The sequence below is a fragment of the Oncorhynchus tshawytscha genome, linkage group LG08 (genome assembly GCF_018296145.1).
Source record: "Oncorhynchus tshawytscha isolate Ot180627B linkage group LG08, Otsh_v2.0, whole genome shotgun sequence".
Taxonomy (NCBI): domain Eukaryota; kingdom Metazoa; phylum Chordata; class Actinopteri; order Salmoniformes; family Salmonidae; genus Oncorhynchus; species Oncorhynchus tshawytscha.
In genome coordinates, this window is record NC_056436.1 from 11,546,835 (window position 1) to 11,691,013 (window position 144,179).

At 43.6% G+C, this 144,179-nt stretch overlaps 4 protein-coding genes, 1 long non-coding RNA gene and 1 other non-coding gene across 7 annotated transcripts in view; 4 read left to right on the forward strand and 2 right to left on the reverse strand.

Moving 5' to 3' along the window:
- Positions 1 to 24,082: 24,082 nt before the first annotated feature.
- On the forward strand, positions 24,083 to 73,141 carry LOC112256937 (FERM domain-containing protein 6-like). The gene is made up of 14 exons (XM_042325198.1): positions 24,083 to 24,535; positions 51,470 to 51,783; positions 52,164 to 52,254; positions 54,031 to 54,110; positions 55,940 to 56,016; positions 56,466 to 56,652; positions 58,302 to 58,457; positions 58,548 to 58,613; positions 58,718 to 58,786; positions 64,626 to 64,800; positions 65,238 to 65,549; positions 66,617 to 66,754; positions 67,403 to 67,494; positions 69,568 to 73,141. Exons 2-14 carry the CDS (start codon positions 51,682 to 51,684, stop codon positions 69,862 to 69,864), a joined length of 1,842 nt encoding a protein of 613 aa, XP_042181132.1. The 5' UTR covers positions 24,083 to 24,535; positions 51,470 to 51,681; the 3' UTR covers positions 69,865 to 73,141.
- Positions 73,142 to 96,701: 23,560 nt separating this feature from the next.
- Positions 96,702 to 125,420, forward strand: LOC112256936 (guanine nucleotide-binding protein G(I)/G(S)/G(O) subunit gamma-2). Of its 2 annotated transcripts, none has more exons than XM_024430531.2 (3): positions 96,702 to 96,929; positions 117,741 to 117,862; positions 124,326 to 125,420. In XM_024430531.2, the coding sequence occupies exons 2-3, from the start codon at positions 117,776 to 117,778 to the stop codon at positions 124,452 to 124,454; spliced, it is 216 nt and encodes a 71-aa protein (XP_024286299.1). In that variant the 5' UTR covers positions 96,702 to 96,929; positions 117,741 to 117,775; the 3' UTR covers positions 124,455 to 125,420. The 2 variants fall into 2 exon arrangements, with proteins under 2 accessions (XP_024286299.1, XP_042181133.1); XM_042325199.1 differs by lacking the exon at positions 96,702 to 96,929 and adding an exon at positions 103,375 to 103,397.
- A 1,754-nt stretch (positions 125,421 to 127,174) lies between these two features.
- trnal-cag lies at positions 127,175 to 127,257 on the reverse strand. Its single transcript has one exon. It is a non-coding gene; the product is annotated as a tRNA-Leu (tRNA).
- Positions 127,258 to 127,309: 52 nt separating this feature from the next.
- Positions 127,310 to 132,315, forward strand: LOC112257187. Its single transcript, XR_006083977.1, has 4 exons — positions 127,310 to 127,552; positions 130,859 to 130,893; positions 131,897 to 131,984; positions 132,179 to 132,315. It is a non-coding gene; the product is annotated as an uncharacterized LOC112257187 (long non-coding RNA).
- A 1,701-nt stretch (positions 132,316 to 134,016) lies between these two features.
- On the forward strand, positions 134,017 to 135,955 carry dusp23b (dual specificity phosphatase 23b). Its single transcript, XM_024430530.2, has 3 exons — positions 134,017 to 134,204; positions 134,767 to 135,048; positions 135,278 to 135,955. Exons 2-3 carry the CDS (start codon positions 134,779 to 134,781, stop codon positions 135,461 to 135,463), a joined length of 456 nt encoding a protein of 151 aa, XP_024286298.1. The 5' UTR covers positions 134,017 to 134,204; positions 134,767 to 134,778; the 3' UTR covers positions 135,464 to 135,955.
- Positions 135,956 to 137,437: 1,482 nt separating this feature from the next.
- oct2 (organic cation transporter 2) overlaps positions 137,438 to 144,179 on the reverse strand; it is a 31,452-nt gene continuing 24,710 nt past the window's right edge. Inside the window, 4 exon segments of the mRNA XM_042326241.1 lie at positions 137,438 to 137,733; positions 141,205 to 141,402; positions 141,992 to 142,063; positions 142,995 to 143,022. Of these exon segments, the coding sequence (XP_042182175.1) occupies positions 137,438 to 137,733; positions 141,205 to 141,402; positions 141,992 to 142,063; positions 142,995 to 143,022 (594 nt within the window).

The following is a 144,179-nucleotide window of genomic DNA, read 5'->3' on the forward strand; positions in this document are numbered from 1 at the left end:
CAACATACAGTACATTTCATTTTTCCACATTAAGTACACATTTTAAATCAACAAGTGCTTTCTGCGAGGCAACAGAAACAAAAGCTCTGCCTGGTCAGCAGTAGGGGCTGTATAGAAATACAGATAAATGTTACAGCTTGTTGTAGTTACACCGATATTATTCATATAAATAGTAAAGAGGACAGGTCCCAAAATCAACCCCTGCGGGACACCTTTAGTAAAGTTGAGGTAACTTGACTTGACACCATCATAAAGCACACATTGTGTCCTGTCTGACAGTTCCCAAACCACTTGGAAGATGCCTGGCCGAGGCCCATTTCAGACAACCTTTGAATGAGTAGGGGATGGTCAACATTATCAAAGGCCTTGGATAGGTCTATAAATGTGAACAGCACAGTGATTCCTATTTTGTAAGTTTAGAAATTGGATGGTAGTTATCTAGGTCAGAAGGATCCCCAGCTTTTTAAAGGGGGAGGACAATTGTTGAATACAAAAAAATGGGTCAAAGCTGCAGAAAAGAGGGATCAATCGAATCAGTTCCTGTGGATTTTCCTACATGAACTTTTTACTTACTTTTTTGCACTTAGTACTTCACTAAGTAGGTTTACATCAAACATGTGTTTTACATGCATTTAATGACCAGCCTGATGAAAAGATAAAATGTTTTGATAAACTTTCCAAATGTTGATTAAAAACTAGATACGCTAGACAAGGTGGGATCTTTTTGTGTCGGTAAAATTAATTATGCTAGAAATGTCGGTGGAGGCACTTTTATGCACAAATATTGATACAACAACCATCATATCGAAATAAATCACGCGATGACATGTTGTGTAGTCCTCCCTCTATGACACGTCGGGAAAGCGTGCATATTATTGGGCTACATATGAAATGCATTATGATGCATTTAACAGGGTGGTGAAAATGCAAGGTGATGAGTTTGATGCTCCTTTCCAATATATTTCGAGGGTCTTATTCTGGTGACATGATCATCGATACTTACTGTAGCTGCTGTTTGACAAATGAAAATAATCTCAGTCTTTTGTCCATAATAATAATCTCATCATGTAGGCTATACATCTGCAAAAAGTCAATTTGACAGAAACACATCTCTGGAGGGAAAATGTGCATCTTTGTTTTATGTGGATGTTTGAATATTCACATGAAAATCTGTTGCCAATTGGATGGAAACCTAGTTGTTGACCTAAAAGGGTTCAAATGAGGAGAAAACACATTTTCATACTGACTTAGAGGTGAATAAAGGACTCCCAGGTCTAGTAGAACTTGAGATATTTTCAGGAACTATTCTTTCTACTAGGTGGCCAGCTGTTATGGGACCAGAGGCTGGCATAACCTGCTGGGGCAATGTGGAGCTGGAGTTTTGTTTCAAACATTTTACCACTTTCCAGAATTTAGCTGGATTTCCACCACTCTCAGATACAGAATTCAAGAAGTCTGTTGACTTTACTTTTCTAACCAGAGTAAGACATCTATTTCTCAAATGTCTGAAGGATGTCTGCCAGTCAGATGTAGAATCAGTCAATCGAGCCTTAGCCCAAGCTAAGTTTCTTTCATGAAATCTTTCAGACAATTCATGCGTGAACCATGGGTTAGATCTGTCCTTTACCCTTAATATTTTATATGGGGCATGCTGATCAGCAACAGAGTTAAGCAGAAAGGTTAAAACATTTAAGGGCCTGATCCGAATCAGAGATAGAGGACACTCCTTCCCAATTATACAACGCCAGGTCATACAGGAAATGTTGCTCATTGAAAGTTCTAAAATGTATCTTTGTAATAATGTATAGACACAATTAAGGTAGCTGTAACGGTTTTCTTGTGTCGAAGGAGAGGCGGACCAAAACGCAGCGTGGTTATTATTCATGGTTCTTTAATAAAGAAACTATACATGAATAGACTAACAAAACCAAGAACTGTGAAAAACCAAAACAGCCCTATCTGGTGCAAACACAGAGACCGGAACAATCACCCACAAACCCCAACACCAAACAGGCTACCTAAATATGGTGCCCAATCAGAGACAATGACTAACACCTGCCTCTGATTGAGAACCATATTAGGCCAAACACAGAAACAGACAAACTAGACACACAACATAGAATGCCCACTCAGATCACACCCTGACCAAACAAAACATAGAAACATACAAAGCAAACTATGGTCAGGGTGTGACAGTAGCTTAGTATCTCTAATGCAGGTCACTGAGGTCGTTAGCAAATATTATATTGTCTGTATACTTATTAGGGGCATTTGTCAGAATTATATCCAAAATAGTAGATTTGTCAGGGTGTTTTAAGTTGGGACTGGTTGGTTTAGTTATCACTTGAGTTCAATTTAGCTCAATACAAACACATTTCAGTCTATCTGATATTGGCATCAAACAATCTGGGTTATGACCACCCAAAATTAATAATTCCATTTAGCATTGTTAGACAGCAAGTCAGACAATTTACTAAGAGCAATTGGGAGGGCGATAAATTCCCAGTAACGTTAGTTGGGCCCACATTTAGGACAAAATGTTCAAATGGCTTAAAACGGGGGTGGTAATACACACAGCAACATTCAAGTTGTTCTTTATAAATATGGCGACAACTCCACCTCTGTCAGCTCTGTCAGATCTCAACAGTATGTCCATTCAGAGACACATCAGAGTCTAAACATTATGTCCATTCAGAGACACACAGAGTCTAAACATTATGTCCATTCAGAGACACATCAGAGTCTAAACATTATGTCCATTCAGAGACACATCAGAGTCTAAACATTAAATCCATTCAGAGGCACATCAGAGTCTGACACAGACTTCTGTCACGCCCTGGTCAAAGTATTTTGTGTTTATCTTTATGTATTTGGTCAGGCCAGGGTGTGGCATGGGGTTTTTGTAATTGTGGTGTGTTTGTCTTGGGGTTTTGGTGGTGGTATTGGGATTGTAGCTTAGTGGGTTATCTAGCAAAGTCTATGGCTGTCTGGAGTGGTTCTCAATCAGAGGCAGGTGCTTATCGTCGTCTCTGATTGGGAACCATATTTAGGCAGCCATATTCTTTGAGTTTGTCGTGGGTGATTGTCCTTAGTGTCCTATGTGTACTCTCGGTTAGTTTGCACTAGATAGGCTGTTTCGGTTTCGATTACGTTTATTGTTTTGTGTAGTGTTCGTGTTTCTTTGTTTGATTAAACATGAATCTCAATCGACACGCTGCAGTTTGGTCCGACTCTCCTTCATCACCACTAGAAAACCGTAACAGAATCACCCACCACCAACGGACCAAGCGGCGTGTCAACAGGCAGGAGAAGCCGAAAAAGGAGATGCTAAATAAGGATTTCTGGACATGGGAGGAAATCCTCGACGGGAGAGGACCCTGGGCTAAACCAGGGGAGTGTAGCTGCCCAAAGGAGCAGCAGGAACAGAGGCAATAGAGGCAACAGAGGCAGCAGCAGCAGGAGCAGCAGCTGCAGTGGGAGAGGCTGCACTACCTGGAGAAATGGACATGGGAGGACGAACTGGACGGTAAAGGACCCTGGGATCAGCCTGGAGATTATTGTCGCCCCAAAGCCGAGCTGGAGGCAGCAAAAGCAGAGAGGCGGCATTATGAGGAGCTAGCACGGCAGAGCGGATGGAAGCCCGAGAGTCAGCCCCAAAAATGTCTTGGGGGGCTTACAGGGAGTATGGCTATGCCAGGTAGGAGACCTGCGCAAACTCCCTGTGCTTACCGGGGGCTGGAGAGACCGGGCAGGCACCGTGTTATGCTGTGGAGCGCACGGTGTCTCCAGTGCGGGTGCACAGCCCGGTTCGGTATATTCCAGCTCCGCGTATCGGCCGGGCTAGATTGAGCGTCGAGCCAAATGCCATGAAGCCAGCTCTACGCATCTGGTCCCCAGTGCGTCTCCTTGGGCCGGCTTACATGGCACCAGCATTGCACTCGGTGTCTCCGGTTCGCCTGCATAGCCCAGTGCGGGCTATTCCACCTCGCCGCACTGGCAGGGCGACCGAGAGCATTCAACCAGGTAAGGTTGGGCAGGCTCGGTGCTCAAGAGCTCCAGTGTGCCTGCACGGCCCGGTCTATCCGTCACCACCTCCACGCACCAGTCCTCCGGTGGCAGCCCCCCGCACTAGGCTGTCTCTCCGGCCCATCCTTACGGGGGCTCCCTCTTCTCCAGCGCTGCCAGAGCCTTTCTCCTCTCCTGCGCTGCCGGAGTCTCCCGCCTGTCCAGCGCTGCCAGAGTCTTTCTCCTCTACAGCGCTGCTGGATTCTCCCGCCTGTTTAGCGCAGTCAGAGCCTCTCCTGCGCTGCCGGAGTCTCCCTCCTCTCCAGCGCTGTCAGAGCCTTTCTCCTCTACAGCACTGCTGGAGTCTCCCGCCTGTTCAGCGCAGCCAGAGCTGTCAGTCTGCATGGAGCAGCCAGAGCTGTCAGTCTACATGAAGCAGCCCGAGCTGCCAGTCTGCATGAAGCAGCCAGTCTACATGGAGCAGCCAGAGCTGTCAGTCTGCATGGAGCAGCCAGAGCTGTCAGTCTACATGAAGCAGCCCGAGCTGCCAGTCTGCATGAAGCAGCCAGTCTACATGGAGCAGCCAGAGCTGTCAGTCTGCATGAAGCAGCCAGAGCTGTCAGTCTGCATAGAGCAGCCAGTCTGCATGGAGCTGCCAGTCTGCAAGGAGCTGTCAGTCTGCAAGGAGCTGTCAGTCTGCACGGAGCTGTCAGTCTGCACGGAGCTGTCAGTCTGCAAGGAGCTGCCAGTCTGCAAGGAGCCGCCAGAGCTGTCAGTCTGTAAGAAGCCGCCAGAGCTGTCAGCCTAGTCTATGGAGCAGCTAGTGCCGCCAGTCTGCCCAGTCTGCCCAGCCGCCAGTCTGCCCAGCGCCGCCAGTCTGCCCGGCGCCGCCAGTCTGCCCGGCGCCGCCAGTCTGCCCAGCGCCGCCAGTCTGCCCAGCGTCGCCAGTCTGCCCAGCGTCGCCAGTCTGCCCAGCGTCGCCAGTCTGCCCAGCACCGCCAGGCTGCCCAGCGCCGAAGATCTGCCAGTCAGCCAGACTCTTCCAGATCTGCCAGTCAACCAGACTCTTCCAGATCTGCCAGTCAACCAGACTCTTCCAGATCTGCCAGTCAACCAGACTCTTCCAGATCTGCCAGTCAACCAGACTCTTCCAGATCTGCCAGTCAACCAGACTCTTCCAGATCTGCCAGTCAGCCAGGATCTGCCAGTCAGCCAGGATCTGCTGAAACCACCAGCCAGCCAGGATCTGGTAGATCTATCTACCTGCCTGAGCTTCCTCTCACTCCTGAGCTTCCTCTCACTCCTGAGCTTCCTCTCACTCCCGAGCTTCCTCTCACTCCCGAGCTTCCTCTCACTCCCGAGCTTCCTCTCACTCCCGAGCTTCCTCTCACTCCCGAGCTTCCTCTCGAGCTTACTCCCGAGCTTCCCCTCAGTCCCGAGCTGCCTCAGTCCCGAGCTGTCCTTCAGTCCCGATCTGCTCCTCAGTCCAGTGGGGTTCTGGGTGAGGACTACTAGGCCATGGTCGGCGGCAAGGGTTGACTATCCAGGGACGAAAGGAGAAGGGACTAAGACATTAACTGAGTGGGGTCCACGTCCCGCGCCGGAGCCGCCACCATGGACAGACGCCCACCCGGACCCTCCCTATTGTTTTGAGGTGCGTTCGGGAGTCCGCACCTTAGGGGGGGGGTTCTGTCACGCCCTGGTCAAAGTATTTTGTGTTTATCTTTATGTATTTGGTCAGGCCAGGGTGTGGCATGGGGTTTTTGTAATTGTGGTGTGTTTGTCTTGGGGTTTTGGTGGTGGTATTGGGATTGTAGCTTAGTGGGTTATCTAGCAAAGTCTATGGCTGTCTGGAGTGGTTCTCAATCAGAGGCAGGTGCTTATCGTTGTCTCTGATTGGGAACCATATTTAGGCAGCCATATTCTTTGAGTTTGTCGTGGTTGATTGTCCTTAGTGTCCTATGTGTACTCTCGGTTAGTTTGCACTAGATAGGCTGTTTCGATTACGTTTATTGTTTTGTGTAGTGTTCGTGTTTCTTTGTTTGATTAAACATGAATCTCAATCGACACGCTGCAGTTTGGTCCGACTCTCCTTCATCACCACTAGAAAACCGTAACAACTTCTTTGACAAAATGTCTGCGTTACTTTGAAAATCTACAATTACAATAAGATCCATTTTCAAAATCAAACTTTTGACATTTACATGGATCAGTCCAACGCCACATATTTCAGATTAGACGGAATCTCTAACGGTCTGTCTCTCAGGTATTAAAAGTCCCGTATCAACTCAACCCATTGACACAGCTTGATGTCATTTGTACCAGCATGCACAACTACCGTGTGCAGCTCGGGGTTTTGGTCTAGAATGACTGTACGCTCCGGAGTGATGTCATTTGTACCAGCATGCACAACTACCGTGTGCAGCTCCGGGTTTTGGTCTAGAATGACTGTACGCTCCGGAGTGATGGTAGTTGTGCATGCTGGTACAAATAACGTGTGCAGCCCCGGGTTTTGGACTAGAATGACTGTACGCTCCGGAGTGATGTCATTTGTACCAGCATGCACAACTACCGTGTGCAGCCCCGGGTTTTGGTCTAGAATGACTGTACGCTCCGGAGTGATGTAATTTGTACCAGCATGCACAACTACCGTGTGCAGCTCCGGGTTTTGGTCTAGAATGACTGTACGCTCCGGAGTGATGTCACGCAATCTGGCACCAGGGAAGCAGAATGTCTTTGCGCCATCAACTACCACATCTCATACGGTGGAACTCCCAGCGATGGCTATCTTGGAAGATGGCAGGCTGTGGATTTACATGTAGCACGGAGACAGTGGCCTGGAAGGGCATGGAGGGCACGTGGAGCTTCCCCCAACAATCATTGAAGGGGGTGCACGGTGCAGCGAGGAGTGCCATGGCCTAGAAGGCAGTGCCACTTCCAACGGTGCAAACTGTTTGCCAGACAGAGGGGATCCTCCAAGGCAGGAAAGAACGATCAAGCCGCCGGTTCTGAGAAGTGGGACAGGTCGACTTCGCCCAACTCTTCACCACTCTGAATGAGAGAGAGGTTCAGCGCAGAGATGTGTTTAGCCTGGGCTGTAGCTACATTGGTGAACTCATCAAAAAGGCTCTCCTGCTTCAGCTCATCGGATAGCAGGCGAACGTTGCTCTGCAGCCGCCCGGTATCATCCATCATCTGGTCACACCGAAGGCACTTTTTACAGACATACCCCTTTTTCCGAATGCACTTGGTCTTCCATTCTGTCCCTCTGGCTATGTTGGCCATTGATATCCATTGGATTGCCGTCAGTAGATATCATGCTAACAACAAAACAAGCTAGACACAGCTAGCCATGCTAGCTTAGAGTTTAATAAGTTCAGTAAGGCGGTGTGTTCCGTGAAGAGTTACAATAGGTCAAAACTACAAAACAAAAATATGAGTGCATCGGTCCGGACCTGTACAAGCCATCTGTCGATACTCTCAAGTAAGTAAAGTATGAAATAGCCTGTAAATTAGGATCCAACAGCTCACAGACAAGTTTAAATACTCGCTCCAAACACAACTTGTCAATGTCAACAAATGTGCAAAACGTCTAATCTGAAAAGCGCATCCACTGGCGGGTGTGTGTGTGTGTGTGTGTGTGTGTGTGTGTGTGTGTGTGTGTGTGTGTGTGTGTGTGTGTGTGTGTGTGTGTGTGTGTGTGTGTGTATTTGTGTCTGTGTGTGTTTGATGTGTGTGTGTGTGTGTGTGTGTGTCAGTGGTTAGGTCTGTCAAAGGAAACCGTCTCTATGTAAGCTGATTGTGAACACACATAATCCATCCCAGTCGACCAGGTCAGTCAGCCACAGGGCATGCAGGTGCAGGGAAAGCCTACAGGCTGTAAGCCTTAAAACAACAATCACAAACACCCCCATACATTTCCTCAAGTCCCCCCCCCACACACACACAAACACACACATTTCCTTCAGACCCCACCCCCAACCATGGAATGTGCACATTTGCTTCCTCTAGCCTCCATTGTCAACTCTCAACATGTGTCAGTGGTTGCTTATCCCTGCCACAAATACCACAAGACCAACATGCTTCTGTAAGCCTTCAAACTCTCTTCAACTCTATCAAACACTCTCTCTCTCTCTCTCTCTAGCTCTATCAAACTCTCTTCAACTCTATCAAACTCTCTCTAATGCTCTCCTAAGACACTACATGAATTCTTTATATACTCTGCATAATATGTCAGTATATAGTATTAATCTTTATTTACTCTGAATAGTATTTCAGTATACAGTATACATTGAACACTGAGAGGTGAGTACTGGGTCATTTGGTAGAGAAGAGGTAGAGTACAGGAGGAGGGGAAGAGAAGAGGTAGAGTACAGGAGGAAAGTAGAGAAGAGGTAGAGTATAGGAGGAAAGTAGAGAAGAGGTTGAGTACAGGAGGAGAGTAGAGAAGAGGTAGAGTACAGGAGGAGAGTAGAGAAGAGGTAGAGTACAGGAGGAAGGGAAGAGAAGAGGTAGAGTACAGGAGGAGAGTAGAGAAGAGGTAGAGTACAGGAGGAAAGTAGAGAAGAGGTAGAGTACAGGAGGAGAGTAGAGAAGAGGTAGAGTACAGGAGGAAAGAAGAGAAGAGGTAGAGTACAGGAGGAAGGGAAGAGAAGAGGTAGAGTACAGGAGGAAAGTAGAGAAGAGGTAGAGTACAGGAGGAGAGTAGAGAAGAGGTAGAGTACAGGAGGAAAGTAGAGAAGAGGTAGAGTACAGGAGGAAAGTAGAGAAGAGGTAGAGTACAGGAGGAAAGTAGAGAAGAGGTAGAGTACAGGAGGAAAGTAGAGAAGAGGTAGAGTACAGGAGGAAAGTAGAGAAGAGGTAGAGTACAGGAGGAAAGTAGAGAAGAGGTAGAGTACAGGAGGAAAGTAGAGAAGAGGTAGAGTACAGGAGGAAGGGAAGAGAAGAGGTAGAGTACAGGAGGAAAGTAGAGAAGAGGTTGAGTACAGGAGGAAAGTAGAGAAGAGGTAGAGTACAGGAGGAAAGTAGAGAAGAGGTAGAGTACAGGAGGAAGGGAAGAGAAGAGGTAGAGTACAGGAGGAAAGTAGAGAAGAGGTAGAGTACAGGAGGAAAGTAGAGAAGAGGTAGAGTACAGGAGGAAAGTAGAGAAGAGGTAGAGTACAGGAGGAAAGTAGAGAAGAGGTAGAGTACAGGAGGAAAGTAGAGAAGAGGTAGAGTACAGGAGGAAAGTAGAGAAGAGGTCATTGCTCCCTCCCCCATGCATCCTGCAGTAATAAAACAGGGGTCAAGTAGGGAGGAAAGAAGGAGAGATTTTTAAAGAAGGGAAATCCTGTTGGACAGAAGCAGGTTTCAGAGTAAATTACAGCTTTACTTTGACCGTAAATGACTCAGTGTATTTTCTCTCTGCAGTGAAATGGTGAGGTAGTTTAACATAATACACACACACACACACACACACACACACACACACACACACACACACACACACACAGACACAGACAAACACACACACACACACACACACACACACACACACACACACACACACACACACACACGACAAACACACACACGCACACGCACACACACACACACACACACACACACACACACACACACACACACACACACACACACACACACACACACACACACACACACACACACACACACACACACACACACACAGACAAACACACACACATGCCAAGTGTTTTTAACACAGTATGTTGAATGTACTGCAGCAAAGAACAAGGTTATGGCAGGGTTACAACAGTCCCGCAGGCCAAGTATACTGTATGTGTGCAAAGCGGCAATATCTCCATAACCCTTGACCTTAACAGGAGAGGAGAGAGGATACAGGATACAAGAGAAAGGGAAGGTTATATCTGATATAGATTCAGGTGGTAGGCTATAGAAGTGATTGTTCAATTTTAGTGAAAGGACATGGAGGAGAAGACTGAAGTCAATATCTGCCTTTTTGCTGCGCTAGGCTTTGGGTTTCCTCTGTATCTATGGTCTGATGAAGCCCAAACGTGACTTTTGAAAATGAAAAGAACACGTTTGAAACTTTTGCATGGGTTTGTTGTGACCTGGATTCCTGTGTGTGTGATGTCATCGTTACGGATGGGATGAGGTGACGACAGATACAACGCTCTCTCAATATATGTGCGAAAAGGGGTGCGTCATGTTTCGACCGGATAATATGTGGCTTTAGAAACAGAGAGAAAGAGAGTGTGTTTTGTAGCATAAACAGGAAATGGATGTACAGTAGGTGTGGAGGGCAAAAACAGTTCCCACTTAACACTTCAGCCAATTCAAAAGAATGAGATGAGTGCCCTGCCCATTCTCCTCACTGCTTAACCTGTCACCCCTGCTCTCTCTCTCTCTCTCTCTCTCTCTCTCTCTCTCTTTCTCTCTGTTTTACATCATACAACAGATAGGCCTACAGATTAAATCGTTATCAATGATTCAAGGAGAAAGGAAGTTTTGGTTCCTACATTGTCATTAGTGTATTCTTGCTAGAATGCGTCTGATTTGTGACCATTTCTCTCCTGAAGGCCACCTTCCTGGCCCTGTCTCTCTGTCTCACACACAAATAAACTAAATGTTTGTTTAGCTAGTCAACCCAATGATGAAATGTATGACGTGTCGGGGCACAGATCTGGGGAAGGGTACCAAAAAATGACCGGCCGTGATTGGGCGGCGCACAATTTGCCCAGCGTCGTCCGGGTTTGGCTGGTGTAGGCCGTCATTGTACCTTGTTGAAGCACCTTTGGCAGCGATTTGGCAGCGATTAAAGCCATGAGTCTTAGGTATGACGCTACAATCTTGGAATACCTGTATTTGGGGAGTATCTCCCATTCTTCTTCTCTCAAGTTCACTCAGGTTGGATGGGTAGTGTCGCTGCATAGCTATCTCCAGAGATGTTCAATCCGGGCTCTGGCCACTCAAGGACATTCAGAGACTTGTCCCGAAGCCATTCCTGCGTTGTCTTGGCTAAATGCTTAGGGTCGTTGTCCTGTTGGAAGGTGAACCTTCACCCCAGTCTGAGGTCCTGAGCGCTTTGGAGCAGGTTTTCATCAAGGATCTCTCTGTACTTTGCTCTGTTCATCTTTCCCTCGATCCTGACTAGTCTCCCAGTCCCTGCCACTGAAAACATCTCCACAGCATGATGCTGCCACCACCATGCTTCACCGTAGGGATGGTGCCAGGTTTCCTCCAGATGTGACCCTTGGCATTCAGGCCAAAGAGTTCCATCTTGGTTTCATCAGACCAGAGAATCTTTTTTCTCATGGTCAGCGTCCTTTAGGTGCCTTTTGACAAAGTCCAAGCGGGCTGATGTGCCTTTTACTGAGGAGTGGCTTCTGTCGGCCACTCTACCATAAAGGCCTGATTGGTGGAGTGCTGCAGAGATGGTTGTCTTTCTGGAAGGTTCCTCTGTCTCCACAGAGGAATTCTGGAGATCTGTCAGAGTGACCATAAGGTTCTTGGTCACCTCCCTGGCCAATGCCCTTCTCCCCCAGATTGCTCAGTTTGGCCGGGCGGCCAGCTCTAGGAAGAATTCTTGGTGGTTGCAAATGTCTTCGATTTAGAATGATGGAGACCACTGTGTTCTTGGGGACCTTCAATGCTGCAGACATGTTTTGGTATCCTTCCCCAGATCTGTGCCTCGACACAATCCTGTCTTGGAGCTCTACAATTCCTTCGACCTCATGACTCAAATCGATCTTCAGGTTGAACATGGTGAGATTGTAGACTCCTAATGATTGATGAGGCGGAAAAACTATTTTTTATCAATTTTAGAATACGGCTGTAACGTAACAAAATGTGGAAAAAGTCAAAGGGTTCTGAATACTTTCCGAATGCAATGTGTCGCAAATGGCACCCTATTCCCTATGTGTGTGTGTGTGTGTGTGTGTGTGTGTGTGTGTGTGTGTGTGTGTGTGTGTGTGTTTTTACCTCACAATAACAATAGCAGCATCAAGGTAGTTCTTGTTTTCTTCTGAATTAGTAGGGTGGCAGGTCGCTGGTTTGAATTCCCAAGCTGACTAGGTGAAAAATCTACCGATGTGTCCTTGAGTGAGGAACTTAAAGGAAAGGGTCACCCAATTTGAAAGTTATATTGTTTGTGTGCATCTCTGAGTGATGTTCTGTTGATTCCCTGGGTCATGTCATGATTTCATGTGTATCTGAGTTATTGGCGTTCAAGCAGGCAGAAATAGAGCTAGTATGACATAGCACCGTGATAAAGTCTCTCTCACTACACTGGAACTTAATGGGAACAGAACTTCTGGATGGTGAAAACGTCTATCCTATTTCAATACTGGCCGATGTCATAACTCAGGTCTTTTCTTGAATGAGCCATTGATCATATATATATATATATATATTTTTTTTTACACATTCCTACCTTTAGAAATTTGTAATTTAATGGAGGTACAAGCACATTTTTCAAATTTTTCTGCATCTTTAGTCCAGGGTGCATTGCATGGTGACATTGCCAGAGATACAGTACTATAGAAAGGAGATAGGAATCCAATTAAAGGAAGGAATATATTTATTTTATTTATTTCACCTTTATTATACCAGGTAGGTCAGTTGAGATCAAGTTCTCATTTACAACTGCGACCTGGCCAAGATAAAGCAAAGCAGTGCGACAAAAACAACAACACAGAGTTACACATGGAATAAACAAGCATACAGTCAATAACACAATGGAAAAAGTCTATAAACATTGTGTGCAAATGAGGTAAGGAGGTAAGGTAATAAATAGGCCATAGTAGCGAAGTAATTTCAATTTAGCAAATTAACGCTAGAGTGATAGATATGCAGATGATGATGTGCAAGTAGAAAAACTGGAAATACTGGTGTGCAAAAGAGCAAAAAAGTAAACAAAACAATATGGGGATGAGGTAGGTAGTTGGATGGGCTATATACAGACGGGCTGTGTACAGCTGCAGCGATCGGTAAGCTGCACAGATAGCTGATGCTTAAAGTTAGTGAGGGAAATATAAGTCTCCAACTTCAATGAAGTTCCAGTCACTGGCAGCAGAGAACTGGAAGGAAAGGCGGTCAAATGAGGTGTTGGCTTTGGGGATGACCAGTGAGATATACTGTACCTGCTGGAGTGCGTGCTATGGGTGGGTGTTGTTATGGTGACCAGTGAGCTGAGATAAGGCGGAGCTTTACCTAGCAGACGCTTATAGATGACCTGGAGCCAGTGGGTCTGGCGACGAATACGTAGCAAGGTCCAGCCGATGAGAGCATACAGGTTGCAGTGGTGGGTGGTATATGGGGCTTTGGTGATACAACGGATGGCGCTGTGATAGACTGCATCCCGTATGCTGAGTAGAGTATTGGAAGCTATTTTGTAAATGACATTGCCGAAGTCGAGGATCAGTAGGATAGTCAGTTTTATGAGGGTATCTTTGGCAGCATGAGTGAAGGAGGCTTTGTTGTGAAATAGGAAGCCGATTCTAGTTTTAATTATGGATTGGAGATGTTTAATGTGAGTCTGGAAGGAGAGTTTACAGTCTAGCCAGACACCTAGGTATTTGTAGTTATCCACATATTCTAAGTCAGAACCGTCCAGGGTAGTGATGCTAGATGGGCGGGCAGGTGTTAGTGAAGAGTCTGGGAGGCATCAGCTGTGTAGCCGAGGGATCATAGGGTCCGCTGAGCAGTCCGGGAGATGGGTCTGCCTCAAAGCTAGCTTCGGGGCTGGGTCACTCGATAGCAGCTAGCTAGCTGCGATGAACAGGAGTAATGGTCCAGGGCTTACGGCAGGAATCCGGTGTTGTTGTGGAGAAAAACCAGGCTAAAAGTGGCTGGTGTCTGTACTACAGGTAAAGGCCGCTATCAGTGGCTAACAATGACTAAATAGCTTGTAGCTGGTTAGCTTCTGATGGCTAGCTTTTGATGGAGGTTCTGGCTATAAGGTCTAAAAATAGCAGATCTATATCACATTGGGTGAGGTGGGTTGCCGGAAGGTATATTTAATTTAAAAATGGAAAAAGAGATTGAAATATATTGAAATATATACAAAGAAAGACAAAAAAACTAAAATGTACACTGGAGAACGACAAACAACGTCTGCACTGCTACGCCATCTTGGATATGGTTCCCCACTAAGGAGTCTGTCGCATTCGAGTTGTCATGCTGCGTCATGCGGTTGCTGAGCTAAACATCACGCAATCCCTTCTCAAAGTCAGTGTATGTATATGTGGAGAAATGTGCCTATTTTCCTCGAAAATACATAATGTCACGATTCCAAAGCTACACGATACTACAAAAAATCAGGTTAGTTATCTCACATCGGAAAAGATTTGAAGTGTTGTACTTTTTGTTGATGAAAAACTTGTGCTAATGTTGGATTTTTGAGCTAGAGCCCAATAGACTCCCATTCACTCCTTGAAGGAGAATGTTCCTTGTCCCAGAATTGCCCGGAATGTACTGCTCGGCCCATTGCGTAGCACGTTTCCAATCTCCTCAAAAGTATTTATTTTATTATTTATTTAAATATTTTTTTTTTACTTAATTTTTTTTATTAAACACTTTACAGATTATTATTATTATTTTATTATTATTATTTTTTTACTGTCAATTAACAATACCATCATATCCAATTACGGTTTACTTAAGAAAATAAAGCTTTCTGTAATTGTGGATGTCTAAATCAGGTCCAATAATAATGGAAATACAAAGAGCCTGTTCCACATTTGGATCAACTTTACTTTATACAAAAACAATAACCAATTAGGCTTCACAATAACCAATTAGGCTTCACAATAACCAATTAGGCTTCACAATAACCAATTAGGCTTCACAATAACCAATTAGGCTTCATAATAACCAATTAGGCTTCACAATAACCGATTAGGCTTCACAATATCTGCCGTTGCGAATGTTAGGCTCCACTATGTGAGGCAAATCAATCTTCAGATTGAACATAGTTAGATTCTAGACTCCTAAATTGATAGTGAAGTTTGTTCAGGTGATTTTACAGCTAACTAGCTACTTTACATGCTGATGTTGACTTTGTTATTATTATGTGTAGCTATGTTTGCTATCTAGCTACCTAGCTAGCTAGCTAGTCAGCCAGCCCATAGAGAGAGCGTTGCATTGTGGATTTTGTAGTCGACTTGAGCTGCGACAGATTTCCACAACAATTTTCCACAACAACCAAAAGGTTGCAAGATTGAATCCCCGAGCTGACAAGGTAAAAAATCTGTCATTCTGCCCCTGAACAAGGCAGTTAACCCATTGTTCCTAGGCCATCGTTGAAAATAAACATTTGTTCTAAACTGACTTGCCTAGTTAAATAAAGGTAAAATAATTGTAATACTGTAAATTAGTGGAATGAGTGGTGTTGGGTGTATTTGTTTTTGTTTAACCCTAATTGCTTCTGTATGTTTCTCTGGATAAGAGTGTCTGCTAATTTACTAAAACGTACAAATGTTATATTTTATTGATGATGAAAAACAATAATTTCTCAGTTCAAATGTTAAACTTCTCTCCACTTAAATACAGTGAAGCCGTTTCTAAACCAGGGTCCCTGGAAATGGCTTTTTCAAATACTAATAATACTAATAACACATACAGTACATTTATAAATAATAATATAAACACTGGCATATACAGTACATTTAATATAACTGCAATAAAAACAGGCTGTATTATTGAAGCTAGATATCATATTTTGTGACTTGCAGCATTATAATAACATTAGTGCTGTGGATGAAGACTAATGACAGCCATATGGATTCTGCAGACCGCAAAGGAAGGAAAAAGTCTTTGGCAAAATTACTCAAATCAATGCCCCTCCCTCCCTCCCTCCCTCCCTCCCTCCCTCCCTCCCTCCCTCCCTCCCTCCCTCCCTCCCTCCCTCCCTCCCTCCCTCCCTCCCTCCCTCCCTCCCTCCCTCCCTCCCTCCCTCCCTCCCTCCCTCTTTCTTTCTACAGGGATCCTCAGACATCTGTGTGCCTCTGAAGGACATACTGTACAATTCACCGGGGGCTCTACATTATATTATCACCATCCTCAGTTCACATCACCATCAGATGATAAGGACTTTATCTACAACTAATGCAAACTACCAAGAGACTATTACGAAATCTCTTCTTCACATCAATAAATGTTTTCTCCCTCCTCGTAGATTGAGCTTATACTGTCATCATGATACCTACTCATATAACATATAACCTCTTTGTCCACGTCCCAAACAGCCCTTTATTTCCAAAGGGCTCTGGTCAAAAGTAGTGCCCTATAAAGTGCTCTATAAAGTGCACTATCGAGCCTCGTTAGTGACACTGTTGACCTGCTCTTAGTTTCATGACTCTGAGTGAACCTGAGTGGATTCAATTCTCCTTGAGTCCATATCTCTCTAGGTACTTTGTGACCGCCAGTCAGTTGGATCATTTTTTACCGTTTTAGTTGTATAGGACATTCATTATTGTGTCATAATCATGTAGCTAGGTAACCTAATAACAACAGAGTAGTTAGCGGAGAGCTGGCCAATCAGATCAATGACCCTTCCTGACCCCTGGACACTGTTTATCCTCCCCCTCTAACCTCACCTCCTTAGCTTGCTGTCTCCCCCTCCTCCCCCATTAATTTACTCCTCCTTCATCCTAAACTTACTCCCCACCTTCACAATAACTGAATTGTTCTGTTTAACATCACAATATTGTATAGTGAAACAATTCAGTTTGGGACACAGGCTTGAGTATATTTACATTTGAGTCATTTAGCAAGCACTCTTTTCCAGAGAAACTTACAGTAGTGAGTACATACAGTACATTTTCTCCATACTGGTCTCCCGTGGGAATCAAATCCACCCAGTAAAAAGGGACATCATGAGAAAGATGTTACGAGAGATTGCAGAACACACAGAGATTAAAATGTTATTTTAAAATCTATTAGCAAACCCAAACCAAAAGAAGGAAAAGCATTACTGGGCTTGTTCTGGAGCTCAGAGACTTCTAAAAGATCTAGATAAACAAGTCTGTTAAAGTTCTGGAGCACAGAGACTTTTAACAGATCTAGATAAACAAGGCTGTTAAAATTCTGGAGCACAGAGACTTTTAACAGATCTAGATTAACAAGGCTGTTAAAGTTCTGGAGCTCAGAGTTCTGGTGGTAATGGTTGCATCACAAATGGCACCCTATTACCTGAACACAGTAGTAGGTGCCAGGGAATAGTGTGCCATTTAGGATGCCCACGATGTTTGACCTGGCAGCCAGAATTGTGTGGTTTCCTTTTCTTTTCCCTTTTCCAGACCCTGGATTGGTCCAGAGAAGTTCGGCATCATTCTTACATAAGACCCAGCACTAAAGAGCAGCAATTAGAGAACATCTGCTCAGCTTTCATTTTTATACTGCTTGCCTTCTCCGATTTCAAAGCCAGCTCCCGGGGTTTGGAAAAACAGATGCCTGTTGTTGTCAGAGTAGGATAGAAGCCATCTCTAAAGCATCCCACTCAAAGCAAGGATACAGTGTTACATGAAGAGGAATTGACTTCAAGCAGGTAGCTTGGTGACTGTTGTTATTCTAAAGGAACGACTGATTAAGTGAAGATGGAGAGAAAGTATATCTGGTGCTGTGGATTTAGAATGTGTTGTGAGTGATGTACAACAATCATCAAAGACAGATAACATGTCACAACAAGTGTAATGACCATTAAAAAATATATACAAATCATATCACCAAACCAGCTCTCTTTCCCTTTCCCTTTCCCTTTCCCTTTCTCACTCTCTCTTTCTCTCTCTCTCTCTCTCTCTCTCTCTCTCTCTCTCTCTCTCTCTCTCTCTCTCTCTCTCTCTCTCTCTCAGACTCTCTCTCTCTCTCTCTCTCTCTCTCTCTCTCTCACACACACACACACACACACACACACACACACACACACACACACACACACACACACACACACACACACACACACACACACACACACACACACACACACACACACACACACACACACACACACACACACACACCTATACCCCAACATTTCCAAAATACTAAATTATACATGTGTATTGATGTCTCAGTATAGGTGACAGCCACATTTCAATGAGAAGCGGATGTACTGTTGCTCTGAGGTGTGAAAACGCAGCACGTCGCTCATTAAAGCTAAAGGCCTAGCTCTGTGCAAGCGCTTTCCATAATGACAGAACCTCCCCCGAGGCAGGGAAAGAGAGGGGGAGTTACCGGGGAAGGAAAGGTGAGAGAGGATGCAAGGGGAGGAATGGGGGAGGGGAGGGACAAAAGAGAGAATGTGAAAGGAGGAGGCAGAAGGAGGGGGCCAGGAGTGAGACACAGGGGGGAGAAATTTTAATTAGTGGGATTCTGCCACAACAAAATGTCCACCACATCTCCCTCCACAGACTCAGCCTGGCTCTGAACAACTAATCAAAAAGCCTACCACCTCTCCCTCCACAGACTCAGCCTGGCTCTGAACAACTAATCAAAAAGCCTACCACCTCTCCCTCCACAGACTCAGCCTGGCTCTGAACAACTAATCAAAAAGTCCACCACCTCTCCCTCCACAGACTCAGCCTGGCTTGGAACAACTAATCAAAAAGTCCACCACCTCTCCCTCCACAGACTCAGCCTGGCTTGGAACAACTAATCAAAAAGTCCACCACCTCTCCCTCCACAGAATCAGCCTGGCTTGGAACAACTAATCAAAAAGTCCACCACCTCTCCCTCCACAGACTCAGCCTGGCTTGGAACAACTAATCAAATCAAGATTTGTTTTTCAGACACGGAAGGAGGCTAGGAGAGGCGGACATGAGGGGTGGGGTGGAGTAGGGAGGGGAGATGTGTGGTGTCTGTAGCACATTAGTGTGGGGCTCTGGGATGTAATGTGTTTAGCTGGAGAGTCTAATCACTCAGGAGATGTAAGAAGATAAGTGATGTACAGGTAGATGAAGGCGTGAGGAGGAGGATGGTAGTGAACTATATTTCCACTCCTATTTGCCATCTATTCCATCTAAGCCTAGAGGAAAGTGTGTTTCCTCAGGCCTGGAGGGAAGCAAACATCATTCCACTACCCACGAATAGCAAAACACCCTTTAATGTCTCAAACAGCCGATCAATCAGCCTGCTACCAACCCTTAGTAAATTCATTCGAGAAAAGATTTGTTTGGCCAGATACAATGCTATTTCACAGTAAACAAATGAACAACTGACTTTCAGCATGCTTATAGGGAAGGGCACTCAACATGTATGGCACTTACACACAATTACTGATGATTGGCTGTTTTATTAAACTTCAGTGCAGCTTTTGACATTATCGATCATAATCTGCTGCTGGAAAAACATATGTGTTATGGCTTTACACCCCCTGCTATATCGTGAATCGAGAGTTACCTGTTGAACAGAACACATAAAGTGTTCTTTAATGGAAGCCTCTCCTGCATGATCTAGGTATTCAGGCATTCCCCAGGGCAGCTGTCTAGGCCCCTTACTGTTTTCAATGACCTGCCACTGGCTCTGAGTACAGCCTGTGCGTCTATGTATGCTGATGATTCAACATTGTACACGTCAGCTAGCACAGCAAGTGAAATCACTGCAACACTTAACAAAGAGCTGCTGTCAGTTTTAGAATGAATGGCAAGTAATAAGATAGTACTAAATATTTAAAAAACTGAAAACATTGAATTTGGGACAGACCATTCACTAAACCCTAAACCTCAACTTAATCTTATAATGAAAAATGTGTAAATTGAAAGCTGCTTGGTGTAAACATAGATTGTAAACTGTCATGGTCGATATTGATGCAGCAGTATCTAAGATGGGGGAGAGGTCTGTCCATAATAAAGAGCTGCTCTGCTTTCATGACATTGCTATCAACAAAACAAGTCCTACAGACCCTAGTTTTGTAGCAACTGGAATACTGTCTAGCTACAGTTGAAGTCGGAAATTTACATACTCTTAGGTTGGAGTCATTAAAACTCGTTTTCAACCACTCCACAAATTTCTTGTTAACAAACTATAGTTTTGGCAAGTTGGTTAGGACATCTACTTTGTGCATGACACAAGTAATTTTTCCAACAATTATTTACAGAGATTATTTCACTTATAATTCACTGTATCACAATTCCAGTGGGTCAGAAGGTTACATACACTAAGTTGACTGTGCCTTCAAACAGCTTGGAAGATTCCAGAAGATTATGTCATGGCTTTAGAAGCTTCTGATAGACTAATTGACATAATTTGAGTCAATTGGAGGTGTACCTGTGGAAGTATTTCAAGGCCTAACTTCAAACTCACTGCCTCTTTGCTTGACATCATGGGAAATTCAAAAGAAATTGGCCAAGACCTCAGACAAATAATTGTTGACCTCCACAAGTCTGGTTCATCATTGGGAGAAATGTCCAAATGCCTGAAGGTACCATGTTCACCTGTACAAACAATAGTATGCAAGTATAAACACCATGGGACCACGCCGCCATGAACGTACTTTGGTGCAAAAAGTACAAATGAATCCCAGAACAACCGCAAAGGACCTTGTGAAGATGCTGGAGGAAACAGGTACAAAAGTATCCATATCCACAGTAAAACGAGTCCTATGTCGACATAACCTGAAAGGCCACTCAGCAAGGAAGAAGCCACTGCTCCAAAACCGCCATAAAAAAAGCCAGACTACGGTTAGCAACTGCACATCGGGACAAAGATCGTACCTTTTGGAGAAATGTCCTCTGGTCTGATGAAACAAACATAGAACTGTTTGGCCATAATGACCATCATTATGTTTGAAGGAAAAAGAGGGAGGCTTGCAAGCCGAACAACACAATCCCAACCGTGAAGCACGGGGTGGCAGCATCATGTTGTGGGGGTGCCTTGCTGCAGGAGGCACTGGTGTACTTCACAAAATAGATGGCATCATGACGACAGAAAATTATGTGGATATATTGAAGCAACATCTCAAGACATCAGTCAGTAAGTTAAACCTTGGTCGCAAATGGGTCTTCCAAATGGACAATGACCCCAAGCATACTTCCAAAGCTGTGGCAAAATGGCTTAAGGACAACAAAGTCAAGGTATTGGAGTGGCCATCACAAAGCCCTGACCACAAGCCTATAGAAAATTTGCAGGCAGAACTGAAAAAGCATGTGCGAGCAAGGAGGCCTACAAACCTGACTCAGTTACACCAGCTCTGTCAGGAGGATTGGGCCAAAATTCACCAAACTTATTGTGGGAAACTTGTGGAAGGCTACCTGAAACGTTTGAGCCAAGTTAAACAATTTAAAGGCAATGTTACCAAATACTAATTTAGTGTATGTAAACTTCTGACCCACTGGGAATGTGATGAAAGAAATAACATCTGAAATAAATCATTATCTGTACTATTATTCTGACATTTCACATTCTTAAAATAAAGTGGTGACCCTAACTGACCTAAAACAGGGATTTTTTTTTTTGTTGATAAAATTGTGAAAAACTGAGTTTAAATGTACTTGGCTAAGGTGGATGTAAACTTCCGACTTCAATTGGGTATGGTCAAGTGCCACAATGAGGGACATAGATAAATTACAGTTGGCCCAGAACAGAGCAGCACGGCTGGCCCTTAAATATACACAGAGAACTAACATCAATAACGTGCATGTCAATCTCTCCTGGCTCAAAGTGGAGGAGCGATTGACTTCATCACTACTTGTCTTTGTGAGAGGTATTGACGTGTTGAAAGTGCTGAGCTGTCTGTTCAAATGACTAGCCCACAGCTCAGACACCCATGCATACCCCACAAGACATACCACCAGGGGTCTGTTCAAACTACTAGCACACAGCTCAGACACCCATGCATACCCCACAAGACATGCCACCAGGGGTCTCTTCACAATTCCCAAGTCCAGAACACATTCCAGGAAACACACATTACTACATAGAGCCATGACTACATCAAACTCTATTCCACACTACATTGCGATTTTGTTGTATTTTGTTGGTGGTATACATTTTGTCTTCTAAATATTTAGTGGTGTAATAGTGTTATATGATGTATTTTTTGTTGTTTGTGTGATGTAACTGTCTTAATGCATTTGGATGTCAGGAAGAGTAGCTGCTGCCTTGGCAATTAATGAAGATCCATAATACATACAAATACAAATATAATACCACCATACAACAATATTACAATGTACTGTGTGTAGAGTGCATGTGCTGTGTGTGTGTGTGTCTATGTGTGACAGTAAGCCTGTTGTAAAAGTCTGTTGAATATGGTAGAAAACAACTGTATTGACAGGGAAAATACAAGTTCTCTCTCTCATCTTGTCACTGGATCCTGTTCTAATGAATTAGCTTGTGTTCCTGACCTGTTACCATCCCTCCCTCCCTCGACATAACAGAGTGAGTAACCTGAGGATTTCCGTGGTGGAGACAGACAGGACAGAGATTGGAGATTTGTGATCTATGGGTCCTGGGGGTAGATCGTCTCGGTGGCTTTTGTAGTTCTAAGGTCTCAGCTTTTCTACAGTCACATCAAAGCATTGTGACCCGAGCAGAGCCAAAGGGGCTTAGGGAGGCCTTAGAAGACGTACTTCAGTCCATGCCCCTTTAATGTTGGCCACTCTATTTCTCTAAACTGACAGGCAGGCTGTCTGCATTTGATTGGGTCCATAGAAATTGAATTACTAGTACGAGCACTCCCAATAATGTATAAATTAATGGTGGTCTGAGGGGCTTTGCCTGTTCTGGTAATTATATTTCTATGGTTGGTCTGGACCTCAACTCCTTACCCTAATTACAGGTCAACAGAGCAACAGCGGTATCACAGTGCGTCCCAATCAGAGATCGCAGTTCTTTCCAAATGACACCCTATTCCCTATATAGTGCACTACATACTACCCTATGGGCCCTGGTCGAAATGACTGCACTATATAGGGAATAAGGAGGCATTTGTGATGCAACCCACTCCTTGTTGACAACGTTGCAAATGCTTAATCCCATTACTACTGACAGAATGGTATCATACTGGAAAGGGCAAGAAAGGGGATGTCTGTATCCCACATGGCACCTTATTCCCTATATAGTGCACTCGTTTTGACCAGGGCCCACAGGTGCACTATGTAGGGAATAGGGTGCCATTTGGTATTGCAGACATTTTCTCTCTTAGGTAGGTGTTGCAGCTAGGGCTGTGAGATGATTCATAGAATGACTAACTCTATGTCGTGGAAGTATTACACATGTATTGACATACTCCTCGAGGGTTCCTTTTCATCAAACTCAGTCTAAACTCATCCCCAGGCTTTGCACAGAGCTTGGGGAGAATATCTGGTGCATGAGCCTTAACCCAGTCTTGGACACATACAAATACTGTCACATGTATAGCATACTGTGTAGGTTATGTGCACTAGCAGGATGTTGTTGCATTATTTTCAAACTACGTCTTTGTTTCACCTTAAGAGTTTAAGAGTCCCCACCATACGGTTCCTTAACTCTGTTTGTGTCCCAAATGTCATCCAATATTCCCTATTTAGTGCACTACTTTAAACCAGGGCCCTATCGAGCTCTGGTCAAAAGTAGTGGACTATATAGGGAACAGGGTACCATGTAGGAGGCATGCTGTCTCTGTTCCATATTATTTCTTGACCTGCTGTAAGGGAAGAAGCTCTGGCCTAGCAGGAGAAAGTCTTATGGCCCTCCAGAGCCCTATGTAACAAGAGTAGTAGGGCCACACCATGTCACTTCTCCACAATGGGAAAATACAGACAGACACCTTCTCTCTAAAATTGATCCACTTCTACAATGCTCAGACTTGTGTAGTCTGTAGCCTCCTACTCTCCCAAGTGGGTAAGCTTACTGTAGTAGAACGTCTACATTCTGAGAACATTCTGTTATTCTTTGTTGGAAAAGGTAGTCTGTTATTTTATTCTCCCTATCCAAAGTCTATGATTTATGCATATAAAACCATGAAACTCTAAACCTATAGGGCGTTAATGTCCCTAGGCTGAACCCGCTTCCTACGAATGGGTATTCTAAGCGCCGGTAGTATTTCCCTCTTCACTGCCACCAGGCTTCCAAAATACTGCTGCACTGCTACAGTCGGGAATGGGACGGGAGGAATGGAATGACAGGCAGCCGTTAGCGATACCAACTATTGGTCGTTGAGGGGTATCAGTACGTTCTATATAGTATTTTTTTTTACATATCAAAAGAGCAACGGAATATCTGTATGATAATGTTTGGATTATTATAATTAACATGAATTTAAGGATATTTTCACTGAAGAACATTTGCTATTAAAACAAAAACGAAATGATGTCAAATCTAAACGAACCCCCGCCATCCGTGATTTGAAACCGTCTTTCCAGCAATTGCACATGTAATCCTAGGCTACTTGTTACTGATCCAAAGGCATATAAATGTGGCGCTCTACGAAGCAGCTCTGCCCCCGTCTATATTTCAAACTTTAGCCTGCATTTGCTGACGATAAATTGGATATACTAGAGCGTTTGGATACAACTTCATCGTATAATACTTTTTGTTTTAAAGGAGTTAGGATTAGTTTTTCTCATGAAAGGTAAGTTTATTTCAAAAGCTGCATTTTACATCTCTGCTTTCGTTCTTTGTCATTTCTCTTGCCACTAATTTAACTGATCCACCTCCTCTGCGCGCATGGACGAAGTTATTCTGTCCTGCTCTTCCAACATTTCTAAACTATATTAGGCTACACGAATGTTATAAAATGTATTCACTCGTTCTATGTTTGCAATATATGTTTTCAAACAGTATTTCAAAACGGATTAAAGTGTGGTCAACGGTTGGTTGTTCAAAACAACCCGGACCCGATCAATTCCTGTGCCTACAATTTAGCTCGCGATGCTGTCAGAATGTTGCCGCTATCCGTTATAGGCAACATTACGAACTTGAGACAGAGATGCATTTTGTTGCAACAATGTAACGATCTTTCTCACTATAATGGCTGATGTTTATTCTACATTTTGTGAGCACTGATTTGACCCTCTCATCGTTATTTAATGCATCTGGCTCATCGACGTATTGCTTTTTATATGACCCTCCCCTCACTGTTTCGTTCCAATGCATTTACATACACCAGCTAGTGCAGTACTTGTTATCATTACAGTTGGCTATAGTCGTTCTTTCCGTAAAAAAAAAAGACTGGCACCAAGTTTACTGTAGGATGCGGTCTCTCGTGTCAAATGCCACCTGGAAGTGGTATGTTTTTCAAACCTAATAACAGCAGCCAGCATGCTCAATTTGTGATTAAGTTGCGCATTACTTAAATGTCTTCCCTAGAACATCATCACTGTTCCATTCTGGAAGGGGTCACACTTTTTTTGACTTCTTATTTTAGGCTTCCTGTCCTCTGGAATGGAATCTGGCATTCGATTATAACCATGCTATAATACTGTTCTGGAATGAAATGACTCTGTACGGAGAGACATGTAGGCTATTGAAGGGGAGACTGTATAGAAATCGAATAGAATATTAGAAATTGATATAGAAGGATACAACTAGCATAGAACTAGGAAAAACTTGGAAATGTGGTAGAAGAGAGGTGTGTGTGTGTGTCCAGCCTGGTCTCATAACCTAGAAGTAACATAGTAAATATACATTTGGGAAACTGAAATTAGAAGCCGGATGTGGAGGTCCAGGGCTGGTGTGGATACATGTGGTCTGCGGTTGTGAGGCTAGTTGGACGTACTGCCAAATGATCTAAAACGACAGAGGCAGTTTGTGGTAGAGAAATGGACATTCAGTTATCTGGCAACAGCTCTGGTGGACATTCCTGCAGTCAGCATGTCAATTGCACGCTCCCTCAAAACCTGAGACATCTGTGGCATTGTTTGTTGTGTGACAAAACAGCACATTTTAGTGGCCTTTTATTGTCCCCAGCATAAGGTGCGCCTGTGTAATGACCATGCTGTTTAATCAGCTTCTTGATATGTCACACCCGTCAGGTGGATAGATTATCTTGGAAAAGGAGAAATGCTCACTAACAGGGATGTAAACAAATTAGTTCACAACATTTGAGAGAAATAAGCTTTTTGTGCGTATGGAACATTTCTGGGATCTTTTATTTCAGCTCATGAAACATGGGATCAACACTTTACATGTTGTGTTTTATATTCTGGTTCAGTATATAATACAAATTGTAATTCGTAACATATCATAAGATACATGTGATGGACATCCACAAATTAATACATACCATACAAAACAACATATCATACTAAATGGATTGTCTCGGATTTACATACAGAATAATAGGATATGCTCTGAGACCAGGTTGCAGCAGGCCTGTATGTTTGCTTGTTGGGGACCTTTCTTCCTGTTTGCTTCAGTATTCAGGAATGCCAACAATTCCCTCCCTGTGGCTTTCCTTCCATTTCATTTCTATCATGGACAAGAGGCAGGGGAAATCTCTGCACGTTTTATTCTGAACTAAAGACATACAATTACTTTGTGCAGATGATATCGTCATATTTTCTTATATAACTCAATTTAACATACTGTATAACTCCTTTCCATATTTCGACCTGAATACCTGTGTGATTGAATTACCTGGAAAATATGTTTACCCATGTAGACCAATCCAATAGCCCAGTGGTAGTTTCTTCCACACAATTATGCCTAATAGTTTCAGGAGTACTAGTGAAGCTGTAGTTTATGCCTTCGTTGCTCTACCTGGTTTGGGATCAGCTGTAACACTAGGCCTTATGGCTGACAGGATCTGGTAGCTTGGTGGATAGGCATGCAGCCCCCTAAAGGCCGTTGCAGACTGTACGGATTCAGTCTTTTACGATCATCACGTCACACTGTGCGATGTTACTAAATTCAAATCTTGATATCAACCTGACCAGATTGTACGATTCGCCTCAGTTCTGTCGTCACATTCTGCGATTAGCTTGAGAGGCTACGTCAGCCAACGTAGGCTACGTCCTCTGCAGCGGTGTATTTGATCTGCCAATGTGCCAGCACCAGCAGCGCTTGTAGTAGAACATTCTATTTTGATTGGTCATTTTGTGCATTTCTTAAAATCCTATCAGGAAGCCTGATTTCAGATGTATCATATAAACAACATTATTTGGGAAATCCCTCTTCTTGCACAGCATGACAACGTTTAAATCAAACTAAAGTATTATATTATTCTGACTATTCACAATAATTGTTTTATGGTGTGCACACTCCGTGCCGGCCATGTTCCTATTGGTCAGTCACCGGGATCAGCTTGTAACACCAGCCGATGAACGGGCCAAGACGTAGACCCTGTCACGCTGAACGGGCCAAGACGTAGACCCTGTCACGCTGAACGGGCCAAGACGTAGACCCTGTCACGCTGAACGGGCCAAGACGTAGACCCTGTCACGCTGAATGGGCCAAGACGTAGACCCTGTCACGCTGAACGGGCCAAGACGTCTGACAATCGTCTATGGCCTACGAATTTGCCCACAACGTGGACATTTTGTCAAGGACAGCGAAATCGTCACATAAGACGGCTAAAATGGTACAGTCCGGCTTAACACATGGCAGTCCAATCAGCTACCTCTGGCTACTACATACATTCTATGTTTCCTTCTCCAGCTGTTGAAAGAAAACAGAAGAAAAACAATTGCCTGTTTTTGTGCTTATTTGTCTAGTTGATTGAGGATACAGAGCAGCCCCACCTGCTCCAAACTGATGTTCTCTGGTAAGACTAGAGACAGTAGAACCAGAGTAGAGAGACAGAGCCATATTAAAGACCGTAGAGATTGAGACACATAGATCGTAAAGAGACACAGAGACAGTAAAGTGAATGGTGCTGTGTCTGTCGGGACAGGAATGAAGTCTCCACTGCCTGAGCAGGAAACAAAATGACATGTTTTAAGTAGGCCTCCCGAGTGGCGCTGCATCGCAGTGCTAGAGGCGTCACTACAGATCCGGGTTCGATCCCGGGCTGTGCCGCGACCGTGAGACCCATGAGGTGGAGCACAATTGGCCCAGCGTCGTCCGTGTTAGGGGAAGGTTTGGCCGGCTGGGATGTCCTTGTCCCATCGCGCTCTAGTGACTCCTTGTGGCGGCCGGGCGCAATGCACGCTGACACGGTCGCCAGCTGTATGGTGTTTCCTCCGACACATTGGTGCGGCTGGTTTCCGAGTTAAGCAAGCAGTGTGTCAAGAAACAGTGCGGCTTGGCAGGGTCACGTTTCGAAGAATGCATGGCTCGACCTGCGCCTCTCCTGAGTCCGTAAAGGAGTTGCAGCGAGGGGACAAGACTGGATATCACGAAATTGGGGAGAAAAGGGGTAAAAGTATCAACAAAAATATTTAAACAAATATATATTTTTTATTATTTATGTAAGTAGGTCTTCCCAGGGCCTTCCAGCTCTACACGGGACAGACCTTTTTTCCTCTGAGCAGCTGTTTGTGCTGTTTCAATTGAACCTATTTGTTTCTGCCCATGCCCAAGTCATCCTACCAAAAGCATCCTGCCTTTGTTTTTAATTATTGAGCCTGGGTCACTCTATCCTCCTGAGGATCTTCAGTTTGGAGTTACACTTGCTGTTTGGTTTTATGTGTAAAACCTGACTGATTCACTGACTCCTCCTCCTCCACACCAAAGACCATAACCTCAGGGCTCTCTCTCTTTCACTGCTACTGTCGCAATCTATTCTGCCGTGATAACCAGAACACATAGTTCTGGGTGCTGGAAATGGAGCTCGGAAAGCTGACATAGACTCTTACATTCAATTCAAAGGGCTTTATTGGCATGGGAAACATATGTTTACATTACCAAAGCAAGTGAAATAGACAAAAAAGAAAAGGGAAAATAAACCATGAACAGTAAATATTACACACACAAGTAAAAACAATATGTATAGACATGTCAAAGGTTGTTGGCAGTGTTGTAACAATGTACAAATAGTTGAAATATGAAAGGAAAATACATACCGTTAAATAAAGGTTGTATTTACTATGGTGTTGTCGCTCCACTGGTTTCCCTTTTCTTGTGGCAACAGGTCACACATCTTGCTGCTGTGACGTCACACTGTGGTATTCCACCCAATAGATAGGGGAGTTTATCAAGATTGGATTCGTTTTGAAATTCCTTGTGTGTCTGTGCAATCTGAGGGAAATATGTATCTCTAATATGGTCATACATTGGGCAGGAGGTTTGGAAGTGCAGCTCAGTTACCACCTCATTTTGTGGGCTGTGAGCACATAGCCTGTCTTCTCTTGAGAGCCATGTCTGCCTACGGCGGCCTCTCTCAATAGCAAGGCTATGCTTACTGAGTCAAAGCTTTCCTTAAGTTTGGGTCAGTCACAGTGGTCAGGTATTCTGCCACTGTGTACTCTGTGTTTAGAGCCAAATAGCATTCTAGTTTGCTCTGTTTTTTTGTTAATTCTTTCCAATGTGTCAAGTAATTATCTTTTTGTTTTTCTCATGATTTGGTTGGGTCTGATTGTGTTCTGTCCTGTTTATCTCTCTGTAGGTGTGGGCTTTGTTATGGAACTTATTTTTAGGTGGTTGTAGAATTGAATGGCTATTTTCTGGATTTTGATCATTAGCGTGAATCGTCCTAATTATGCTCTGCGTGCATTATTTGTTGTTTTATGTTGTACACAAATGTTTTTGCATAATTCTGCATGCAGAGTCTCAATTTGGTTGTTGAGTGGACGCCAGATCTCACAACCATAAAGGGTAATGGGTTATATAACTGATTCAAGTATTTTAAGCCAGATCCTAATTGGGATGTCAAATTTTATGTTAGTTTTGATGTCGTAGAAGGCCCTTCTTGCCTTGTCTCTCAGATCGTTCACAGCTTCGTGGAAGTTACCTGTGGTGCTGATGTTCAGGCTGAGGTAGGTATAGTTTTTTGTGTACTCGAGGGCAGAAGTGTCTAGGTGGAATTTGTATTTATGGTCCTGGCAACTGGACTTTTTTTTAGAACATCATTTCTGTCTTCCTGACATTAACGGTCAGGGCCCAGGTCTGTCAGGGCCCAGGTCTGTCAGGGCCCAGGTCTGTCAGGGCCCAGGTCTGTCAGGGCCCAGGTCTGTCAGGGCCCAGGTCTGACAGAATCTCTGCAGAAGATCTAGGTGCTGCTGTAGGCCCTCCTTGGTTGGGGTACAGAAGCACCAGATCATCTGCAAACAGTAGACAATTCACTTCAGATTCTAGTAGGGTGAGGCCGGGCACTGCAGACTGTTCTAGTGCATCACACACCTTTTTTTTAATGTGGTAATGTCCATTTTTCAACCATTTAGGAATAAGTAAAGGCTTTGATTTCTGGGTCAAACAGATGGAAAATGGGTCTTAGAAAACCTCTCTCAGAAAAAGTCTTAATAGTTTATGGATATACATATAAACACAATGTTGAAGTGAAGACCCTTGCCAACTAATATCAACACTAACATTTCGTTTGGATACATTTTTCTGCATTCTGTAAGTTTAAGAAACATTGCCTTGTGCCTTGAAATTCTGTTACCAAAAACCCACATCTTGAAGATATTGTCTAATTTCTCTCCCTCATGAGGAGAGGGATAATGAAAGTTCACAAAGTAACAAGTAAAGGTCGGCCTATCAATTAGTTAGTGTTTTTACTGATATCAATTTTGTTTATGAATTATTAAGTGTTTGAAACTCGAAATTCCATTAGAAAATCGGTAAGGCAATTACTGAAAAATCAGAATTTCTGCAGTTGAATTGGCTACAATGAGAGGTCATAGTAGTCACAAACCAAAGTTGAGTTCTGTAGAGTAAAGAAAAGTATAGTACTGTACAGTACAGCACACGAGTTGAAATCAAATTAAATGTATTGGTCTCAACCGTAAGGCTCTCCAGAGGGTAGTGAGGTCTGCACAACGCATCACCGGGGGCAAACTACCTGCCCTCCAGGACACCTACACCACCCGATGCTACAGGAAGGCCATAAAGATCATCAAGGACATCAACCACCCGAGCCACTGCCTGTTCACCCCGCTGCCATCCAGAAGGCGAGGTCAGTACAGGTGCATCAAAGCTGGGACCGAGAGACTGAAAAACAGCTTCTATCTCAAGGCCATCAGACTGTTAAACAGCCACCACTAACATTGAGTGGCTACTGCCAACACACTGTCAATGACACTGACTCTACTCCAGCCACTTTAATCATGGGAATTGATGGGAAATGATGTAAATATATCACTAGCCACTTTAAACAATGCTACCTTATATAATGTTACTTACCCTACATTGTTCATCTCATATGCATACGTTGATACTGTACTCTATATCATCGACTGCATCCTTATGTAATACATGTATCACTAGCCACTTTAACTATGCCACTTGGTTTACATACTTATCTCATATGTATATACTGTACTCGATATCATCTACTGTATCTTGCCTATGCTGCTCTGTACCATCACTCATTCATATATCCTTATGTACATATTCTTTATCCCCTTACACTGTGTATGACAGTAGTTTTTTTTTGGAATTGTTAGTTAGATTACTTGCTCGTTATTACTGCATTGTCGGAACTAGAAGCACAAGCATTTCGCTACACTCGCATTAACATCTGCTAACCATGTGTATGTGACAAATAAAATTTGATTTGATTTTGATTTGACATACACATGGTTAGCAGATGTTATTGGTCACATACACATGGTTAGCAGATGTTATTGGTCACATACACATGGTTAGCAGATGTTATTGGTCACATACACATGGTTAGCAGATGTTATTGGTCACATACACATGGTTAGCAGATGTTATTGCGAGTGTAGCGAAATGCTTGTACTTCTAGTGCAGCAATATCTAACAAGTAATATCTAACAATTCCACAACAAATACCTAATACACACAAATCTAAGTAAAGGAAATTAATAATAATATATAAATATATGGAAGAGCAATGACAGAGTGGCATAGGCTAAGATACAATAGATGGTATAAAATACAGTATATGCATATGAAATGAGTAATGCAAGATATGTAAACATTAAAGTAACTAGTGTTCCATTTATTAAAGTGACCAATGATTTCAAGTTGAATATATTATAATGGACTACACTCTACTGTGCTGAACTCTACTGTGTTGTACTATACTGAACTCTACTGTGCTGTACTATACTGAACTCTACTGTGCTGAACTCTACTGTGCTGTACTGTACTGAACTCTACTGTGCTGAACTGTACTGAACTGTACTGTGCTGAACTCTACTGTACTGAACTCTACTGTGCTGTACTTTGATGTCCAAACTTGTGAAACGGTAGACTTTGTTAGCAGATGATGTTACTCTTCAATAACACAGACCCCCAAAGCAAATTAGGGAAAGGAAAATGGATGTATTCTTATTCAAATAGTACGAATCATGCAGGGAGGTAGATGTTCATGTGTTCAGTGATTCTCTCCTGAACAAAGAGACAGGCTGTAGTTTATAACCCCACTCTAGCCTGTGGTTGACCAATTAGAATTATTTGCAATAAAACTGGGCCAATGGCCAAATACCAACTATCCTGTTTCAGACTCAATATATAGACAAATTCCTCCCATGTCTCTGCATTAATCCCCTGTTACAGAAAATCCACAATTTCCCTTGATCCTTAGTACTTTATTGACCTCTCGTCCTCTCTCGTCCTCTCTCTGCGTTATCTTCGAAATATTCTTAACTTCTAGGATTGCTTCAGATTTGGTCTGGGCCATCCAAATTTGGTCTTGTTTGGGGTCAGAGCTCATTAAAATAATAGCCAGGTGTGTAGAATAATACCCATATATACAAAGAGGATTTTGCATATTTATATTTGTGTATCTATTTAGGATACTTCACCGTGAAGAGAATGACATTCATATCCATCATTATGCATTTATTTGTTGTACAGATCCGGAACCCATGATGAAATTCCTTTTTCGCAATTCCGTTACAGGATGTAAATCCACTTAAATTATCAAAATAGATGTTTTTCAATGTGTCACGTCATAGCTGACACCCCCTTCTTTCCGCAGACATCGTTGAATCTTAATTCGGAGCGGATATTTACATTTTTGGAAAACGTGGGAATAAAAAAACTGAGGGTGATTTTACAGAAATTCTGTTACCAAACTTGGCATCTGAACTGTTCTTCCAGAAAATGTGTTTTTGTAAAGTTGTCATTTTGTTGTATAGTTTGTTCACCTTTGAAATCAATGATTTTTGTTTGGCATACAGTGCATTTGGAAAGTATTCAGACCCCTTTTTCACATTTTGTTATGTTACAGCCTTATTCTAAAATGGATTAAATGTTTTTTCCCTCATCAATCTACATACAATACCCCAATGACAAAGCAAAAACGGTATTTAGAGACTCGAAATTGAGCTCGGGTGCATCCTGTTTCCTTTGATCATCCTTGATGTTTCTACAACGTGATTGGAGTCCACCTGCGGTAAATTCAATTTATTGGACATGATTTTAAAAGCTACACACCTGTCTATATAAGGTCCCACAGTTGACAGTGCATGACAGAGCAAAAACCAAGCCATGAGGTCAAAGGAATTGTCCATAGAGCTCCGAGACAGGATTGTGTCGAGGCACAGATTTGGGGAAGGGTACCAAAACATGTCTGTAGCATAGAAAGTCCCCAAGAACACAGTGGCCTCCATTCTTAAATGGAAGAAGTTTGTAACCACCAAGACTCTTCCTAGAGCTGGCCGCTGTGAGCAATCGGGCGAGAAGTGCCTTGGTCAGGGAGGTGACCAAGAACCCGATGGTCACTTGGGTCACGCTCCAGAGTTCCTCTGTGGAGTTGGGAGAACCTTCCAGAAAGACAACCATTTCTGCAGCACTTCACCATTTATTGTAGAGGCCAGATGGAAGCCACTCCTCAGTAAAAGGCACATGACAGCCCACTTGGTGTTTACCAAAATGGACTCTGACCATGAGAAACAAGATTCTCTGGATGAAACCCAGATTGAACTCTTTGGCCTGAATGCCAAGCATTACATCTGCAGGAAACCTGGCACCATCCCTATGGTGAAGCATAGTGGTGGCAGCATCATGCTGTGGGAATGTTTTTCCACGGCAGGGACTGGGAGACTAGTCAAGATCGAGGGAAAGATGAACGGAGCAAAGTACCGAGAGCCTTGATGAAAACCTGCTCCAGAGCGCTCAGGACCTCAGACTGAGGCGAAGGTTGACCTTCCAACAGGACAATGATCCTAAGCACACAGCCAAGACAACGCAGGAGTGTCTTCGTGAGAAGTCTCTAAATGTCCTTGAGCGGCTAAGCCAGAGCCCGGACTTTAACCTGGGGAGACCTGAAAATAGCTGTGCAGCGATGCTCCCCATCCAACTAGACAGAGCTTGAGAAGATCTGCAGAGAAGAATGGGAGAAACTCCCCAATTACAGGTGTGCCAAGCTTGTAGCGTCACACTCAAGAAGACTCGAGGCTGTAATTGCTGACAAAGGTGCTTCAACAAAGTACTGAGTAAAGGGTCCACATACTTATGTACATTTTCAAAAATGTCTAAACCTGTTTTTGCTTTGTCATTATGGTGTATAGATTGATGAAAAAAAAAAACATTTAATCAATTTAGAATAAGGCTGTAATGTAGCAAAATATGGAAAAAGTCATGGGGTCTGAATACTTTTCCGAATGCACTGGCCATTTTTAAGTCTGTTACTTGTCCTACACTATATAAGTAATGTGGCGCTATTTGGGGGACAGTCCATGAGTATACTTTACCCTTTAGTCATATCTTATCTGTGAACTGTGTTCCTGGAGTTGTAAGTGTCTGAGGACAATATGGCACAGTAACGTAAGACTGATGGCACCATGAGAAAGGATGGGGCGACAGATATCATCATTGAAACGGAGAGATACTCTCCCTTCCATTCTGCCTGTCTTTTATCTCCAACTCCTCGAAGGTTGGTACACACACACATTTTAACTCTTATTTTCTTAAAACTGCATATGTGGTTAAGGGCTTGTAAGTAAGCATTTCACGGTAAGGTCAGCACCTTGTATTCAGTGCATGTGACAAATCAAATTAGATTTTACTCACTCGAACCTCCCTCTCATTGTAAAGTTGTCAAGCAGAAAGATGCCGTTGGCTAGCTCCCATTTAACCAACAGTAACTCTATTCTTTATCCAACACTGTGGTCAGATTCCTCCTCCTAGTGTCCATTAGAGAAATCTACCATCAGGACTAAAGGGAAATAGGTCATCCTTCCTGCAGGTGTCTGTTTCCCTTATTGGATTGCTTTCCCCTACCAGTCATACTTGGTCTCCTCCTGGAGTTGGCGCTTACAGCGGTGCTGGACTGCCAGCGGGCTGAACTAACAGCGGTGCTGGACAACTAGCGGTGCTGGACTACCAGCGGTGCTAGACAACCAGCGGTGCTAGACAACCAGCGGTGCTGGACTACCAGCGGTGCTGGACTACCAGCGGTGCTGGACAACCAGCGGTGCTAGACTACCAGACTACCAGCGGTGCTAGACTACCAGACTACAAGCGGTGCTAGACTACCAGACTACCAGCGGTGCTAGACGCAGCCATAGTGTCTCACATCATGTTCAACTCACTGGGAGTTGACTGTGGCTGTGGTTGTAAACATGATCTTCAGAACCAGGGGAGTATCCCAGGCTTCTATTGACTGTGGTTGTAAACATGATCTTCAGAACCAGGGCAGTATCCCAGGCTTCTATTGACTGTGGTTGTAAACATGATCTTCAGAACCAGGGGAGTATCCCAGACTTCTATTGACTGTGGTTGTAAACATGATCTTCAGAACCAGGGCAGTATCCCAGGCTTCTATTGACTGTGGTTGTAAACATGATCTTCAGAACCAGGGGAGTATCCCAGACTTCTATTGACTGTGGTTGTAAACATGATCTTCAGAACCAGGGGAGTATCCCAGGCTTCTATTGACTGTGGCTGTAAACATGATTTTCAGAACCAGGGGAGTATCCCAGATTTTGTATTGATATGCCTGTGCATATCCTGTTGTGTCGTACAATACCTTTCATCAGCTAAGTTGTTTTTAACAGAAGGATTTGCCTCATTTAAAATAAAACGCCAGGCTGTGAGTGTATTGTATATGAATAATACCCGTTTGTTTTTCCCAACCCTTTTATTTATGGCCACATACTCTGTTCTGAGCGGATATAACGGTTGAGGTGATTTCTCTTCTCAGAGCATGGGTCTTCTTGTGCTAGTTTAGCATGTCAGGGAATACAGAGCTCCATGGAGCCTCGAGGGAGGGGAGGGGAGGGGAGGGGGGAGGGAGGGAGGGAGGGAGGGAGGAGAGAGAGAGGGAGGGAGGGAGGGGGAGGGAGGGAGGGGAGGGAGGGGGGAGGGAGGGAGGGAGGGAGGGAGGGAGGGAGGGAGGGGGAGGGAGGGAGGGGGGGAGGGAGGGAGGGAGGGAGGGGGAGGGAGGGAGGGGAGGGAGGGGAGAGAGCGAGGGGGAGGGAGGGAGGGAGAGAGGGGAGGGAGGGGGGAGGGAGGGAGGGGAGGGAGGGGAGAGAGCGAGGGGGGGGGGGAGTGAGTGAGTGAGGTGAGTGAGTGAGTGAGTGAGGTGAGTGAGTGAGGTGAGTGAGTGAGGTGAGGTGAGTGACGTGAGGTGAGTGAGTGAGGTGAGTGAGTGAGTGAGTGAGTGAGTGAGTGAGTGAGTGAGTGAGTGAGGAGAGGAGCGAGAGAGGAGCAGGTGAAAGAGCGAGGTGAGAAAGAGAGACTGCTGCTGACTGTTTAAACATGCCTGGAAGCTCGGGCGGTTTGAGGTTGTGTGTGTATACTACGGGTGTGTGTTTGGGGTGTGTGTGAGTGTAGTATGTAGGGCTGGCTGATATGGCCTATAAATCATATCTATATTGTTTTCAAACTTATGGCCGATTCACTATATGTAGAGTATCTCGCTGAAAACAAATCTCGAAATAAGCTTTGTTGTACAATATTTAAAGGTCAAATTTAGTGCATTTCAAACAGTCAGCAATAATCTACGTAATTCAGGGCTTGTGAATTTATACCTAGGCTAAATATAAGCCTTCCGCAACGTGATTATTATTTTTTAGCAAAAATCACTGCTCTGGCTCACAGGTTTGTCTATGAAAAATGCCATTTTGAAGATAAATTTAACCAGAACCATGCATACATACATAATGTACATTCACTAATAATGACTAGCAGGCATTAGAGAACCTCAAATGCAATAGCAAGTTAAAACTACTTGTCAGAGAGGAAGAACTGTTGGAAGAACATCTGCAAAATATGTGTAGGGGCTTGTGGAGGGGCATGTGGAGGGGCTTGTGGAGGGGCATGTGGAGGGGCTTGTGGAGGGGCATGTGGGGGCATGTGGAGGGGCATGTGGAGGGGCATGTGGAGGGGCATGTGGAGGGGCTTGTGGAGGGGCTTGTGGAGGGGCATGTGGAGGGGCATGTGGAGGGGCTTGTGGAGGGGCTTGTGGAGGGCTTGTGGGGCTTGTGGAGGGGCTTGGTGTGTGTTAATGGGAAGGTGGCGACGACGACACCAAAGACAACATGAGAACAAGCGGACATAAACACTCATAAAAACGAAAAATACAACTAGATTCTTGTGATGCAGGCATTTGGAATAACGTGCCGAAAACCATAAAATCGAATGAATCTGGGAACAAAATGTGAAATGATTTGAAACCTTTAAAAAAAAAACATATTATTCCTAACCTTTTTAAAATTAATATTAACACTCTAAAACTGTTGGTCTGTTCCAGCTCAGCAAGAATCGTAATGGTGACATTTTCTCTTGATTTAACTTTAAGGTTCTACTCTGAAGTACTTTTTTATCTAAAGGTAGTGAAAGGTAACAAAATGGTTTAAAAATGATTACACCTTCCCTGTCCAGAAGCACAGTTGAAAAATATTTTTGTTAATTCACTATGACGATTAAATTATCACAACTAAATAAGTGTGATTGCAGTCTGTACATTCACTATGAATGTGTAGACAAGTTGAGTCAAACTATGACAGGAAATTACTATTCATTTAGTCAATCATAATAACTGTTAGTCACCTTTCATGACTTCAAACACACCTTGATGATGTTGTCTGGCTGTCGGCTATGTTACAACATTTACTCTTACATGGCACCAGTGGTGGAAAAAGTACCCAGTAAAATCCTACTTGAGGGAAAGTATTTGGTTTAAATATACTTAAGAATCAAGTATAAATCATTTCAAATTCCTTATTAAGGAAAAAAATAAATAAATGTTGTTTTATGGATAGCCAGGGGCACACTCCAACACTGACATACAGTGCCTTGCAAAAGTATTCATCCCCCTTGGCGTTTTTCCTATTTTGTTGCATTACAACCTGTAATTTAAATGGATTTTTATTTGGATTTCATGTAATGGACATACACAAAATAGTCCAAATTGGTGAAGTGAAATTAAAAAATAACTTGTTTTCAAAAAATTCTAAAAAATGGAAGTGGGGTTTATATGTAAAGTAGGGCACTATATAGGGGATCTGGTTTAAAAGTAGGGCACCATATAGGGGATCTGGTTAAAAGTAGGGCACTATATAGGGGATCTGGTTAAAAGTAGGGCACTGTATAGGGTGCCATTTGGGACGTAGACCAGGCGTTCAGACTGCTACAGACTGTTGAGTCTCTTGATTCCTTGGCTTAACCTGTTAAACTGGCTCTGTATTTTAATAAAACACCGTAACACATCGTGACACCTCCGTGAATACCCAAATTAACTTAGAAGATTTGCTGGATTCTGATGATGACACTTGAAACTATATAAGGCTAAGGCTATGCAGGATTAGTGCCCCCCCCGCCCCCCCAATTTGGCATAATATCAACCAATGTGTTAACTATTTATACACTAATACATTAGTTTATAAACCACTTATCAGTTCTATACCTTAACGAAGGTGTCAGTTTCCCACCATCTGCTTATCATAGATCATCATACTGCTGCTATCATCATAGGGGCTCCCGAGTGGCACAGGGACTCTGATTTCTGATTTCTTTTGATTTTCCCATGATGTCAAGCAAAGAGGCAGTGAGTTTGAAGGTAGGCCTTGAAATACATCCACATGTACACCTCCAATTGACTCAAATTATGTCAATTAGCCTATCAGAAGCTTCTAAAGCAATGACATCATTTTATGGAATTTTCCAAGCTGTTTAAAGGAACAGTCAACTTAGTGTATGTAAACTTATGACCCACTGGAATTGTCATACAGTGAATTATAAGTGAATAAATCTGTCTGTAAACAATTGTTGGAAAAATGACTTGTGTCATGCACAAAGTAGATGTCCTAACCAACTTGCCAAAACAATAATTTGTTAACAAGAAATTTGTGGAGTGGTTGAAAAACCACTGAATCTTTAGTCATGTATATGATCTCTGCGGGAACTGAACCCACAACCTTGGGTGTTAGTGCTCTTATCAACTGGGTGACACATGATGCCCTGTAGTATATAGTACCATTCACATGTCATGAACACAGCACCATGATGCCCTGTAGTATATAGTACCATTCACATGTCATGAACACAGCACCATGATGCCCTGTAGTATATAGTACCATTCACGTGTCATGAACACAGCACCATGATGCCCTGTAGTATATAGTACCATTCACATGTCATGAACACAGCACCATGATGCCCTGTAGTATATAGTACCATTCACATGTCATGAACACAGCACCATGATGCCCTGTAGTATATAGTTAATACCATTCACAACTTTCTACTTCAGTTAGGCCGTGCTGATGGAAATCTAGTTGGGGCCAGTCAGTCTGCGTCCTACATAGCACCCTAAAATAGGCTATTATAGGCTGTTATTTCCCCGTCTGACAAACAAACATGTCTGGAGGCTGATCTTATGGAGTGGGATGTGGGATGGAATTTGACGCTGATATCGACCTGAATGTCTTTTTTTACGCCAGCACTTACAGCACGGAATAAAGTGGTAACTGGTAACCATGGTAATAACACAGTTGGTTACAATGTGTGAAACACAACGATGACATGCTTGGCAAAGGCAGACACCTCTGACCTCTACTCGGATGCCTGCCCTTGGCAGTGTGAGTGGATTGTTAGGTGCTGGAGACGATGAGTGATATTTGATTGCCAAGGAAACACTTTGTCATAACCTCTCAACAGTTATTTGTCTGAGGCTTATCCTGGTGCTCTGAGGTGTAGAAGACCACGTGAAGTTTGATCTCACGGCTATTCCTGCAGGCTGGCATAGATACAGAGTGGATGTAGTAAAATGGGCCATTCCCCTTATTACAAAGCGTTGCATCACATTGGTTCATATGATATGATACAATCTGCCCAGTGCCCCGCCCACATTTCTGATCCATCTTCAGCTGAGTAACTTACATCTTCCCTCTCTCCCTGTTCCAGTGGAGCTCTGCCAGCCAGGCCTACTGCAGATTGTAAGCTACTCAGCTGATATTTTATTTATATACGTCTTTATTTTATTTAACTAGGCAAGTCAGTTAGGAACAAATTCGGCCTATGAACAACGACGGCCTAGAAACGGGGTTAACGGCCTTGTTCAGGAGGCAGAACGACAGCTTTTTACGTTGTCAGCTCGGTGGGATTTGATCTTGCAACCTTGCAACCTTTTGGTCCAACACTCGCTACAACGCTACCTGCCGCCCCTGATAAACCAGAGTTGGCCAGAGGACCACACTAAATAGTCATATCCTCTTCGGGCCGCTGTGTTTGATCTGGGACAGATGCTAGGAAGAAGTAGGAAGTGGTTTTGGGGGTCCACAGAGGTGATTTCTAGCCGGAGTCAGTCTGTGTGCCAAAACAAACATGTTTTGTCTGACAATGACAATGGATTTGTCAAGAGCACGAACACATCTGGGACTATACATTTGAGATGCAGCTGATATACAGTGTATGATTGAGGGCAACATTTCCCTACCAAATGCAAAAACCAAGTGAGACCAGGGGAGGGCCACACTGACCTGTACCAGGGTCCAGCTGTATGACTGTTTAGAACAGCACTTCCAACTGGAGAGGGAAAACAAGGTCACCTCAGTCTGACGACACTACTGTATCCTGTCTGTATTGACCTAGAATCTTCATGACTCTTCTTCTCTGCACTTCTTTTCTTCATATTCCTCTTCTTCGTCCTCTCTATCGTGTAATGTTTACGATTACAGCATGCCTTGGGGATATCGTAGTGCTGTCTGTCAGTCCTTCCTGTCTCTATTTCCATAACTTCCTGGAGCTCCGTGGTACACTGACTGTTTTTCTTGCTCAACATACAGTCCATGTCTTCTAACCACAGTGGAGGAGTAAAGAGGGATCGTAGAGGGGTTCCCAACCTTTAATACTCTGGCCCCCTGAGTAACCATCTCACTAAGGTATGCAATAACTAATATGACAAGAGGAACTGATGATGCGCTACCCAATTTTGGAAATTGCTTCTTGTGCATTCTACTATTACAACATTCAAGAGTAAGTTTAAAGCCGGACTGGGTTCCCCCTGCCGACGCCACAGTTTGGGAACCACTGGGATAGTAGAAACATCATGTTCATCCATCGTCCCCCACATTCTGGTCTTTCCTTTCCCACTAGCAACACTCTTAGAAAGAAGGTTCTTCAATTGTCCTCATAGGAAGACCTTATGAAAATTTAAAAAAATTGGTTCCAAGTGGAACCTTTTCGATAATACAAGGTTCCATGTAATTACTAAAAGGTTCTGAATAGAATAAAAAGGGTTGTTGGTGATGAACAAGGTTCTAAATGTGTAGCTCGCTCCCCCACCGTTCTGTACATGTCTCTACATCCCTAACATTCCTGTTGAATCAAAACATTCCCTATCCCGTGGAGCTGTCAGGAATTTTTGCATGTAGCCTGTGTATGCAGGAGTCGGGGTACATGTAGACTGTGTATGCAGGAGTCGGGGTACATGGAGACTGTGTATGCAGGAGTCGGGGTACATGTAGACTGTGTATGCAGGAGTCGGGGTACATGGAGCCTGTGTAAGCAGGAGTCGGGGTACATGTAGCCTGTGTATGCAGGAGTCGGGGTACATGTAGACTGTGTATGCAGGAGTCGGGGTACATGTAGCCTGTGTATGCAGGAGTCGGGGTACATGTAGCCTGTGTATGCAGGAGTCGGGGTACATGGAGCCTGTGTAAGCAGGAGTCGGGGTACATGGAGCCTGTGTAAGCAGGAGTCGGGGTACATGGAGCCTGTGTAAGCAGGAGTCGGGGTACATGGAGCCTGTGTAAGTCAGGAGTCATGGAGCCTGTGTACATCGGGGAGCCTGTGTATGCAGGGTACATGGAGCCTGTGTATGCAGGAGTCGGGGTACATGGAGCCTGTGTATGCAGGAGTCATGGAGACTGGGTACATGTACATGGAGCCTGTGTATGCAGGAGTCAGGGGTACATGTAGACTGTGTATGCAGGAGTCGGGGTACATGTAGACTGTGTATGCAGGAGTCGGGGTCGGGGTATGCATGGAGCCTGTGTAAGCAGGAGTCGGGGTACATGTAGACTGTGTATGCAGGAGTCGGGGTACATGTAGACTGTGTATGCAGGAGTCGGGGTACATGGAGCCTGTGTAAGCAGGAGTCGGGGTACATGGAGCCTGTGTATGCAGGAGTCGGGGTACATGGAGCCTGTGTATGCAGGAGTCGGGGTACATGGAGACTGTGTATGCAGGAGTCGGGGTACATGGAGCCTGTGTATGCAGGAGTCGGGGTACATGGAGACTGTGTACATGGAGCCTGTGTATGCAGGAGTCGGGGTACATGTAGACTGTGTATGCAGGAGTCGGGGTACATGGAGACTGTGTATGCAGGAGTCGGGGTACATGGAGACTGTGTATGCAGGAGTCGGGGTACTGTGTATGCAGGAGTCATACATGGAGACTGTGTATGCAGGAGTCGGGGTACATGGAGACTGTGTATGCAGGAGTCGGGGTACATGGAGCCTGTGTATGCAGGAGTCGGGGTACAGGAGCCTGTGTATGCAGGAGTCGGGTACATGGAGCCTGTGTATGCAGGAGTCGGGGTACATGGAGACTGTGTATGCAGGAGTCGGGGTACATGGAGACTGTGTATGCAGGAGACTGTGTATGCAGGAGTCGGGGTACATGGAGACTGTGTATGCAGGAGTCGGGGTACATGTAGACTGTGTATGCAGGAGTCGGGGTACATGTAGACTGTGTATGCAGGAGTCGGGGTACATGGAGACTGTGTATGCAGGAGTCGGGGTACATGGAGCCTGTGTATGCAGGAGTCGGGGTACATGGAGACTGTGTATGCAGGAGTCGGGGTACATGGAGACTGTGTATGCAGGAGTCGGGGTACAGACTGTGTATGCAGGAGTCGGGGTACATGTAGACTGTGTATGCAGGAGTCGGGGTACATGGAGCCTGTGTAGCAGGAGTCGGGGTACATGGAGACTGTGTATGCAGGAGTCGGGGTACATGGAGACTGTGTATGCAGGACATGGAGCCTGTGTGCAGGAGGGGTACATGGAGACTGTGTATGCAGGAGTCGGGGTACATGGAGACTGTGTATGCAGGAGTCGGGGTACATGGAGGGTACATGTACATGGACTGTGTATGCAGGAGTCGGGGTACATGGACTGTGTATGCAGGATGTAGACTGTGTATGCAGGAGTCGGGGTACATGGAGACTGTGTATGCAGGGTCATGGAGACTGTGTATGCAGGAGTGGAGACTGTGTATGCAGGAGTCGGGGTACATGGAGCCTGTGTGCAGGAGTCGGGGTACATGGAGCCTGTGTATGCAGGAGTCGGGGTACATGGAGACTGTGTATGCAGGAGTCGGGGTACATGTAGACTGTGTATGCAGGAGTCGGGGTACATGGAGACTGTGTATGCAGGAGTCGGGGTACATGGAGCCTGTGTATGCAGGAGTCGGGGTATGGAGACTGTGTATGCAGGATGGTACTGAGCCTGTGTATGCAGGAGTCGGGGTACATGGAGACTGTGTATGCAGGAGTCATGGAGACTGTGTATGCATGGAGACTGTGTATGCAGGAGTCGGGGTACATGGAGACTGTGTATGCAGGAGTGGAGACTGTGTATGCAGGAGTCGGGGTACATGGAGACTGTGTATGCAGGAGTCGAGGGTACATGGAGACTGTGTATGCAGGAGTCGGGGTACATGGAGCCTGTGTATGCAGGAGTCGGGGTACATGGAGACTGTGTATGCAGGAGTGCAGGAGTCGGGGTACATGGAGCTGTGTATGCTGTGTATGCAGGAGTCGGGGTACATGGAGACTGTGTATGCAGGAGTCGGGGTACATGGAGCCTGTGTATGCAGGAGTCGGGGTACATGGAGACTGTGTATGCAGGAGTCGGGGTACATGGAGACGTGGGTGGGTGTCAAAGGCCTCCCTTTTTGGAATGAGAAACAGATGTTAGAATGGAATTCTCCTGACTGCAGCAGTTTCTCACGGCTGTGCTTTGAGCTTCCCTCTTTCCCTTTTTCCTCTCTCTATCCTCTCTCTCCCTCTCCTTTCCTCTCTCTCTGGCTCTCTCTCTATCCTCTCTCTCCCTCTCCTTTTCTCTATCTCTCTCTCCCTCTCCTTTCCTCTCTCTCTGGCTCTCTCTCTATCCTCTCTCTCCCTCTCCTTTTCTCTATCTCTCTCTCCCTCTCCTTCTCTCTCTCTCTCCTTTCCTCTCTCTGGCTCTCTCTCTATCCTCTCTCTCCCTCTCCTTTTCTCTATCTCTCTCTCCCTCTCCTTTTCTCTATCTCTCTCTCCCTCTCCTATCCTCTCTCTCCCTCTCCTTTTCTCTATCTCTCTCTCTCTCCTTTTCTCTCTCTCTGGCTCTCTCTCTATCCTCTCTCTCCCTCTCCTTTTCTCTATCTCTCTCTCCCTCTCCTTTTCTCTATCCTCTCTCTCCCTCTCCTTTTCTCTCTCTCTGGCTCTCTCTCCATGTCTCTCTCTCTCTCTATCCTGTCTTAATCTCTACATGTATTTTCTATCTAAAACTGTTATTTTTTCCCCCAGTCAGTTTCTCTCTTCCTCCTCTCTCTCTGTAAGATTCAAATGTATTTCTCAGCCTCCCTCTGGTTTTAGTCTCTCTGTTTGTGTTCCAGGGGATTTCTGGCCCAACCTCAGTCTGTAGTTCTGGAAGGGTTCATAGAGGAGCATCCCACCACTGTGATGTCAAACAAGGCATTGGGAGAGGCCGAGACATTCAGATATTTAAAAAATGCTCTGTCTCAATGGTGTTAAATACTTAAGTAGTAGTTTCAAGTATTTTTTTGTTAAGTTTTTGGGAGTATCTGTACTTTACTATTTTTGACAACTTTTACATTCCTAAAGAAAATAATGTACTTTTTACTTTACATACATTTTCCCTGACACACAAACGTATTCGTTATGCTTCGAATGCTCTGGCAGGACAGCAATATGTTCCAATCCACACACCTATCAATATAGCACGTTGTCATCCCTACAGCCTCTGATCTGGCGGACTCACTAAACACAACTGGAGTGTTTGTAAAGGATGTCTGAGTGTTGGCGTGTGCCCCTGTCTGTCCGTGAAAAAAACAAAACAGGAATCGTGCCATTCGGTTTACATAATATCAGGAGTTTGATGTATAGCTTTTACTTTTTACCCAATTATGACAATTTAGTACTTTTTCTACAGCTGTACTGAAGTACATTTAAACCAGATACTTTTGGACTTTTACTCAAATAGTATTTTACTGGGTGACTTTTACTTGAGTCATTTTCTATTAAGGTGTCTTTTACTTTCATTCAAGTAGGACATTTGAAGTACTTTTTCCACCACTGCTCTGTTGTATTTCGGGGCTCTTCTGTGTCGCTGGTCTGCCTGGCTCTGACGCTAGCTTGCCACGTTGACAGAAATACTCCATCCTGGCCGCTATCCCGGGCTGAAGGCAGGAAGTGGGTCTCTCTTTCTGTCTGACTGCTGGGCTGCTGCTGTGGACACTGCTCTGGTGTTGAATCACTGTTTAATGATGGGAAGTTCAGCTCTTTTTTACTGACTTTACTGACATTACTGCCCAGAGCATGCAGGAACACTTAGGGGCGAACGACGAACTGAAAACTTGAGTCATGATTCTACGAGCCTCTCGTTCACATGTCGTTCACCATAGGGGGCTTATTGGAGCAGTCATTTGTTTGAATGAGACTTGTAAATGTGTGTTTGAAACCATCTAAATGTGTTGATTGAATTGGCAAACAAATACGATTCTTTCTTGATACATTTGAATCAAGGTCTAGTTGTGGTCGCTCCCGGACTAGATTGTGAACTGTTGCATTGCTTGACTGCTGCCAGGGTGATAAGCACAGTTGTTCGTGCACTGCAGCCCCCCCCCCCTGAACAATTAGTTTGAGTTTGTTGACCAGAGGCTGTGTGTGTTTTGGTTCTACAAAGCTGTGTCCATCGTAATATTCAATAATCAATTCATTGCATTCATTCTTTCCAGCAAGTTAAACGTGCAACTACAATGAACGAATGATGACTCTTGGGTCAGTAAAGAGTCATGCAAAAAGAATGACTTGTTCGCCAACTGCACATCGCTAATTACTGCTGTGGACACTGTTCTGGTATTTCATCACTGGGCTGCTGTGGACACTGTTCTAGTATTTCATCACTGGGCTGCTGTGGACACTGCTCTGGTATTTCATCACTAGTCTACTGGGCTGCTGTGGACACTGTTCTGGTATTTCATCACTAGTCTACTGGGCTGCTGTGGCTGAATAGGGGATGGAAGGCCGTATTAATGTTATTATCCAGCCTTCATGCCAGAGATGGAAAATCCCCAGCCTGGAATCCAAGTTGAAACCATGGTGAAAATGAGCATATCAGTGTGGACTCCTGGCTGGATGAAAGAGCCGGGGGAATCTGTGTAGAGCTCCATCTCTAACAGTCTATGGAACACTGGTCTAATGTGTTGATTAGACATGACACAATCGGGTTCTAAACCATTAGTGATCTGATGACTCACCCCTCTCACACAGTGTCTTATTGACTGGCGGTTTACCCCTCCTCACCCGGCCCGCCCAACACAGGCATCCTCATCATTTAGCTCAACTGTAGTTTCAAGTTGCCCTTTTCTTCTATTGTCACGTGCACAAGTAGAGTGAAATGCCTTTGTCGCTGAATGGTGTTGTTACTACGTTGGGAGTGAGGATTATATTCCTACCTGAAAGTGTAAAAGGATGTGATTTTAATAGAGGACACAGCTGAAACCGCAGCATTCGACTGACTTCTTTACTTAACAAGATAATACAACTTACAGGATGCTATTAATAACTAATGGAATTCTTACCTCACCAGTTCTACCTGCACATGACCATCTGATCATTTATCACTCCACTGTTAATCTGATAAATTGTCATTATTCTCTCCTATGGTCTATTTATTGCCTACCTCCTCATGCCTTTTGCACACAATGTATATAGACTCTTTTTTTCCTACTTGTGTTATTGACTTGTTAATTGTTTACTCCATGTGTAACTCTGTGTTGTTGTCTGTTCACACTGCTTTGCTTTATCTTGGCCAGGTCGCAGTTGTAAATGAGAACTTGTTCTCAACTAGTCTACCTGGTTAAATAAAGGTGAAATATATATATATATTTTTTTAAATACATCTCATGACCATAAGGAATAACAGAATAATATGATTATTTATATTGTATATAAATGTATATACACAGTTGGGGTCTCGCACATAAAGACAAATATTTTATTACATAAGTCATTGATTTTATTTATGTTTGGTACTAGAGACAGTAGGTAAAGAAAAGGTCAGACATTATGGATAATGGTGGTTGTTAGCACGCCCTCTCTCTCTCTCTCTCTCTCTCTCTCTCTCTCTCTCTCTCTCTCTCTCTCTCTCTCTCTCTTTCTCTCTGTGTGTGTGCTGTGTTTTGTTGTAGAGAGAGAGTGTGATCCAATTATGTCAATATTTCTCCTAATTAACCTTCATGCCATCACACACACACACACACACACACACACCTGCTGTTCTGTAGTGTGGGCATGGCTGTTCTGCTCTGTAGTGCGGGGGATGGCTGTTCTGCTCTCTGTCTGCTCTGTGCGGGGCATGGCTGTTCTGCTCTGTAGTGTGGGGGATGGCTGTTCTGTTCTGGGGATGGCTGTTCTGTAGTCTGGGGATGGCTGTTCTGCTCTGTAGTGCGGGGGATGGCTGTTCTGCTCTGTAGTGCGGGGCATGGCTGTTCTGCTCTGTGGGGGAGTGTTCTGTAGTGTGGGGGATGGCTGTTCTGCTCTGTAGTGCGGGGCATGGCTGTTCTGCTCTGTAGTGTGGGGGATGGCTGTTCTGCTCTGTAGTGTGGGCATGGCTGTTCTGCTCTGTAGTGCGGGGGATGGCTGTTCTGCTCTGTAGTGTGTGTGGGGGATGGCTGTTCTGTTCTGTAGTGCGGGGGGGATGGCTGTTCTGTAGTGTGGGGATGGCTGTTCTGTAGTCTGGGGATGGCTGTTCTGCTCTGTATGGCTGTTCTGCTCTGTAGTGGGGGATGGCTGTTCTGCTCTGTAGTGTGGGGGGATGGCTGTTCTGCTGTTCTGTAGTGTGGGGGGATGGCTGTGTTCTGCTCTGTAGTGCGGGGGATCTGTTCTGCTCTGTAGTGCTGGGGATGGCTGTTCTGCTCTGTAGTGCGGGGGATGGCTGTTCTGCTCTGTAGTGCTCTGTAGTGGGGATGGCTGTTCTGCTCTGTAGTGTGGGGATGGCTGTTCTGCTCTGTAGTGCGGGGGATGGCTGTTCTGTTCTGTAGTGTGGGGATGGCTGTTCTGCTCTGTAGTGTGGGGATGGCTGTTCTGCTCTGTAGTGCGGGGGATGGCTGTTCTGTTCTGTATGGCTGTGCTCGGGGGATGGCTGTTCTGCTCTGTAGTGCGGGGGATGGCTGTTCTGCTCTGTAGTGCGGGGCATGGCTGTTCTGCTCTGTAGTGTGGGGATGGCTGTTCTGCTCTGTAGTGTGGGGATGGCTGTTCTGCTCTGTAGTGCGGGGCATGGCTGTTCTGCTCTGTAGTGTGGGGATGGCTGCTCTGCTCTGTAGTGTGGGGATGGCTGTTCTGCTCTGTGTGGGGATGGCTGTTCTGGGGGATGGCTGTTCTGCTCTGTAGTGCGGGGGATGGCTGTTCTGCTCTGTAGTGCGGGGGATGGCTGTTCTGTTCTGTAGTGCGGGGGATGGCTGTTCTGCTCTGTAGTGGGGGATGGCTGTTCTGTTCTGTAGTGCGGGGGATGGCTGTTCTGCTCTGTAGTGCGGGGGATGGCTGTTCTGCTCTGTAGTGTGCGGGGGATGGCTGTTCTGCTCTGTAGTGTGGGGATGGCTGTTCTGCTCTGTAGTGTGGGGATGGCTGTTCTGCTCTGTAGTGTGGGGATGGCTGTTCTGCTCTGTAGTGCGGGGGATGGCTGTTCTGTTCTGTAGTGCGGGGGATGGCTGTTCTGCTCTGTAGTGTGGGGATGGCTGTTCTGCTCTGTGGGGAGTGCGGGGGATGGCTGTTCTGCTCTGTAGTGTGGGGATGGCTGTTCTGCTCTGTGGGGAGTGCGGGGGATGGCTGTTCTGTTCTGTAGTGCGGGGGATGGCTGTTCTGCTCTGTAGTGCGGGGGATGGCTGTTCTGCTCTGTAGTGTGGGGATGGCTGTTCTGCTCTGTAGTGCGGGGATGGCTGTTCTGCTCTGTGGGGATGGTTGTGCTGTAGTGGGGGATGGCTGTTCTGCTCTGTAGTGTGGGGATGGCTGCTCTGCTCTGTAGTGTGGGGATGGCTGTTCTGCTCTGTAGTGCGGGGGATGGCTGTTCTGCTCTGTAGTGTGGGGATGGCTGTTCTGCTCTGTAGTGCGGGGGATGGCTGTTCTGCTCTGTAGTGTGGGGATGGCTGTTCTGCTCTGTAGTGCGGGGGATGGCTGTTCTCCTCTGTAGTGCGGGGGATGGCTGTTCTGCTCTGTAGTGTGGGGATGGCTGTTCTGCTCTGTAGTGTGGGGATGGCTGTTCTGCTCTGTAGTGCGGGGGATGGCTGTTCTGGGGATGGCTGTTCTGCTCTGTAGTGTGGGGATGGCTGTTCTGCTCTGTAGTGTGGGGGATGGCTGTTCTGCTCTGTAGTGCGGGGATGGCTGTTCTGTTTTAGACAGGAAGGAAGTGATGGTTCTTCACCAGTCACACACACCTCCTGGACATGGCCCATCAAAAGCTCTTTGTTGAGTGTGCTCAGCCAGCCTGACCTGATACACTGCTACCAGCTGTCAGGGTGTGTTTGTGTACATCAGAACACGTTTTGAATAGGGATGAAATAGATCTCCAAGAACAGTTGCGTTATCGTTGCACTAAGCAAGGGAATCAGTTACACAAAATGATTTGACAGTTTCAAAGCCTCATAATGGTCATTGCATAGCATCAGCAATCCAGGGTTTATATACATCATTGGTTGCACGGCACGCCCACCCTCATCTTCCTCCCTCCCAGCCACACCATCGCCATCATCAACTTTCATCCAGTTCCTCTCCAGACAGAGATCGACAGATGTTCCCCTGGACTCAGTCAGGGTTATGTTTCAAATGGCACACTATTCCCTATATTGTGCACTACTTTTTTACCTGCGCTCTCTACTAATTCTCAAAAGTAGTGCACTATATAGGGAATAGGGTGCCATAGGGACTATGGCAACATGATATTCTTCTGTGAGATCACACATGACGAAGTCTGTTTTCAGTTGCCTACTGAACTGTACACTCTTCTCAAATATACTCGTCACAGTTTCGCTGTGAAAAAGCTCTGTCCATTTTGCAGTTTGGTGCTTTTATTATAAACTTTAAGGTAATTTGTTACATTGTTTTCCCACACTTGTTGGAGGGAGACATATACCATTTTATAGTCCCTGATATGTGTATAATATGTTATTTTATCGGTTTATTATGTTGTGTATTAACTAGAGGTTGACTGATTATGATTTGTCAACGCCGATACCAATACCGATTATTGGAGGCCCAAAAAAAGCCAATACCAATTAATCGGCCGATTTAAAAAAAAAAATTTTTTTATTTGTGTGTAATAATGACAATTACAACAATCCCCCGAGCCGACAATGTGAAAATCTGTCATTCTGCCCCTGAACAAGGCAGTTAACCCACCGTTAACCCAAATAAGAATATGTTCTTAACTGACTTGCCTAGTTAAATAAAGATTAAATAAAGGTGTTCAAAAAAATTATAATAATTTTTAAAATGGTGTCCAAAAATACCGATTTCCGATTGTTATGAAAACTTGAAATCGGCCCCAATTAATCGGCCATTCCGATTAATCGGTCGACCTCTAGTATTAACTCATTGTTTTTCAAACCTCTCCTTGGGAACCCCCAGATGTTTCACAATTGTGTTGTAGCCCAGAACTAGCTCACCTAATTCACCTAGTTAAGGGCTTGGTAGTTGGTTGACAAGTGGAATCAGGTGTGCTAGCTCTGGAATAGTTCAAATACATAGAACAACTGGGGGTTCCCCGAACTCTACATTCCCATGCAGCAGTGCTAACGTGATGTCCCCTCTGTCTGTCTTCTACAGTGTGTGGGACTGCCCTGTGTCCTGGTGCCTCCCATGTCCTGGCCTGCTGAGGCTGTGGCTGCTGCTGGGTCTGGTGTCTGCTCGCTGGGCTTGGGCTAGAGCTGAACCAGGGCTTCTACTGGTGCTGGTGAGTGTCCCATCCCAGGGGCCTGGAGGAGCCTAGTCCGTCTGGGCCAAGGGGCCTCTCTGGACCACCTCCCAGACACACGAAGATGAACAAACTGACCAGCTTCCACAACAACAAAGCTATGCAGGACCGCCGCTGTGTCTGCGTCTTCCTCCCCAACGACGACACTCTCAACGTAATTGTCAATGTGAGTTCTGTGGGGGTCTCACCTAGCTGTTTAAGATGAATGGCCTTACTGTAAGTGGCTCTGGATAAGACCGTCTGCTAAATGACTCAAATGGAAATGTGTGTCTATAGTACCTCAATACTTTTCAGGTACATATGAGATAAGACCACTGGTATGAAGACTGCAGCAGGGAAACAGTTATATGTATGATTGGATTATATTTGTGAGTAACACACATATTATAGTGTATTGTCCAAAAGCCAGGGTCAGGAATGGCAGTAATTGTTTTCAAACTGGCAATACCATTCATGGTTGTTTCACAGTGTGTCTAAATGACTCTCTGATCTCCTCCTGTATGTCCTGACCTCTAACCCCATGCTGTGTGTTCTCTCTTTGCTCAGGTGAAGACATTGTGTCAGGAGCTGCTGGTCCAGGTGTGTGACCTGCTCCGACTGAAGGACTGTCACCTGTTTGGACTCAGCGTCATTCAGAGTAAGAATGGTTTACCATTTTGTGTGTGTCTCTGTTGCTGTGTCTGACATCTCTCACCTCACTATAATGTCTTTTCCCATCTCAGCCTTACTGAATGGGGCCCATTGTCTCTGTGGTTAAAGTCACAGCATAGTTTACTGTGTGTTATATCAGTGCTATGAGCAGTTAGCCTTCCCTCTGTACAGTCCCAATGAGTTACACCTCAATTCTCCAGAAGTGTGCACTTCTCCCCACACATTGAAAAGCATTGTAGTGGTGTGTATACATGGGAGGAGCCATCTGTGTCAGACAGCCTTAACCAGTCCTTCTGGTGCTGTCTGTCTCTCTGTCTGTCGGTTTCTCTGTCTGTCGGTCTCTCTGTCTGTCGGTTTCTCTGTCTGTCTGTCTCTCTCTCTGTCTCTCTGTCTGTCTCTCTGTCTGTCGGTTTCTCTGTCTGTCGGTTTCTCTGTCTGTCGGTTTCTCTGTATCTGTTAGTGATGCATCGATGTGACATTTTTGGACGATATCGATATCCAATATTTTCCTTGCCAAAAAAAAAACAATACCGATATTTAACATTTTAGCAGCCTTTTAAGCATTCTAGTCCAGTTAAATAGTTAACACACACACATGGACGCAGTGGTCTAAGGCACTGCATCTCAGTGAAAGAGGTGTCACTACAATCCCTGGTTCGAATCCAGGCTATATCACATCCGGCCGTGATTGGGAGTCCCATAGGGCGGTGCACAATTGGCAAGCATCGTTCGGGGTAGGCCGTCATTGTAAATAAGAATTTGTTCTTAACTGACTTGCCTAGTTAAATAAAGGTTACACACACACACACCACACTGACCGAAAAGTTATTTTGTTGGCATTTACATATGTCCCCATTACCAGTCAAATATAATCAAAACGTATTTATTTCACTTACTTGCTGTGCTGTTTCATTTGTTCAGTCGTTTCATTCTCAACCAGGATTTCTATGGAACGCAGTTTGGGTCTTTGTGTGTCAAAGAAAGATACACGTCAAATAACACTCTTTGACCAATCAGGACCTGAATATGACCGCACGTCACATCATTTAACACGTTCATTCATTATTTACGTAGTTGTTTCACATTGATTACACTATCACTCGTATTTCATATGTGACAACGATTCATCGACATGTAGGCTATGATGCTGGTAAAGTTGTCTCGTGCACCTACAGTGCTGGTCATTTTTAAAAAAGAAGCTAGCTAGCTCATGGATACAAACAATGTCCTTCCCCAAAAACAGCTGACTAGTCTGCTACCTAGCTGCGCTAGATCGAGGGTTGGGTGGGGTGACAGTGGAGTGATTGGTCAGTGCGAGGGGTTTGGAGCTGGGGGGTGGAGCTGAGGGTAGAGCAAGGGGTTGGGCATGGGTGGTAGGTATAGAACTGGGTTTGGGATAGGGGTTAGTGTGAGTGGTTAGTCACTGTTTGCCTTGTGATTTTGCACTGTTCTGACAAGCAGCTCAGGAATGTCCCTAAATCAGCCCCACTGGTTCCTGGGCAATAGACCTGTTCTGCAGGGCATATGATTGCCATCAGATGAGATTAACCAATTTTCAGAACAGCACTGGCTGACTGGCCCTGCTGTGATTTGTTTTCCTTTGCAGCTGCTTGCAATTGTCATTGCCTTTGTCTGTCAACTACCTATGTCTGTCTGCTATACAGGAGTCAATGGGTGACTCATTCCATGCATATCACCGACGCAGAGACAACTCTGTCATCATAAAGCGACGTAAGTTAACCCTTTGTGTGTGTCCTTTCAGACAATGAGCACATCTACATGGAGTTGGGTCAGAAGCTGTCTAAGTACTGTCCCAAGGAGTGGAAGAGAGAGGCCAGCAAGGTGAGTCAGTCTGCACAACCAAATAGTACCCAGCAAGCACATAACGTTCTGAGAACCATATGTTTCTTAGGCCTTGGTGTGAGCGTGGTTGTCCTATGGTTATTTTGCATAAAACCTCCCTCAACTTTCTGGGAAAGGTGCAGGATAGTTGCTTGGCTTTGCTCAGCAAATGTAATTTTTTTAGTCAAATTCCTTAACTTGAATTAGTTTGGTATTTCATTACTTCCAACAGAATGTTTCCCAAAAGTTCAAATGGTGACAAATGGTAATATTCTATGAACGTTCTACAGCTGGTATGACAATGGGAATGTTCTCAAATAGTTTATTAACAACCTTATTTCGAAATGTCAGTACTTCAGCATAACGGTTCCTTATTGTTCAGTCAAATGGAGGTGTACCTGTGGACGTATTTCAAGGCCTACCTTTAAACTCAGTGGCTCTTTGGCTTGACGTCATGGGAAAATCTAAAGAAATCAGCCAAGACTTCAGAAAAAAATGGTCGACCTCCACAAGTCTGGTTCATCCTAGGGAGCAATTTCCAAATGCAATAGTAACAATAGTACGCAAGTATTAACACCATGGGACCACGCAGCCGTCATACCGCTCAGGAAGGAGACGTGTTCTGTCTTCTAGAGATGAATGTACTTTGGTGCGAAAAGTGTAAATCAATCCCAGATCAACAGCAAAGGACCTTATGAAGATGCTGGAGGGAACGGGTACAAAAGTATCTATTTCCACAGTAAAAACGAGTCCTATATCGACAACCTGAAAGGCTGCTCAGCAAGGAAGAAGCCACTGCTCCAAAACCACCATTAAAAAAAGCCAGACTACGGTTTGCAACTGCACATTGGGGCAAAGATCGTACTTTTTGGAGAAATGTCCTCTGGTCTGATGAAATAGAACTGTTTGTCCATAATGACCATCGTTATGTTTGGAGGAAAAAGGGGGAGGCTTGCAAGCCGAAGAACACCATCCCAACCATGAAGCACGGGGGTGGCAGCATGTTTTGGGGGTGCTTTGCTGCAGGAGGGACTGGTAACCTCCACAAAATAGATGGCAAATGCTTCTTCCGAATGAACAATGGCCCCAAGCATACTTCCAAAGTTGTTGCAAAATGGCTTAAGGACAACAAAGTCAAGGTATTGGAGTGGCCATCACAAAGCACTGACCTCAATCCCATAGAAAATTTGTGGGGAGAACTGAAAAAGCTACAGGACTACAAACCTGACTCAGATACACCAGCTCTGTCAGGAGGAATGGGCCAAAATTCACCCAACTTATTGTGGGAAGCTTGTGGAAGGCTACCCGAAATGTTTGACCCAAATTAAGGAATTTAAAGGCAATGCTACCAAATACTAATTGAGTGTATGTAAACTTCTGACCCACTGGGAATGTGATGAAAGAAATAACATCTAAAATAAATAATTCTCTCAGAATAATAATTCTGACATTTCACATTCTTAAAATAAAGTGGAGATCCTAACTGACCGAAAACAGGGAATTTTTTACTAGGATAAAATGTCAGGAATTGTGAAACTGAGTTTAAATGTATTTGGCTGAGGTGTATGTGAACTTCCGACTTTAACTGTATGACTCTATGGCACCGACTGAATCGTTTATTAAACTATCGTTTCAACAGTTATCAGGGTTTCAAGATTTGCAAGATTACCCCCCCAACAGACAGTCAAAATTCAATTCAAATTTGTGAGCAACTGCTGTTGTTTTCGCTGTCATGATGGAAGTTTTTTGATTTTATATTTGTAGAATGAATATACTGTCTTGATGGTTTGATTTGCTAGTGTTTTTCATTTGTATCTTGTTGTTTGCAGGGCATCGATCAATTTGGGCCTCCTATGATCATCCACTTCAGGGCTCAATATTACGTTGAGAATGGGAGATTAATAAGGCAAGTAGTCCCACAGAGATCCTATAAATTACTATTTGATTCTGTATGCAATTCTGTGAGTAATCTCCTCTTACACATACTTAAGTTTAACAATCAGAGATAAGTGTGAAATCATTCTGAATAAGTGGTTTGGATTGATTGATACTTAAGCTGCTTGATTAGATCTAATATGATGACGTGTTTCTGAGGACGAGGATAGAAAAGTGAGGGAGCTCATTGTGGCATAAGGTCCCAATGGGGGTTAAAAGGATTAAGTAAGTACGTTACGAAGGTAACGTCTCCTCCCCCAGGGTAACATCTCCTCCCCCAGGGTAACGTCTCCTCCCCCAGGGTAACGTCTCCTATCCCCAGGGTAATGTCTTCTCCTACTGTACTACAGGAACCTGAGAATGGTGATCTAGCCTAGTGGGATGTGTTTGTATCATGTCTTCTTCTCTCTTCACTTCCAGTGACCGCTCAGCCCGGTACTACTACTACTGGCACCTGAGGAAACAGGTGTTGCTATCGCAGTGTATGCAGAGAGAAGAGGCCTACTTCCTGTTGGCAGCCTTCGCCCTCCAGGCCGACTTGGGCAACTTCAAACGCAACAAGCACTTTGGAAAGTACTTTGAACCTGAGGCCTACTTCCCTCCATGGGTAAGTAGATCTATCCTTCTGACCTAACCAATACCAAATTGAGTTTTTCACTGTGCATCTGCATTGCTTGCTCTTTTTTTTGTTTTAGGTTGGGTATCTGTAAAGCACTTTATGACAACTGCTCATTTAAAAAGGGTTTTATAAATGTGATTGATTGGTAGTATCCAGGCAGTATCATGGCCTTCCTCTCCATCCCCCTTAGCCCCCATAACCCTTCATTGTTTGCAGACCTGAAAATGGGTATAGTCAGTGTAGTGTTGAAATTTCCACCATATTGCTACAGATATGAAAACATGGAAGGGTTAGGACCGAGGGAAAAGGGATAAGGAGTAAATTGGGACCAGCTAAGTGTAGTCTAGCACACAGCCTGAATGTAGGTCTGTGGCCAGTTTCATTAATCACTGAGCTTCAACAATTTGAGGATGCTACCTCATTGGAACATGCTGGATCTAGGACGCTAGTTTTATTTTCGTCCCTGGTAGTGGCACACAGCACGGTTGACTCTTTAGAGAAATGATCTGCATGCGAGCTGGCTAAACTTGCTGCCTCTCCTCTCCTATTCGACATGCCCCCCTCCCCTCCCGGACACGACGGTGCCCCACCCCTCTAATTACCAACCACTTCCTGTGATTAGTCTGTTGCCGTCCCATTGGTCCCATATCCACTTTGAAGCCATAGGGTCAGGAAATGGTTGTACATTCAGGAATGGTACATAAATACATCCTCCCAGGGTGTTCTCTAACTGGTTCTGAGTGAGTGGCTGGGTTCTGGAGAAACGCCCCAAATCCAGACCTGAAACTGAGTCCAGTGGGATTGTGGGTCCCTCCCAAATAGCACCCTATCGCCTATATAGTGCACTACTCTGACCATGGTCCATAGGGCTCTGGACAAAAGTAGTGCACTACACACTGAGTATCCCAAACTTTAAGAACACCTTCCTAATATTGAGTTGCACCCTCCCCCCTCCCCCTCCCTTGCCCTCAGAACAGCCTCAGTTCGTCAGGACATGGACTCTACAAGGTGTCGAAAGCGTTCCACAGAGATGCTGGCCCATGTTGACTCCAATGCTTCCCACAGTTGTGTCAAGTTGGCTGAATGTCCTTTGGGTGGTGGACCATTCTTGACACAAACCGGTGCACCTGGCACCTACTACCATACTCTGTTCAAAGGGCACTTAAATCTTTTGTCTTGCCCATTCACCGTCTGAATGGCACACATACACAATCCATGACTCAATTGTCTCGAGGCTTAAAAATCCTTCTTTAACCGGTCTCCTCCCCTTCGTCTACACTGAATGCAGTGGATTTAACAGGTGACATCAATAAGGGATCATAGGCTGACTAGGTGAATCCAGGTGAAATCTATGTTATGGCTAGTGCAGGGGTACTTAATGTTTTGTATACTCAATGTACAGGAAATAAGGTGGACGACGCCTTTTGGAATGTAATATCAGTATATGAAGCATCTGTCTTCCCCTGGGCGGGGGTTTCATCAACCTCCATTAACCCAACTGGCAAGCCTTCCTTCCTTCCTTCTACCAGTGAGCTGACATCAGAACCAGCAGATGGAGTTCACTCTACTGAGATGCTTGTATAAGAGAATTCCTTTGTCACCTCACTGAAACCAGCCTATTTGTCTCTCTCTTGCAGGTGAGGGCCAAGCGAGGCCGGGATTACATCCTGAGACACATCCCCAACATGCACAAAGACCTGTTTTCCCTCACCGCCTCAGAAGCTCATCTCAAATACATCAAGGAGTGTGCCCAGCTGGATGATGTTACAGTCCACTACTACAGACTCTATAAGGTCAGAGGTCAACCTGGACACACACACACACACACACACACACACAAACACAAACATATCATTACTAATAAACATCTATCTCTTCCCCAGGACAAAAAGGATGTGGAGGGTTCCATGACTTTAGGACTGACCTTGCGTGGGATCCAAATATTTCAGGTACAGTAGGAAGGGTGGCTGTGAGGGATAAATGTGTCTAGGTCATGTGTTATTAATATGTATGGTTTCTATGACGATTTATATCATGTTTCTGTTTCTCTCAGAACGTGGGGACAGTGAAAGAGCTCCTGTATGATTTCCCCTGGACCAATGTGGGCAAACTGGTATTTGTGGTGAGTAGAGCCATGGAGATGGTATATACTAAGAGGTAAGGCTGAGACGATGCCAGTATCGCGATACTTGTTAGGATTGTGGCAAGGAAATGTCAGAAGTCGGACGTCATTAGGCACTTTGAGGGCCTAGGGGAGTCTCTCTCTCTTTCTGGAAGTTCTGGTTCTTTCTCTCATGATCCCAGCGGTGACGTCTTTGAAACTTGAAGCCAGTCTTGACTTATGGCAGTGGTTAGTGAAAGTTCAGCTCCTACACAGACTATAGTTGTGGAAATAGTGACACAGAGCTCGTCTTCTCTGTTGGGTCTTACCCCTAGCTGCTACAGTCAATTCACTACCAAAAGGCAGGGGCCCGCAGGTGATTTTATTCGGGACCACAAGTTGAATTTTTTAATTTTTTATTGTTGGACAGAAAATGTTTAAACTACAGAAAATCATCTCAAATTGATTTCAATTTTGGAAATCTGTTCCAAAGTATTCCCATGCACAATAGATAGGGGCGTGGATCAGAAAACCAGTCCAGTATCTGGCTTGACCACCCTTTGCCTTATGCAGCACGACATATCTCCTTCGCATAGAGTTGATCAGGATGTTGATTGTGGAATGTTGTCCCAATCCTCTTCAATGGCTGTGCGAAGTTGATGGTTATCGGCAGGAACTGGAACACGCTGTCGTACACCGATCCAGGGCATCCCAAACTTGCTCAATTGGTGACATGTATGGTGAGTATGCAGACCATGGAAGAACTGGAACATTTTCAGATTCCAGGAATTGTGTACAGATCCTTGCAACAAGGGTCCGTGCATTATTATGAGGTGATGGCAGCGGGTGAATGGGATGACAAGGATCTCATCATGGTATCTCTGTGCATTCAAATGGCCATCGCTAAAATTCAATTGTGTTCGTTGCCTGCCCATACCATAACCCCACCGCCACCATGGGGCACTCTGTTCACAACATTGACATCCGCAAACCGCTCGCCCACACAATGCCATACACGCTGTCTGCCATCTGCACGGTACAGTTGAAACCTAAATTAATCTGTGAAGAGCACATTTCTCCAGCGTGCCATTGCCCATCGAAGGGGAGCATTTGCCGGTGTTCATTTCTCTACCATAAGCTGCCTCCAATGTTGTTTTAGAGAATTTGGCACTACATCCAACCAGCCTCACAACCACAGACCACGTGTAACCTTGCCAGCCCAGGACCTCCTCATCTAGCATATTCATCTGAGACCAGCCACCCGGACAGCTGATGAAACTGAGTATTTCTGTCTGTAATAAAGCCCTTTTGTGCAAACTTCTCTTTGTGCACGGGTGCATTGTTATGCTGAAACAGGAAATGACCTTCCCCAAACTGTTGCCACAAGAATCACAGAATTGTCTAGAATGTAATTGTATGCTGTAGTGTAAAGATTTCCCTTCACTGGAACTAAGGGGCCTAGCCCAAACCATGAAAAACACCCCCAGACCATTATTCCTCATCCACCAAACTTTACAGTTGGCACTATGTATTCGAGCAGGTAGTGTTCTCCTGGCATTTGCCAAACCCATATTAGTCCGTCGGACTGCCAGATGGTGAAGCGTGATTAATCACTACAGAGAACGCATTTCAACTGCTCCAGAATCCAATGGCGGCGAGCTTTACCCCACTCCAGCCGACGGTTGACATTGCATATGGTGATCTTAGGCTTGTGTGCAGCTGTTCGGCCATGGAAACCCATTTCATGAAGCTCCTGATGAACAGTTCCTGTTCTGACGTTGCTTCCAGAGGCAGTTTGGAACTCGGTAGTGAGTGTTGCAACTGAGGACAGACGATTTTTACACATTCTGCGCTTCAGCACTCGACAGTTCTGTTGAGCTTGTGTGGCCTACCACTTTGCGGCTGAACCGTTGTTGCTCCTAGACGTTTCCACTTTACAATAACAATACTTACATTTGACCCGGGGCAGCTCTAGCAGGGCATAAATTGGATGAACTAACTAGTTGGAAAGGTGGCACGTGTTTCATAACAGGTGTATGCTTGTCAATCATTAGCATGAATCATTTTACAAATACTTCCAGTGCTGCATCTGGATTTACTTCCTCATTCACATCTGGATTCACTTCCTCATTCACATCTGGATTCACTTCCTCATTCACATCTGGATTCACTTCCTCATTCACATCTGGATTCACTTCCTCATACACTTCAGACCCACATACATTTTTTTACATCTTCAACAAAAGAGTCCTGAGAACATTTTGTATGATCTCTTTAATAATTATCCAAACTTTGGCACTTTGGCTTTCCTTGTTATGGTCACTACAGCCAATGCGAACTGATATTGCTTTGTAGAAAAGCTCTGCAGCATTAGTGACGATATGATCGATACAACTGGATGTTACAGAACCAACACTATTGGTATACACTCTAGTTGGTTTAGTAATAACCTGAGTCATATTACTGGCGTTAGTCATGGATAGAAACTACCCCTTGGGAGGATAGCAAGTTGCCAACTAGTCAATGTTCAGGTCAACCAGAAAACAAACATCTGTTAACACCAAACACACTATCAAGCAGGTGAATAGTACAACAACAAAACAAAAAAATACAAAAATCAACATGTCAGTTTAAGCTAGAGATCTGTTTTATGTCGTGCATCTGCTATGACAGAGCTAGAGCTGTGTTTGTTAGACCATGAGACATCCCGCAAATCTGTGTTTTCACAAAATCATCTGTGTTGTCGAACAGTTTGGCCAACAAACTATTATGACCCCTCTATAGAAAGATGACTCTCACGAACAAGATGGTGTTCTCCGCTTTGACCTTCTGCATGGAACTCGTCTGAATTTGGTTCAGTTGATCTGCCAACTTCTGTCTGTAGCGTCCAAACAGTTTGGCCTACACACTAGTATGACCCCTCCGTGTAAAGGTGAGACTCTCACGAACACAAACTTGCCGGTTGTTGTTCTCTAGGACACCCACAGACCTCACGACTCGTCTGCAGGTCCCCTGATATCAGTTGAAAAGTGCTAAAAATAAGAGGTTCAAATCAAATTTTATTTGTCACATACACATGGTTAGCAGATGTTAATGCGAGTGTAGCGAAATGCTTGTGCTTCTAGTTCTGACAATGCAGTAATAACCAACAAGTAATCTAACTAACAATTCCAAAACTACTGTCTTATACACAGTGTAAGGGGATAAAGAATATGTACATAAGGATATATGAATGAGTGATGGTACAGAGCAGCATAGGCAAGATACAGTAGCTGATATCGAGTACAGTATATACATATGAGATGAGTATGTAAACAAAGTGGCATAGTTAAAGTGGCTAGTGATACATGTATTACATAAGGATGCAGTCGATGATATAAAGTACAGTATATACGTATGCATATGAGATGAATAATGTAGGGTATGTAAACATTATATAAGGTAGCATTGTTTAAAGTGGCTAGTGATATATTTACATCATTTCCCATCAATTCCCATTATTAAAGTGGCTGGAGTTGAGTCAGTGTCAGTGTGTTTGCAGCAGCCACCCAATGTTAGTGGTGGCTGTTTAACAGTCTGATGGCCTTGAGATAGAAGCTGTTTTTCAGTCTCTCGGTCCCAGCTTTGATGCACCTGTACTGACCTCGCCTTCTGGATGATAGCGGGGTGAACAGGCAGTGGCTCGGGTGGTTGATGTCCTTGATGATCTTTATGGCCTTCCTGTAATATCGGGTGGTGTAGGTGTCCTGGAGGGCAGGTAGTTTGCCCCCGGTGATGCGTTGTGCAGACCTCACTACCCTCTGGAGAGCCTTACGGTTGAGGGCGGAGCAGTTGCCGTACCAGGCGGTGATACAGCCCGCCAGGATGCTCTCGATTGTGCATCTGTAGAAGTTTGTGAGTGCTTTTGGTGACAAGCCGAATTTCTTCAGCCTCCTGAGGTTGAAGAGGCGCTGCTGCGCCTTCTTCACGATGCTGTCTGTGTGAGTGGACTAATTCAGTTTGTCTGTGATGTGTATGCCGAGGAACTTAAAACTTGCTACCCTCTCCACTGCTGTTCCATCGATGTGGATAGGGGGGTGTTCCCTCTGCTGTTTCCTGAAGTCCACAATCATCTCCTTAGTTTTTTTGACGTTGAGTGTGAGGTTGTTTTCCTGACACCACACTCCGAGGGCCCTCACCTCCTCCCTGTCGGCCGTCTCGTCGTTGTTGGTAATCAAGCCTACCACTGTTGTGTCGTCCGCAAACTTGATGATTGAGTTGGAGGCGTGCGTGGCCACGCAGTCGTGGGTGAACAGGGAGTACAGGAGAGGGCTCAGAACGCACCTTTGTGGGGCCCCAGTGTTGAGGATCAGCGGGGAGGAGATGTTGTTGCCTACCCTCACCACCTGGGGCGGCCCATCAGGAAGTCCAGTACCCAGTTGCACAGGGCGGGGTCGAGACCCAGGGTCTCGAGCTTGATGACGAGCTTGGAGGGTACTATGGTGTTGAATGCCGAGCTGTAGTCGATGAACAGCATTCTCACATAGGTATTCCTCTTGTCCAGATGGGTTAGGGCAGTGTGCAGTGTGGTTGAGATTGCATCGTCTGTGGACCTATTTGGGCGGTAAAGCAAATTGGAGTGGGTCTAGGGTGTCAGGTAGGGTGGAGGTGATATGGTCCTTGACTAGTCTCTCAAAGCACTTCATGATGACGGATGTGAGTGCTACGGGGCGGAAGTCGTTTAGCTCAGTTACCTTAGCTTTCTTGGGAAAAACAAAAGAGGTTAAATACATGTCTTCTGATCTGAATTCTGTTTTTGACACAAATCAACGGTACTAGTTGTTTAGACTGTGGTCAAATGCAGCAAAGAAAGACCTAACAAAGCCGCAGCTGACTCAAAACAGAGCAGCACGCCTCGCCCTTAACTGCATATACAGAACTAACAACAACAACAGCATGCATGCCATTCTTTCCTGGTTGAGTGTTGAAAAGAGATGAACTGCTTCTCTTATTTTTAACGATAAATATTACTGTGATGAAAATTCCAGATTTTTGTCTGCGTAATCAACTAACATTCTGATCAGAATGTTAAAATTGAATTCACAGCAGTGCACCGTAATATACAGAGCCATGATCACATGCAATTCCCTTCTATCTCCAATTACTCAAACAGCAAAATGACCTTTTAAAAATCGGATTAAACAACATCTCATGGAACGGCGAGGACTGTGTAGAGACACACAGACACTCTAACACACACACTTTTTTTAGTTTTATTGTTCATATATATTTTTATTAATGCTCATGTATTTTTTAGTATTATTGCTTATCGTATTTTGAGTTTGCGTGACTGTCCTCGTCTATCACTGTATCAGTGTTTTGTTACTTGTCATGCTTTGTGTTGTTTGTGGACCCCAGGAAGAGTAGCTGCTGCTAAAAAAGCTCATGTAAGCTCTAATAAACAAATAAGAAAACTTTGAAACTTGTCTGCAGTTTGGTTTGTGTCCCTGAATCTTGAGATTCAGCTCTTGTTGTGGTTGTAAGAAGTGCCGCAGAATAGTTTTCAAAGAAGAGACGGTTCTGCGCCCTCCTCCCCCCATTGTGTGTTTTTGCCTGTGGGGATATCTGGCTCTCTGGCAAAGTGTCTGAATCCTCTCATGTATATCCCTCTGCAAACAAACTGATCATTCAAAAAGATGCAACACTCACACTGGTGTCTGTTGAATCACACAGGATCGTCGCTCCATTAGTATCTCAGACACCAAGATCTTCCATGATCATAGTGTTACATCAGCTGGATGACGTGTAGATAGCATAGATAGCATAAAGATATCCTACAAGGATTCTAACTCCTATTCCTCTCTCTCTTGTCTGTTTTCAGGGTAAGAAGTTTGAGATCCTGCCGGATGGTCTCCCGTCGGCCCGTAAACTGATCTACTACACCGGTTGTCCCCTGCGGTCCCGCCACCTCCTACAGTTACTCAGCAACAGCCATCGCCTCTACATGAACCTGCAGCCTGTTCTCAAACAAGTCCGAAGGCTGGAGGAGAACGAAGGTACATTACATACCTGGACACACCTACCTGGCCATGCTGCCATCTTGCCATACTGGAGAAATTTGACTCCCAGGATTCTCCTGGTGTCTCTGTGTAATTCAGCATTCCTTCCCTTAGCCAGTTGTAATGTTGATATTTACATTTTAGCCATTTAGCACACACTCTTTTCCAGAGTGACTTATAGAAGCAATTAGGGTTAAGTGCCTTGCTCAGGGCACAGACAGATTTTTAACCTAGTCTGCTCTGGGATTTGACCCGGCTACCTTTTCGGTTACCTGACCAACTTTCTTAAACCACTAGGCTACCTGCCGCCACATATACCTGTAGGGCATATCCATGATTCCTTAGGAGTGAATTCTCTATTCTGACCAGCTCCTGTGAGGCTCTTTATCTGTGGTACTGCTGTGTCTAACTCTCTGTCTATCCGTCCTCTCCAGACAAGAAGCAGTACCGTGAGTCGTACATCAGCGATGCGTTGGAGCTGGATATGGACGGGCTAGACAAGCGTTCCCGGGCCAGCGGCAGCAGCGCCGGCAGCACCGTGTCTCACCTCAAACGCCTTTCTCGCCACTCCACCGCCAGCCACAGCAGCTCACGAACCTCTGGGGTGGAGACAGACAGTTTCCTGGCCCCTGGAGGGGCCCTACACAGGGCCCTGAGAACCTGCAGCTCTTCAACTACTAGCCATGGGAGCTCACACACCTCGGGGGTCGAGAGCGGAGGCAAGGAGCGGATGCTGGACGATGATGGTAAGGCAATCAATTGCACACACGGCAAGGGACGCGCGCACACGGCAAGGGACGCGCGCATACTGCAAGGGTTGCGCGCACACGGCAAGGGACGCGCGCACACGGCAAGGGACGCGCGCACACGGCAAGGGATGCGCGCATACTGCAAGGGTTGCGCGCACACGGCAAGGGACGCGCGCACACGGCAAGGGACGCGCGCACACGGCAAGGGACGCGCGCACACGGCAAGGGACGCGCATGCAAACTTTTTTTTGTCATGCCTTCTCCCCTGCTCCACTAGTGATCATCACGGGCCCTCTGTCTGTCTGACTGTCCCCCCCAGAGATTAATATTAGTGTCTTTCTGTCTGACTGTCCCCCCAGAGATTAATATTAGTGTCTGTCTGACTGTCCTCCCAGAGATTAATATTAGTGTCTGTCTGACTGTCCCCCCCAGAGGTTAATATTAGTGTCTTTCTGACTGTCACCCCAGAGGTTAATATTAGTGTCTCTCTGACTGTCCTCCCAGAGATTAATATTAGTGTCTGTCTGACTGTCCCCCAGAGATTAATATTACTGTCTGTCTGACTGTCCCCCAGAGATTAATATTAGTGTCTGTCTGACTGACTGTCCCTCCAGAGATTAATATTAGTGTCTGTCTGACTGTCCCCCCAGAGATTAATATTAGTGTCTGTCTGACTGACTGTCCCCCCAGAGATTAATATTACTGTCTGTCTGACTGACTGTCCCCCCAGAGATTAATATTAGTGTCTTTCTGTCTGACTGTCCTCCCAGAGATTAATATTAGTGCCTGTCTGACTGACTGTCCCCCTAGAGGTTAATATTAGTGTCTGTCTGACTGTCCCCCAGAGATTAATATTAGTGTCTGTCTGACTGTCCCCTAGAGGTTAATATTAGTGTCTGTCTGACTGTCCCCCTAGAGGTTAATATTAGTGTCTGTCTGACTGTCCCCCCAGAGGTTAATATGAGTGTCTGTCTGACTGTCCGTCCCCCCAGAGGTTAATATTAGTGTCTGTCTGACTATCCGTCCCCCCAGAGGTTAATATTAGTGTCTGTCTTTCCCTCCAGAGATTGAGATGTTAGTGGACGACCCAAAAGACTATGAGGAGCTCCATGAGCTGACCCTGGACCTGAACCGGGACCTGTGCATCCACATCACCGAGGACATGCTGACCATGTCCCCTGACCAGACCAACGGATACTCTGGTACATACAACCACTGTCTTATCTACCCACACCAGACCAACGGATACTCTGGTACATACAACCACTGTCTTATCTTATCTACCCACACCAGACCAACGGATACTCTGGTACATACAACCACTGTCTTATCTACCCACACCAGACCAACGGATACTCTGGTACATACAACCACTGTCTTATCTTATCTACCCACACCAGACCAACGGATACACTGGTACATACAACCACTGTCTTATCTTATCTACCCACACCAGACCAACGGATACTCTGGTACATACAACCACTGTCTTATCTTCTCTACCCAGACCAGATCAATGGATACTCTGGTACATACAACCACTGTCTTAGCTTTTCTACCCAGACCAACGGATACTCTGGTACATACAACCACTGTCTTATCTTATCTACCCAGACCAGATCAACGGATACTCTGGTACATACAACCACTGTCTTAGCTTTTCTACCCAGTCCAGACCAATGGATACTCTGGTACATACAACCTCTTACTGTCTTGCTGTCTTCATTCACTCATTTAGGACAACCTCCTATCTCAGTGAGACTGGTTGAATTGTATTTGGTTGGGTGGTCAACAGATGGTGTTGTATTAGTTGTTGTTTTTATGAATGTCATCCTCTGTCTGCACTGTAGGACTCATAGTGAAGGACGTCAGCTCATCCACCTCCAGTTCCTCTGAGACCGTTGTGAAGATGAGAGGCCAGAGCATTGAGTCTCTTCCTCAGGTCAGTGACAGTTTATCCTGTTTGGCACTGACTAGGGATGTTAACCTGTCTCGCGGAACCCCGTTCAAAAAAATCGAATTTTACATTGCCGCGTTACGTTCAGTAGTTCTAAAACATGTTGTGATTGTGCAGAGAACCACATGAATTCACAGAAATACTCATTATAAATGTTGATGAAAACCAGCCAGAGAAATATCCGCCATGTTGGGTAGTCAACATTATTCAGAAATAGCATTATAAATATTCACTTACCTTTGATGATCTTCATCAGAATGCACTCCCAGGAATCGGAGTTCCACAATAAATGCTTGTTTTGTTCGATAATGTCCATTTATGTCCATTTATGTCAAATAGCTTCTTTTGTTAGGGCGTTAAAAAAACCAAAAGCGTGATCTGGTCCAGTCGGACGAAACGTTCAAAAAGTTATATTACAGGTCGAAGAAACTTGTCAAACTAAGTATAGAATCAATCTTTAGGATGTTTTTATCATAAAAGTTCAATAATGTTCCAACCGGAGAATTCCATTGTCTGTAGAAAAGCCATGGAACGAGAGCTAACTCTCTCGTGATCGCGCGTCATGAGGCTGTGACACTCTGCCAGAACACTGACTCAAAGAGCTCTCATCCGGTCCCACTTCACAGTAGAAGCCTCATTCAAGTTTCTAAAGACTGTTGACATCTAGTTGAAGCCTTAGGAAGTGCATCTTGGCCCATATCCCACTGTGTATTCGATAGGGCTGAGTTAAAAAACTACACACCTCAGATTTCCCACTTCCTGTTTGGATTTTTTCTCAGGTTTTTCCCTGCCATATGAGTTCTGTTATACTCACAGACATCATTCAAACAGTTTTAGAAATTTCAAAGTCTTTTCTATCCAATACTAATAATAATATGCATATATTAGCATCTGGGACTGAGTAGGAGGCAGTTAAATCTGGGCACGCTATTCATCCAAAAGTGAAAATGCTGCCCCCTATCCCAAAAAAGATTTAACAGTTAACCGTTTACCGGTCATGCTTATCGGCCTATAGGTGAATTTGCGTAATGGAATTAAATGGATGCCTGTGAATTGTCGTTAGTTCGTCATGCATCTTCTTTATAACACGCACACAGCATATGCTACATGAGCACAACAAAATCACCGGTTGGTCAGTGAGACCTGTGCTATTGGTATTCATATGAATTCTATTTTGTTGTCCAGAAGCCAAAGACACAATCCTAGTCATATTAGCAACACAATCCTAGTCATATTAGCAACACAATCTTAGTCATATTAGCAACACAATCCTAGTCATATTAGCAACACAATCCTAGTCATATTAGCAACACAATCCTAGTCATATTAGCAACACAATCCTAGTCATATTAGCAACACAATCCTAGTCATATTAGCAACACAATCCTAGTCATATTAGCAACACAATCCTAGTCATATTAGCAACCCCCATCCTAGTTGTTGCATCTTTAGAGTCTCCCTCATTCTATGTTTCTAACAGATGTTTTCATCTCTCACATATGGAGCTGCTGGCATCTGGTTCGCTGTGTAGAACAGTGTTTTCCTGGGAATTGCATTTTGGCAAATGTTGGAAATGTTTTACATTGGCTGCTTCGTTACAGTAGTTGTATGTTCAATACCAGTCTTTTGACAGTGAGACGATTGGCTTGCTACTGTTGCATGATTCAAGTAAGCTCTATAATGAAACATGTCTGTTCCTTGTATTTTTTTATTGGTCATTTAACTATTTGGAACAAATTTAGCCGTTTGTTAACCGGGTTAATGAGGGTTGGTTACTTTGCATCAACATTGACCAAAATTTGCATCCCTAGTACTGACATTTTACATTTGAGTTACTTAGCAGGCCCTCCTATCCAGAATGAATTACAATCAGTGCATTGAACTAAATTTTGATCAATTTTGATCACTTATTCCTTTAAATTGTCAAGTAAAACCTTCACAAAAAATATCTGCTCTCTGGCTAGAAATAGTAAGGGAAAAGGCAAGTACAGCAGTTTTTACATTGTAAAAAAAATGGAATACATTTACTGATTGTTTCGTTTTCCTTCTGTTCCCCAGACGACGGTGTGCAGGAAGCCTCAGACATCGACGGACCGCCACAGCCAATCCCTGGACGATGTGCGTCTCTACCAGAAGGGCTGCCTCCAATGGGCGGAGCTATGCCAGGACACCGCCCACAGCTACACCTTCGGCTGTGCCCAGGAGCTGAGCGACAGCAGTGGTTACCAGGGCAACCTTGCCGAGCAGTGCGCCGGGATCCGCGGTGATCAGCTTGACGGCTTCCCCATCAAGAGGACCAGCAAGTACTTCTCTCTGGAGCTGACCAGCGACGAGGTCCCAGAGTTTGTGGTGTGATGGATGGATGGGGGAGGCAAAAAAGGGTGGCCTCATGACCCCTGCCTCCACTGCTCAGACCTGTAGGTGCCTCAGGAAACAGAATGGGACGAGAGAAGAGCGTTTGAGGTTTGGAGAGGTGATGCTTGGTTTATCTGTCTGTTGCCATAACCTGTCAGCCATAACAGCCATCTGCACCGTACTGGGAAGAGTCAGATGGAGGTTAAAAGCCCTATAATCCACCAGAATGACATCACCAGTCAACGTAACCATGGTAACACCTGAGAGACAGATAACTGATAACGAAAGCCCTTTCAGAGGAATCTTTTGGCAAAACGGGGGTATAATAACAAATATTTAAAAAATAAAAGGATAAACCTTTTCTGGGTTTCCAGAAAAGCTGACAGCATCTTTTAATCGGACTGATAATAGTCCACAGTGACACTCTGGTTGGGAGAGTAAAGGGAAAATTTAAGGAACGTCAAGGAATATCTCACCATCACCCTGTTATTTATACAACCTCTGACCTTCTGTGTTTCCAAAGCATGTACTTTATCCAGAATGTTTTTTTTGGATCTGAACCTTGGGTGTGCTAAGCAAAATAATGCTTTCACAGAAAACTAAAATCAACGTCTTGTGTTTGCCTACTATGACTTTACTAACGCAGTACACACATACCATAAAACACACACAGCCAATATCCAAATGTTCTGCCATGAAGAGTAGATCCCACTCCTTCCCCTACAAAAATACATAGTGAAGCTATTTGTGCTATGAACCAAAGACAAGTTGCATTAAACTAAAGATAAAACGTCATGTTCACTTATTATTATTGTAGTGTGTAACCAATCAATGAAATGATACAGCTGTGTGAGTCCATGATAGGATATTATGACGTCACAATGAGCAGGATCTGGATGAATCCAGAATATAGAGGTTGATCCAGAAGAAGAAACACTGATGATGTCCTGCATCTCCCTTCCCTCGGTCTCCAGTATGTAGTATTTATGACATGATATGACATCATCTCGGAGCCCAGAACCAAATCCAGCATGCGCTAGTCTGAGATTAGACATGACACGCCATTTCTCCTCTCTTTGCCAGGAAGTGCAATGTGCCAACAGTTCCTCTGTAGAGCTGTCTGCTAGTGTGGGGAGTAGACTGAAATTAGGAACACACCCCACATGCCTTCATTACACCTATGCAAATCCTGAACCACAACCGTGCCTTGACAATCAATCCCAGCTTCTCGCTTAGCAACACTTGCCCACACGAATCACAGAGATCAGTTTTTATGTCATAAGGCTCCCCTCTACCTTTATTGTTGGTCAGCAGTATATTTGGTATTTAATCATTGACATCAGACTTTAAAAATCATTATTCAAACAGTCTGTTTATTAACCAGTAATCATTGAAGGGGATTACCTCTATAATGATGTCATCTACCATCCCTATCCTACCATCCTTATAACAGACATATTTGAATCTGTGACAGTTAGTTTCCTGTCACGCCACGTGGAGAACGGGCGACGTCATTGGCTGTTTAAGGTCTGCTCTGTTGCTTGGGGCAGGATGAGTTTCTACATGCCTTCACCTGTCTGTGTGTGCAGAGCTGAGAAAATCCTAGACGTAATCCACACACAGACAAAATGGAGTTTGGTCATGTTTAGGCCAGCTCTCAAACTGGGATTTAGACTTTTCTTTCTGTATGCTGAAACATTATGATATTATTATTCACTCAGCTGTCTTTGTTAGTTTTGGGGGTTGTCGTGTTTGTTCTGTCTCAATTTATTATTTCAAACTGGAACTTGTTACAACATTTTTGTTACTTTTTATTTAATCATTTTAGCTAATTGGAAGTTTTAAGTAATATTTTTGGAATGGAGCATTTTTAGAACAATGAGATGCATTGTATTTTTTTGAAAAGTTATTCTTTGTGTGCGGTTGATGTCAGTCAGTATTATAAGCAGTGCACATTTATGTGACAGTATTACAAACCTGTGAAATCACATTCACTTTTTTTTTTAAATATTGTGCCCTTTTTTTTTAACTCAGCGATAGTCTCATTTCATCTTACAGTAGCTGAAGAAAGTTGATGCCTAATGATTTTTACATTGCTCAGTTAATTGGCCAAGAGCTAAACAATTTTCACAAGGTTTGAAACACACAACTACACAAGTCATGTTCATATAAAGATGGCTGTATTATACCTTACTGTGTGTGGATCCAGACAAGGCTGTCTGGCCTCTTTGTGTTCTTCTTTTCCCCCAATGATCTATTCTCTTAGAGTTCTAACTAATACATCTCCAAACCATACCTTCTCAATAGAAATGGAAAGTAGAGTTTGTCTTCCAAATGTCTTTCACACAGTACTTTTGCATTTCTTCCCCACTCAGTAAAACCTTATTGAGAAGGCCGTGTCAGTTTCTTAAACCTCTTCATTACATGTATGGTAATAGTACACTATGCATGTACATTTGTAATCCTACCCTCATTTGTGTTACCTAATATCTCTGGAGTAATAAACAAAATGCGACTTCATGATGTATTTGGAATTATAGACCACTATGTCCCTCAGTTAAGTAATTGTTTTGGATCAACATTCTAGCTGAGCTCTTCCATTGCTGCTCCAGGGAGCTACGTATGCTCTAGAACCTTTTTTTAGAATCTTCTAGAAACAGTTCTGCTGTGGTACAGTGGAGAGACCTGACAGTTCCACTTCTCTTCACAGCTGGTCTCATCAGCTGGACACGTCGGCCTAGAACCACAGAGCAAGGTGTCTTGATCTAGAACCACAGATCAGGCCAAGGCAGCAAGACGTGATTGTTGGAAAGAAATGTGTAATAATGAATACACTTATAAAATTGATATTGTTGTGTGATTTCAAAGTAAAAGCGCATACTGTAACATTTTATTTCTAACGACATGTACCTAGCTTCTCTTTTTTTACTCTTATAATTTATACTTATTAATATTGGGTATCCGAGCAAACAAAGACTTGTTCACAAGTTGAAATATTTTTCTGGTAGATCATTGATGTTCTATGCTGTATAAAGCCAGTGTGTGTCCAGGTGCACCGCCATAAAACCAGAAGAACAACCTGAAAAACCTTAGCATTTTGTTAAACTCTCTCCTTTGGTGGCTTAGCTTCTACACGCACCCCTTACTGTATGTCTGCAACTAAGTATCCATTGTCCTTTCTGTGAAAGGATCGCCCTTCAGGAAAAAATGAATGATTTAGTTGTTTTGTCAAACCCTGTTGTAGTGGAACAATATTCAATAAAAAAAAGTACATTTATTTGTCTAAGCTGTCCTGACCTCTCTGATATTCTGTTTGGTCAATGTTGTGCAAGACATTATACGCTGAGTGTACAAAACATTAAGAACACCTACTCTTTCCATGACAGCTTTCCCCTGGTCAATCTATAATCCCTTATTGATTTAACCTGTTAAATCCACTTCAATCAGTGTAGATGAAGGGGAGGAGACAGGTTAAAGAAGGATTTTTAGGACTTGAGACAATTGAGACATGGATTGTGTATGTGTGCCATTCAGAGGGTGAATGGGCAAGACAAATGATTTAAGTGCCTTTGAACGAGATATTATAGTAGGTGTCAGGCGTACCAGTTTGAGTGTGTCAAGAACTACAAAGCTTCTGGGTTTTTCACGCTGAACAGTTTCCCATGTGTATCGAGAATGGTCCACCACCCAAAGGACATCCAGCCAACTTGACAAAACTGTGGGAAGCATTGGAGTCAACATGGGCCAACATCCCTGTGGAACACTTTCAACAACTTGTAGAGTCCATGTCCCCACGAATTGAGGCTGTTCTGAGGGCAAAAGTGGGAGGTACAAATCAAATTTTATTGGTCACATACACATGGTTAGCAGATGTTAATGCTTGTGTAACGCAGGTTAACTAATGTTGAATACTTATCGTTACTCGTGGGATTCCAGTAACCAATCATATTATAGTATATTGCTATTAATATGTTTAAGTTGACAGCTATTACAAATTAGCTGTCAGAAGCTGCATGACGAGCAGTTTATCTTGAGCCAATCAAAACTCAATATTCTCTTAGTCCGTCTCCTAACCTCAAGTTATACACCAATTGGCGCCAACATTCTGAAAAGAAAAGAGCTAGAACGTAACGTGAATAGCTACCTCCATTCCATGAAGAAAAACTACGTTTCAAAATGTTGAGAAGTTGTATAAAACTGAGAGAACTGGATATTAATTGAGGGAAAAGTCCGTATTTGTGAATTGGGTTGTGTTTTTCTGTGGATTCATGTTTATTGTATTGCTATTGAACTTTGAGCGTTGACATCTGAGAGACCCTCGGATTAAGATAGAGTTGGGTGACCCTAGTAAACTATAGGCAGGATATATGGCCGATATCTAAGTCTATTGTACTATTGATGTATTTAATTCATATTGAGCTCATTGTACAAATAAATATTTTTATTTACAATATACACGTTGGCATTTTTCCCCCTAAATGATTCAGTTGTGTGGTTTTCATTTCTCCCTAATGCTCCAGTAGCGAACCTAACTGGTCCAATAGAGAACCTAACTGGTCCAATAGAGAACCTAACTGGTCCAATAGAGAACCTAACTGCTCCAGTAGAGAACCTAACTGGTCCAATAGAGAACCTAACTGCTCCAGTAGAGAACCTAACTGGTCCAATAGAGAACCTAACTGGTCCAATAGAGAACCTAACTGCTCCAGTAGCGAACCTAACTGGTCCAATAGAGAACCTAACTGGTCCAATAGAGAACCTAACTGGTCCAATAGAGAACCTAACTGGTCCAATAGAGAACCTAACTGGTCCAGTAGAGAACCTAACTGGTCCAATAGAGAACCTAACTGGTCCAATAGAGAACCTAACTGGTCCAATAGAGAACCTAACTGGTCCAATAGAGAACCTAACTGGTCCAGTAGCGAACCTAACTTGTCCAGTAGAGAACCTAACTGCTCCAGTAGCGAACCTAACTGGTCCAATAGAGAACCTAACTGGTCCAATAGAGAACCTAACTGGTCCAATAGAGAACCTAACTGCTCCAGTAGAGAACCTAACTGGTCCAATAGAGAACCTAACTGGTCCAATAGAGAACCTAACTGGTCCAATAGAGAACCTAACTGGTCCAGTAGCGAACCCAACTGGTCCAATAGAGAACCTAACTGGTCCAATAGAGTACCTAACTGGTCCAGTAGCGAACCTAACTGGTCCAATAGAGAACCTAACTGGTCCAGTAGCGAACCTAACTGGTCCAATAGAGAACCTAACTGGTCCAATAGAGAACCTAACTGGTCCAATAGAGTACCTAACTGGTCCAATAGAGAACCTAACTGGTCCATTAGAGAACCTAACTGGTCCAATAGAGTACCTAACTGGTCCAGTAGAGAACCTAACTGGTCCAATAGAGAACCTAACTGGTCCAATAGAGAACCTAACTGGTCCAGTAGCGAACCTAACTGGTCCAATAGAGTACCTAACTGGTCCAGTAGAGAACCTAACTGGTCCAATAGAGAACCTAACTGGTCCAATAGAGAACCTAACTGGTCCAATAGAGTACCTAACTGGTCCAATAGAGAACCTAACTGGTCCAGTAGAACCTAACCTAACTGGTCCAATAGAGAACCTAACTGGTCCAGTAGTGAACCTAACTGGTCCAATAGAGAACCTAACTGGTCCAATAGAGAACCTAACTGGTCCAGTAGCGAACCTAACTGGTCCAATAGAGAACCTAACTGGTCCAATAGAGAACCTAACTGGTCCAATAGAGAACCTAACTGGTCCAATAGAGTACCTAACTGGTCCAATAGAGAACCTAACTGGTCCAGTAGTGAACCTAACTGGTCCAATAGAGAACCTAACTGGTCCAATAGAGAACCTAACTGGTCCAGTAGAGAACCTAACTGGTCCAATAGAGAACCTAACTGGTCCAATAGAGAACCTAACTGGTCCAATAGAGTACCCAATAGAGTACCTACCTACCAACCACTTTATTTTAAGAATATGAAATGTCAGTATAATATCACATTTATTTATAAAGCCCTTCTTACATCAGCTGATGTCACAAAGTGCTGTACAGAAACCCAGCCTAAAACCCCAAACAGGAAGCAATGCAGGTGTAGAAGCACGGTGGCTAGGAAAAACTCCCTAGAAAGGCCAGAACCAAGGAAGAAACCTAGAGAGGAACCAGGCTATGAGGGGTGGCCAGTCCTCTTCTGGCTGTGCCGGGTGGAGATTATAACAGAACATGGCCAAGATGTTCAAATAGTAGAGAGAATGATTTATTTCAGCTTTTATTTCTTTCATCACATTTCCAGTGAGTCAGAAGTTTACATACTCTCAATTAGTAATTGGTAGCATTGCCTTTAAATTGTTTAACTTGGGTCAAATGTTACGGGTAGCCTTCCACAAGCTTCCCACAATAAATTGGGTGAATTTTGTCCCATTCCTCCTGACAGAGCTGGTGTAACTGAGTCAGATTTGTTGGCCTCCTGCTCACACTCACTTTTTCAGTTCTGCCCACAAATTTGAGGTCAGGGCATTGCGATGCCCACTCCAATACCTTGACTTTGTTGTCCTTAAGCCATTTTGCCACAACTTTGAAAATATGCTTGGGGTCATTGTCCATTTTAAAGACCCATTTGCGAACAAGCTTTAACTTCCTGACTGATGTCTTGATGTTGCTGAAATATATCCACATAATTTTCCTACCTCATGACGCCATCTATTTTGTGAAGTGCACCAGTCCCTCCTGCAGCAAAGCACCCCCACAACATGATGCTGCCACCCCCGTGCTTCACGGTTGGGATGGTGTTCTTCGGCTTGCAAGCCTCCCCATTTTTCCTCCAAACATAACGATGGCCAAACATTATGGCCAAACAATTCTATTTTTGTTTCATCAGACCAGAGGACATTTTTGCAAACTGTGGTCTGGCTTTTGGAGCAGTGGCTTCTTCCTTGCTGAGCGGCCTTTCAGGTTATGTCGATATAGGACTCATTTTACTGTGGAAATAGATACTTTAGTACCTGTTTCCTCCAGCATCTTCACAAGGCCCTTTGTTGTTGTTCTGGGATTGATTTGCACTTTTCGCACCAAGTACGTTCATCTCTAGGAGAACGCGTCTCCTTCCTGAGAGGTATGACGGCTGCGTGGTCCCATGATGTTTATACTTGCGCACTATTGTTTGTACAGATGAATGTGGTACCTTCAAGCGTTTGGAAATTGCTCCCAAAGATGAACCAGACTTGTGGAGGTCTACAATTATTTTTTCTGAGGTCTTGGCCGATTTTCCCATGATGTCAAGCAAAGAGGCAGTGAGTTTGAAGGTAGGCCTTGAAATACATCCACAGGTACACCTACAATTGACTCAAATTATGTCAATTAGCCTATCAGAAGCTTCTAAAGTCATGACATCATTTTCTGGAATTTTCCAAGCTGTTTAAAGGCACAGTCAACTTAATGTATGTAAACTTCTGACTCACTGGAATTGTGATGCAGTGAATTATAAGTTAAATAATCTGTCTGTAAACAGTTGTTGGAAAATTACAACTGTCTGTAAATAGTTGTTGGAAAATTCCTAACGGACTTGCCAAAACTATAGTTTGTTAAAACCTGTTGAGTGTAGGGGGCAGTATTTTGATGTTTGGATGAAAAACATACTCTCAAAATAGTCAAAACTGTCAAAATAGTGTCTGTGAGTATAACAGAACTGATATTGCAGGCAAAAACCTGAGGAAAATCCAACCCAGAAGTGCTGTTTTTCCTGAAAGCGCTTTGTTCCATTTCCTGCCTTCACTCCATTTAAAGGGATATCAACCAGATTCCCTTTCCTATGGCTTCCCCATGGTGTGAACAGAGTCTTTAGACATAGTTTCAGGCTTTTATTTTGAAAAATGAGCGAGAAAGATTACATTGCGCCAGTGGATGGCTGGGTGCCAGCAGCGTTTTGCATGCGCTAACAGCTTGGAGCAGTCATTTCTCTCTCTCTCCTATTGAAGAAGCTACAGTCCCAGTTGAAATATTATTGATTATATATTGTAAAAACAACCTGAGGATTGATTATTAAAAAACGTTTGACATGTTTCTACGAACTTTACGGATACTATTGGAATTTGGAATTTTCGTCTGCGATGTCGTGACCGCTCGAGCCTGTGGATTTCTGAACATAACGTGCCAACCAAATGGAGTTATTTTGGATATAAAAATAATCTTTATGGAACAAAAGGAACATTTATTGTGTAACTGGGAGTCTCGTGAGTGCAAACATCTGAAGATCATCAAAGGTAAGCGATTTAATTAATTGCTTTTCTGACCAATCTATTTGGCTGGTAGCTGTTTGTAATATTTTGTCTACTGAGATGTCCTCACATAAACGCTTGGTATGCTTTCGCCGAAAAGCTTTATTGAAATCTGACACGCCAGGTGGATTAACAAGAAGCTAAGCTCTATTTTGCTTTCTTGCACTTGTGATTTCATGAAAATTAAATATTGTTCGTATTTTTATTTTTATTTGGCGTTCTGCAATCAGCGGATGTTGACGAAATTGATCCCGCTAACGGGATGGGTGCATCAAGAATTAACAAAAAATATGTGGAGTGGTTGAAAAATTAGTTTTAATGACTCCAAGCTAACTGTATGTAAACTTCCAACTTCAACTGTAGGTAGCAGCCTCTCTGTGTTAGTGATGGCTGTTTAACAGGCTGATGGCCTTGAGATCAAAGCTGTTTTTCACTCTCTCGGTCCCAGCTTTGATGCACCTATGCTGACCTCACCTTCTGGATGGTAGCAGGGTGAACAGGCAGTGGCTTGGGTGGTTGTTGTCCTTGATGATCTTTTTGGCCTTTCTGTGACATCGGGTGCTGTAGGTGTCCAGGAGGGCAGGGAGTTTGCCCCCGGTGATGTTTTCTACAGACCTCACTACCCTCTGGAGAGCCTTGCGATTGAGGGCGGTGCAATTGCCATACCAGGCAGTGATATAACCCAATAGGATGCTCTCAATTGTGCATCTGTAAAAGTTTGTCAGGGTTTTTGATAAGGAAATGTGTTTGAATAAATGATTAGAATGTTACAGTCCTGAAACCATAGGTCTGATACCATGTGATTGTATGAAATTAATTTGAATCAATAGATTATTATAATACATGTGTGTAAGTGTTAGACTCATTCGATGATTATATTATAATAGTGTGTGTGGTTTTAGATAGAATCAACGTTTTGGGAACAGTGTGTCTAGTGTTTTGAGAACAGACTATCTGTCTGAGCCAGATCCGGGGAGACCTTGGCTGGCACACTTCCCAGTCCCAGGTCTCTCCCTATCTTAGGGGAGGGTAGGAAGACACTATTCTCACGTACTCCCCTAGGCTCTATTGGCGGGCGGATTTGATGGTTGGTGTGGAAGTATGTGTGTCGCTATAAATTGAAGGTCCTGTACACGTCAGAACGTCCCCGTGAATAAACATTTAACTTTGGTAGACTGGGACTGTCTGTTTTAGTTTCTATCAGTATCTTACAAATCCTGATATAACAGACTGAGAGTAACATAATTTAATTAGTAAATGAACAGGAGTATAGAATTCTCCTGACAGTTTTAGGTGACAATATCAGGGAGTTGTCTTTAGTTTTTGGTATACTCTGTGTATAACAGACGGAGCAATGAAAACAGAGTCAAACGCAGTGCCCTACTCAAATACTTTTTTGAATGCACCACTGACTGTAAATTGCGTATACTAAATGACTAATGCTCTTATACCTAAACCTTCCTTGACATTTTCACTGATCTAACAGTGGGTTTATCAAAGCAAATATATGTAGTGGAGTCCCTGCTTTATGTCCAAATAATGTCAGATCGATAATTACTTAAAAGAGGGAAGTATTGGAACTGAGACCTCTCCTCTCGACTGACATTCTGAGAACACTGGGAGAAGCCAACATTCTGTATCCATGGAGACATGCTCCCCTCTGCTGCCCCTCCGAAGTCATTAGTTTTCTGCCTCATCATACTATAGTTAGCCACCAAGTGGCAGTGTTGTCTTTGTCCCAAAACACTGTGCCAGAACTGTGCAGTCTGAGAAGAGTTGACTGTGTCCCAAAAAATAACCTTAACCCTAACTATTTTAATTCAATATTGTTGCATTTGTAATTCACAAATGTAATCATTGAATTCATGAATTGAACTTGTATTTCATGTTTTGATACTGAATCGAATGAATATAGTTTTAAAATTATATTTCAATGTAATTCAACATTCAATATGATATATTCATTGTCTGTGTATCAAGTTGACAAACTATAACTGCAAGTTTTTTAATGGAGACATGAGGGATCATGAAGCTACATAATGTTTAGTCACACACACACAAACATTGCACATAGAATGGGCATGCCTGTCTCTCTATAGCCCCTCACTATGTGCTCTGTCTCCAAGGATACAGGTCAGAGAACGTTGTTACTAATATCACTTTCTCAAAGCTTGTGTATGTGTGAATAGTGTTTATGTATGTTTGAATAGTGTTTATGTATGTGATTGTATGAGTGAATAATGAATATGGATGGTTTGTCTTCTGACAAATCAACTGTAAATGTCGGTGTTCCTCAAGGTTCCGTTTTTGTTTTCACTATATATTTTACCTCTTGGGGATGTCATTCGAAAACATAATGTTAACTCTCACTGCTATGCGGATGACACACAGCTGTACATTTCGATGAAACATGGTGAAGCCCCAAAAATTGCCCTTGCTAGAAGCTTGTGTTTCAGACATAAGGAAGTGGATGGCTGCAAATGTTCTACTTTTAAACTCGGACTAAACAGAGATACTTGTTCTAGGTCCCAAGAAACAAAGAGATCTTCAGTTGGATCTGACAATTAATCTTGATGGTTGTACAGTCGTCTCAAATAAAACTGTGAAGGACCTCGGCGTTACTCTGGACCCTGATCTCTCCTTTGACGAACATATCAAGACTGTTTCAAGGACAGCTTTTTTCCATCTACGTAACACTGCAAAAATCAGAAACTTGATGCAGAAAAATTAATCCATGCTTTTGTTACTTCTAGGTTAGACTACTGCAATGCTCTACTTTCCGGCTACCAGGATAAAGAACTAAATAAACTTCAGTTAGTGCTAAACACAGATGCTAGAATCTTGACAGGAACCAAAAAATTTGATCATATTACTCCAGTGCTAGCCTCTCTACACTGGCTTCCTGTTAAGGCTAGAGCTGATTTCAAGGTTTTACTGCTAACCTACGAAGCATTACAAGGGCTTTCTCCTACCTATCTTTCCGATTTGGTCCTGCCGTACATACCTACACGTACGCTACGGTCACAAGATGCAGGCCTCCTAATTGTCCCTAGAATTTCTAAGCAAACAGCTGGAGGCAGGGCTTTCTCCTATAGAGCTCCATTTTTATGGAATGGTCTGCCTATCGATGTGAGAGACGCAGACTCGGTCTCAACCTTTAAGTCTTTACTGAAGACTCATCTCTTCAGTGGGTCATATGATTGAGTGTAGTCTGGCCCAGGGGTGTGAAGGTGAACGGAAAGGCTCTGGAGCGACGAACCGCCCTTGTTGTCTCTGCCTGGCCAGTTCCCCTTTCTCCACTGGGATTCTCTGTCTCTAACCCTATTACAGGGTCTGAGTCACTGGCTTACTGGTGCTCTTCCATGCCGTCCCTAGGAGGGGTGCGTCACTTGAGTGGGTTGAGTCACTGATGTGATCTTCCTGTCTGAGTTGGCGCCCCCCCTTGGGTTGTGCCGTGGCGGAGATCTCTATTTCTTTCTTTCTTTCTCTCTCTCGGAGGACCTGAGCCCTATCTTTCTTTCTTTCTCTCTCTCGGAGGACCTGAGACCTAGGACCATGCCCTGTGACTGCCTGGCCTGATGACTCCTTGCTGTCCCCAGTCCACATGGCCGTGCTGCTGCTCCAGTTTCAGCTGTTCTGCCTGCGGCTATGGAACCCTGACCTGTTCACCGGATGTGCTACCTGTCCCAAACCTGCTGTTTTCAACTCTCTAGAGACAGCTGGAGCGGTAGAGATACTCTGAATGATCGGCTATAAAAAGCCAACTGACATTTACTCCTGAGGTGCTGACCTGTTGCACCCTCGACAACCATTGTGCCATTGGCCATGTTCTGTTATAATCTCCACCCGGCACCAGAAGAGGACTGGACACCCCTCATAGCCTGGTTCCTCTCTAGGTTTCTTCTTAGGTTCTGGCCTTTCTAGGGAGTTTTTCCAAGCCACCGTGCTTCTACACCTGCATTGCTTGCTGTTTGGGGTTTTAGGCTGGGTTTCTGTGCAGCACTTTGAGATATCAGCTGATGTAAGGAGGGCTTTATAAATACATTTGATTTGATTTGTATATGTGTGTGAGTGAATAGTGTTTATGAATGTGAGTGAATAGTGTTTATGAATGTGAGTGAATAGTGTTTATGAATGTGAGTGAATAGTGTTTATGTATGTAAGTGAGTGAGTGAATAGTGTTTATGAATGTGAGTGAATAGTGTTTATGAATGTGAGTGAATAGTGTTTATGAATGTGAGTGAATAGTGTTTATGAATGTGAGTGAATAGTGTTTTATGAATGTGATGTATGTGAAGTGAATAGTGTTTATGAATGTGAGTGAATAGTGTTTATGTATGTAAGTGTGTGAGTGAATAGTATTTATGTATGTGAGTGTGTGCGTGAATAGTGTTTATGTAAACTCAGCAACAACAAAAACCGTCCTCTCACTGTCAACTGCATTTATTTTCAGCATGTTTAAATATTTGTATGAATATAACAAGAGTCAAGAACTGAGACATAAACTGAACAAGTTCAACAGACATGTGACTAACAGAAATTGGATAATGTGTCCCTGAAAAAAGGGGGGTGAGGTCAAAATCAAAAGTAACAGTCAGTATCTGGTGTGGCCAGCAGCTGCATTAATCAAATCAAATTTATTTATATAGCCCTTCGTACATCAGCTGATATCTCAAAGTGCTGTACAGAAACCCAGCCTAAAACCCCAAACAGCAAGCAATGCAGGTGTAGAAGCACGGTGGCTAGGAAAAACTCCCTAGAAAGGCCAAAACCTAGGAAGAAACCTAGAGAGGAACCAGGCTATGTGGGGTGGCCAGTCCTCTTCTGGCTGTGCCAGGTGGAGATTATAACAGAACATGGCCAAGATGTTCAAATGTTCATAAATGACCAGCATGGTCGTATAATAATAAGGCAGAACAGTTGAAACTGGAGCAGCAGCACGGCCAGGTGGACTGGGGACAGCAAGGAGTCATCATGTCAGGTAGTCCTGGGGCATGGTCCTAGGGCTCAGGTCCTCCGAGAGAGAGAGAAAGAGAGAATTAGAGAACGCACACTTAGATTCACACAGGACACCGAATAGGACAGGAGAGGTACTCCAGATATAACAAACTGACCCTAGCCCCCCGACACATTAACTACTGCAGCATAAATACTGGAGGCTGAGACAGGAGGGGTCAGGAGACATTAAGTACTGCAGTGCGTCTCCTCCTCATGGACTGCACCAGATTTGCCAGTTCTTGCTGTGAGATGTTACCCCAATCTTCCACCAAGGCACCTGCAAGTACCCGGACATTTCTGGGGGGGATTGGCCCTAGCCCTCACCCTCCGATCCAACAGGTCCCAGACGTGCTCAATGGGATTGAGATCCGGGCTCTTCGCTGGCCATGGCAGAACACTGACATTCCTGTCTTGCAGGAAATCACGCACAAAACGAGCAGTATGGCTGGTGGCATTGTCATGCTGGAGGGTCATGTCAGCATGAGCCTGCAGGAAGGGTACCAAATTAGGGAGGAGGATGTCTTCCCTGTAACGCACAGCTTTGAGATTTCCTGCATTGGCAACAAGCTCAGTCCGATGATGCAGTGGCACACCGCCCCAGTCCATGACGGACCCTCCACCTCCAAATCGATCCTGCTCCAGAGTACAGGCCTCAGTGTAACGCTCATTCCTTCGACGATAAACGCGAATCCGACCATCACCCCGGTGGAAAAAAAACGTGCCTCGTCAGTGAAGAGCACTTTTTGCCAGTTCTGTCTGGTCCAGTTTGTAGTGGGTTTGTGCCCATAGGCGACGTTGTTGCTGGTGATCTCTTGTGAGGACCTGCCTTACATCAGGCCTACAAGACCTCAGGTATTGGTATTGTGCGTTCCTGGTGTAACTCAAGCAGTTGTTATTGCCACCCTGTACCTGTCGCACAGGTGTGATGTTCGGATGTACTGATCCTATTTCGGTGTTGTTTACACGTGGGCTGCCACTGCGAGGACGCTCAGCTGTCCGTCCTGTCTCCCTGTAGCGCTGTCTTATGCTTCTTACAGTACGGACATTGCAATTTATTTCCCTTGCCACATCAGCAGTCCTCATGCCTCCTTGCAGCATGCCTAAGGCACCTTCACACAGATGAGCAGGGACCCTGGGCATCTTTCTTTTGGTCTTTTTCAGAGTCAGTAGAAAGGCCTCTTTAGTGTCCTACGTTTTCATAACTGTGACATTAATTGCCTACCGTTTGTAAGCTTTTAGTGTCTTAACGACCGTTCCACAGGTGCATGTTCGTTAATTGTTTATGGTTCATTGAACAAGCATGGGAAACAGTGTTTAAACCCTTTACAATGAAGATCTGTGAAGTTATTTGCATTTTTACTAATTATCTTTGAAAGACAGGGTTTCTTTCCTGAGTTCAAAAAGTGGATGTCAGTGTATGCATGAATTCTTTCAGTTTGCGTGAATAGTGAGTATTCAGTGTATGCGTGAGTGTGTATGTCAGTGACGTGAATAGTGTTTATGTATGTCAGTGTATGCGTGAATAGTGTTTATGTATGTGAGGTCGGTTGGACATACTGCCAAATTCTCTATAACATGTTGGAGGCAATGTGGTAGAGAAATAAACATTCAGTTCTCTGGCAACAGCTCTGATGGACATTCCTGCAGTTAGCATGTCAATTGCACACTCCCTCAAAACTTGAGATATCTGTGCCATTGTGTTGTGTGATAAAATGGCCCATTTTAGAGTGGCTTTTTATTGTCCCCAGCACAAGGTAAACCTGTGTAATAATCATGCTGTTTAATCAGCTTCTTGATATGCCACACCTGTCAGGTGGATGGATTATCTTGGTAAAGAAGAAATGCTCACTAACAGGGATGTAAACTAATTTGTGCACTAAATTTGAGAGAAATAAGCTTTTTGTGCGTATGGACCATTTCTGGATCTTTTATTTCAGATCATGAAACATGGGACCAACACACTACATGTTGCGTTCATATTTAGTACTTGAGTGTGATGAAAAGCTGTTACAGACCCCAGGTTAGAACTATAATCATAGTTGTTTCTTGTAGCTCACTATAAGCACGTGTATACAGTGCATTCTGAAAGTTTTCAGACCTCTTGACTTTGTCCACATTTTGTTACTTTACAGCCTTATTCTAAAATTGATTAAATTGTTTCCCCCCCTCATTAATGTACATAAGATACCCCATAGTGACAAAGCAAAAAAAATATATAGAAATGTTTGCATATATATATATATATATATATATATATCACATTTGCATAAGTATTCAGACATGCAGATATTTTTTGGTACCCTTCCCCAGATCTGTGACTCGCCAAAATCCTTTCTCGGAGCTCTACGGGCAATTCCTTAGTTTTCACTTTGTCTTTATGGGGTATTGTGTGTAGATTGATGAGGAAATATATTATTTTTAACCAATTTTAGAATAAGGCTGTAACATAACAAAATGTGGAAAAAGTCAAGGGGTCTGAATACTTTCTGAATGCACTGTAAGGTAACTGTGTGTAGTAGGGCAGACCAGGTTGGTTGTCACAATACTAATTACTCCCAATCTAAATGGAGCTGGGCAATATTTTTAAGGATAAAATGAATTCTTTGAAAGAACTCGTCTACCTGGTCAATTCATGTCAGAATGACAAAACATTGAAGTGAACGGAATTTGTGTTTTTCATAAGTGAAAGTAAACATATATATATATGTTTGTGTTTTCTTTGTTAATGTTTGAATTATGGGGAATCTAATTAATGAATTACATTTTATTGTTGTGTTAAATCACCAGTTAATCCCTTACAGGATTGACACATAAACAAACATTACACTGATTCACACAGATACTGTAACACAGTGATAATACTTCTGGGGTTTTGTGCAGTGCCCACCGCATAAAGAATGTAAAATAAATCAATACATATGTTATCCAAGCATTAATAATATCCATAGAGCAGTTTAAAAAAAACTAGATACAAATACAAACAGAAACATTTAACGGATCCATAAACAATGATCTTTTTTGAAAAGAGGAAAGAGAGAGCTGTATTTCAAAGAGATTTCTGAGTTCCTAAATCAAAACCATGTGGTAACTAGCATCTTAATTAGCATTGGGGGGGTGGTTATGGATTGTTTGTCACATGGAATGTAGGGTTGTTTGTCACTATTAACCTCGTTATCATAAACAACCAACCCCGTGCTATGTGACATCAAATGGGGCTGGTTGTCACAAATGGACACAGTGTGTTTGATGGCTTAAAACTCCATGTTTGAATAAGATATTAGGATAAAAAGGGTTCCCATTTCAATTTTGAAAATAGTCTTGTAAGATATACTGGTACTGAGAAATACACGACAGTAAAAAGTGTGACAACCAACCCCAGTCTCCCCTACACTTTGTGTGTGAGTGTATGAGTAATTGTTCCCAATTGTTGAGTTTTGCTCTGAGTGGGATGGAGAGTTGTGTTGTGCGTTGAATGAGTGTTTCTCATGGAGGGGGATGCTGTGTGTGTGTGTGTGGGCAGGTTAAAGAGATGACATTAATCACATTGTACACAGTCGGCTTTAATAAGCTAGGGACACACTTTCCCTCGCTCTCTCTCTCTCTGATTCTCCCCCTCTCTCTCTCTCTCTTTCCCATTCTCTCTCTCTCTCTCTCTCTCTCTCACTCTCTCTCTCTGCTCTGATTCTCTCCCCTCTCTTTCTCTCTCTTTCCCTTTCTCTCTCTCTCTCTCTCTCTCTCTCCCTCTCTCTCTCTTCTCCTTTCTCTCTCTCTCTCTCTCTCTCTCTCTCTCTGATTCTCTCTCTCTCTCTCCCTCTCTGATCTCTCTCCCTCTGATTCTCTCTCTTTCTCTTTCCCTTTCCTCTCTCTCTCTCTCTCTCTCTCTCTCTCTCTCTCTCTCTCTCTCTCCCTCTCTCTCTCTCATTCTCCCCCTCTCTCTCTTTCTCTTTCCCTTTCTCTCTCTCTCTCTCTCTCTTCTCTCTCTCTCTCTCTCTCTCTCTCTCACTCTCTCTCTCACTCTCTCTCTTTCTCTCTTTTAGTCTTCACTGTTGTTAGTAATGTGTAGGGAACATCATAAATCCCAGTTAAAAAATTACCCTAAACCATCATCAGTATATTTGCTATTGTAGTCAACCAAATTCGTCATGAATTGTAATAACTGTCAAGTCAATAACCCGATATTAACATGTAGAAATACAGTGGAGTGGGGAAATCAGATGTGGTTTAAAATCTAGAGAAAACATGGACTGCTTTCTTCAGTAAGCTCCTCCCCCAGCCTATGACATCAATACAGTCTCTCTCTCTCTCTCTCTCTCTCTCTCTCACGCTGCTCCTCCTCCTTCGCTCACCCTTTTCCTCCCAGCTACACAGCTGTACAGGAAATCAGTCATCCACCAGCCACCACTGTCGCCATGGCAACACAGATGGGAAATCTATTTTATCAGCCTCCTCCTTTTCTCTCTGTTATTCTTTTCACCTGCTTCCCTTTCACCTGCTTCTCTTTATTTCTTGCTCTCTCCTTTTAAGATGTAATTTACACTAAACATGCCCATTTTTTTATTACAAATTAAAACTAACAATCATATTATTACGCGAAGCAGGATGATTCCGAAACTCAGCACAAAGGCAGCTGGCGAATCATTAGAGACCCGTGTAAACCCTGCCCTATACAACAGCTGCTGCAGGAGCCAGATGACCACAAAGCAGAATGGAAGGCCTGTGGCCTGTGGCCCGTGGCCCGTGGCCCGTGGCCCGAGGCCCGTGGCCCGTGGCCCGTGGCCAGTGGCCCGTGGCCCATAGCCCGTGGCCCGTGGCCCGTGGCCCGTGGCCCGTGGCCCGTAGCCCGTGGCCTGTAGCCCGTAGCCCGTGGCCCGTGGCCTGTAGCCTGTAGCCTGTGGCCCGTGGCCTGTAGCCCGTGGCCTGTAGCCCGTAGCCTGTGGCCTGTGGCCTGTAGCCTGTAGCCTGTGGCCTGTAGCCTGTGGCCTGTGGCCTGTAGCCTGTAGCCTGTGGCCTGTAGCCTGTAGCCTGTGGCCTGTGGCCTGTAGCCTGTGGCCTGTGGCCTGTAGCCTGTGGCCTGTGGCCTGTAGCCTGTGGCCTGTAGCTTGTAGCTTGTAGCCTGTGGCCTGTAGCCTGTAGCCTGTAGCCTGTGGCCTGTGGCCTGTAGCCTGTGGCCTGTGGCCTGTAACCTGTAGCCTGTGGCCTGCAACACTCACACTCTTCACCGGGAGACCCGTTCAAACTTCTAGACTTATTTTCACATTTTTTGTTGTTGATATAATACATTTATTTTCATTTTTTGGTTGCTTCTTTTCTTTTTTGGCTTCTTTTCTTTTTTTAGTATTTTTGTTGTTATGTTTCAGGAATGTCTCTTCCTGCTCCTTGTCTCTCTCCTCTACCATAAACACTAGCCTACGATCTTTATACCTTATTTATAATAGTAGTAGCCTAGTAATGATGGAAATACAACCGAAGAAGCCTGTAGTTGACCTATTTCTGCTCCTTGTCTCGACTCTATCTCCTCTGTCACAAACCCTAGTCTACCCCACTGTACCAATTTCTGGAATTGTTGTGGCCAACAGTATATCTAGGAGGGAGTGTCCTCTGTCCGAGGGATTAGTGATCTAGTACTTATTAAACCAGCTCATTAACTAAAACGGCCTTAGTGACACCAAAACAGGGTTCAGAGATGATCCTATGAGCCAATAATAAAACATGATAGCCAGATTACAAATCAACAACTTTCACGATTTATCTCTCTCGGCAGGAGGGTGTGCCCTGTCACTGTGATGTCAATCTCTCTGAAGGTACGTCCCAAACGATGCCCTATTCCATATGTAGTGTACTAGTTTTGTAGTGCACTACATAGGGAAGAGGGATAGAGTGCCATTTGGGAAGCAGACTGGCTTTACACAATCCCTCTGGCAGAGGAAGCATTACTGGGTGGATTATACACCATCTGGTCTGGGGTCAGATCCATTTCAATTCAGTCGATTCTAGAAGTAAAACAAAATTCTGATTCCAATTTTCTTTTAAAAGTATTGATTTTCAGGTTATTGACTGAATTTTAATGGAATGAACTCCAAATACCGCTAGCTATCTCATGGTGTAGATATTCTCTGGTCTTCTCCAGCATTCCTTTATTTTATGCTGCTGGAACAATGACTCACTCTGTCTCTCTCTGTCTTTCTCTCTCTTTCTCTATGTCTCTATCGCTCTCTCTTTCTCTCTCTTTCGCTCTCTTTATCTCTCTCTCACTCTTTCTCTCTCTCTCTTTCTCCATCCCTCTCTCTGTAGCAGTGGTCTAAAGTAGTTACAGTAAGTAAACATACTTTAAAGTACTACTTAAGTAGTTTTCTGGTGTATCTGTACTTTACTTTACCATTTATATGTTTGATTACCTTTACTTTAACTTCAATACATTCCTAAAGAAAATAATATTTTTTACTCCAAACATTTTTTCTGACACCCCAAAGTATTCATTATACTTTGAATGCTTAGCAGGACTGAAAACTGGTCATCCCTACTGCCTCTGATCTGGCAGACTCACTAAACACATGCTTTGTTTGTAAATTATGTCAGAGTGTTGGAGTATGCCTCTCGCTATCCGTAAATTTAAAAAAAACATCACAATATTGCCGTCTGGTTTGCTTAATATGATCAATTTGAAATGATTTATACTTTTACTTTTGATACTTAAGTATATTTAAAGAAAATACTTTTATACAACTCAAGTTGTATTTTATTGGGTCACTTTCACTTTTACTTGAGTCATTTTCTATTAAGGTATATTTACTTTTAATCAAGTATGAAAATGATGTACTTTTTCCACCACAGCTTTGTAGTATATTCAGTAACTCTTCACACAAGATAACAGGATAGGACAGGATAACAGGATAAGAGGATAATAGAATAACAGGATAAGACAGGATAACAGGATAAGACAAAATAACAGGATAAGACAGAATAACAGGATAAGACAGAATAACAGGATAAGACAGGATGACAGGATAAGACAGGATAAGACAGAATAACAGGATAAGACAGAATAACAGGATAAGACAGGATGACAGGATAAGACAGGATAACAGGATAAGACAGAATAACAGAATAAGACAGTATAACATGATAAGATAGAATAACAGGATAAAACAGGATTAAACAGAATAACATGATAAGACAGAATAACAGGATAAGACAGGATAAGACAGAATAACAGGATAAGACAGGATAACATGACAAGACAGAATAACAGGATAAAACAGAATAACAGGATAAGACAGGATAAGACAGAATAACATAATAAGACAGAATAACAGGATAAGACAGGATAAGACAGAATAGTAGGATAAGACAGAATAACATGATAAGACAGAATAACAGAATAAGACAGGATAGCAGTATAAGACAGAATAACAGGATAAGACAGAATAACAGGATAAGACAGGATGACAGGATAAGACAGGATAACAGGATAAGACAGGATAACAGAATAAGACAATATAACATGATAAGACAGAATAACAGGATAAGACAGGATAAGACAGAATAACAGGATAAGACAGGATAACATGACAAGACAGAATAACAGGATAAGACAGAATAACAGGATAAGACAGAATAACAGGATAAGACAGGATAAGACAGAATAACAGGATAAGACAGAATAACAGGATAAGACAGGATAAGACAGAATAACAGGATAAGACAGGATAAGACAGAATAACAGGATAAGACACGATAATAGAATAACAGGATAAGACAGGACAACAGGATAAGACAGAATAACAGGATAAGACAGGATAACAAGATACAGTGCCTTGCGAAAGTATTCGGCCCCCTTGAACTTTGCGACCTTTTGCCACATTTCAGGCTTCAAACATAAAGATATAAAACTGTATTTTTTTGTGAAGAATCAACAACAAGTGGGACACAATCATGAAGTGGAACGACATTTATTGGATATTTCAAACTTTTTTAACAAATCAAAAACTGAAAAATTGGGCATGCAAAATTATTCAGCCCCTTTACTTTCAGTGCAGCAAACTCTCTCCAGAAGTTCAGTGAGGATCTCTGAATGATCCAATGTTGACCTAAATGACTAATGATGATAAATACAAATCCACCTGTGTGTAATCAAGTCTCCGTATAAATACACCTGCACTGTGATAGTCTCAGAGGTCCGTTAAAAGTGCAGAGAGCATCATGAAGAACAAGGAACACACCAGGCAGGTCCGAGATACTGTTGTGAAGAAGTTTAAAGCCGGATTTGGATACAAAAAGATTTCCCAAGCTTTAAACATCCCAAGAAGCACTGTGCAAGCGATAATATTGAAATGGAAGGAGTATCAGACCACTGCAAATCTACCAAGACCTGGCCGTCCCTCTAAACCTTCAGCTCATACAAGGAGAAGACTGATCAGAGATGCAGCCAAGAGGCCCATGATCACTCTGGATGAACTGCGGAGATCTACAGCTGAGGTGGGAGACTCTGTCCATAGGACAACAATCAGTCGTATATTGCACAAATCTGGCCTTTATGGAAGAGTGGCAAGAAGAAAGCCATTTCTTAAAGATATCCATAAAAAGTGTCGTTTAAAGTTTGCCACAAGCCACCTGGGAGACACACCAAACATGTGGAAGAAGGTGCTCAGGTCAGATGAAACCAAAATTGAACTTTTTTGCAACAATGCAAAACGTTATGTTTGGTGTAAAAGCAACACAGCCCATCACCCTGAACACACCATCCCCACTGTCAAACATGGTGGTGGCAGCATCATGGTTTGGGCCTGCTTTTCTTCAGCAGGGACAGGGAAGATGGTTAAAATTGATGGGAAGATGGATGGAGCCAAATACAGGACCATTCTGGAAGAAAACCTGATGGAGTCTGCAAAAGACCTGAGACTGGGACGGAGATTTGTCTTCCAACAAGACAATGATCCAAAACATAAAGCAAAATCTACAATGGAATGGTTCAAAAATAAACATATCCAGGTGTTAGAATGGCCAAGTCAAAGTCCAGACCTGAATCCAATCGAGAATCTGTGGAAAGAACTGAAAAATGCTGTTCACAAATGCTCTCCATCCAACCTCACTGAGCTCGAGCTGTTTTGCAAGGAGGAATGGGAAAAAATTTCAGTCTCTCGATGTGCAAAACTGATAGAGACATATCCCAAGCGACTTACAGCTGTAATCGCAGCAAAAGGTGGCGCTACAAAGTATTAACTTAAGGGGGCTGAATAATTTTGCACGCCCAATTTTTCAGTTTTTGATTTGTTAAAAAAGTTTGAAATATTCAATAAATGTCGTTCCACTTCATGATTGTGTCCCACTTGTTGTTGATTCTTCACAAAAAAATACAGTTTTATATCTTTATGTTTGAAGCCTGAAATGTGGCAAAAGGTCGCAAAGTTCAAGGGGGCCGAATACTTTCGCAAGGCACTGTAAGACAGGATGACAGGATAAGACAGGATAACAAGATAAGACAGGATGACAGGATAAGACAGAATAACAGGATAAGACAGGATAAGACATGATAACAGGATAACACTAGTATGAATGGAGCTGAGGAAATAGTGATTAAAAGAAAATGTGTGATACACAACAAGGTCTGGGGAATGAAGAATTATTGAGCCTTGTCCGAGCCAGAACGGACCATATTTTATTTTATTCTGATAACAATGAGGAAGACAATATCTCTAAGGGTTTGACTCCACGTACACACACACACACACACAGACACACACACACACACACACACACACACACACACACACACACACACACACACACACACACACACACACACACACACACACACACACTAGGCCTTGGCATGTGTGTGTGTATGTGTGTGTGTGTGTGTGTGTGTGTGTGTGTGTGTGTGTGTGTGTGTGTGTGTGTGTGTGTGTGTGTGTGTGTGTGTGTGTGTGTGTGTGTGTGTGTGTGTATTTGTTAGGGTGATTCCACTCTGGGGTCCATGCTGGCATTTTGGGGGGTTTAATCTTCTGTGTCTTTAATAATAATAATAATAATAATAATAATAATAAGATGAAAGCCCTTTGATTACAGGAGGTCACAATGGGCTGTCTGTCTGTGTGTGCATAGCAGGTACCAGCACAGTGTCAGAATCAAAGGTGTACATACATCAGCTACATCAGCGACATCATCTACATCAGCTACAGTGGGGCAAAAAGTATTTAGTCAGCCACCAATTGTGCAAGTTCTCCCACTTAAAAAGATGAGAGAGGCCTGTAATTTTCATCGTAGCTACACATCAACTATGACAGACAAAATGAGAAAAAAAATCCAGAAAATCAAATTGTAGGATTTTTAATGAATTTATTTGCAAATTATGGTGGAAAATAAGTATTTGGTATTTGGGTCTTCCAAATGGACAATGACCACAAGCATACTTCCAAAGATATGTCAAAATGGCTTAAGGACAACAAAGTCAAGGTATTGGAGTGGCCATCACAAAGCCCTGACCTCAAAATTTGTGGGCAAAACTGAAACAGCGTGTGCGAGCAAGGAGGCCAACAAACCTGACTCAGTTACACCAGCTCTGTCAGGAGGAATGGGCCAAAATTCACCCAACTTATTGTGGGAAGCTTGTGGAAGGCTACCCGTAACATTTTACCCAAGTTAAACAATTTAAAGGCAATGCTACCAAATACTAATTGTGTAACGCACTTCTATGCGCAGTGGGTGCGGAGTCAGGCGCAGGAAGCAGAGGGTAAAGGACAATGGTCACGCCAAAACACCAGGCGCAATAACAAGACCGGCCCAAAACCAGGACCCAACCAGTCCGGAGAAAAACAAGAAAAACGCACAACCACAAACATAAACAGAGGAAAATAAGCCCGAAGAGCAGGCGGGCAGTACCGGCTTAAATAGCCCAACTAAAACCTAAACAAGAAACCAACAGAGAAGGGAAAAGGGTTTGGTAGCAGCTAGTAGACCGGTGACAATGACCGCCGAGCGCCGCCTGAACAGGAAGAGGAGCCACCTTCGGGGGGAGTCGTGACAAACTGAGAGTATGTAAACTGCTGACCCACTGGGAATGTGATGAAAGAAATTAAATCTGAAATAAATCATTTTCTCTACTATTATTCTGACATTTCACATTCTTATAAGAAAGTGGTGATCCTAACTAACCGAAGGCAGGGAATTTTTACTAGGATAAATTGTCGGGAAATGTGAAAAACTGAGTTTAAATGTATTTTGCTAAGGTGTATGTAAACTTCAGATTTTAACTGTACATCAGCTACATCATCCACATCTACTACATCATTGTCACGAATACTACCGAAGGTGGCTCCCCTTCCTGCTCAGGATGCGCTCGGCGCTCGTCATCGCCCGTCTATTAGCTGCCACCGATCCCTTTTTCCTCTTCGTTTGTTTCTGTCTAATTGTTTTCACCTGTTCCTTGTTGGGGTTTTGGGATGGGTGTTATTTAAGTTTGTTTAGCCCGCTGGTGTTTGTACAGGCTTGTTGGTTGTTACGTTTGGTGATGTATCGTGTTTTGGTTTGGGTTTTTTCGCTGTCCAGTGTGCGTCTAGGTTTTGGGTTGGTTTTGCGCCAGTGTTTTGGGCATTCACCCACGTTTTGGACCTGTTACGATTTTAAAGCGTTTTCCCGTTCATTTCGCTCTCTGCATCTGACTCCTCACTCATTCCACTCACCCGTCGTTACAATCATCTACATCATCAACATCAACTACGTCAGCTACATCTACATCATCTACATCAGCTACATCTACATCAGCTACATCTACATCATCATCGACATCAACTATATCAACTACATCAGCTACACCTACATCTACATCAGCTACATCTACATCATCATCAGCTACATCAGCTACATCATCTACATCATCGACATCAACTACATCTACATCATCTACATCAACTACATCTACATCAGCTACATCAACTACATCTACATCAGCTACATCTACATCATCATCAGCTAAATTAGCTACATCAGCTACATCATCATCAGCTGCATCAGCTACATCATCATCAGCTACATCATCATCAGCTACATCAGCTATATCAGCTACATCTACATCAGCTACATCAGCTGCATCAGCTACATAATCTACATCATCTACATCAGCTACATCAGCTACATCATCTACATCACCATCAGCATCATCTACATCAGCTACATATACATCAGCTACAGCTATATCAGCTACATCATCTACTTCATAATCATCTACATCATCAGCTCCCTCTGCTACATCATCTACATCAACATCAGCTACATCATCTACATCATCATCAGCTACATCAGCTACATCAACTACATCATCATCAGCTACATCAGCTACATCATCTACATCAACATCAGCTACATTATCTACATCATCATCAGCTACATCAGCTACATCATCTACATCATCATCAGCTACATTATCTACATCAGCTACATCATCATCAGCTACATCAGCTACATCATCATCATCTACATCATCTACCTTATCTACATCATCATCAGCTACATCATCATCAGCTACATCATCTACATCAGCTACATCATCATCAGCTACATCAGCTACATCATCATCATCTACATCATCTACCTTATCTACATCATCATCAGCTACATCATCATCAACTACGTATTCTACATCATCATCAGCTACATCATCTACATCAGCTACATCATCTACCTTAGCTACATCATCATCAGCTACATCATCTACATCATCATCAGCTACATCATCTACATCATTATCAGCTACATCATCTACCTTAACTACATCATCATCAGCTACCTCACTACATCATCATCAGCTACATCATTATCAGCTACATCAGCTACATCATCTACCTTCACTACATCATCATCAGCTACATCAGCTACATCATCTACATCATCTACATGCAAAGATGGAAAAAGCCATGGGTGTCACTGTCATCTGCTCTTAAATTATGTGTTTGTTTACAGTATATGTCTATTTACAGTCTGTATTAGTTGACATTATGTGTTTGTTGACAGTCTGTGTTTATTTACATTATAAGTTTGTTTACAGTCTGTGTTGTTTACAGTATGTGTATGTTTACAGTATGTGTATGTTTACAGTCTGTGCTTGTTTACAGTCTGTGCATGTTTACAGTATGTGCTTGTTTACAGTCTGTGATTAAAAAGACAGTCAAGCCTTTTCCTGTGGCCCCACAGAAGCACTGTGTCTAAGTGTCAAACAGGGAGAGAGAGAAAGAAGGGGAGGAAGAGAGAGGTGTACGGGGAGGGAGTGAGGCAGAGAGGAGAGGGGCTCCTACTGGCTCTTGTAGGCACAGTGTAGTGTAGTGTTGGTGCTGGCTGAAGGGTAGAGATTGAGAGCAGCAGAGGGGAGGGGAGGGCGTATGTCAGCTGGATCAGCAAGAGAGAGCAGCTAGAGAAGGAGGGGAGGGGAGGGCGTATGTCAGCTGGATCAGCAAGTGAGAGCAGCTAGAGAAGGAGGGGAGGGGAGGGCGTATGTCAGCTGGATCAGCAAGTGAGAGCAGCTAGAGAGGGAGGGGAGGGGAGGGCGTATGTCAGCTGGATCAGCAAGTGAGAGCAGCTAGAGAGGGAGCCACAGCACAGTGAAAGAGTGTGTGTGTATGAGCCTGCCTGCCTGCCTGCCTTCCTGCTTGCTTGCCTGACTGACTGTGTGTGTGTGTGAGAGAGAGAGAGAGGGAGAGGGAGAGTCAGGGAGCTTGTGGATACTACTCCACCAGACTGCATGTCTCTGGCATCACTAGGGGAGCAGTCCACACATTACAGAGGTAAGACACACATTGCCACCATATTCTAACCATGTATTGTTGGCTTTCCCTTTGTTTAGTTGTAAGAAAAAGGATTGTTAGGGAGTGTCTGCTTCACAGGGGCGGTGGGTCTGTTGATTTACAGTCAGTGGTTGTGTCAGTGCTGCAGGGGAGAAAAAGGTCTGTTCTGTTCCCGTCTTCCCTTCAGCTGGTCTCTACATCATGTAATCCCCCTCTCTCTCTCTTTCCCTCTCTCTTTCCCTCTCTCTCTCTCTCTCCCCCTCTCTCCCTCTCTCTCTCCCTCTTTCCCTCTCTCTCTCTCTCCCTCTTTCCCTTTCGCTCGCGCTCGCGCTCTCCCTCTTTCCCTCTTTCCCTCCCTCTCTCTATCCCTCTCACTCCCTCTTTCCCTCTCTCTCTCTTTCTCTCTCTCCCTCTTTCCCTCTCTCTCTCCGTCTTTCACCTCCCTCTCTCTATCCCTCTCACTCCCTCTTTCCCTCTCTCTCTCCCTCTTTCCCTCTCTCTCTCTTTCTCTCTCTACCCTCTTTCCCTCTCTCTCTCCCTCTTTCCCTCTCTCTCTCTCTTTCTCTCTCTCCCTCCATCTCCCTTTTTCTCTCTCTGAGGTGTGTTTTGCATTTACTGCCTTTGGATTTCTGATCTCTGTGTGTATGTGAGAGATCGAGGGATTGAGAGAATGGAATGTTTTCATTTCACATTGGACAGGTCTGTTATATGGAGAGGGATAAATTAGGAGCATCTGTTTAGGGAAAATTTGCATGAGTGGGGGAAGAGAGAGTGAGACGGAGAGAGAGAAGGAGGTTAGGGGGAAGGGAGAGGACTGGAGGATAGATGCTGCTGGAGACAGGGGGGGGGGGGCTGAGAATGGATTAGGAATCCCTCAACCCTCCCTTGGGTTCTCTGGTCGTTCCTATTCAGAAGGCAGTTACCGTTCGGTACTATTGTAAAATATCAGCTGACCACAGGCTGAGCTGTCCTCTCAGTGAAGCAGCAGGGTTAGTGTTGGCCATGTTGGATACATTCTCTTCTCTCTGGGAAAGGCTATCTTTGGGAACACACACTGATACAAGCAGACATTCACGCGCACGGACAGATTCACATTCAGATTTACAGACGCACACAAACACACACACACACACCTTCACACTGTCACACCCAGTCAGCCATGTTAGGTGTGCATGTATTACTATCTCCTACTGTATTTCACTGTGTGGTGAGAATGACCATGTTCTCACGTTGTTATTTTCTCAGGCATCAGCCCTGATTACATTACACTGAAATGGTTTAACCGCTGAAATAGATGAGTGTTTACTGCCAGGGTATTATAAAGGCACATAACAAGTCCAGCGTCATAATTATGCAACTGCTCCGTTACAGGCTGCTCAGCTCTCGTGACACAGAACAGAACAGAGATGTCGGAGAAGGGAAGTCTGCATATGTTTGTAGATATGTGTGTGTGTGTGTGTGTGTGTGTGTGTGTGTGTGTGTGTGTGTGTGTGTGTGCGTGCGTGCGTGCGTGCGTGCGTGTGCGTGCGTGTGCGTGCGTGCGTGTGTGCGTGCGTGCGTGCGTGCGTGCGTGCGTGTGTGTGTGTGTGTGTGTGTGTGTGTGTGTGTGTGTGTGTGTGTGTGTGTGTGTGCGTGCGTGCGTGCGTGCGTGCGCGTGCGTGTGCGTGTGTGTGTGTGCGTGCGTGCGTGCGTGCGTGCGTGTGTGTGCGTGCGTGCGTGCGTGCTTGCGTGCTTGCGTGTGTGTGTGTGTGTGTGTGTGTGTGTGTGTGTGTGTGTGTGTGTGTGTGTGTGTGTGTGTGTGTAACAGACAGACAGACAGCGACAGAGTGTAAGAGAGAGGGAGACAAAAGACTTTAATAAAATGCTAATGATTTCCCAGTTAAAGACTTTTCCTCTCTGTCCACCGAAAACCCATTGTTGCTTTCCATTCCCAGCTGGACCCTGCTTTGGGGTGTGGCTCTCTCCAAAACCGACTTACGACTGAGTCAGTAGCCACACACACACACACACACACACTCTAAAACCGACTTATGACTGAGTCAGTAGCCACACACACACACACACACTCTAAAAACCACTGACTGCTGAGTCACTGGCCTAGTTCTGGCCGGACTGGTAGAGATCAGGGTCATACATTATAGTTAGGGTTCTCATTATTGTGTCTGTCTCCCTGGTCAAAGGTAGTGTACTATATAGGGAATAGGGTGCCATTTTGGAACACATCCTGTGTAATTATTCCTGTAAGTAGAGAGTAATAACTTTTTTTTAAACTTTCTCATTGTTTAGCTGTAGCCACTTACACCATAGTAGCTATGAGTCAAAAGTCAATGAGACTCCCTGATGGGGACGTTAGCTCATCGCAGTGATGTACTGCATGCACTCCATCCAAATGGCACTCTATTTCCTACACATGGGCCCTGGTCAAACGTTGTGCACTAAATAGGGTTCCATTTGAGACGCGTCTGTGGTAAATGTGACACGTCATGTGACACGTCATGTCATGTGACACGTCATGTGACACGTCATGTGACAGGTTGAGAGGAGGATATACAGTGCCTTAGGAAAGTATGCAGACCAATCTGTTACGTTACGGCTTTATTCTAAAATTTATTTAATTGTTTTTTTCCCTCATCGATCTATACACAATACCCCATAATGACAATTCAAAAACAGGTTTTTATAAAATGTTGCTAATAAAAAAATAAAATAATGAAATATCACATTTTCATAAGTATTCAGACCCTTTACTCAGTACTTTGTTAAAGCACCGTTGGCAGCGATTACATCCGTGAGTCTTCTTGGGTATGATGCTATAAGCTTGGCACACCTGTATTTGGGGAGTTTCTCCCATTCTTCTCTGCAGATCCTCTCAAGCTCTGTCAGGTTGGATGGGGAGCGTTGCTGCACAACTATTTTCAGGTCTCTCCAGAGATGTTCGATCGGGTTCAAGTCCGGGCTCTGGCTGGGCCACTCAAGGCCAGTGGTGTAAAGTACTTAAGTAAAAATACTTTAAAGTACTACTTAAGGAGTTTTCCAATATCTGTACTTTACTTTCCTATTTATATTTTTGACAACTTTTACTTCACTACATTCCTAAAGAAAATATGTACTTTTTCCTCCATACATTTTCCTTGACACCCAACAGTACTCGTTACATGTTGAATGCTCAGCAGGACAGGAAAATGTCCCAATTCACAAACTTATCAAGAGAACATCCATGGTCATCCAAGTATATATGGTAATCCAAGTAAATTTTAGCAATTACATTTACTTCTGATACTTAAGTATATTGAAAACCAAATACTTTTAGACTTTTAGTCAAGTAGTATTTTACTTGAGTCATTTTATATCAAGATATCTTTACTTTTACTCAAGTATGACATTTTGATACTTTTTCCCCCACTGCTCAAGGACATTCAGAGACTTGTCCCAAAGCCACTCCTGCGTTGTCTTGGCTGTGTGCTTGGATCGTTGTCCTGTTGGAAGGTGAACCATTGCCCCAGTCTGAGGTCCTGAGCAGGTTTTCATCAGGGACCTCTCTGTCCTTTGCTCTGTTCATATTTGCCTTGATCATGACTAGTCTCCCAGTCCCTGCCTCTGAAAAACATACCCACAGCATGATGCTGCCACCACCATGCTTCACTGTAGGGATGGTGCCAGGTTTCCTCCAAATGTGACGCTTGGCATTCAGGCCAAATAGTTCAATCTTGGTTTCATCAGACCAGAGAATCTTGTTTCTCATGGTTTGAGAGTCTTTAGGTGACTTTTGGCAAACTCCAAGCATGCTGTTATGTGTCTTTTACTGAGGAGTGGCTTCCATCTGGCCACTCTACCACAAAGGCCTGATTGGTGGAGTGCTGCAGAGATGGTTTTCCTTCTGGAAGGTTCTCCCATCTCCACAGAGGAACTCTGGAGCTCTGTCAGAGTGACCATCAGGTTCTTGGTCACCTCCCTGACCAAGCCCCTTCTCCCCCGATTCCTCAGTTTGGCCGGGCGGCCAGCTCTAGGAAGAGGCTTGGTTGTCACAAACTTCTTCCATTTAAGAATGATGGAGACCTCTTGGGACCTTCAATGCTGCAGATATTTTTTGGTACCCTTCCCCAGATCTGTGCCTCGACACAATCCTGTCTCAGAGCTCAACGGACAATTCCTATGACCTCATGGCTTGGTTTTTGTAGAAAAATATCAACGATGATCGATGGAAACAGGATGCATGTGAGCTCAATTTCGAGTCTGATAGCAAAGGGTCTGAATACTTATGTAAATAAGGTATTTCAGTTTTTTATTTCTAATAAATTAGCAACAACTTCTACAAACCTGTTTTCACATTGTCATTATGGAATATTGTGTGTAGATTGCTGAGATTTAAAAAAAATATTCAATCCATTTTAGGATAAGGTCTTAACGTAACAAAATGTGGAAAAAGTAAAGGGGTCTGAATACTTTCCGAAGGCTCTGTATACGACAGCCCTTTTATAACCTTTAGAGGAGACTCAGCATTCCACTACTGAACTACTACAGTATGATGCACTTGTATATCTTCCTATGCTGGTCAAAGATCATGTTTAAAATGAAGGCTATGCCGTAACGCTTCAGCGTTTTTAAATGGTTTGTTCTATTGAACATTCCGTAACAATTAAGCTATTTTAATTATATGAACAGTGCATTGGTCTTCCATGTTTAAAAAAAAAAAATGTTATGATCAATTAACCCCCTTACCTAAAAGCACCTTCGACCTACTAAGATCTACTATCGTATCCTAGCAACGCTTTCCTTCCTTCTTTTCTCTTCAAGGTAACAAACAACCAAAGGTACTGTATATGCTTTGCAGTCTTTCTGTCAAATTTTTGTACTAGCTCATGATTCCCTCTGGGTAGTGTATCCATATCTATCTAGACAGCATGCTTAGGTTATGTTTAGGTTATAAACTGTCCTGCAGTCCCAAAATGGCACCCTGTTCCATATTTAGTGCACTAATTTTGACCAGGGCCCAGAGCAACCTGTGCCATTAGGGACTCAGAAGTGACTGTTAACCATCTAGCAGAGGGAGTCAGGAAGTGTTATTGGTGGCTGAGGAAGCTGTGTTTGTTCCTACTCACCCAGAGCAACGTAGCATAACACTACATTCCCCTCACTGCTGACCAGTCCAACGCTGGTGTGTGTGTGTGTGTGTGTGTGTGTGTGTGTGTGTGTGTGTGTGTGTGTGTGTGTGTGTGTGTGTGTGTGTGTGTGTGTGTGTGTGTGTGTGTGTGAAAGTGTGTGTGTGAAAGTGTGTGTGTGAAAGTGTGTGTAGCAGATGCTATCTGGAACTCACTGCAGTCACTAAACATTGTACAGGAATGAATTTGAATACCATTATGTGCAGTTGATGGCTACACTAAAGGTATGTGATCCTTAGAGATGAAAGGAGAGAATTAGACCATATAACCAGGCAGTATCATCGACACGTCCCAAATGACCCCCTTCTTCCCCATAATGCTCTGGTCAAAAGTAGGGCACTAAGGAATAGGGGGAGGGGCTCTGGTCAAAGTAATGCACTATGTAGGGAATAGGGTGCCATTTGGGATGCAAGCCAACTCTTTGGCCTGGCATCCAGCGAAGGGTATGATGCCAAGTAAATGAGAACAGTTAGAGAAGTATTTCCTGTTTACATCCACATACACATTGCCTGCCAGGTGAGCTGGATCAACCAATTCCCTGTACTCCCATCAGGAGAACACCTTCTAACGCCAGTCTGTGAACATCAACTTTTCTTCTTCTTTTTTTTTTGTGTGTGTCTTTGGGATTTTTATATTACATGACATTTTATTTGAAAGATATTTCGACTTAATGGATCATCTCTGCAACATTTCTAGCATGAACCTAAACTTTTTCACCATTCATTTATAGTCCATCAGTCAAGAGCCCAAGGGATGCATCTACACACTACTGTACATTATTACTTCCTTTAAGGTAGGGTCAATCTATTGGTATAGAATTACATCTAGATTCTTCACGTAGTCTGTACACTGAGTTTACCAAACATTAGGAACACCTTTCTAATGCTGAGTCGAGGGGATGGACTCTACAAGGTGTCGAAAGCGTTCCACAGGGATGCTGGCCCATGTTGACTCCAATGCTTCCCACAGTTGTGTCAAGTTGGGTGGTGGAGCATTCTTGATACACACAGGAAACTGTTGAGCGTGAAAAAACAGCAGCGTTGCAGTTCTTGACACAAACCAGTACACCTGGCACTTACTACCATACCCCATTCAAAGGCACTTACATATGTTGTCTTGCCCATTCACCCTCTGAATGACACACATACGCAATCCATGTCTCAGTTGTCTCAAGGCTTAAAAATCCTTCTTTCACCTGTCTTCTCCCCTTCATCTACACTGATTGAAGAGGATTTAACAGGTGTCATCAATAAGGGATCACAGCTTTCACCTGGATTCACCTGGTCAGTCTTCGTCGTGGAAAGAGCAGGTGCTGTTAATGTTTTGTACACTCAGTGTATAGGCCAGCTGTAAGTCCACACGCACCCATTCACCCGCAGCCCTGTCCAGCTAGCTGTATCGCTACCCTCCATGGTCACTATTTCTCTCTCTAGCACCTGATCTAGAATCAGTCCTCTGTATCGCTACCCTCCATGGTCACTATTTCTCTCTCTAGCACCTGATCTAGAATCAGTCCTCTGTATCGCTACCCTCCATGGTCACTATTTCTCTCTCTAGCACCTGATCTAGAATCAGTCCTCTATATCGCTACCCTCCATGGTCACTATTTCTCTCTCTAGCACCTGATCTAGAATCAGTCCTCTGTATCGCTACCCTCCATGGTCACTATTTCTCTCTCTAGCACCTCATCTAGAATCAGTCCTCTGTATCGCTACCCTCCATGGTGTCTCTCTCTCTCTCTCGCACCTGATCTGGAATCAGTCCTCTGTCTCTCAAATCAAATCAAATCAAATCAAATCAAATTTTATTTGTCACATACACATGGTTAGCAGATGTTAATGCGAGTGTAGCGAAATGCTTGTGCTTCTAGTTCCGACAATGCAGTAATAACGAGCAAGTAATCTAACTAACAATTCCAAAAAAAACTACTGTCATACACAGTGTAAGGGGATAAAGAATATGTACATAAGGATATATGAATGAGTGATGGTACAGAGCAGCATAGGCAAGATACAGTAGATGATATCGAGTACAGTATATACATATGAGATAAGTATGTAAACCAAGTGGCATAGTTAAAGTGGCTAGTGATACATGTATTACATAAGGATGCAGTCGATGATATAGAGTACAGTATCAACGTATGCATATGAGATGAACAATGTAGGGTAAGTAACATTATATAAGGTAGCATTGTTTAAAGTGGCTAGCGATACATTTACATCATTTCCCATCAATTCCCATGATTAAAGTGGCTGGAGTAGAGTCAGTGTCATTGACAGTGTGTTGGCAGTAGCCACTCAATGTTAGTGGTGGCTGTTTAACAGTCTGATGGCCTTGAGATAGAAGCTGTTTTTCAGTCTCTCGGTCCCAGCTTTGATGCACCTGTACTGACCTCGCCTTCTGGATGGCAGCGGGGTGAACAGGCAGTGGCTCGGGTGGTTGATGTCCTTGATGATCTTTATGGCCTTCCTGTAGCATCGGGTGGTGTAGGTGTCCTGGAGGGCAGGTAGTTTGCCCCGGTGATGCGTTGTGCAGACCTCACTACCCTCTGGAGAGCCTTACGGTTGAGGGCGGTGCAGTTGCCATACCAGGCGGTGATACATCCCGCCAGGATGCTCTCGATTGTGCATCTGTAGAAGTTTGTGAGTGCTTTTGGTGACAAGCCGAATTTCTTCAGCCTCCTGAGGTTGAAGAGGCGCTGCTGCGCCTTCCTCACGATGCTGTCTGTGTGAGTGGACCAATTCAGTTTGTCTGTGATGTGTATGCCGAGGAACTTAAAACTTGCTACCCTCTCCACTACTGTTCCATCGATGTGGATGGGGGGGTGTTCCCTCTGCTGTTTCCTGAAGTCCACAATCATCTCCTTAGTTTTGTTGACGTTGAGTGTGAGGTTATTTTCCTGACACCACACTCCGAGGGCCCTCACCTCCTCCCTGTAGGCCGTCTCGTCGTTGTTGGTAATCAAGCCTACCACTGTTGTGTCGTCCGCAAACTCTCTGTCACTCCACCATTACAATCCTATCCGTAAGACAGGCCCTAGACCAGTCGATGATAATAATAGCCTAAAATAGCCTAAAATAACCACAGACATAAGGCAATGGCCTGGAGAAAGGACCTTGCCTGCTGTCGCCTCGCATCCCAGGGGAGACATCATTTCCTGGGCCACTGCCCTCACCCCTCCCCTAAACCTTGGAGCCCCAGGTTCTACCTCCTCCTCCTCGTCATGTAGAGCAGAACCAGGCTGGGCAGGACAGTGCCCACTGAGGCCAGGGGAGGGCACAGATGTCTGGGGTAATCTAATAGTTGTGGGTTGTGGTCGTCTGACTGTGATGGGGACACTATAGGACAGCATCTCTTTGTGCACCGACGTTCATATCGAGCATCATAGAAACAAAGATTGTGTCTCAAATGGAACCTTATAGTTGGTTGCAACTCCTTTGGTTGCATTCAAAATAACACCTTATTCCCTATATAGTGCACAACCCCTATGGGCCCTGGTCAAAAGTAGTGCACTATGTAGGGGATAGGGTGTTATTTGGAATGCACCCTAAGGAGTTCTAAAGAATCTAAAAATAGTCTGGAATCCTAACGGAATGAAGGAAGTGAAGAGACAAGAGAGGTGTGTCCTCTCGTTATTTGACTCTTTTAGAACACACCCATATCAACATCGATCACAACTCTGTCCCATGAGTGTACAAGACAGGGAAAAATCTGAAATGTGATGTCTGGGACGGATACAGTACAGTAGGAAGGCCTGCAGGCCAACCACTACAGACTGTATAGAGAACTACACTAGTGGAGGTAGCAGAATGAATCATGTTGTTATTAATCTGCTTGCTAAGCTTCTGACTTATAGTTATTATTCTGAAGCAAGTACACCATTTTTCTGAAGGAAAAATTCTAGTTTCTACTTGTTTTTACTCTTTGTGCATGTCGTCATCATTGTTGAGTCATGCTCCCAGGCAGAGCAGAGTAGTAGGATTCGGACTGAGAGTAATATACAAGGGGCATCATGACAAGTGATCCAATTCCATCCTCCCTTCCCCTGTGTCCCAACTCCTCCCCTCCCCTCCCTCCCTCTCTTTCTTCCCCTCTCCTTCCCTCCCCTCCTCTCTTCTCATCCCTGTCTCCTATCCTCCCCTCTCCTCTCATCTCTTTCCGCTCCTCCCCTGTGTCCCAGGCCTTCTGCTTCCTCTCTCCCACTCCAACACAGACAGGTGTTTATGGATGATTCAAAAAGCACCCAGCATGCTTCATCCTTCATCCTGCTTCATCGCTCCCACAGCATTAACTAATCAATGATTTATCTCTCTCTCTATCTGTCTCACCATGCCCTTTGTAGGATCTAGTCCTGTAGGTTTAATGAATCACCCTGTAAGTCAGAGACATCCAGAGGCAAACACCAGCCATGATCACATCATCTGTGGAGGGCCTCGTCACTCACACACACTCACACACACACACACACACACACACACACACACACACACACACACACACACACACACACACACACACACACACACACACACATACACACAGTACCCCCCACCCCTGCCCCATGCTGCGATGCCCAGGGTGTGAAATCAGAGCGTGGTAATTAAAAATCTGTCCCTCGCTGTGTGTGTGTGTTTGTCCCTCACAGAGCCATCTGGAACTCTGTGGATGAAATATTAAATTAGGAGGGTCAGCTGGGGGAGGTGGGGGGGGGGTGGTAGGAATCAGAGGAAAATGGGTGGTAAGAAACCTGTGAAACTCTATCAATATCACATCAAAATGGATTAAAACCATTTACGTGTGATGGAAAATATTGTCTAATGTTATATACATCTGAAATAAAGTCATATTCTGTCTGAAAAAGCCAAATTGATCAAAATTGACCAATGCACACAATTGCATTTTGCAATAACAAAACATATTTCTGTGTTTTTTCTATGTATGGATAATATCTAACTTACTTGAAGTAATATTGGGTTTTCCTTTCTGGTTTCTTTTGAAGAGATTGTATCTTACTTCTTTACCTTAACATAAATGGTCGTCAATGGCAGTGTTCTGACCTCATATTAAAAAAATATGTAAATATATATAAATATATATATACAGTACAGTGCATTTTTCCACATTTTGTTAGGTTACAGCCTTATTCTAAAATGGATGAAATCATTTTTTCCCTCATCAATATACACACATATACCCCATAATGACAAAGCAAAAACAGTTATTTTTTTACATTTTTGCACATTTATAAAACGTAACTATCACATTTACAGATGTATTCAGACCCTTTACTTTGTTGAAGCGGCCTCGAGTCTTCTTGGGAATGATGCTACAAGCTTGGCATACCTGTAATTGGGGAGTTTCTCCAATTCTTCTTCGCAGATCCTCAAGCTCTGTCAGGACTCTCCAGAGATGTTTGATCGGGTTCAAGTCCGGGCTCTGGCTGGGCCACTCAAGGACATTCAGAGACTTGTCCCGAAGCCACTCCTGTCTTTACTATGGATTAAGTGATATATGACATGCTATTTTATCAAATCAATTCTCTGTAATTAATATTACCTGATTAAACTAATCGTGTAAATGTAATTAATGAGGAAGTCGGGGCACCATGGAATAATGTTTATAGAGCTGTTGTCTTCCGAATAAAGTCTTAAAGGCCTTGTCATATTTTATATCAATAGCAGCCAATTACTAATCGTCACCTTATTCAGTCTCATCTGAACATCGGAAAATTATTGGTTATCTTCATTAACCCTGGCTAACAAGTTGGAACAGCAATACAAAATTTGGTTAAATTATTTATTTACTAAATACAGAAATAATCACACAGAATTGCATATACACAGGATGGATCATAAATTGATTACTAATTATGTCATACAAGAAAACATCCCTAGCAGATGAAACCGATATGACGGCTGGTTACACAAAGAAATGGGGTTGGGTTTGAATGAAAGTGCGGGAAGACTGAGGAACAAAAGGATTAGGTCTCTATCGGACCTTATGAAGCTATGCTATCGTAAATACAGAATCTTGTGCATTCTAAATAACTGCCCATTCGGAAAAGGAAAATGCAAGAAATATATTTACTCTGAGCAACGCTTCGATAGATTGGTCGAAGATTGAGGCTGGGTTGCCCAGCAGAGATCTCCATTGTCCTTTGAAGAATATTTCTGGGCAGATACATTGTAGTCTGTTGTCTTGTGGTAGAATGGTTATGTTGTAGTACCGTCGTCTTGTAGTAGAACGGATACGTTGTAGTACCCTGTCGTTCTGAAGTGATTGTTCATCCTTTCCTAGGCCACACACATTTACAGCTGCTGCTGATAACTCGACGTCTAGGATGTATCACTTCTTTTATTGAATAAAAGTGATGCTGCCACCACCATGCTTCCCCGTAGGGATGGTGCCAGGTTTCCTCCAGACATGACACTTGGCATTCAGGCCAAAGACTTCAATCTTGGTTTCTTCAGACCAGTTGACCATCGGGTTCTTGGTCACCTCCCTGACCAAGGCCCTTCTCCCCCGATTGTTCAGTTTGGCCGGACGGCCAGCTCCAGGAAGAGTCGTGGTGGTTCCAAACTTCTTCCATTTAAGAATGATGGAGGCCACTGTGTTTTTGGTGACCTTCAATGCTGCAGAAATGTTTCGGTACCCTTCCCCAGAGCTGTGCCTCGACACAATCCTGTCTCGGTGCTCTACAGACAATCCTTTCAACCTCATGATTGGTTTTTGCTCTGACATGCACTGTCAACTATGGGACCTTATATAGACAGGTGTGTGCCTTTCCAAATCATGACCAATCAATTGAATTTACCACAGGTGGACTCTAATCAAGTTGAAGAAACATCTCAAGGATGATCAATGGAAACAGGATGCACATGAGCTCAATTTCGAGTTTCATAGCAAAGGGTCTGAATACTTATGTAAATAAGGTATTTCTGTTTTTTATTTGTAATAAATAAAACATTTAATGTTTTTGCTTTGTCATTTAAATATTTGTTTATCTCTTATTTAACTAGGCAAGTCAGTTAAGAACAAATTCTTATTTACAATGATGACCTACACTGGCCAAGCGTGTGCCCTATGGGACTCCCAATCACAGCCAGTTGTGATACAGCCCAGATTTTAACCAGGGTGTCTGTATTGATGTTCCTAGCACTGAAATGCAGTGCCTTAGACCACTGCACTACTGGGGAGACCCCCAAATTATGGGGTATTGTGTGTAGATTGATGAGGGAAAAAAAACAAATTGAATCCATTTTAGAATAAGGATGTAATGTAACAAAATGTTGAAAAAAGGGAAATGGTCTGATACTTTCCGAACGAACTGTACGCCTGTGTAGGGGACAACTGTGATGTCAGACGAGTGGACAGGTGGACAGGTGTCTAATGTTTCAGAGGCCACAATAATTATACTGACACACAACACAGACTACTAAAGGATACATCTGGGTCTGAAGAGAGGCACCTATGTAGTGAGTGGCATGATGTTTTTGTTTAGGACCGGTACAGAATGCAATTGAGGAAACCTTGTATTATTGCAACAGTGGGTGGATGCTAAATTACACATTCTGTTAACATTTATATTCTACGACATTTCAGATTTACATATGATCATTTTTCAAGAAGTAGTTAGGATGTAGTGAACTACTTTTTCAAAGTAACTTTAGTTCAGTAAACTATACATTTCTTAAGCCTAGCTTTAGTGTAGCTTAAATTCCTCCAGTGTGAAGTAATTGGTAGCTTGGAAGGGGACATGATGGTGTGTCTAAGCACAGCTGGGGTCCTCTCTCTCTCCCTCTCACTTTCTCTCTCTCTCTCTCTCTCTCTCGCTCTCTCTCTCATCTCTCCTTCTCTTTCTCACTCTCTGTCTCACTTTCTTTTTCTCTCACTCTCTCTCTTTCTCTCTCTCACTTTCTCTCTTTCTCTCTCTCCTTTTCTGTCTCTCTCTCTCACTATTCAGTGTACAATATCAAGCACAAGTCCTCAAAGAGTGTGCAGACAGTGTTGATATCATACTGCTGTCACCCAATGAAACAGTATTGTGACCTGTTTCGACATCTCCCATGAGTATTGACCATTATGATATTGTGGCCCCATTATGGAAAAATCATTTTATTTTAGAGTTGTTCAGAGCTTTGTCAATGATGCTTGTTGTAGTTTCTGCCCTATTTGAACAAGTGGGGCAATTTAAATTACATTCTCATGTTCATTTGGAAGACCAAGCCTGGATTTCAATCCAAGGCACGTTGTAGGGAACAGCATTGGTCTGTCAACAATGCACCTTTTAAAAGCAATGGTTCCGATGTTCACCAACATCACAATCACAGTAAATATTTTAAATGTTGGGTCAAGTGTAAATTGCCTTTAAAAGTCAAAGAGCAATGTGTTTCTCTAAAATCCGCCTTGGACTAAATCGTAACCTAAATCATTATTAACCATCCAACATATAACGAGGCCCCTGGGGGCCTCACCCTCACAATGCTGGTCTTCCTGACACCCATCAGGGGCCAATATATAGAAGGCCAGGCATATGACCTCCACTGAGGGGACCCAGGTCATAACAGATTATAAGTACCTGGAGTTGTCCTGGAGTGGTCCTGGAGTGGTCCCTAGAGTGGTCCCGGGAGTGGTCCCTAGAGTGGTCCTAGAGTGGTCCCTAGAGTGGTCCTGGAATGGTCCCTAGAGTGGTCCTGGAGTGGTCCCTAGAGTGGTCCCTGGAGTGGTCCCTAGAGTGGTCCTGGATTAGTCTCTAGAATGGTCCTGGATTAGTCTCTAGAATGGTCCCTAGAGTGATCCTGGAGTGGTCCTGGAGTGGTCCCTAGAGTGGTCCCTGGAGTGGTCCCTAGAGTGGTCCCTAGAGTGGTCCCTAGAGTTGTCCTGGAGTTGTCCTGGAGTGGTCCCTAGAGTGGTCCCTAGAGTGGTCCCTAGAGTGGTTCTGGAATGATCCCTAGAGTGGTCCCGGAGTAGTCTCTGTTGGTACTTCTTCTGTTGGTACCTCCTTCTGTTGGCACCTCCATCTGTTGGCACCTCCTTCTGTTGGCACCTCCTTCTGTTGGCACCTCCTTCTGCCCTTCTAGGTCAACTACCAGTCAACCTCTGTAGCCTGTTCTCCTTCACCACTAGCAGGCACCAGACAAGGTCTATTAGGTGGTTGCTACTTTGTGTGTGTGTGTGTGTGTGTGTGTGTGTGTGTGTGTGTGTGTGTGTGTGTGTGTGTGTGTGTGTGTGTGTGTGTGTGTGTGTGTGTGTGTGTGTGTGTGTGTGTGTGTGTGTGTGTGTGTGTGTGTGAGAACAACCAGAGCAACCAGGGTTGCGTCTGAAGTGGTACCCTGTTCCCTATGTAGTGCACTACTGTTGACCAGGGCTCAGGTCAAAATACATGCACTACATAGGGAATAGGCTGCTATTTCTGAAACAGCCCATGTCCCGAGAGCCTTAGACTCAGTAAAAGCCTGTAGCTTACATTACACTGTTGATACAACTTAGCCCGTTTACAGTCACTATAAATCCACTATGGTAGCTGGTCCTTTGCCTCACGGAAATAAATGGCTTTATTTCAACTTCTCCAACTTATTGTGGGGACAATGCAGTTTTTTAATGGAGAAGACAGCGCGTCACATAGACAGTATGAGTTTTTTAATGGAGGAGACAGCACGTCACATAGACAGTATGAGTTTAATGGAGGAGACAGCACGTCACAAAGACAGTATGAGTTTAATGGAGGAGACAGCACGTCACATAGACAGTATGAGTGTTTTAATGGAGGAGACCGCGCGTCACATAGACACCACCTCAGGTTGATCACCTGACCCACTAACACCACCTCAGACTGACCACCTGACCCACTAACACCACCTCAGGCTGATCACCTGAGCCACTAACACCACATCAGGCTGATCCCCTGACCCACTAACACCACCTCAGGCTGATCACCTGACCCACTAACACCACCTCAGGCTGATCACCTGACCCACTAACACCACCTCAGGCTGATCACCTGACCCACTAACACCACCTCAGGCTGATCACCTGACCCACTAACACCACCTCAGGCTGATCCCCTGACCCACTAACACCACCTCAGGCTGATCCCCTGACCCACTAACACCACCTCAGGCTGATCACCTGACCCACTAACACCACCTCAGGCTGATCACCTGACCCACTAACACCACCTCAGGCTGATCACCTGACCCACTAACACCACCTCAGGCTGATCACCTGACCCACTAACACCACCTCAGGCTGATCACCTGACCCACTAACACCACCTCAGGCTGATCACCTGACCCACTAACACCACCTCAGTCTGATCACCTGACCCACTAACACCACCTCAGGCTGATCACCTGACCCACTAACACCACCTCAGGCTGATCACCTGACCCACTAACACCACCTCAGTCTGATCCCCTGACCCACTAACACCACCTCAGGCTGATCACCTGACCCACTAACACCACCTCAGGCTGATCACCTGACCCAATAACACCACCTCAGGCTGATCACCTGACCCACTAACACCACCTCAGGCTGATCACCTGACCCACTAACACCACCTCAGGCTGATCACCTGACCCACTAACACCACCTCAGGCTGATCACCTGACCCACTAACACCACCTCAGGCTGATCACCTGACCCACTAACACCACCTCAGGCTGATCACCTCGTCACACCACCGATAACATGCAGTTCTATCTGGCAATAATTGTGATCATTTTCAATTGAAGTACTCTGAAAAATATTGATAACCTCTATTCTTACTTGTGTAGGGACATGTAGCTCCAAAATAAAAGTTGTATCTCAGTTATCTTAACCTGTCAAAAGTGAATCCCTGCTCTGCAGTTTTGTCTCCTCAGATTCAGGACAATGTAAATTTAAACGGTAGGGATAAAACTTCACCGTTATGAAGGCCATAGAGCCTAGTGAAGGTCTGTGGTAACTGGTTAGGTCTGGACCCTGTGGCTGAGGCAGATCAGGTACAGGGTGTAGTCAGGCTGTGACAGCAGTGAAAACTGACCGTGCTACAGGGCTGTCTCTTTTGAGGCATCCACATGGACAGGTGTGATGCTGTAACATGGACAGGTTGGGCGCTGTGACATGGACAAGTGTGGCGCTGTGACATGGACAGGTGGGGCGCTGTGACATGGACAGGTATGATGCTGTGACATGGACAGGTGGGGCGCTGTAACATGGACAGGTGTGATGCTGTGACATGGACAGGTTGGGCGCTGTGACATGGACAAGTGTGGCGCTGTGACATGGACAGGTGGGGCGCTGTGACATGGACAGGTATGATGCTGTGACATGGACAGCTGTGACATGGACCGGTGGGGCGCTGTGACATGGACAGGTATGATGCTGTGACATGGACAGGTGGGGCGCTGTAACATGGACAGGTGTGATGCTGTGACATGGACAGGTTGGGTGCTGTGACATGGACAAGTGTGGCGCTGTGACATGGACAGGTGGGGCGCTGTGACATGGACAGGTATGATGCTGTGACATGGACAGGTGGGGCGCTGTGACATGGACCGGTGGGGCGCTGTGACATGGACAGGTATGATGCTGTGACATGGACAGGTGGGGCGCTGTGACATGGACAGGTGTGATGCTGTGACATGGACAGGTGGGGCGCTGTGACATGGACAGGTGTGCCACTGTGGGACATCAATATTGATGTTCCAGCACCACGCAGAAATCTGAGATGAGCGTTTAACCTACTGATCCATCTGATCCCACGGTGAGCCCTACCCTAACCTGCTGCACCATGGGGCTGAAAGGTAGGAGGCCACTGATGGGATTAATCACTAGGGAAAGCTAGTCGGTTACACCGGTACACACAGACACTTCAACCTCCCTCTTATCAATGTTTTAATCCTGTTTTTAACCGCCCACGCAGAAATGTAATTAGCATAATAACAAAAATCCCCATCAAAATCTGTCTATTTAAACTAGATATATCTTCTGTTCATGTCAGCCTTCCACATCTGCGGTGGAAGGTGGCAGAGCTACAGCGATGTTTGTCAGACCAGGAGACTTCCTGAAAAGTCTGTAGCGTCTGAATGGTTTGGGCTCTACGATGCCCACAAGCCTCACAAAACTCGCCTAAAGGTAACCCAGTACCAAATGACAGAAGTATGGACATACTTTAGTGCCAAAAAAGTGGTTAAATATGGATAGAAACAGATTAAAATAACCCTGAGCTATAGGACAGACACTGCAAAATAAGCTTCATTTCTTTTGTATTTTACCCCCTTTTTCTCCCAAATGTAAATATTGTCTCATCGCTGGAACTCCCCAAAGGGTTCAGGGGTGGGGGGGGTGTGAATGTCGAGTCAAGCGTCCTCTGAAACATGACCTGCCAAACCGCGCTTCTTAACACCCGCTCGCCAGCCGCACCAATGTGTCTGGAAACACTGTTCACCTGATGACCGAGGTCAGCCTGCAGGCGCCCGGCCCGCCACAAGAAGTCCTTAGAACGCGATGAGCCAAGTAAAGCGCCCCCGGCCAAACCCTCCCCTAACCCAGATGATGCTGGACCAATTGTGCACCACCCTATGGGACTTCCGATCACAGCCAGTTGTGATACAGCCCAGGATCGAACCTGGGTCTGTAGTGATGCCTCTAGCCCTGCCAAGCAGTGCGTTAGACCTCTGTGCCTCTCAAGAGGCCCAAATATACTTTATTTGAATAAATGTTTTGACTATCTGTTTTTCCATATATGAATATGTTATTCAATACATTTCTATGGGCTAATAGGAGTAAGGCCAAATGCAATGTTTCACCCTACAAGGGTGCTAGAATTCCAAATCAAATAGCTAAATGATCCTTGGTATGACCATCTTAAAACAATTCCATATGTTAGCTTAGTAGAAACCAAGCCCCGGCCCTTAGACTCTAGGCAGTCAGTGTTTTAGATGGTTGCAGTGAGTTTATCCTGTCTTTTTATGGCCTCTGGTCAAAAGTAGTGCACTATGTATCATGCAAACATCTAGCAACCAAAAGGTTGAGTGTTTGAATCTCATCGTGGACAACTGTAGCAAATTAGCCACTTTTTAACTACATTTTAGCTACTTTGCAACTACTTAGCATGTTATCTAACCCTTAACCTAACCCTGACCTTAAACCTTTTAGCTAACCCTTCCCCTAACCTTAACCCTTTAACCTGATCCTAATACTAACCCTAACCCATAACCCTAACACCTAGCCTAGCTAACATTAGCCACCTAGCTGACTTTAGTGTTATCCACCTAGCTAACATTAGCCACAACAAATTGGAATCCATAATATATCCTATGAATTGTAAATCGTAATATATCATTATACGAAATGGATGAACATCCACAAATTAATACATACTATACGAAACTAACATTTCATACTAAATGGAGTGCCTCAGATTTACAGAGCATTCAAAAAGTATTCAGATCCCTTGACTTTTTCCACATTGTGTTGTTACAGCCTAATTCTAAAATGGATTTTATTGTTTTTTTCCCAATCAATCTACACACAATGCCCCATATCTTAAACACGGGGGCCACTCAGGGGTGCTTGTTTAGTCCCCTCCTATACTCCTTGTTCACCAACGACTGCGTGGCCAAGCACAACTCCAACACCATCATTAAGTTTGCTGACGACACAACAGTGGTAGGCCTGATCACCGACAACGATGAGACAGCCTATAGAGAGGAGGTCAGAGGCCAGGCAGTGTGGTGCCAGGACAACAACCTCTCCATCAACGTGAGCAAGACAAAGGAGCTGATCGTGGACTACAGGAAAAGGAGGGCTGAACATGCCACCATTCACATTGGCTGGGCTGTAGTGGAGCGGGTCAAGAGTTAAGTTCCTTGGTGCCCACATCACCAACAAACTGTCATGGTCCAAACACACCAAGACAGTCGTAAAGAGGGCACGACAACACCTATTCCCCCTCAGGAGACTGGAAATATTTGGTATGGGTCCCCAGATTCTCAAAAGGTTCTACAGCTGCACAGCAAGCGGTACCGGAGTGTCAAGTCTAGGTCCAAAAGGCTCCTTAACAGCTTCTACCCCAACCATAAGACTGCTGAATAATTAATCAAATGGCCAACCAGACTATTTGCATTGACCCCCCTTTCTTTTTACTCTGCTGCAACTCGCTGTTTATTATCTATGCATAGTCACTTTACCACTACCTACATGTAGAAATTAAATGGACTAACCTGTAACCCCGCACATTGACTTGGTACACCCTGTATGTAACCTCATACTTGTTATTTTATTGTTATTTTTAGTAGATTATTTATTTTATTTTGTAAATATTTTCTTAACTCTATTTCTTGAACTGTTAAGGGCTTGTAAGTAAGCATCTCATGGTAAGGTCTACACCTGTTGTATTCGACGCAAGTGACAAATAAAATGTGATTTGATTTGAAATTCCAAGCAAAAACTGTTTTTTAAAAACATATTTGCAAATGTATGTATAATAACAAATTGAAATATAAAATTGACATAACTATTCAGGCCCTTTACTCAGTACTTTGTTGAAGCACCTTTGGCAGCGATTACAGCCTTGAGTCATCTTGGCATGACATAACATAACAACATAAGTTTGAAACACCTGTATTTGGGGAGTTTCTCCCATTCTTCACTGCAGATCCTCTCAAGCTGTCAGGTTGGATGGGGAGCGTCGCTGCACAGCTATTTTCAGGTTTCTCCAGAGATGTTAGATCGGGTTCACTCAAGGACGTTCAGAGACTTGTCCCGAAGCCACTCCTGCATTGTCTTGGCTGTGTGCTTAGGGTCTTTGTCCTGTTGGAAGGTGAACCTTCGCTTCAGTCTAAGGTCCTGAGCACTCTGGAGCAGATTTTCATCAAGGATCTCCCTGTACTTTGCTCCGTTAATCTTTCCCTCGATCCTGACTATTCCTCCAGTCCCTGCTTCTGAAAAACATCCCCCACAGCATGATGCTGCCACCACCATTCTTCACTGTAGGCATGGTGCAAGGTTTCCTCCAGGCATGACACTTGGCATTCAGGCCAAAGAGTTCAATCTTGGTTTCATCAGACCAGAGAATCTGGTTTCTCATGGTCTGAGAGTCCTTTTGGCAAACTCCAAGAGGGCTGTCATGTGCCTTTTACTGATGAGTGGCTTCCGTCTGGCCACTCTACCATTAAGTCCTAATTGTTGGAGTGCTGCATAGATGCTTGTCCTTCTGGAAGTTTCTCCCATCTCCACAGAGGACCTCTGGAGCTCTGTCAGAGTGACCCTCGGGTTCTTGGTCACCTCCCTGACCAAGGCCCTAGCTCAGTTTTGCCGGGTGGCCAGCTCTAGGAAGAATCTTGGTAGTTCAAACTTTTTATAGACAGCTGCGTGCCTTTTAACACATTTGCAACAATTTATAAAAACCTGTTTTCACTTTGTCATTTTGGGGTATTGTGTGTATATTGATGAGGATTTTCTTTTATAAAATCCATTTTAGAATAAAGTTGAAACGTTAAAAAGAATGTGGAAAAAGGAAAGGAGTCTGAATACTTTCCGAATGCACTGTACATACAGAATGATAAGAAATGCTCTGAGACCAGGTTGCCACCCCAGACAGACAGACAAACAGACTAACCTTAAGCTTCAACCCTAAACCAACCTCTTCTCTTCCCTTCAGACAGCCTATTCCAGGCCTAGCTGAGAATCTCTATCATGGCGTCCAACAACACAGCAAGCATCGCCCAGGCCAGGAAACTGGTAGAGCAGCTGAAGATGGAGGCCAACATTGACAGGATAAAGGTGAGGGGGAATTAGGTCTATATCACTGGCCAAGAAGATAAAAAACCTAACAGATACACTATCGGTCAAAGGTTTTAGAACAGCTACTCATTCAAGGGTTTTTCTTTATTTGTACTATTTTATACATTGTAGAATAATAGTGAAGACGTCAAAACTATGAAATAACACATATGGAATCATGTAGTAATCAAAAAAGTGTTAAACAAATCAAAATATATTTTATATTTCAGATTCTTCAAAGTAGCTACCCTTTGCCTTAACAACAGCTTTGCACACTCTTGGCATTCTCTCAACCAGCTTCACCTGGAATGCTTTTCCAACAGTCTTGAAGGAGGTCCCACATATGCTGAACACTTATTGGCTGCTTTTCCTTCACTCTGCGGTCCGACTCATCCCAAACCATCTCAATTTGTTTGAGGTCGGGAGATTGTGGAGGCCAGGTCAACTGATTTAGCACTCCATCACTATCCTTCTTGATAAAATAGCCCTTACACAGCCTGAAGGTGTGTTGTGTCATTGTCCTGTTGAAAAACAAATGATAGTCCCATTAAGCCCAAACCAGCTGGGATGGCGTATCGCTGCAGAATGGTGTGGTAGCCATGCTGGTTAAGTGTGCCTTGAATTCTAAATAAATCACAGACAGTGTCACCAGCAAAGCACACCCACACCATAACACCTCCTCCTCCATGCCTTACGGTGGGAAATACACATGCGGAGATAATTCGTTCACCCACACCGCGTCTCACAAAGACATGCCGGTTGTATCCAAAAATTTTCAATTTGGACTCCAGACCAAAGGACATATTTCCACCAGTCTGATGTCCATTGGTCGTGTTTCTTGGCCTAAGCAAGTCTCTTTTTCTTATTGGTGTCCTTTCGTAGTGGTTTCTTTGCAGCAATTCAACCATGAAGGCCTGATTCTATTGTCAGTCCAAGATGGCGTAGCAGTCGGACATGCTTTTGTCTTGTCTTGTCCCATGTAAATAGTCGGTCTCATCGTTTCTTTTTCGGATATATTTTAATCTCACTTTCCACCTACGATTTAAATATACTTTCCTGCAACCCGCCCCACCCAATGTGGTACGGATCTGCTATTTTTATACGTTATAACTGGAACCTCCATCAGAAGCTAGCCATCAGAAGCTAGCCAGCAAACTAGCTACTAGCCAGAGGTCACTGTTAACCACGGCTAGCCCCGGCCCACTAGCTTTCTGAACACCGTGCCTCCCGCTCGCCTAACATAGTAGCGACTACCAAACGTCTCCCGGACTCACCTATTGCTGCTCATTGGACCCTATAATCACTCGGCTACACATGCCTCTCTCTAATGTCAATATGCCTTGTCTTCTGCTGTTTCGGTTAGTTATTATTTTATTTCACTGTAGAGCCCCTAGTCCAGCTCAACATGCCTTAGATAGCTCTTTTGTCACACACCCCACACATGGGGAGAACTCACCTGGCTTAGCTAGTGTCTCCAGAGATGCAAGCTCTCTCATTGTCACTCAATACCTAGGTTTACCCCAACTGTACTCACATCCTACCATATCCTTGTCTGTACATTATGCCCTGAATCTATTCTTCCACACCCAGAAATCTGCCCCTTTTATTCTCTGTTACCAACGCACTAGACGACCAGTTCTTATAGCCTTTAGCTGTACCCTTATCATACTCCTCTGTTCCTCTGTGATGCTGGGTCCCTGTAGCCCTCAGCATCACACCTATTCCCCAGGCGCTCTCATTTGTTGACTTCTGTAACCGTAAAAGCCTTGGTTTCATGCATGTCAATATCAGAAGCCTCCTCCCTAAATTTGTTTTATTCACTGCTTTAGCACACTCCGCCAACCCTGTTGTCCTAGCCATGTCTGAATCTTGAATCCTGAATTCTGACATTCCATCCCCAACTACAACATTTTCCGTCAAGATAGAGCTGCCAAAGGGTGCAGAGTTGCAATCTACTGCAGAGATAGCCTGCAGAGTTCTGTCATACTATCCAGGTCTATATCCAAACAGTTTGAGGTTCTGCTTTGAAAAATCAATCTCTCCAGAAATAAGTCTCTCACTGTTGCCACTTGTTATAGACCCCCCTCAGCCCCCAGCTGTGCCCTGGACACCATGTGTCAATTGATTGCCCCAGTCTATCTTCAGAGTTCGTACTGTTAGGTGACCTAAACTGGGATATGTTCAGCACCCTGGCCGTCCTACAAAACTAAACTAGATCAAGGAACCTACCAGATACAACCCTAAATCTGTAGGGTAGCCTAGTGGTTAGAGCGTTGGACTAGTAACTGGAAGGTTGCAAGTTCAAACCCCCAAGCTGACAAGGTACAAATCTGTCATTCTGCCCTTGAACAGGCAGTTAACCCACTGTTCCTAGGCCGTCATTGAAAATAATAATTTGTTTTTAACTGACTTGCCTGGTTAAATAAAGGTATTAAAAAACATTGGCACCCTCATAGATATCATCCTGACCAACTTGCCCTCTAAATACACCTCTGCTGTCTTCAACCAGGATCTCAGCAATCACTGCCTCTTTGCCTGTGTCCGTAAGGGGCCTGCTGTCAAAACGACCACCCCTCATCACTGTCAAATGCTCCTTAAAACACTTCAGCGAGCAGGCCTTTCTAATCAACCTGGCCTGGGTATCCTGGAAGGATATTGACATCATCCCGTAAGTAGAGGATGCCTGGTCATTCTTTAAAAGTGCTTTCCTCACCATCTTAAATAAGCACGCACCATTCAAAAAATGTAGAACAAAGAATAGATATAGCCCTTGGTTCACTCCAGACTTGACTGCCCATGACCAGCACAAAAACATCCTGTGGCGTACTGTATTAGCATTGAATAGTCCCCACGATATGCAACTTTTCATGGAAGTCAGGAACCAATATACAGTCAGTTAGGAAAGCTAAGGCTAGCTTTTTCAAACAGAAATTTGCATCCTGCAGCACTAATTCCAAAAAGGGACACTGTAAAGTCCATGGAGAATAAGGGCACCTCCTCCCAGCTACCCACTAACTCTAATGAACGTATCTTCTACAGGCTAGGAAACACTGTCCCCACCGATAAATCTACGATAATCGAGAATTTCAATAAGCATTTTTCAACGGCTGGCCATGCTTTCCACCTGGCTACCCCTACCCTGGCAAACAGCTCTGCACCCCCCGCAGCAACTTGCCCAAGTCCCCTCCCCCCCGCTTCTCCTTCACCCAAATTCAGATGGCTGATGTTCTGAAAGAGCTGAAAAATCTGGATGCCTACAAATCAGCTGGGCTAGACAATCTGGACCTTCTCTTCCTAAAATTATCCGCCGAAATTGTTGCAGCCCCAAATACTAGCCTGTTCAACCTCTCTTTCGTATCGTCTAAGATCCCTAAAGATTGGAAAGCTGCCACGGTCATCCACCTCTTCAAAGGGGGAGACTCTCTAGACCCAAACCGTTACAGACTTATATCCATCCTGCCCTGCTTTTCTAAAGTCTTCAAAAGCTAAGTTAACAAACAGATCACCAACCATTTAGAATCCCAACGTACCTTCTCCGCTATGCAATCTGGTTTCCAAGCTGGTCATTGTTGCACCTCAGCCACGCTCAAGGTCCTAAACGATATCATAACCGCCAGTGTTAAGAGACAATACTGTGCCAGCTGTATTCATCGACCTGGCCAAGGCTTTCGACTCTGTCAATCACCACATTCTTATCGGCAGACTAAACAGCCTTAGTTTCTCAAATGACTGCCTCGCCTCGTTCACCAACTACTTCTCAGATAGAGTTCAGTGTGTCAAATCGTAGGGCCTGATGTCCGGACCTCTGGCAGTCTCTATGGCAGTGCCACAAGGTTCAATTCTCGGGCCGACTCTTTTCTCTGTATATATCAATGATATCGCTCTTGCTGCTGCTGATTCTCTAATCCACCTCTATGCAGACGACATCATTCTGTATACATCTGGCCCTTCCTTGGACACTGTGTTAACAAACCTCCAAACAAGCTTCAATGCCATACAACACTCCTTCCGTGGACTCCAACTGCTCTTAAATGCTAGTAAAACTAAATGCATGTTCTTCAACCGATTGCTGCCCACACCTGCCTGCCCATCTAGCATCACTACTCTGGACGGTTCTGACTTAGAATATGTGGACAACTACAAATACCTAGGTGTCTGGTTAGACTCTAAACTCTCCTTCCAGACTCACATCAAGCATCTCCAATCCAAAATTAAATCTAGAATCTTTGTATTACGCAACAAAGCCTCCTTCACTCATGCTGCCAAACATCCCCTCGTAAAACTGACTATCCTACCGATCATTGACTTCAGCAATGTCATTTACAAAATAGCCTCCGACACTCTACTCAGTAAATTGGATGTAGTCTATCACAGTGCCATCCGTTTTGTCACCAAAGCCCCATATACTACCGACCACTGCGACCTGTATGATCTCGTTCGCTGGCCCTTGCTACATATCTGTCGCCAAACCCACTGGCTCCAGGTCATCTATAAGTCTTTGTTAGCTAAAGCCCGGCCTTATCTCAGCTCACTGGTCTCCATTGCAACACCCACCCGTAGCACACGCTCCAGCAGGTATATTTCACTGGTCATCCCCAAAGCCAGCACCGCCTTTGGCCGGCATTCCTACCAGTTCTCTGCTGTCAATGACTGGAACGAATTGCAAAAATCATTGAAGCTGGAGACTTATATCTCCCTCAGTAACTTTAAGCATCAGCTGTCAGAGCAGCTTACCGATCACTGTACCTGTACACAGCCCATCTGTAAATAGCACACACAACTATCCCATCCCCATATTGTTACTTATTTTTTTGCTCTTTTGCGCTTCAGTATATCTACTTGCACATCATCATCTGCACATCCATCACTCCAGTGTTAATGCTAAAATGTACATATTTCACCACTATGGCCTTTTTTATTGCCTTACCTCCCTAACCTTACAGCATTTGCATACACTGTACACAGATTTTTATTTTGTTATTTTGACTGTACGTTTCTTTATCCCATGTGTAAGTCTGTGGGCTGAAATTTCTAAGGCTGGTAACCCCCCTTATCACAACACAACTGGTTGAATCAAATGAATTAAGAAGGAAAGAAACTCCACAAATTTACTTTTAAGCCACACCTGTTAATTGAAATGCATTCCAGGTGACTACCCCATGAAGCTGGTTGAGAGGGCGCCAAGAGTGTGAAAAGCTGTCATCAAGGCAAAGGGTGGCTATTTGAAGAATCTCAAATGGAAAATATATTTTGATTTATTTAACACTTTTTTGGTTACTACATGATTTCATATGTGTTATTTCATAGTGTTGATGTCTTCACTATTATTCTACAATGTAGAAAATATTAAAAATAGAGAAAAACCCTTGAATGAGTGGGTGTTCTAAAACTTTGACCGGTTGTGTATTTGACAAATCTGTAGCATCACTGCCCAAAAGGATAATACTGGTATACACTGAGTGGACCAAATATTAGATATTGTATCCATGCAGTGTTTTGACTATACTGAGTGTACAAAACATTAGGGACACCTGCTCTTTCCATGACATAGACTGACCAGGTGATTCCAAGTGAAAGCTATGATCTTTTATTGATGCCACCTGTTAAATATACTTAAATGAAGGGGAGGAGACAAGTTAAGGAAGGATTTTTAAGCCATGAGACATGGATTGTGTATGTGTGCAATTCAGAGGGTGGATGGGCAAGACAAAGGTTTTAAGTGCCTTTGAACAGGGTATGGCAGTAGGTGCCCGGTGTACTGGTTTGAGTATGTCAAGAACTGCAACGCTGCTGTGTTTTTACACTCAACCGTTTCCTGTGTGTATCAAAAATGGTCCACCACCCAAAGGACATTTTATTTAACTAGGCAAGTCAGTTAAGAACTAATTCTTATTTACAATGACAGTCTACCAGGGAACAGTGGGTTAACTGCCTTGTTCAGGGGCAGAATGGCAGATTTTTTACCTCAGGGATTTGATCCAGCATCTTTCGGTTACTGGCATACCTGAAATATGAGAAATCGGTAACATCACTGCCTAAAAGGATATATCCGAAATATGAGAAATCGGTAACATCACTGCCTAAAAGGATACAACTGAAATATGAGAAATCGGTAACATCACTGCCTAAAAGGATACAACTGAAATATGAGAAATCGGTAACATCACTGCCTAAAAGGATACAACTGAAATATGAGAAATCGGTAGCATCACTGCCTAAAAGCATATAACCGAAATATGAGAATATAGGAAAGTAAGGGATATACAGAATGAGACATTGGTTGCCCGTTCCATTACAGCACAGAATACAGTGGTAATAACATGGTGATAGTATGGTAACAAGTTATAGTTACTATGATATTATCACTGTGCGTGTGTGTGTGTGTGTGTGTGTGTGTGTGTGTGTGTGTGTGTGTGTGTGTGTGTGTGTGTGTGTGTGTGTGTGTGTCTGTCTTTCAATACAGGTGTCCAAAGCAGCAGCAGACTTAATGTCGTACTGCGAAGCCCATGCCAAAGAGGACCCGCTCCTGTCGCCGGTGCCCGCATCCGAAAACCCTTTTAGGGAGAAGAAGTTCTTCTGTGCCATCCTGTAAACGGGGTGTGGTTTATTTGGTCTGACAGGAAGTCTGCTCATCTTGGGACATTGAACGAGGACGTTCAATATGTAGACATCTTCTAACAGAAGGGCATGGAGGAGTAGTACTGTCTCTTTCTCTACAATGGAAGCTAAAGCAGGCATTTAAAAACCACAGAGTAAGACGTAACCATTTACAGCGGTCTGATCTGACCTGATCTGAGGACAGTTTTTGAGGGCTGTGCAGCATGTTTGATGGATCCATCCGTGTAGTCAGAGGACAACCGAAGATAGTATGGTTATCCACCCAGAAACATGATGGACAACCAATCAACCAAGTCTTCAGGTTGTGTTTAAAATAAAATTAAAATAATGAAGGAAAAAAATAAACAAAAAAAATGTTGTGGTTCTTTTGGAACATGAAATCCAAGTGTTACCTTAAATGGTGGGTTGGGTAGATGAGCTGCTTACCACCAGATACTAACGCCTGTTTATCGGAATGTTTTTATTTTTGCTGTTGTTTATTTTATGCAGATTTTGATTCTGAGATGAATTGGTTTGGCTATATCACTTAGACAACTTTCTATACTGTATGTGATTACTGAAACAGCTATTTTAACTTTTTTTTTTTTTTTTACATCGTTAGAATTGGTGAAAGCTGTTTTAATGGAAAGTTTGGACGTTCAATTAAGTGATATTCTTTACAGACATGTTTCTTTAAACTTCTTCTGAGAGAAGTATACAACATATATATCTGGCAATGTGGTACAGTATGTGTTTCCTTCAGATACAAGCTCTCTTTTTACTATTTGTATAAAAATACTAGCAAGTAAACTGTGTTGTGCTGTGCGTTCTGAATGTTTGTGTTTATCATTAATAATTGCATGAAATTAACTATTTTTTAATTTTATTTTTAATGTGGGGATTGTATGAACGAGGCAGCCTCCATCTGGCAGTGCCAACTGTATTAAAAAGATAACAATGACTCAAAATGGACTCCATAAGGACATCTTTGTCATAGGAAAAACGAAAGGGACAAGACTGAGCTGCAAGCCGATGATGCTTAATTTCCCAAATTGTTTAAAAATAGGTTATGGTTAGGGTTAAAGGTTAGATTTAGGGTTAAAGGGATAGTTCAGCCAAATTACAAAATTACACATTGGTTTCCTAACCCTCCAAACAGTCTATGGACCATGTATGACAGCAATCCATGATTTGGTTTAGTTTCCATGGCACTGTTTCCACATGCTAACGTTTTAGCATTTTGGCATAAATCACATTAAAGTCATGGGGCCGATATTAGCATTTTTTCACACATCATGTCCAAATCATCTAAAAGTATCTAAAAAATGATTGTGAAGCTCAACAAAGTCACTTACATATGTTTTGAACATGAAAATGCTAATATCGGTTCCATGACTTGAATTTGTGCCACAAATGCTAAAACGTTAGCATGTGGAAACAGAGCCATGGAGATTAAACCAAAGCATGGATCTATCCCTAGCTTTAACTGTTTCGTTAAGTTTAGGGCATAGGTTGTCCGTTTTAGATTTTGGCTAGTCGGATGCAGGTCAGAAAAGTCCCTTTAATTTGGTCTCCCCTCTCGTGCTATAGCAATACCTGGTTCTGACTGGCAAGGTATATTTCCATAGCACTTTGCACATAAAGCTACTAGCGAGTTGGAGTGTAAGACATCATTGAACATTCACATTAACATGGGCCAGACTATGTGGGTTATTCATAAAACGATATAAACATGTTTACGTCATCCATTCAAACTGCAAGGAGAAATCTAGTAGACATTGCAGACTGTGCAGAAGCTGACATAGGTTTTAGTCCCTTCATCAGAAAACAAGAGGTAGGCCTACACATTTCATGAGGAACATGGCATCCTACCATATTCATAATCATTCATATTTATAATCTTGGCAAGTCAACATACTGTATGCCCAAATAAATTAACAAAGTAGCACCTAAGAAGTGATTATTTTTGGGGTGCACTGCAGCATTGCAGAAAACTGTTGTGTGTAAAATAAAAATAAAAAAGTTTTTTATAAAACTCAAACTCTAAAGCCCCATTTATCACCCGGTGCTAACATGGGTCCTTTGTCCTGACCTTGCCTACATTCTGAAAAGTGTCTACACATGGTATTAAAATGTGTCTGTTATCTGTCCACTGTGTCTGCAATGTGACAAGATTTCCTGGTCCCTCTATCCAAGGGCCTTCATGGGCCGCCTGTTGCCCATCCCTAAACTAGACCATAAGTAGGTAACATAACATGTCTTGGAGGTGCTCAGAAATATGTAAACGTACATTTCATATAGCTCTGAGGCCAGGCTGTAATATAATCAAATTATATCATATTTGGATAATCCGTGAGCATAATATTACAAAAAATAAAAAATAATCTGGAGCTTTTCTTTAAGGGAATAGGGTGAATTTGCCTCTAGTCACTGATCTTGGGTCCATTTAGCATGTTCCTCACTAATGGTTAAGGATAGGAAGCTGATCCTAAATCTGTTTTTAGGAGAAACTTCACCCTTGCAGTTTGATGAGCTTCTATTTGTTGCACTTTTAGTGCCCTCGTGTGGATAACAGCTCCAACATAATTTTCAACATTTTATTTATACTGATTTAGTATTGCGTTCGTTGCTAGGATAAAATAACTTACTTGTAGCTGGGGATCTTACTAACATCGACGCACTTGTCTGATTCAGTTCGGGGGGAAAAAAATGACTTGTCAGAAGTGGGATTCGAACCCACGCCTCCAGGGGAGACTGCGACCTGAACGCAGCGCCTTAGACCGCTCGGCCATCCTGACATACAATTACCTGCGAATGTATATCATTTTAACCTAAGAAAGTAATGACGTTAACCTCGAGTAAAATCAAAACGAACATATATACGGTTATTGGTTTTATTACAGTGGCAGGATTTGTTCAGAATATATATTTTTTTGTACTTGCTAACTGGTTGAAGTTACTCACGTGTTGCATTCAACGATTTAGAAACCTGGAAATATACGAGTTTCCTAGTTCCGAAGAGCACTTGAACGCGGCACAAGGAGCGACACAAATCTTTGACGTCGTCGTGCAAGAGAAGGAAGCTCCAGTAGGGTTTGTGTACTTTGGTGTTTAACGTTGTTATTATAACGTTACCCTGTTAAACAAGACATCACCTACGCCCAACTTTAGCCGTTTAGGTAGTTAGCTAAAACGTTAATTTGACGGGTTTTTTTTTTATACATTTCTCGAGAAATGTACTTATTGTAAGTGAATATTGCTTGAATTAATTCAATTAACAGTGGTTAGTATACGTTACTAACTAGCTGGCAACCTACCTAATACACTTCACTTGAAAGATATCGAGCAAATGTCCTGTGTTACATTTGGTCTTTTGGCAATATAGCTAGCTAGTTTATCATGTTTTTTGTTCACCAAGGGACGCCAGCTTTTTGGCATGGGCGTTTACTGTGGGGATTTCTTTAGCTAGCTAGTCCCATTATTAGCAGAGATAACTAGCTATACATGCTCTTTTTAAGCTAACTAGCTAAGTAGTAACGTTAGCTACTAACTAACTTTAGCTGCTTTTTGAGTGTGTTGAAGTGTTTCCAGGTCACACATGAAAGACGAAACCTTTAGCTAGCCAGTTATACCAACCGTTTGTTACTCTTTGTCCAAGTATCATGCTCTCTCCCAGTGGAGTGCAGGTCTACTCATTTAGGTTTAGGCTCAGTAATCTGTCCAAAATCCTATACATCAACGAGGCCAGAGGGGGGCATCTGAATTCACATTGGGACTGGCAGTGAATAGAACACTATGGTTGAGTTACAGTAATATAACACCATAGTTACAGTAATAGAACACCATAGTTACAGTAATAGAATACTATAGTTACAGCAATATAACACCATAGTTACAGTAATAGAACACCATAGTTACAGTAATAGAACACCATAGTTACAGTAATAGAACACCATAGTTACAGTAATAGAATACTATAGTTACAGCAATATAACACCATAGTTACAGTAATAGAACACCATAGTTACAGTAATAGAACACCATAGTTACAGTAATAGAACACCATAGTTACAGTAATAGAACACCATAGTTACAGTAATAGAATACTATAGTTACAGCAATATAACACCATAGTTACAGTAATAGAACACCATAGTTACAGTAATAGAATACTATAGTTACAGTAATAGAACACCATAGTTACAGTAATAGAACACCATAGTTACAGTAATAGAACACCATAGTTACAGTAATAGAACACCATAGTTACAGTAATAGAACACCATAGTTACAGTAATAGAACACTATGGTTGAGTTACAGTAATAGAACACCATAGTTACGGTAATAGAACACCATAGTTACAGTAATAGAACAATATAGTTACAGTAATAGAACACCATAGTTACAGTAATAGAACAATATAGTTACAGTAATAGAACAATATAGTTACAGTAATAGAACACCATAGTTACAGTAATAGAACAATATAGTTACAGTAATAGAACACCATAGTTACAGTAATAGAACAATATAGTTACAGTAATAGAACAATATAGTTACAGTAATAGAACACCATAGTTACAGTAATAGAATACTATAGTTACAGTAATAGAACACCATAGTTACAGTAATAGAACACCATAGTTACAGTAATAGAACACCATAGTTACAGTAATAGAACACCATAGTTACAGTAATAGAATACTATAGTTACAGTAATAGAACACCATAGTTACAGTAATAGAACACCATAGTTACAGTAATAGAACACCATAGTTACAGTAATAGAACACCATAGTTACAGTAATAGAACACTATGGTTGAGTTACAGTAATAGAACAATATAGTTACAGTAATAGAACACTATGGTTGAGTTACAGTAATAGAACACCATAGTTACAGTAATAGAACACCATAGTTACAGTAATAGAACAATATAGTTACAGTAATAGAACACCATAGTTACAGTAATAGAACAATATAGTTACAGTAATAGAACACCATAGTTACAGTAATAGAACAATATAGTTACAGTAATAGAACAATATAGTTACAGTAATAGAACACCATAGTTACAGTAATAGAACAATATAGTTACAGTAATAGAACACCATAGTTACAGTAATAGAACAATATAGTTACAGTAATAGAACAATATAGTTACAGTAATAGAACACCATAGTTACAGTAATAGAACAATATAGTTACAGTAATAGAACAATATAGTTACAGTAATAGAACACCATAGTTACAGTAATAGAACAATATAGTTACAGTAATAGAACAATATAGTTACAGGAATAGAACACTATGGTTGAGTTACAGTAATAGAACACCATAGTTAGAGTAATAGAACAATATAGTTACAGGAATAGAACACTATGGTTGAGTTACAGTAATAGAACACCATAGTTACAGTAATAGAACACCATAGTTACAGTAATAGAACACCATAGTTACAGTAATAGAACAATATAGTTACAGGAATAGAACACTATGGTTGAGTTACAGTAATAGAACACCATAGTTACAGTAATAGAACACCATAGTTACAGTAATAGAACAATATAGTTACAGGAATAGAACACTATGGTTGAGTTACAGTAATAGAACAATATAGTTACAGTAATAGAACAATATAGTTACAGTAATAGAACAATATAGTTACAGTAATAGAACACCATAGTTACAGTAATAGAACAATATAGTTACAGTAATAGAACAATATAGTTACAGTAATAGAACACCATAGTTACAGTAATAGAACAATATAGTTACAGGAATAGAACACTATGGTTGAGTTACAGTAATAGAACACCATAGTTACAGTAATATAATACTATAGTTACAGTAATAGAACACTATGGTTGAGTTACAGTAATAGAACACCATAGTTACAGTAATAGAATACTATAGTTACAGTAATAGAACAATATAGTTACAGGAATAGAACACTATGGTTGAGTTACAGTAATAGAACACCATAGTTAGAGTAATAGAACAATATAGTTACAGGAATAGAACACTATGGTTGAGTTACAGTAATAGAACACCATAGTTACAGTAATATAATACTATAGTTACAGTAATAGAACACTATGGTTGAGTTACAGTAATAGAACACCATAGTTACAGTAATAGAATACTATAGTTACAGTAATAGAACAATATAGTTACAGTAATAGAACACTATGGTTGAGTTACAGTAATAGAACTTTTCTAAAAAAGGTTCTACCTGGAACCAAAAAAAGGGTTCTCCTATGGGGACAGCCGAAAAAAAAAACATTTGGAACCCTTTATTCTAAGAATGTAGTGTAAGTAGATCCAATTGAAATCACTGTTTTAATAATATACATTTGTGAAGCAAATATAAACTTTTTTTACCTTTTTTTTTCCAGGTGTAAAACCCTTGATTCAACAGACACATCCATTGGTGAGTCATGTGAAGTTTCTTCCATTTTGCGCTTGCTCATTCTCCTTGTCGATCACTTAAACTCACACTCGCGCAGTTTTTTTATTTCACCTTTATTTAACCAGGTAGGCAAGTTGAGAACAAGTTCTCATTTACAATTGCGACCTGGCCAAGATAAAGCAAACCAGTTCAACACATACATCGACACAGAGTTACACATGGAGTAAAACAAACATACAGTCAATAATACAGTATAAACAAGTCTGTATACGATGTGAGCAAATGAGGTGAGATAAGGGAGGTAAAGGCAAAAAAAAGGCCATGGTGGCAAAGTAAATACAATATAGCAAGTAAAACACTGGAATGGTAGATTTGCAGTGGAAGAAAGTGCAAAGTAGAAATAAAAATAATGGGGTGCAAAGGAGCAAAATAAATTCGTTACAGAGAGTTATTAGTTATCAGTTACAGAGAAGATGAAGATATTTGCCAATTACACCCATTACTAACAATGTTTGTTGCAGGAATGATATGACAGGCACATAACTTTAGAAAAATATAATATAATATACTTGAATTTTTGCATTTACCTTTCATTTTTTAAGCCTGCCAAGCTGTCCTCAAATGAGGGGACCTCTGGATTATGGAGCGGTGTGTTAATATAACGTTTTTTAAATATTACCACATGTATTAGGATTAGGCTAAACTTGACCATTTTAGAGATGAGTAAAAAAAAAATCATAATCCAACTACTGTCTAATTTTGATATCCTCATAAAATGTTTCAGATTGATGATTTAATGAAATGATGTCCCACTTCAATAATGAAGGGACATAGGAGGAGCAAACATGCCTGTGCATGTTTGTAGTTGGTAAGGAAATGTGAACAGTTGACATAGACAATCAGACATTTTTTAATAGATTCTGACTGTTAAAGATATTTTACTGTGCATTATTGTTCTGTTGTGTCCTGCATGCCCACACTATGCCAATCGATCATTTATTTTCTTCTCTTTTTGTTCTTGCAGTAAGTGTCAAGACAAGCCAGAAAACTCAGGAGGTTGATGTGTTGTGGGCCGTCCGTAAAGTCCTAAAATATGTCCCTGAGGATGCAAAGTATGTATATGAGCAAGTTGCTCTTTTTTGAAAGCGTCTCTAAGTGATAACTGCGACAAACTTCTTCAACCTGTACCATGGAATTACTTTTAGGTAGCTGAGTTCACAAAGTTCCTTCAGGAATGTCCTTTTCTCATTTTCTTTTAAAATCTTAAATTAATACATTTGTAATACGCTGACTCTCTTCACTGCAGATCTGACCCATCACACCACTCTTCAAGAGGGCCACTATGCTCCAGATTGTCTTCTGTCCTCAGAGGTCCTTGTTGAGGATCTACCCTATCATACCACTCATATTGTTCATTAATAAAAATAAAACAATGGGCCTTTATATACTCTGTGTCGCTCACTCTATGGGTGAATTACGAATCAATTACTGTATGCAGATGTGCAAAAAAATTGTGATGAAAATTTTGTTTTGCTATTGCTTGTTATTGTTTTGCTATCTGTTTTAAATGTAAGATGATTTAGCAGATTTCAACTTTAATTGGTGACTATGGAAACAGATAGAAATGTAATGAACCATATTTTCAATATCCAACTTGATCCTCTGCAATACTTTTTACTGTAGGTAATACGCTGTAGTCAGGTGGTCGTTACCAGGTTATGATGAGGTCTTAACTATAACCAGTAGGCAACATAATATAGCACATAATATATTGGTCAGAATTATGACCAGCAGGTCAGATAGAGCTCACAATTATGACCAACAGGTCGTATGGCGGTCGCAAAAAGACGTTAAAATATAACTTTTTTTCAACCAGTTTGCGACCAGAATAAGACATCGTAAAAAGACGTCATTTTGACGTCTTTTCACAAAGGTTTTGTTCAATCAAATCGGAATATCTTACAGTGAATGCTTACTTTCAAGCCTTTAACCAACAATTCAGTTTTAAGAAAAATACTCCCAAAAAAAGAAAATAAATAAAAGTAACAAATAATTAAAGAGCAGCAGTAAAATAACAATAGCGAGGCTATATACAGGGGGTACCGGTACAGAGTCAATGTGCGGGGGCACCGGTTAGTCGAGGTCATTGAGGTAATATGTACATGTCGGTAGAGTTATTAAATTGACTATGCTTAGTTAGAAATGGGACACTGGGACCTGTATGATGCCGCTAAGGTGGCAGTTGGAGGCCAGCTCCAGACCCTTACTGCAATCTCTCTGCCGCAACGGTCCAATTAAAAACCAATGGCTTCCGCCGCGACGTTGGCAACGCATGTCATCACAGAATAAGGAGCTATAAACAAGTTCTGACTACAAGGAGTACATCTACGACCAGAAGTGTCTTTTCAAAGCAGGTTAGAATAATTACCGTGAGGGGTTAGGAGACTTAGTTTAAGTTTAGGAAAGGGGTTAGAGTTCGCTAAAATGCCCCCCTATAACTACAAAAGGTCCCAACCAATGATGTATATAAACCCTAGAGTGTTAATACTATGTATTGGCCAATGGGAGGCTTTAAAGCCACTGATGACGCCATATTGGCACTCCTCAGAAGAAGCAGTCCTCTGTCGGAATTTATGGAATTATACAGTATTTCAATTAAATGTTTCAAGCACAAAATTACATGCATTTAAGTATTTTTGTTGTTGACAGTAACATGAAGTACTGTAACGACCCTGGGTTTACACCAATGTAATGAAACAGGCAGGGAGCAGGTCTCGAACCCTCGACCTTCTAGCCCGAGGTCCGGCGCGCTATCGACTGTGCCGCAAAAGCATGCGCCTGCGGCAGAGTCGATGTCCGCGCTCATAAACCCAGGGTCGTTACAGTACTTTTTTTTTTAAACATTATTTTAAGATTTTATTTGTATGTTTCGTTCAGATAATAATAATAATGCATTAAAGTGTCTGTAATATAATAAACGTGGCAAAAACAAATGAAGACATTATAAATGCATTTCTGTACAGTAACTTCCCAAACACTTTTTTTTTTTAAACCACGGTGAGGAGTGCCAAGATGGAGGTGCCGTGGCCTCAAAACAGTGCCCCCATAATATTGTCTAGTGTATTGTATAAATTATTGTTCACCGCCCTTTACACATCTTTGTCGTCATCGTTGTAAAGACGGATTAAGCTCCAGTGTAGGTTGTGTTCTATGTTGTTTAACGGGACATCACCCACCACACCCTGACTTTAGTCGTTTAGCTAACTGCAAAACCTTTTCACGCCAGATCTGACGTTTTTATACACGGATTTCTTCAGAAAACAATACTGAATGTAAGTAAATAAGTGTATTGCATTGCATGAATGAATTGACAGGTGCCAGTAGCATGCTAGCTAGCAACCTATTTTATAAACTTCACGTAAAGATAGCTAGTAAGCAAACTTTATATTACATTTGGATTTTTGGCCATATAGAAAATGTTAGTTTATCATCTTTTTTTGTACACAGAGTTGACGCCCACCGTTTGTCATGGACGCTTATGGATTTATTTAGCTAACTCAACTAGTAGCTACTACTACTAACTAGCTGCTTTTGAGTGGGTTGAAGTGTCAAAGTCACAGATGAAAGGGGAAATATTTAGTTAACTAGTTATACCAACCGTTTGTTTATAATCAACCTTGTTCGAGTATCATGCGGTCTCCTAGTGGAGTACAATTCAACTCGGCCAGATTTCAGTCGTCTTTCCAAAATACTACACAACTGAGGCCAAACAGTTTCACCGTTGTAACGTTAACACAGCAATGGGTTTATGGGCATCTGAATGCACATTGTGACTGGCTGTGAATATGAGATTATTGAATGGTAAAACAATCTCAACATTTCACAATATTTCAGATTGACTTTGCCATGGCCTGTAGTCCACCCCCTAATTTCTCCTGGGTCGAACCTAAAAAGTTGGCAGGACTGGCTCTCCCTCGAATGACTGCCCACTACCAATACCTTCTGGACAATGGCATTCAACACCTGGTCTGCTTGTGTGAGAAAAAACCTCCCAACTATGATACCGTCCCAGGAGTGAAACTACACCACATCAAGATAATCGACTTCACCCCACCAACTCCAGAACAAATTCAGAGGTTTCTGTCTATTGTGGAGGAATCGAATGCTAAAGGCGAGGTAAGGGTTCAGTTTAAGAAGTGTTCAGTTACCCATTATTCAGCTACTACATCAGAGGACCTCCTTACTTCTGTTCTGAAACATGAAACCAAACAAACATTGACCACTGAGTTCACAGTGGTCACAGTCTAAATCTACACCGTTTAATTATTGTCAACCATTGATGTACATTAACACACATCCTTCTGTATCTATGTAAGTCAACCACATGTATTTCTCGCTGCTGTAGGGTGTAGCTGTTCACTGTATGCATGGCCATGGGAGGACAGGGACCATGTTGGCCTGCTATCTGGTGAAGACCAGGCAGATCTCAGGCATCGACGCCATCAGTGAGATCAGAAGATTACGTCACGGCTCTATTGAGACACACGACCAGGAGAAAGCAGTGGTGCAGTTTTACCAGCGCATTAAATAACTGTTTTTGTTTAAATATGTTACGTTTAAATAATTTTAAAGGGGAAATCAACTTGTATACCTGTACTGTACACATCTATAACTTGACCAATTGAAGTGGACAAATTTAAAAAGGGGGATACATTTTTATGTATTGTAGCTGCATTTCTTCTTTAAAGCTGCTACTCAGGTTTGGAACTACATGGATTTTTTTAGGAGTGACTGTTTTTAACTCTGGGAAGGTGTCCTGAATTGTATGGGAAGTATACGGTACATCTATAATGTGTACCATGACCGCTGTGCCTCTGCGTTGCTCACTCTTTGGGGTTTTAGCCTGGGTATCTGTAATGCAATTTGTGACAACTGCTGATGTAAAATGGGCTTTATAAAACACATTTGATTGCTGTTGTAAATTTGCCAAAAATAACCATTAATTTATTACAAAAAAATCCATTAATAACGTACCTAAGTTTTGATTTGAGTTCAATTAAACAACAGACTCATGCAATAAGCATTTGTGACTCACCACCTGGATTCGGTCTTATGTAGCAACATTTGAAATTGGGTGTTTTACATTGGATAAAAAGTAGAGACTCAGAGCTACAACATGGCATATCATACACTGCATTTTTGAGGAACAATGGATAAGTAATTCTGCTTTGAAAGTTGATATACTTGTAAACTCACTTTTGAGAAAATGGCCTTTGAATGTTTTGGTACCTACTGGAGAGCTCTGCTTTGTCTATATTGTCTATACACATTCAGCACTGTTCACACACTCTTAAGCCAGCCCCACCCATCTCTTTAAGGATTCACATGTGCAGTCATGCACTGAGCAGTGTAGTAAATATTAAGACTTAAAGTGGTAGTAGCCTACAATACGGAAAGTGTCCAGGTAAACAAAGTGTCCAGATGTAAAGATACCTTAATAGAAAATGACTGAAGTTAAAGTCACACAGTAAAATACTACTTGAGTAAAAGTCTAAAAGTATTTGCTTTAAAAAAACTTAAGTATCAAAAGTACATTAACCTCTTTGGGCCGTTAAGTATCAAAAGTAAAAGTCAGATTGCTTAAACCAGATGGCCCTATTTAAAATTTTTATTGACGGATAGCCAGGGGCACACTCCAACACTCAGATATAATTTACAAACAAAGCATTTGTGTTTAGTGAGTCTGTGTGGTATGTCACCAAATCATGTTACGACCACACATATCAATATTCATTTTATATATCAATATTTTGCTAAATGGATGGGTCTTTACAGAAGGTGTAAACGATACAGCCAAATGGTTACATGCGTAGTAGCATTATCAGAAATAGTGCAAATATAAACTGATATACAGTATGTAGACGAACAATAACAGTAGTGATAGATGAGGTAGTTGTATGCATACAATCGGGTAAAGTGGTGAGGCAATGCAGATAGTGCTGATGAGTGGTCTGTCCGAACCACGCATGAACAAGAGAATCTATATACGGAGAGCCTGTTTCTGTCCTGCCCTTGACTTTGGTGCAGGGCATGTGATGCCCATAGCCTATTCATTGCAAAACTCCCTGATCTTCTCAAAAAGATAAGTTTGTCTAGCTATGTCCAGTCCCGGTGGTGCTTGTACAGGTAGACCATCTATGGGAGGAAGGATGTCAGCGTTGTGCAGCAGCTGAAACCTGGTCCCGACTGAGTCAGAACGCTCCTTGGCGACAATACCACCAGGCTCCAGAGCACCGAAGCTGTAAAACAGGAAATAACAAAAACCTCTTTGACAACATCAATTCACCTCCCAAGTTTAGATAAGAAGAATAACCTCATACAATACAATGAAAATTATAATCACCTGAAGTTCTGGTACTGCTTGATCTGTGGCAGCGGCCTGAAGTACAGAGTCAAGTGTTGTTGCCAGCCATAGCTTTCCACCAGCACCGTACCATCCTCCAGTCCAACCAGCTGTGGGATGGTGACCCCTGTCATAGTGCTGTCCTTCACAACACCAGCAATCTCAGACAAAGTGTTCACTCTGCTTGATGAGGCTGAAGCACCAGGCAAACTTGTTGTGGTCTGTGATCAGGAAGTGAAGGTCCAGACTGTGGTGCAGCATGTGCATGGTCCGCCAGGCACAATACCAGAGAACAGACTTGTTGTTTTGGCCACTGCTGTTATTACAATTCAGGTCAACACGTGTTTCCCCAACTCCGTAGTTGGTGAAGAAATGGTGCATGTAGTTGATGACTGCGCTGCTGCCTGTGCTGGATGACATGCCTTCATCAATCAAGTAGTTGACTTGTTGTGGTTTTCCTTCACAGCAGACACCAAACAAGACACACTTGCGAGGAGTTAAAAAGTAGATGGGACCTGGCTGCATAGGGTCAGAAGCATAGTGCACCTGCAAACAACAAAAGAACATTAAGATAAATTACAATTAATTGTCTCACCCTTGTCAATCTGTCTTTATACAGCTTAGTGAAATGTATTTGTCTGCCTCCCAAATATATATATATATATATATGAATCTTTTATTTTTTTGTTGATTGTACTGTATATCTATTTATCCATCTATGTCCTTAATCAGTATAAAGGAGGAAATGTTTCTTGTTGAGTAAAATCAACGCTGTAATGTATCCTGATGTCTTTGCTTGCTGGTTCAGTAGGGCCCCCAGAGACAACTGGTTCAGTAGGGCCCTCAGAGACAACTGGTTCAGTAGGGCCCCCAGAGACAACTGGTTCAGTAGGGCCCTCAGAGACAACTGGTTCAGTAGGGCCCTCAGAGACAACTGGTTCAGTAGGGCCCTCAGAGACAACTGGTTCAGTAGGGCCCTCAGAGACAACTGGTTCAGTAGGGCCCTCAGAGACAACTGGTTCAGTAGGGCCCTCAGAGACAACTGGTTCAGTAGGGCCCTCAGAGACAACTGGTTCAGTAGGGCCCTCAGAGACAACTGGTTCCGTAGGGCCCTCAGAGACAACTGGTTCAGTAGGGCCCTCAGAGACAACTGGTTCCGTAGGGCCCCAGAGACAACTGGTTCAGTAGGGCCCTCAGAGACAACTGGTTCAGTAGGGCCCTCAGAGACAACTGGTTCAGTAGGGCCCTCAGAGACAACTGGTTCAGTAGGGCCCTCAGAGACAACTGGTTCAGTAGGGCCCTCAGAGACAACTGGTTCAGTAGGGCCCTCAGAGACAACTGGTTCAGTAGGGCCCTCAGAGACAACTGGTTCAGTAGGGCCCCCAGAGACAACCCCAGAGACAACTAGTTCAGTAGGGCCCTCAGAGACAACTGGTTCAGTAGGGCCCTCAGAGACAACTGGTTCAGTAGGGCCCTCAGAGACAACTGGTTCAGTAGGGCCCTCAGAGACAACTGGTTCAGTAGGGCCCTCAGAGACAACTGGTTCAGTAGGGCCCTCAGAGACAACTGGTTCAGTAGGGCCCTCAGAGACAACTGGTTCAGTAGGGCCCTCAGAGACAACTGGTTCAGTAGGGCCCTCAGAGACAACTGGTTCAGTAGGGCCCTCAGAGACAACTGGTTCAGTAGGGCCCCCAGAGACAACTGGTTCAGTAGGGCCCTCAGAGACAACTGGTTCAGTAGGGCCCTCAGAGACAACTGGTTCAGTAGGGCCCTCAGAGACAACTGGTTCAGTAGGGCCCTCAGAGACAACTGGTTCAGTAGGGCCCTCAGAGACAACTGGTTCAGTAGGGGTCCTCAGAGACAACTGGTTCAGTAGGGCCCTCAGAGACAACTGGTTCAGTAGGGCCCTCAGAGACAACTGGTTCAGTAGGGCCCCCAGAGACAACTGGTTCAGTAGGGCCCTCAGAGACAACTGGTTCAGTAGGGCCCTCAGAGACAACTGGTTCAGTAGGGCCCCCAGAGACAACTGGTTCAGTAGGGCCCTCAGAGACAACTGGTTCAGTAGGGCCCCCAGAGACAACTGGTTCAGTAGGGCCCTCAGAGACAACTGGTTCAGTAGGGCCCTCAGAGACAACTGGTTCAGTAGGGCCCCAGAGACAACTGGTTCAGTAGGGCCCCCAGAGACAACTGGTTCAGTAGGGCCCTCAGAGACAACTGGTTCAGTAGGGCCCTCAGAGACAACTGGTTCAGTAGGGCCCTCAGAGACAACTGGTTCAGTAGGGCCCTCAGAGACAACTGGTTCAGTAGGGCCCCCTCAGAGACCCTGACAACTGGTTCAGTAGGGCCCTCAGAGACAACTGGTTCAGTAGGGCCCTCAGAGACAACTGGTTCAGTAGGGCCCTCAGAGACAACTGGTTCAGTAGGGCCCTCAGAGACAACTGGTTCAGTAGGGCCCTCAGAGACAACTGGTTCAGTAGGGCCCTCAGAGACAACTGGTTCAGTAGGGCCCTCAGAGACAACTGGTTCAGTAGGGCCCTCAGAGACAACTGGTTCAGTAGGGCCCTCAGAGACAACTGGTTCAGTAGGGTCCTCAGAGACAACTGGTTCAGTAGGGCCCTCAGAGACAACTGGTTCAGTAGGGCCCTCAGAGACAACTGGTTCAGTAGGGCCCTCAGAGACAACTGGTTCAGTAGGGCCCTCAGAGACAACTGGTTCAGTAGGGCCCTCAGAGACAACTGGTTCAGTAGGGCCCCCAGAGACAACTGGTTCAGTAGGGCCCTCAGAGACAACTGGTTCAGTAGGGCCCTCAGAGACAACTGGTTCAGTAGGGCCCTCAGAGACAACTGGTTCAGTAGGGCCCTCAGAGACAACTGGTTCAGTAGGGCCCTCAGAGACAACTGGTTCAGTAGGGCCCTCAGAGACAACTGGTTCAGTAGGGCCCTCAGAGACAACTGGTTCAGTAGGGCCCTCAGAGACAACTGGTTCAGTAGGGCCCTCAGAGACAACTGGTTCAGTAGGGCCCTCAGAGACAACTGGTTCAGTAGGGCCCTCAGAGACAACTGGTTCAGTAGGGCCCTCAGAGACAACTGGTTCAGTAGGGCCCCCAGAGACAACTGGTTCAGTAGGGCCCCCAGAGACAACTGGTTCAGTAGGGCCCTCAGAGACAACTGGTTCAGTAGGGCCCTCAGAGACAACTGGTTCAGTAGGGCCCCCAGGGACAACTGGTTCAGTAGGGCCCTCAGAGACAACTGGTTCAGTAGGGCCCTCAGAGACAACTGGTTCAGTAGGGCCCTCAGAGACAACTGGTTCAGTAGGGCCCTCAGAGACAACTGGTTCAGTAGGGCCCTCAGAGACAACTGGTTCAGTAGGGTCCCCAGAGACAACTGGTTCAGTAGGGCCCTCAGAGACAACTGGTTCAGTAGGGCCCTCAGAGACAACTGGTTCAGTAGGGCCCTCAGAGACAACTGGTTCAGTAGGGCCCTCAGAGACAACTGGTTCAGTAGGGCCCTCAGAGACAACTGGTTCAGTAGGGCCCTCAGAGACAACTGGTTCAGTAGGGCCCCCAGAGACAACTGGTTCAGTAGGGCCCCTCAGAGACAACTGGTTCAGTAGGGTCCTCAGAGACAACTGGTTCAGTAGGGCCCCTCAGAGACAACTGGTTCAGTAGGGCCCCTCAGAGACAACTGGTTCAGTAGGGTCCTCAGAGACAACTGGTTCAGTAGGGCCCCTCAGAGACAACTGGTTCAGTAGGGTCCCCAGAGACAACTGGTTCAGTAGGGTCCTCAGAGACAACTGGTTCAGTAGGGCCCCTCAGAGACAACTGGTTCAGTAGGGCCCCTCAGAGACAACTGGTTCAGTAGGGCCCCTCAGAGACAACTGGTTCAGTAGGGTCCCCAGAGACAACTGCAGGTCTTGACAGGTGGTCTTACTGTCAGCAACCATCTTCTGGTAGACAGACCGCTCACTCTGAACAAGCAGGAGATGCTGCTCTTGCTTCTTCAGCTTGGCTGATTTAACAGCTTCTGGCATATTGGCATATCTGAAGACCTGATAGTTGTTCTTCTGGCACTGCCAGCACAGGTCTGTCCTGGGCTTAGATGTGGGGCAACAATTTTCTCCACAGATTCCTAAAAGAAGACAGCCTGAAATACAGAAATAATGTGAGATCAATAAAAGTAGTGCCAATCATGTTGGAGGTCAATTGGATAATCAAAATATCTTTATGCTTTTAAAGTGTTGAGCCTTGATTGATAAGCCTTGATCGAATGTTGAACCCGTCTTCTCAGGATCCTCCTTATAAGGCTTTGGTGGAGTCATTTGATCTGAGGGATAAGAGACGTTGGTGCTCCTTGAATATGCGATTCTCAGGGGCTGCATCACCTCTGATGTCCTCCTGGACTCTGCAACCCACACCTGTTATTGAGAATATCAATTGTAGGTTATCTATACAGATATACAGGCCATGCATATTATATTTACCTCACATGCGACCCATGATAAGATTGCAATTATCCCATTAAATTAATTGTTTGTCAATTTTCAATAACAACACTATTGTTAGACTCACTAATCATGTTGGGGCTGGAGCAGTACAGCTGTCTGTTCTTCAGCAGGGCCTGTTCTCTCTGTGTTCTGTTCCCTCCATGGTGAAGGTAATTACCCCTTATTACCCCCCAGGCCTCTGTTCCAAACCCTCATACAGGATCAGGGTCTTACCGTTGGGCTTAGCAGGGCCACTACCATCCAATGCTGAGGGAATCATAAACCAGTTGGTTAGATCCAGATCATCTAGGAGCCCGTAGAGATCCATGAGAATGTCACCAGTTACAAGGTGTGCTATTCCTCTACCATTTTTCATTGTGGACTACTGAATGATGGGAGTCCATGAAATGCAATTAGCTGAATCGAAAATACAAATTGTCTTTGGTGTTAGATCGTTCAACCTTTGTTGAGGGACTGTTCAGGGAAAAAACGCAAATGCAATAGAAATATTGCCTTTTATTATTTTTCTGCTTGTACCTATAGTTGCTACTGAAGTTATTCTACTTGTATCTAGTTGTTACCAAAGGTGGTTCATCAAGCATAGCATCTCCCACCTGTAGCACACGCTCCAGCAGGTATATCTCTCTAGTCACCCCCAAAACCAATTCTTTCTTTGGCCGCCTCTCCTTCCAGTTCTCTGCTGCCAATGACTGGAACGAACTACAAAAATCTCTGAAACTGGAAACACTTATCTCCCTCACTAGCTTTAAGCACCAACTGTCAGAGCAGCTCACAGATTACTGCACCTGTACATAGCCCACCTATAATTTAGCCCAAACAACTACCTCTTTCCCTACTGTATTTAATTAATTTATTTATTTTGCTCCTTTGCACCCCATTATTTTTATTTCTACTTTGCACATTCTTCCACTGCAAACCTACCATTCCAGTGTTTTACTTGCTATATTGTATTTACTTTGCCACCATGGCCTTTTTTTGCCTTTACCTCCCTTATCTCACCTCATTTGCTCACATCGTATATAGACTTGTTTATACTGTATTATTGACTGTATGTTTGTTTTACTCCATGTGAAACTCTGTGTCGTTGTATGTGTCAAACTGGTTTGCTTTATCTTGGCCAGGTCGCAATTGTAAATGACAACTTGTTCTCAACTTGCCTACCTGGTTAAATAAAGGTGAAATAAAAATAAAATAAATAAAAGCAGGTCAGCCAGACCATGGTATGCTGCCCTCTTCTTGGCAACCTGTTGAGTCACAACAGGCGCAACGGTTTGTGTCAAGAACTAAAATGATGCTGGGATTTTTTTTTCACACTCAACAGTTTCCCTTGTTATCAAGATTGGTCCACCACCCAAAGGACATCCAGCCAACTTGACACAACTGTGGGAAGCATTGGAGTCAACATGGGCCAGCATCCATGTGGAACGCTTTCAACACCTTGTAGAGTCGATGCCCTGACAAATTGAGGCTGTTCTGAGAGCAAACGGGGGTGCAACTCAATATTAGGAAGGTCTTCCTGATGTTTTGTACACTCAGTGTAGTATTCTAATCATTTCTGCTGGTCCTCCCTTGATAGACAACGTAAATCCCACGGTTGTTTTTTCCTGCTCCCTGTAGATGGGGAAAAATATGGATTATTATTATTGCATGAATGGATGAACTAATGAATTTGTACCTTTGCTGCCATGATGCTGACCCACATTCCTCTGTTCAAGGGTTTGTTCAGTGGTATAGTCAAATCAAATTGATTTATAAAGCCCTTCTTACATAGATGACCAGCAGGGTCAAATAATAATAATCACAGTGGTTGTCGAGGGTGCAACAGGAGTAAATGTCAGTTAGCTTTTCATAGCCGATCATTCAGAATATCTCTACCGCACCTGCTGTCTCTAGAGAGTTGAAAACAGCAGGTCCAGGACAAGGTAGCACGTCCGGTGTACAGGTCAGGGTTCCATAGCCGCAGGCAGAACAGTTGAAACTGGAACAGCAGCACGGCCAGGTGGACTGGGGACAGCAAGGAGTCATCAGGCTAGGTAGTCCTGAGGCATGGTCATAGTGCTCAGGTCCTCCGAGAGAGAGAAAGAGAGAGAGAGAGCAGACTTAAATTCACACAGGACACCGGATAAGACAGGAGAAGTACTCCAGATAGACATGTTCTCGGTGTCTAATAATTGAAAGAAACAGAAAAGATCACAATAAGATATAAAGCTAAAAACAGATACAGAACTATATAATTAGCTTTTGGAAACACTCAGAAAAAGGCTTCTAAAAGGCTTCCTTCCCCAAATGAGGGACCCGTTTTGGTTTGAGGTAGAGAAATGGTTTGCTCTGTTGAAGAAGATAATCCAGATTGGGGGTGAGAGATTGTAATTCAGGAAGAGAGAACATTTTAGATAACTAT

Coding starts and splice junctions, on each gene's coding strand:
- LOC112256937 (XM_042325198.1), top strand. CDS start 51,682: ATGAACAAACTGACCAGCTTCCACAACAACAAAGCTATGCAGGACCGC. Junction 52,255..54,030: donor TGGACTCAGCGTCATTCAGA/GTAAGAATGGTT, acceptor GTGTCCTTTCAG/ACAATGAGCACATCTACATG. Junction 67,495..69,567: donor GCATTGAGTCTCTTCCTCAG/GTCAGTGACAGT, acceptor TCTGTTCCCCAG/ACGACGGTGTGCAGGAAGCC.
- LOC112256936 (XM_024430531.2), top strand. CDS start 117,776: ATGGCGTCCAACAACACAGCAAGCATCGCCCAGGCCAGGAAACTGGTA. Junction 117,863..124,325: donor CCAACATTGACAGGATAAAG/GTGAGGGGGAAT, acceptor CTTTCAATACAG/GTGTCCAAAGCAGCAGCAGA.
- dusp23b (XM_024430530.2), top strand. CDS start 134,779: ATGGCCTGTAGTCCACCCCCTAATTTCTCCTGGGTCGAACCTAAAAAG. Junction 135,049..135,277: donor AATCGAATGCTAAAGGCGAG/GTAAGGGTTCAG, acceptor TCGCTGCTGTAG/GGTGTAGCTGTTCACTGTAT.